The 144,179-nt window shown below is 45.0% G+C and overlaps 1 protein-coding gene across 6 annotated transcripts; it reads right to left on the bottom strand.

The window, feature by feature from the left end:
- Positions 1-25,850: 25,850 nt before the first annotated feature.
- Positions 25,851-65,623, bottom strand: Gpr26 (G protein-coupled receptor 26). 6 transcript variants are annotated; one of them, XM_087610120.1, is made up of 5 exons: positions 65,234-65,431; positions 63,642-63,727; positions 57,241-57,354; positions 47,001-47,191; positions 25,851-29,131 (listed from the first exon to the last, which is right to left on the bottom strand). In XM_087610120.1, exons 1-5 carry the CDS (start codon positions 65,375-65,377, stop codon positions 29,106-29,108), a joined length of 561 nt encoding a protein of 186 aa, XP_087466246.1. In that variant the 5' UTR covers positions 65,378-65,431; the 3' UTR covers positions 25,851-29,105.
- Between the last annotated feature and the right edge of the window lie 78,556 nt (positions 65,624-144,179).

The following is a 144,179-nucleotide window of genomic DNA, read 5'->3' as shown; positions in this document are numbered from 1 at the left end:
GAGTAAGCCTGGTCAAGTTTAGAGAAAGCACGTATAGTAGAATAAAACGTAGTTCATATTATTTATAGTATTAATTAGAGACGATGTGACTGTTTTTATTAAATCTAAATGATTAAGCTAGTCTCATTTGCTGAAGACTTACCTTAATTATATGCACTCCTAAAACACTTGCAAATTAGCTAACATGTTCAAAAGTTAATGCCCTTCTTTCCATGAAAATTTCATCTCTATAAGTATGTGCCTATATACCAATCAGAATCTAGCTTCTTAAATTTAAGAGAGTTTTAGAAAGTAATTTCTTAATAACCTGTGTTTCTTTAGGGAAACATTCAGTACAGAATGAGGGGCCCAGGGAGGGGCTCAGTGTTAGAGTGCTTGCCCAGCACCTACCAGGCCCCTGTGTTCAATCCTCAGCCACAAGACCAAATAAACAACAAATGGTAGCAGGCACCCAGAGGTATGGCTATGTCTCACGGAAGATAATAGGCCCAATGCTGTTCACCAATCACTACGGGGCCTCATAGCAGGTTGGTCATTCTTCCCAGGAGGTACAGAATCCTCATGCTTTTTCAGTTGACAGAGAGACAAACAGAAGTCTGTTTAAAAGTGAGTTTTCATTCCCACGGCAAGCTCTGCCTCTCCAGTTCCAAGAGCTACCCTGACATTAGGATTCACAGGCCCTTGGGCAGAAAACGCTGTTGCCTGGAACAGTGAAATCGAGGAAGATGACAGTGAATGGCCGCTGTTTCACAGCCATTGCTTCTAGGTTAGGCTTCACACATGGCTGTGTCTACAGAACTCCAGTACCACTGAGTCAATGTCACCTTCAGTGGGACTTGCTTGGCATCATTGCTCATTGGCTTCTTGCTTCCCTGATCCTAGGTCTGAAGGACTCACTTCCCAGTGTATCCCTACCATGCAAATCCTTAGCCTCACTGCTAAGGACATCTGCTTCCAAGGGGCCCCCACCAAGGCTCTACCTCACTTGTCCCTTGTCCACTAAAACAGGATTTAGGTGCATTAGGGGAGCAGGAAATGGTCTCTGACCTTGGATTCTGGCATGGTGTTCCTGATTCCTTAAAACTTTCTGGATAGTAAAAGCTATTTATTCTGACAAGGTCAGTGTTAATCACCACAAAGGTAAATATTTTAGGGTAGCTTAGGACTCTTACCTATAAAAAGGAAGAACAAAGGACTGCAGGCTGAGTTAATACACGTCCTAGTTCCACACCAGACGTTTGTAGTCAGAGAGCACCATACCCTATACATACAATGGGATTTTTATAAATACATACTTATAATGTAAATTAAATTAAGCCAGGGAAGAGTAGTAATAACTGATATGACAACAGAAAAAAAATTAGAATAAGACAAATATAATAAAACTTACTTTAAAATGTATAAATTATGTGTATGGAGAATTTTCACATAATGTTTATAGGCTCTAGTTGATCACAGTAACAGACCATCAGAAGCAAACTGCAGAGAAAGAAGACCATTGTATCTGGTCACACTGACATGGTGAAGTCCTTCCCTAATCCCTAAATGCAGGGTGAGCCAGCTTCTGAGCTGGTGAGCACACCCAGGTGTCAGGAGGGTAGCATGCCCCAACACTGGGGATCTTTGCAGAACCTTTAGACTTCCGTACCTAGATGTTAATCTGGGCCCTTAAATGGTCTTTTATAGGCACAATATACCAGGAATCGGAAGATCTCCTCCAGATCTGGGTGTCAGTCACTCTGTCGGGCACTGGACCTGTTGCTGTGACCGAATGCTTTAACAGAAGCAATTTAAGGAAAGAAAGACATGTCTTGACTCACAGGTCAAAGGTACAGTGCATCATGGCAGGGAAGTTCTAGGGGCAGGAGCCTGACATGGCTGCAACATTGCACCCTTCAGAGTCATGTCCAGTTTGTCACCTAGTTTGTCTCCTAGGTGAGTCTAAATATTTGCATACCTAATTTTAAAAAGTGTATGCTTCTTTCTGTGCATCTCTCTCTCCCTCCCCTCCCTCCTTCCCTCCCTCCCTCTCTCCCTCCTTCCCTCTCTCCCTCCCCATCCCCCCCCTCTCTCTCTGTGTGTGTGTATGTGTGTATGTGTGTAGGCTCATGCATGTTACAATACATGGGGAGGGGGAGTCAGAGGACAAGGGACCTCTCTACTTCTTGTTTTGAAACAGTGTCTCAGTTTTGCTTCTGTGCACACCAGTCTAGCTACTGTGTTACACTAGCGTCTGCAGAAGCACCTGTCTCTGCCTCCCGCTGCACTGCAGAAGTGCTGAGAGTACAGATGCCTGTCACCACTTCTGGCTTCCAGCCCTCTCCCTTGTAAAAGTTCTTCACTCAGTGAGCTATCTACTCAGCTGCCTCCCAGGTGACCGTCTAGCTCTCAAGCCGACAGTGGGGGTTATCATCACACACTAGCAAATTAACTGAACCCAGGAGGAGACTCATGGAACTGGGTTGGGGTGTGTGTGTGTGTGTGTGTGTGTGTGTGTGTGTGTGTGAGAGAGAGAGAGAGAGAAAGAGAGAGAGAGAGAGACAGACAGACAGACAGACAGACTGACTTGGGCGGGGCTGAGCCCTTACCCCCTGGGATCTGATATTGTCTTCAAGCAGATAGCACACAAGTGTTGAATTAAATTATAGAATGTTGTATTAGGTTTCTTTAAAGAAACAGACCTGATATTAAAAGGATATTATTAAACTCACTTATAGGATATATATCCTATATATTTATTTAATTTATTATAATATATGTATACATATGTATATATAAACATTTCATGTAGTTCAATGGAAAGGCCAAGTGTCCAGTAGTTGTTCAGCCTGAGACTGGATGTCTATGCAATCCCAATCTGGTACTGGAATATGGCAGGACTCTTACAGAGTCACTGGGTTTTAGTTTGTGTTAGAATCCCCCAGCAACAATGTAGACAAACTTGCCAGTGAGAGTGAAGGCACGCAGGCAAAAGGTAGTTTCCTTTTTCCATGTCTTTTTGTGTGGGCTGCCACTGAGAGGTATGGTCTAGATTTACTGCGGGTCTTCCCACCTTAAATAATTGGATTAAGAAAATCCCTCACAGGCATGTATGAAAGCTTGGATTTTAGCTGATTCAAGATATAGTTAAGTTCACAACCAAGATTAGCCATCACAGATGCCCAGCTAACATCATAGAATTACTTTGTGTCAGGGAAGGGCTAGTTCCCACCCATCTGGAGGCTGGAGAAAATGGTTCAGTGGTTAAAAGACCTTAACCTTCAGTGGTCTTCCAGAGGATGCAAGTTTGGATCTCAGGACCCAAGTCAGGCAGCTCACCACTGCCTGTAGATCCAGTTTCAGGGGATTTGACACCTTCTTCTGGCTTTCACAGGCACCTGCACAGATGTGGCATACATTCCCTCTGTTTCTCTCTCTCTCTCTCTCTCTCTCTCTCTCTCTCTCTCTCTGTGTCTCTCTCTCGCATGCACACACACACACACACACACATACACACACACGCGTGTGCGCGTGCGAATTAAAAAAAATCAAAAACCCTCTGTGGCTAGAGAGATGGCTCAGTGGTTAAGCTCACACTGCTGTTTGGGGCAGCACTGGAGTCTGACTTTAAGCACTCATCAGGCTTCCCCCAAGCCACTTGTATCCTCAGCTCCAGAGAGACCTATCACCTCTGGCCCATCACTGCACTCATTAAAAAAACCCTCACACACAATACAATTTTTAAAAACTCCCGTACATCTGGTTACAGAAATGTTCTGTTTTGAGTGTTGCGAGGCGGTAGGAAAAGCCTTTTGAGCTGGTTATTCATTTTCTCTGTACCAAATATGGACAGAAAAATGGCTGAATTTCCCAACTGTCCTTGTGAGCACTGGTGGTGTCATGTTTAATCTTTGGACAAGGATCTATGGGTGACAGTCCTGGGCAGGCTCTCGAAGGAGTGTCTCCTTTGTTTTCTCCTTTCTCCTGACAGTGGGGAACCAGGCACAGAGCTGGTGCCCCCGCAGCTGCCTTTGATGACTAATTTAGAGGAGGAACCAAGCCTTAAGGATGGCACAGCCTAGAGCCTGGAGACACAGGAATGCTGCCCCAGCAGTCCCCAGATGCCTGCCTGTGGACATTTCAACCCTCCTGGCTTCAGGTGCTAAGAGTTTAATGTTACATGCTGTGAAACATATAATGTCACGTGCTTCAGAGCATGTTTGTCCCCGTGACAAGGCCACAAAGGTCAGCATGCCCGATGCCAAACAGCACTAAACCAGGACCAGGCTGGTCCATTTTCTAATTTTACCCTCCCCAGGGAATTGAAGCCTGAAGTCAACACGCTGAGCTGTGGCTGACACTTCATTTCATGTTTACCAAATCATTCACAATTGAGGTTTTTATATTCTGTCTCGAGTGGAGGCCCTTTGCCCAAACTCATTGTCTATTATTCCTGGGCTGACAACACTCACAGGGTCGTGGCCGCTGCTGAATAGTCTGGAGAAAGCATTCAGTGTTCCAGCATGCCACCCTTACTTCAGCACTGAGCACCACTGTCCCATCCCTGACACAGGAACACAAAGGGGGGGCTCAGGCTGTGAAACCAGTATCTCCCTCACTGGCCTGCACAGTTCTGTAGTTATAGAGGATGAAAGCTCACAGCTTTTGAACTCTGTTTATTCTTCCTACTTGTTCAGCTCACAAAGAACTTTACAAAATATTCCCTTAAATTTGGAACCAATCAGAGACTAGTCAAATATTCTCCCAGGATGCTCTGCTTGGCTCTCTGCACCTTCCCATACCTGGGTACCTGCAGTCTACTGTGTAACCCAGCTGTCCGTCCTCATTTTTGCCTTTAAGAATCCTCCAGAACACATGAGATAGTGGGTGACCCCCTTGCTCAAATGAACCCTAGGTGTGGAACTTGCTCTGATGCGGCTGGAGATAGATTTGAACCTACCCCGTCTCTTCCCACTCGTGGCCAGCTGCAAACAAGCCTGCCATCAGGAGGGACCTTTCTGCTTTGGTAAACTCATCTCCATTTATTGTAGGCCTGCTGGGTAAATGCATTCTTTACATTTACACAGCACTTTGCCCACCATCATTTAATTCGTCCCTCTCCATGATCCCTCCTTTCCTGCCGTGAAGATAAGTAGATGGTTGAGATGGTAGTGGCTAATTCACTGCCCTACCGAGAAGGGCTTCACGGGAGGGGCTGTGCCAGCTTTAACCCTGCCCCAATCCCTTTTCATGTGGAGCAGACAAGCAAACCGCATAAGCTCAGCTCTGGCTCCCGACTATATTTGCTTAGGGTTCACAGCTCTAGATAACAGCATATGGTTTCTTCTATACAGAGTTGGTTTCCCTCCAGGTATCCCAGCTCTCTGTCTTCTTCCCCACTGTAGCAGTGGCTTGGATTTCAGAGCCACCGTCTGAAGAGAGAATATCTTGTGAATTATGTGGATGCGTCCTCTGTCAATTAAAGAGCCTATGGCCTATGGCTTAGGCAGAGAAAGAGGTGGGACATCTGGCAGGCAGAGAGGATTCTGGGGGAGAGCCAGGTGGGAAGATCTACTGGGAAAATGTGCCCAGACAGATGGACACAGGGTAGCTGAGCACAGGTAACCAGCCATGTGGCAGAATGTAGGCTAGAATAACTGGGATATTTTGAGTTATATCTAGTGAGAGAAGAACCTAGCTATACAGCCAAGGTATTCGTAAATATATTTTTGAGTCTGAGTCTTATTTCTGGGAGCATGGGGCTGGGAGGAAGAACCAGGGCCTAACTTCAACAGCTGTCTATTTCAGGCTGTGTCTGGTGGGAGCAAGCCCTGTGCTGCTGATGCACTTGGAACTTGCAGAAGCAAGTCAGGACGCTGTTATTCTTCACCGTTGCAAGGTCTGGGGTGGGGACATGCCTGAGGCCTATCCTGCCCCTGCCCCTGTACTTCTGTAGAGACTGAATGAGGCTCTACCAAACACGAATGGCATGGAATGTGAGTGCAGACCTTTCTAGAACAACTGAGCCAAAGAAACTTCTGGTCACAAGCCATACGTTTACCCATCCCGATGTTAGGAATTTCAGAAGTGCTCACCATCCTCTAAGGGTCTGAGACAGGCACGCCTCACCTTAGATTCCTGTGTCTTCACAGAAGACAGAAACTGGAGCCAATGGTCACAGGGGATCCTGGCCTCTCCTATACCTCAGCCACGGGAGGCACTGAGTGAGCCAGGCAGGAGGAATAGAGGAAGACTGACTGGAAAAACCTCCTATGGCTGGAACACTTTAGAACTGGGGGACTTTGCACAGAAACGGATCCCAACTATTCAATAAACACATAAGGTCCTGGAACCTTCTTCTAGAAAGGGATCTTGGGCTGGAGAGATGGCTCAGCCGTGAAAGGCTAGGCTCACAACCAAAAATAGGAAGGGAATCTTCTGACCCTAGCTAAGCATGTCATGCAACACTTAAAACTCTTGGTTTTTGTGAAATGATTTTTTGGGGGGGGCAAAAAAAACTTGCTAACTGTTTGTTGTGGTCAGACTGGTGGCTCTGGGACTCTTATAAGGGAAAGTCCTCTGGCCTTCTAATGGGAAAACAGTAAAAACAGGGAGTCTAAGAAACTAGTGTTTGGGGAAAGGACTGATTCTTGGTAAGCTTTCCAGCTGGGATTCAGAGGAGAACAATGTACACAGTGAACTATTTAGTTTAATGAGGTGCCTTGGTTTGAGGTTTCCCTGGGGTCTCAATAAGAACTGGTGTGCTGAGAGCTCATTTGAGGGGGCACTGAACTGGGACTGAGGACAAGGAACAGTGGGGGAGGAGAGAAGGTCACTGGCTGAGTACCAGTGACTCATGCCATGGGGATCTTCCAGAAGAATAGGAGTTTCCCTGCTATCATCCAGTGAAGGACAGAGGTAGGAATTGCCTCCTGGGCAAAGGCTGCCCTAGGGGTGTTAACTCTTTGCACTCTGATACACTGGGATGTGGCCAATGGACTCCTGGGGGAGGATGGTGTCCAAGAAGAGCTTGGTGTAAAAAGTCAGCAATACGGAGCATTTGAGGTGGGGCACACTCTGCCAGCAGGAAATGAGTGTGAAATTGGGATCACAGGATCATAGGAGACAGAGGTTCCATTCCCCATGAGCAAAAGGCAACCATGAATGGAGCACCTGGGGCATGGCCCATGCAGGTGACATTCTGAATCCATCATGGCAACACCTGGACTGAGAAAACTCACTCATGTCTCTTCTCAGTTCCCTGGCTGTAAGAAACCTGCACAAAACCTCCTGTATCCACAAAGCAGGAATCGAATGGGACATTGATTGGGCACAACCCTGGTCCACTAATTCATTCATTTAACAAGTTATTTAGTGAACCCCTACCGCTTACCAAGCATCATGGGGTCAGTAGACACAGCAGGGAAGGGAGCAGGAGATGAGCCAGACCTAGGGATATGGAATCTGGGGGAGGGGCTTAGCTTCAGCCCAGTAAGCATGCCATGGTTGTGTAAAAGAAATTATTTCCAAAATATCAGAGTTTGTGCTGCTTTCACCACAGAAACCAGTGAGCAGAGACAAGAATTGAGTGTTTAAATTATTCTTTATTCAGGGAGCCAGCAGTCTGCGAAAGCAGCAGGTTAACGCCCCAACTGCCTTATTCCTCATCTACAGCTCGTAGATTCTGTGGAGTGGAAGGAGGTGCGCTCAGCCCCACACTGCTGAACCTTGTGATGTCTGTGTCTCTCTTGAACTCTGCCCTCTTTCTGTGGATGTCTGGGCTCAGACGCTTCTTGCAACACCGAGTCTGGTTAGTTCATGCTGGTACCAGCTTTCATTTTCCAGGGGCATCTGGGCTGGGGGGTGGGGTGGACATCATAAGCTACTAACAATATGTATGTGTGCATTTTTTCCCCTAGAACATGGGGTGCTGATGTGTCTGTTTAGTAGCGAATATCCATTCTCTTCTGTCACCTGTCATCCCCCACTGTCAGTATTAACTCTAACATCTATAAGGTCTATATCATATGACAGATAGACTGCTTCCAGCATACCTGGGTGATTGACAGCATGGCGTTTTACTGGTAAGGAATTCTTCAGCACATGGTTGAGTAGAATATACCAGAGTACATCTTAGGAAACAGCAAGCAGTTAAGACGTGACATGAAGGGTTTCTGAAACCTGCCTGTTTCTACAACCAATACCATAGTCAGTACACAAATAGGAACAAGTATTAGAAAACATTTGGGTGTTGTCATGTGCAAGAACCATTTTTTTTGAAACTTCTTCATTTTAGTACAGGTGGAAAGGCTGGCACAAGTGTTGTTGGCTCTTGAGATAAGGTCCTGTGATGTAGCCTAGGGTACTCTCAAACTCATCATCTTCCTGCTTCAGTCTCCTAATGTGGTGGTGTGAAAGAAAATGGTCCCCACAGACCCATAGGGAGTGGCCTACAGAGTGTGGCCTTGTTGGAGGAAGTATGTCACTACGGGGTGGGTTTTGAGGTCTCAGAAGCTAAGCCAGTTCACTTCCTGCTGCCTGATCGAGAAGCAGAAAGTCCTGGTCCTTCTCCAGCACTATGTCTGCCTGCATGCTACAGTGCTTTCCATCGTGATGATAATGGACTAAACCTCTGGAACTATAAGCTAGCTCCAATCATACATTTTCCTTTGTAAGAGTGGCTGTGGTCATGGTATCTCTTTACACCAATAAAAGCCTAACTAAGACACCCAAGTGCTGGGGCTGGGGATTTAGCTCAGTGGTAGAGCGCTTACCTAGGAAGTGCAAGGCCCTGGGTTCGGTCCCCAGCTCCGGAAAAAAAAAAAAAAAAAAAAAAAAGACACCCAAGTGCTGAGATTAAGAACATGTGTCATCGTACCAAACACAAGTTTGTCTCAACTCTAACAGCTCCCCTGCCCCCAACCCCACTTGTCTAGGGAGAATTTTCTCTGAAGACATTGTTGATTCTGTCTTGGTTATTCCTGGTTGATCAGGTAAGATCTGTCCAGGTCAGCTTGATCTGATTCCGCTGCTGCGGGAGTGACTGACAAATGGTTAGAGTGAGTGCCAGTTAAATGCTTTCTGTTCAGTTTTAGGCAACTAAGAGCTATCCAAAATGTCAGCAGGTAACAGTGTTCTATAAGGAAGATATGAAACACTATCAACAGGACCATAGATTCTTTAAGGAAGGACCCAAACCATGGATAACAGAGACTTAGAATAACCATACTTAGGGCTTTGTAGACAGCCTAGCATTCGACCTTTACGTAAGTATATACTTCAATGGACCCTTGATATGATGAGCAGTTAAGAATCCTGACAACTTAGCAGAAAACTACATAATCATCTTAAACTTATATTTGAAACTTTTTTGTAAATGTTACCAAAAGTAAATCAATATTGTAAGATAGACTCTGTTTTAAACAGAGAAGTAGATTCTAGCTTCCTATCAGTACACTAAATTTTGACCTTAAGAGTTTTAATAATGTTCCAATATGATGTGTATGCTACTGATAGATTTTGTCTTCTACAAACTCTCTGTGACATATACATTCTGCAGTGTACTTGTGCTTCCTGGGTTTGCCCTCAGTTTTTCTTTCCCACTTTGGAAAAATCTAGTCCTTAACTATTACCACAAACCTTATGTTATTACACAGACATCTCTCCATATAAAAACAATTTCTCCTTCCTCATTAACTTCCCTTATAAAACATCTCCTTGTATTTATATCATTTTTATATCTCTCTCTCTCTCTCCACATGTTAGTTTCTTTTTACTTTACATCTTTCCCTAATATCATGAGGCAGAGCAACAGGCAAAAACTTCTATCTACTTAGAGAGAGAGAGAGAGAGAGAGAGAGAGAGAACTGAGCCCAGATTACAGTTACAACATAATATGGTGAATTAAGATCAGCTGTCAACACTGGCAAACCAGAAATGTTTTGTGAGAGGCCCAGGCAGACTTTATGGACACTTGGAATTTTTTTAAAAGGCAATTTTACATATTTCTTCCTGTGTCTCACAAAAGTCTTGAGGAGTTACAGAACATTATATTCTAGCAAAATCTAACCAAGATAACAAAGGTTCTAGTGACCTTGGATAGAAAACCTTTTAGTATAGGCAAAGGCACAAAAGAGAGAACAGACACAGGGCTGGCAGTCCTTGAATGCTAACTCTGAAATCAGTTTTTGGATACAAAAGGTACCCACTGCCCCAAGGAACTAGACAGGATAGAAAACCAGTACTTTTTCTTTCCATAGAGGTGCAACTTTGTCAGACCAAAGGAATTAGAATGACACCCATTCTAAAAGCTGGAACTCTGAGACAAATCAGACAGAACAGAACAAAGTAAGAAAGCATCTTTAATTCTGAAAGCACACTGCTCAGGAAGCAGAGCCAAGCAGAACTGAGGATAAACAAGTCTTAGTTTAGGAACTAAATCAGGAGTTATAGTCATTCAATGTATTAGGCATGAGTGTCAGTTGCTTGGGGATTTTCCAGCCCAAATTCCAGCATCCCCATGTCTAGGAAGCCTTTGAATTCTATAAACGAGTTCTGTGAGTCCCAAAGTTGCCCTAAACACAGGATTCTGGAGTCAATGCTGACCATCACCACAGGGCCAATGAGCAGACTCAGAAATGGGACCTGTGTTGTGATTTGTTCAGAGATCTAGCTGTCCGAGCACGCTGAGACTTGACACCCTAAAAGTTACTTTACACCCCACCTCCAGACAAGAGAGATTATTCATGGAGAAGGGGTGAGGATTAAACAAAAGTGGTCAGCCATTCCAAAGCTCAGTCTTGCCCCTCTGATCAGTCCATTAGCCACATCGTGAAGACTTAAGTTTTCCATGGTTCCCTCATTATTATATCCTGCATTCTTTCCATCACTGTGTGGATGTCTGGGTTCGGCTGTTCTGGAAACTCTGAGTCTAATTAGTATCTGCCCCATCAATCTTGTCTTCCTGCAGGGGCATCTAGGCTGGGGGTAGTGGTAAATGAGAACGAGAACGGCAAGTCACTAAGTGTGGAGGAAGCTTGAAAAAGTGGCTTTCACAAGGGAGATAAGAGGCAGTGGATGCACCTCAAGCGTTCACAATGGCCTGGAAGAGAATTGGATCAGGGAGGTGAGGGGTCATCTCAATGAAGGGGAATGAGATGTGGGGGGAGGGAGGCAAGTACACCCCTTTGCTTTTGGCTAAGCTGGGCAGGATCCACTATTCACAAGTCCGTAAGTGCCACTTAGCTGAATTAACTTCTGCAAACACACAGGTGTGGCTGATCACCCAGGGTGCTACTAAACCCAGGATTCGAAGGTATTTGTTTGTTCCACATTTGAAGAAAGAGACTTTAGTGTAGCAGGAGTAATAGAATAGGCCTGAGAAAGACCGAGGCAAGGAGGGACTACTGGAGGGACCAGTGCAGCTGAGATTTGATGATGCAGGCCTAGACAGGGCCATAGGCTCAATGAAGCATCCTATTGTAACTTGCTCGTGAGGACTCCATGCTATGGGTTTCTGTGGAGGTGCTGAGTCTTGGGTTAAACGTGTTTAACTCCCCCAGTCAGTACTTACATAATATGAAAGCTGGCTGCAGACTCAGTGCTTTCCACCAGATCTTCCTGCCTCTTATCAACAGGACTCAGGTCAAGGTCAGGATGCTTAAAAGCCCAGAAATGAATGAGCTGCCACGGGTCATCTCACTCTTACCTGAGGCTGCATCTCTTTGAGCTTTAACCAGACAAACCAAGGTGCTGCTTCCGCATGGCAGAATCTCATCTTCAGACAAGGTTTCCCTCCACTCTCACAAAAGTTATCAGCAACATCCATCCTGCCTCCTCCTCACGCTGAGCCTATGAACAGACGTCATCATCATCATTACCACCACGGAGACATATGCTTTCATTTCATTAACTGCTTAGACCTCTTGCAGATGAGCGTGCTATTTTCCTATATGTTGGAGGAGGATTTGAAGGTATTCTAACTTTTCTGAGCGATGCCTCCTAGTACCAGAAGCACAGCGGGTTTTGTCCTATGTTGCTGAACAACCCATAGAACATAATTAGCCGAGCTTTGCAGTCCTCTCCTGTTCAGCCTCATGCATAGTGTCATGTCTCCCACACAGACGAACTGCTATTTTTCCACAGCAGAAATGCACTTTCTGTTGGGGGAGAAATGTTGTTGACTGTATCTGTGTTCTGTGAGGAAAGTGTGTGGAGATATGTCAATCTCCTGAAAAATTAACAGGATCAGATTACACATTTAAGAACTGTCAATCATCCCTCGGCATATGTGCCAGAGGCTGATCTATATTCTTCCTCTCAACATGAATTCTGTATTTAACATTTACCAGGAGATACAGTTGTCAGGAGGAGACACTAAGGTCCCTGCAGAGGTGCCATTCCTTAGCAGCACCTACCTGCTTAGCAGCTCTCAAGCCCCAACTTGTGATGTTAATTTCCTCCATTGTGTGCTTGGATTAAAAAACATTCATTATGAAGAGTGCTTTTCCAGTAGAGGTTTAACCCAAGAGAAAAGACCTGCCTTGAATATGGCTGGGGTCCTGGACTGGAAAAGGGAGAAAGTCAACATACTCCTTCCCCATCACCGTCTGGTACCCAGCATTACATGGGTATCCCTTTAGGTCTAGGATTGCCTGTCACATTTCTGTACCCTCCACAGACTTACTGCTAAGCTGCCCCCACTGGTAAGCTTCCTGGCAATGATGGAAATTGGAACTACTTGGCAAATACCAGTCAAGGAAACTGATGTAGGCTGTGGAAGGGCTGTTATTAAATAATTTCTGATATTGGGGAAAGACACAAACCAGCCCTCTGCACCATGTCTGTATGGCTTTGAACTTGACCTGACTGAGATAACAAGGGGATAACGGAAGAACAGACACAGGCACAGAAAGGCTGAGACCCAGTGGACCGTGCTGGCTCTGATGGAGTACCACTGCCTGCAACAAGCCAGGACCTCTGCACGTCTGTTTATTATGTACAGCAGTTTCGCTAGCCTCAGTAGCAGGTTTCTGAGGGTAGCAGCATCAGGCTGTAAACATCCAGAAGGAACCTGTGGTCAATGCTCTCTGTGCACACTGTCAACATTCATACAGGGGCAAGAGGAAGGCTTTGCAACTTCCCTGAGCCTGAGCTGGAGAAGGCTTTGCCAGTTCCCTTGGGTCTGAAGTATTGGGGTCCTTAGAAATGGCTGTGCTCATGTCAAGAATACATACTCACACCTAGATCTCATTAGCTCCTTGTACTTTCACTCTGGATGTCTAGCAAAACAAACTCACAACACAGTGCCAGAGTCAGCTGAGTTCACCAGAAAAGCTATCCCCCAAGATTTGTAAGGCACTAATTTGAATTAAAATAATATCTGTCTGGATTGTGAACATGGCTCTGTGACTTCAGCTCTGCTAATGCTTCAACCCTTTACTTTTCTCCTCCCCACCATTAGAACACACATGTAGCCACATCAGAAACTCTGAGGTGTGGGGGTTGGGAGGAGGAGTCATTGTTTAAACATCTGGAATCTGATAGATTCTTTTCCAAAGCATTGTAACCCTGTGGCTGCCTGAGCCAGCACCCCCCACATATCAGCACAGAGAAATAGGAGCACTAGGGGATTAGAGCCAGGCCTACTCTTAATATAACATCTTAAATTAACCTTTGGAGGAATAAGTCACATTTGTCTCAAAGTAATTCAAATACAGTCTCATTATGCTCACCCTTGTTCATTACCCCTGCTGTTTACTGATCCTGAATAAGAAAAATGGTATTCTGCATATGAGGAGTTCTTTTTTCTTCATCTCAATAAAAGGGAGGGTAGAACACAACCTCTGATAAGAGACTCCTTTATTCTGATTCTTCTCTCCTAGCAGGGATGCCACTGGGTTGAGCATCCCTTGGGCTCAAGAAGAAAGAAGGAAGACTTTTCAAAAGCTGCTGTACCTGGCACCAAAAATGATTCTGAGGAAGAAGGGCACACAGATGGAGATAGCTACTCAGATGATGCACTGGCTAGTTTTATATCAACTTGGCACAAGCTAGGATCTAAGAGGAGGCAGCTTCAATTGAAAACAAAATGCCTCTATAAGATCTGGCTGTAGGCAGGACTGTAGGGCACTTTCTTAATTAGTGATTGAGGGGGAGCTCACTGAGGGGAATGCCATTCTTTGGATGGTGGTCCTGGGTTTTACAAAAAAGTAGGCTGATCAAGCCAGTAAGCAGCACTCCTCCATGGCCTCTGCATCAGCTCCTGCCTCCAGATTCCTGCCATGTTTGAGTTCCTGTCCTGACTTCATTCAATGAAGAAATGAAGGAATGTAAGCCAAAAAACTCTTTTCTCCCCAAATCTGTTTTTGGTCATGGTGTTTCATTATTGCAATAGAAACCTTAAGACAAGATGGTACCAGGAGTAGGGTTCTGCTGTGACAAATCTGACCGTGTTTTTGGGAGGATTATAGAAGAACTTTGGAACTTTGGGCTAGAAGAGCTATTGAGTGTTGAGAGCTCAAGAGAGCTTTTCTGTAGGAACTTGGAAGATAAGACTGTTAAGGGCAATGCAGACAATGGAGGCCAGGCTTGAGAAGTTTCAGAGGAAAGTTTAAAGATTATCAGGGACATTTGTTATTTTGAATTAAGATACTGGGATTCTGGTTGGTGGAGCTGAAGAATCAGCTGTGATTATCAAAAGACCAGAACCATTAAAGTGAAACCTTTGTTTTACTGGGACAATGGAAGGTGGTCAGCTGGAGTTGAGAAGTTAGTGATTAGAAAGATTTGAGGTAAAATCTTCTGGAAAGTGTTTCCTGAGAGTCAGCATACAGAAGCTGTGTTCTAGGGGTGGTCCATATTGCACATCAAGCTGACAGCTGAACTTCATCATGTGTAAGTCATCCAAGTGGGAATGGTTTTGAAAGAATAAAGGTGCCATGGAGAGCGGCTGAGGTTTGGCACTGTGAGAAGCCAGGAAAGTCCATTGGTATGGGTGTAGCCTCAGTAGCAATTGAAGGCCCAGGAATAAAGGGGTCATGGAGAGAAGTTGAGCCTTGGCACCAAGAAGAAAGCCTAGGAGAGGCTATTGGTGAAAGGGCAATCCAGTTGCAGCACAAGACATCAGCATTCTGGAGATGCCAGTACCATGGGATGACCACCAAGAACAGCATCAGCATATGTGGAGAGGGTCTGTCCTGAGCCAGGGAGACAAACTGTATATGCAGAGATAGTGGGGTCTGAGAAGTGACCCAGACCCTTTGGAAGAGCCAAGAAAATCATGAGTGGATCTCAGCTATTGGACAATGTGTTGTTTATTCAGTTGGAATTTGGTTTTGCATTGATTTGATTTTGTCTGTGCCCTGGTTCTTCCCCCTTGAAGTAAGAAAGTATTTATTTTTGTCTTGATAGGAACCCAGAGTTGAAAGATTGAATTTTAAAAGAGACTGTAGGTTTTAAAAGAGACTTTGCATTTTAAAAAGAGACTGAATTTAAAGGTGTTTGAATGTGTAAAGACTATGGGATTTCTAAGGTTATTTATGTTTTTAATGCGAGATCTTGGGAATGAATGGGGAAGGAAAGGCTTTAGTTGAAAAGTGCTATGTTTGTGTGTCAAGTTGACAAGGGGTCAGTTGTACTGGCTGCTTTTATATCAACTTGACATAAGTTAAAATCATCTGAGAGGAGGGAGCCTCAGTTGAGAAAACGCCTCCATAATACTGGGTTGTAGACAAGCCTGTGAGGCATTTTCTTAATTAGTCATTGATGGGAGAGGGCTGAGCCCATTGTGGGTAGAGCCTGGACTGGTGGTTCTGGGTTCTACAAGAAATCAGGTTGAAGAAACTATGAGAAACAAGCCAATACGTGACACACCCCTCCCTGGCTTCTGTATTAGCTCCCGATTCCCTGTGTCTTAGTGTCTGTTCTGGCTTCCTTCAAAAATGGACTGCAGTATGGAAGTGTAAGCCAAGCAAACCCTTTCCTTCCCAGCTTTCTTTTTGGCTATGGTGTTTAATCGCAGCAAGAGAAACCCCTAGACAGATGGGCTGACAGAGCAGAGAGACTTGGGATACTGAAAGCAGGAGTGAGATGCCTGTGAGGAAGGGAAAATGCTAATGGTTGTAAGTGGCACTGAGGAAGCATGAAAAACATGTTCTGTGGATGGGAGGGGTTTGATTTGTTCCTTGACTTGACTATGAAGGGCAGCTGTGAAGGAACTATAGAAAACTCACCTGAGGTTAACCTTCTCCCCACTGACAGGAAAGCAACTTAAACCAGCCTCTGCCACAGGCATTCAATGGCTGATGAAACTTCAAAGAATAAGCACACATCAGGTATGGCTGGACATAGTAGCAGATGATGTTAATCAGGAACATCTCTCCAAATCTTGACTCTTGTAGGTGGCTTCATAGCAGGAGTGTTCTCAGACATTATAGATAGGTCCTAGATGGGCCATACTGATCAGACATTCATCTCATGATCTTAACACTGTTATGGGGGTGGGAGGCAAGAATACCTCTACCTAATAGTCTCACAGAAAGCCTTTGGGTTGGATATTCATCTCTAACACAGTTCATTTATTGCAAACATTACAGTTCTCCACCTAGCCAGATCTGGGTCCTGGGTCAGGGACAAGTGAAGGAGATAGATTCCATCCGAAGAGCGTGGGAGCTTAGGAAGTGTCTCCACTGGGAAAGTGCTTGCTCTACAGTCATGAAGACCTGAGCCCCTCCCAGTATTGGAGAGGCAGAGTGAAGTGGATTCCCAGTGGCAAACCAGGAGAGTCGAACTGGTAAGCTCAGGTTTAGGGGAGACCCTGCCCCAAAACCTAATGTGGAGAGCATTGAAGAAGACATCTGACATGGACTTCTGACCTCTATACATGCAACACACACACACACACACACACACACACACACACACACACACACACACCCCAAATGAGAAAGAATAATAATCCCAGGGAGAGTTGAGTTTCTCCCAGGAGAATGCTGGGATACAGAGCAGCATTAGGCTCTGAGAAGACTGGATTCTTGCTGTTTAACTGACCGTTGTTTCGCTGGTAGCATATGGTTAAATGGGTGTGTGCTTCATCAGGAGCAGGAATACTGTGATCTGGACACAGATGCATCAAACTCTTGTAAGCTGACTAGATAAAACTACAGTACATTAGACACCTCTATGTCACTTCACACTGTCTCAGTCTGGTGAATTTGACCCTCAAGCCCTGGAGGAGATGAATCACCCAACCTGATGGGAGTACCCCATGTCTGTCCTTTGTCTGGGGCTGCTATTCTAGTTCAGAGAGTTTTCAGAGAGTACTCTGAAATAGAACATCCTGGGATCAGATAGATCCTGCTCATCTCTATTGACTCCTGTGATCCTCGGAAAGATCATTTAATATTTGATATTGCATGGCCTCAAAGGAAATGTTATGGTGAGTGGGGAAAGGGGAACAGGGCCTTGGGGACTCATGTGTGAACGAAACATATTCAGAGAACACAGATATTGCAAATGTGACTTCAGTCCGTGGGTATGTTTTATCAGCATTTATTTTGCAAATCACTTCAAGACCCTCTGTGTTGTTGGCTTAGTGCCTCTTTCAAGTCTGCAAAAATGAGAGGACACAAAGTGACCCTTGAATGTGTAGCAATGTGGGTCTGCCCTCAGAAGGCAGGCTGTGGATTTTCTTGCTTAATTAGGAATCTCTCGGTAAAACCATACTTTGCAATGTCAAGATGACTCTACCTCAGCCTGAGTGCATTGAGAAAACTGATTATTTATTTGGGTCTGAATGAGCTTGAGCATAGGATTCTAGTAAGAAAAGTAGCATGGTCCTAAAAGCAAAGCAGGTCAGTAGTACTCCCCTGTCTCTCCTGACTTTGATTCAGATCAAACATGGCTTCCCAGCTATGCACTGGAAACATACTCCTCATGGTTTCTTGAACATATTGGGAAATTTGGGGCAAGGAGATCTGCTGCTCCTTCTCCTTTAGATCCACTGTGTCCTGGCTGACAGTTTTGGTGATGAAAAGCAGTCTGAGCCACCACATTTGTTGAAGTCAAGGGAATCTTGTTAAGAGGAAGCCTGTAGTACAGGCTCACTGATTTACTCTGAAGCGCATGCCCTGAGCATTCCTAAGCAACAGGGTAGACCTGTTGCTGAGCACATATGTGAACTCCATGGCTTAGGATGGCCTTCAGGCAAGGGGCATCCACTACCACCAACCTCCTAAAAGAGATGCCCACAGTACAACCAGGGACTGGAACTCCCCAAAAGCTGTATGCCTGAATCTCTTCTCCACCAACACCCAGGCATCACAACCCTTTCCTGTATCCCTCCCCTCCATTCTCTTCCATCCTTCTCTGGTCTCCCCATACCCAGCGGTACCTTCTCTCAGTGCTAGCTAGAGCTGTGCATACAGGACCTTGGAGACCAATGGGTGTGTACCAGCCACATTTCCCCTACTTTCTAAACCTCCCTATGGTGCATGGGATGGTTTAATTTGAATCTGGACTCAACACTTAGTTAGCCTGCAGTCCCAAGCCCCAGGAACCTAAATGTTTTCATTTTTCAACAGGAGGGAATATTACTGCACTCCAGGGATGTTACAGTGTTAAATGTGACAGTGTTTGCAAAGGGCTTGACATGCAAAACGCTTATTAACTGCTGTGAATTATTTCCTGTGAAAAGCACATCTACAGGAAGTTTAACAGAGCTAGTGCAACAGTCATTTCAATCTCTGTGGTCCATGAAGGCAGGGGAGTGGAAATTAATGGCTCTCTCACACCCTTAATGACTATTGTACTTCCATGTATCTGTGGCATCTCAAGTTTCCAGACAATATTTGATTTTTCTTCTCTTCTTCCACCTTCTCCCATGAGATCCCCAATTGCTTCCCCTTCCCTTTCAGAATCCTTAGTGCTAAACTAACCTTTATCTTACCAGCCTCTTTTCCATTCTACCCTTTCTCTTCCTCCATTCCTACTCTTCTCCCCCTACTCATCTTCTCTTACCATCTTCCCCCTCCTCCAATCCTCTTCCTCTATTCCTTCTCCCCCTCCTTCTTCCCCATTTACTCCTCCTTTCCTCCCTTCTCTCTCTCTGTACAGCAGCTGTGTGAAAAGCCTCATGGGTAGAGTACACTTTAAGGTTTCTGATCAGCTTGCCTCTCCAGTGACTAACCTGCAGACATGGATGGTGACCTAACAGAAGTTCCTGAACCTTGTCCTGCCAAATGTGAGCTCTGTATCTAAAACTGAGAACACCCTTCTCACAGTCCCTTCAGAAGATTCAGAAATTCCTAGAGCAGAGATTTCATGGTCAGTGTACCCCAGATGATCTTGGGCTCTGAATAGAGAGGCCAGCAAATGGACAGAGGAGACACACTGACCTGACCTGGTTTCAAGACTGTATTGATCTCCTTCACTGGTTCTCAAGTTCATACCCCATTCAGCCTACCTTGACCTCAGCCCAGAGCAGAAAATTCGGACATTGAAAAGGGGTAATTTATACAGCTAGGATTCTGACGGCTCCTTTCTGAGGAGTTAGAGATAAGGAAATGCATGGGGAAATGGTGCTGATTTCCCCAAACACCAGTCCTGGCAATCTTGACTTGCTTCCACATGAGCAAATTCTATCCCACCAAGTCTTACCTGATGGTGTTTATAGGCTGGTGCTTTAGCATCCCCAACAGCTGACATGGCAAAGCTTAGGTGGCTGGGGAGGAAGAACTTTCTTTTGAAGGTTCTGCTAGGAACATTTCTCCAAACAGAACCTATCCTCATTTCCTTTTCAGAGGTGGGGTATTCTTCATAGACTTCAAATGACAAACTGTAGCTTGTCTTTGCTACTTTGTGGGTTCTTTTTTCCCCCACCCCCCATTTCTCCTCCTAACACTAGATAGGAGAGAAAGAAAAATAGAGGGAGGGAGGGAGGGAGGGAGAGAGAGGGGGGGGGATTCCCCATCTAATTTCTTCTCTTTTGTTTCTTCTTTGAGCAGGACTCAAACACAAACACACTCAAACAAACCACAGCCAACCTCCCTAAATGACCAGCAACCACCAAGCCTGCTTCTAGGGGGCCCTAGCATTTATGTACCTTCTGAAAAGTTCCCAGGATTTCAAAGGTCACACAATTGCAGAAGCTCTCTGCAGCTGGCAAAACCAGGCCTCCGCAGAGCAAGAGGCAAATCATAGTCAGCTGCTGCAGACAGTGTGAACCATGAACCAGCCCCATATCCCCACACCTGGGATTAAAATAAAAACATACTCTTATGATATCTTTATTCTCATTGTAACATACTTTTGAGCAGACCAGTGGAGTTCTTAGTGTTGAAGTTGTGTCTCCTTTTTCTATCCCTTCTGGGTTTCAGAAACACTTCAGAGCATTCTACTCTCAGCATTACTGGAGCTACATCAACAGATGGCTTCTATTTCTTTTTTTTTTTTTTTAAAGATTTGCCAGGAGCCATCTAGGAGAGGCTAAAGGTGAGCAGGTGATCTTCCAGAGATGTTTCACTGTGGAATTATAATGAATGTGCTCTTGGAGACAAGGCCTGAGGGACAAATCTGAGGATCTGATTCCTGTTATTGATATGCCTTTCCTGTCATTATTGAATCAAATAATCCCTGGGCATTACCCCACCCTATTGGGCAGATTTTCTGCAGTTCAACAAAGATGTACTGTGTTGTAGTGATGCAGACAAACAGACCATTTCTTAATTCCTAATGACGATTCCAAAAATTATACCAATAATTATAAAGCCCTTTATAATAGGACTGCAATTAAGGCCCTCTGTGATATAAATACTGAGCTTAGAACTCTGTCAATCTTCAAGTGTCATGAGTTAATTGCTTCTGAGATAGAAAGCAGGCATTTCCTTAGAGTTGTAAAACAATTAACCAAAGGTCATAAAAAAAAAAAAAACCCCACAACGATTTATTGTAGGTGCAAGAACAGAAGGTAAAATTATCTATATAAAACTTCAATGCTAATTTAGACACAAAAATTATAGTTTTAGATTCTCAATGAACCTGTGGAGTTAGTGGCAGATAATGCATGTCTAGCTAGATAACTAGTCCTAATGAGAACACATGCAAACATCTCTGTTGTATACTTATTCAATATATGTTTTGAATTTATGTTTAAACTTGTAGTGAGCTTTTTGATTGTTGGAATACCATGTGATCATGTGTTCTGAGAAAATGTATAAAGAACTGAGAACAACAAAAAGAACAGGGTAGTAGAATACCTTAGAAATTAAATTAAGAAAGCATATAGTCTGGTAGGCTTTCCCCCTTTTACTTTTCCTTAGAAATAAAGATTAGAATTCATTTTATAAGTGTCTCTTTTTTTTTTTCTGAAGAGACTTTCCCTAACTGACACAGTCTCTGGGCACAGGAAGAGAGGACTTATGAAGAAAAGAACAAAGGACTTCTTTACTTAATCGCCTGTGGTTAGGCAGTGATGTTAATTTGCCCCAAGGCCTGCAGCTTCTGGCCTCAGAGTAAGTTAAAATCAAGATAGATAACCAGTATTATGGAAAGCAATCTTAATGTCTTGCAAGACCATGTCTCCCCACTCCCCTCCACCCACAATGCTCTCTCCCCTTCAAGAGAAAATCAGAGCTCCAGAGCTGGTCTCTGTCATTTATTTACTATTATTTCCTGTGTATAATGTTATGTCCACATGTGTGTCTGGTGTCCTTGGAGGACTGAAGAGGGCAATGGGTCCCTTGCAACTGGAGTTACAGGCAACTGTGAGTCACCATGTATGTGCTGGAAACTGAATCTGGATTCTCTGCAGGAGCAAAGAGTGTTCTTGACCACTGAGCCAGCTCTCCAGCTCTCCTGTTCCTACTTTCTGACAGGAAGATTGGGTCTCAGAACACTGTAGGAAACATTAGAGTGAGGCTGTTTATAGGCGTGTGATTTGGAATTTGATATTGTTTTTAGCCATTGAATCTTGAAGTGTTGTGTTATAGTTCTATATTAGTGTTCTCCAGGAGAATAAAACTGATTTTATCAATCATCTATCTATCTATCTATCTATCTATCTAATTCTGTGTGTTCATGTATGTTAACAGGGGAATTTAATAGATTGGCCAACATGATAGGGGCTGGGTAGTTGGACAATGACTGCTTTACATTAGAGACGCTGAGGATTCAGTAGTTGCTTAGCTGTTCCAATCTGGTGCTGACAGTCTAGAGGATTCTGGGAGAGCTGCTGGTCTATCCACACCGAAATCTCAAAGAAGTTGATTGCAATATCAACAAAAGAACAACAACAACAACAACAACAACAACAACAACAACAAAAAGGTAGATGAACTTGTCAGCAAGAGTGAGGGTAAGCAGGCAAAAATCAAAGCTCTGATTAAGAGTGTTCAGTGCCTTGTGTTGATTCCAGATCAGGCCAAATCGACAACCACAATCAGCCATAATATGGAGGAGAATGATTCTCATGTATAGCTTATGGGAAGGCAGAGTGCTCAATAAATTTAGAAAACAGTGTGGCAGTTCTTCAATAGTAAAATGCAGGCTCACTAAATAGCCTAGCACATGGGTTACGCCAAAGCAGTAAACAGCACGTTTGCTCATGAGGTTACACTACAGGGGTTTTGCTCATGGAAGCTTTGTTTGTAGCACAACCCAACTGGAAAAGAACTGAATGCTCACCAACAAGTAGATGGATTTTAAAAACACTGCAGTAAACACGTCGTATGTATGTACATTTTTAATACTTTCAGGCATCAGTTAAAGTTAATTTTAAAAAGAGGGGTGCATCCATACCATGGAATACTATGTAGTGACAGAACAGAATGAACTGAGTTTATACACATGTGCTAGGGGACTCTCAGAGTCACGTGAGTGATATAGCCAAACAACATATGGTATTGTTTGTATAACGTTTCTGGCTGACAAGCAGAGGGCTTGCTAAGACTCCGTTTTAGAACTCACTGGTCACATTTGAGAAGTCCTATAGAAGGCAAAGATCTTGCCAGTTGCCCAGTCAGCATCCAGCATCAGATGCTGGTTCTGTTGGGCTGGGATGTAGCCCCAGCATTATCACAGGAAGCAGGGAGTGTCCTGGTTGGTCCCAGTTAAAGCATACAAGTCATGAGAAATCATGACAGGGCAGGGGTGATTACTCAGTGGTTAGGAGCACAGGCTGTGCTTCCAGAGGACCTGAGTTCAATTCCCAGCACCCATTTAGCAGCTCATGGATGTCTGTAACTCTAGTTCCAGGGGATCTGATAACCTCACATAGACATACATGCAGGCAAAGCACCAATGCAAGAGAGAGAGAGAGAGAGAGAGAGAGAGAGAGAGAGAGAGAGAGAGATCAAGACATTGTTCTTGTTTTAAGATACCATGTCCTGGAGAGGCTAATTACAGAGCAATTGGCCAGTGAGTAACTGACAGTCTAGAAACTACATCCTGAGTCAGATATGCCTACATATGCCTAGAGTCCCAGCTACTCAGGAGGCAGAGGCAGGATGTTCTCGTAAGCTCGTGAGGTGGACAGCAGTAGTGACACACCATATGATACACCATTTCTCAGAGTGAACAGGCAAAAAAAAAACAACAACAACAACAAAAAAACAAAAACAAAAACCAAACAAACAAACAAACAAACAAAACCCCTGCCATCCTACTTCCCAACTCTGGTGTAATACTCTGCCTGTTTATGCTGGTGCTCTGGGGTTGCTCTGCACAGGACTAACTTGGTCCATGTACCATCTGTAAGATAGAATGACTATGGAGAAAGAGGGCACCAAGGAGCACCTGGGCCACCCGTTTCCCACTGGGGCTCCATAGAATACTACCCACACTGAATGGAAAGGGGAATGGGATCTCATTAGCCAGGAAAGGGCAAAGGAGTGTGGACACAGTAGGTCAGAGCAGATGCTATGGGGCAACTGACACAGAGGACTGTCTGTCCATCAAAAGAACCGAGTGAGTTCGGGAAGCTCAGGTTGTTTACATCCCTACAAAAGTATTAGTAGGTTCTGCACATTATAGGGGTGATTGGAAGAAAACCCAGTTTCAAGGTAAGTATTCAACTAATGGTGGCCATTGCTATTTCATCATTATCATCATTATTATCAGAGCATAGCTTGCAGAATTCATACATAGTCCTCCCTCTGCAGACATTGTCCCATAGTTAGCCCCAGCACTAAGTAATAAGTACATTTGGCCATATGAAGGGAATATTCCTGGTGTAACTGGGCACAGTTTTTGGCAGAGAAGTGCTGTACATGTCTATTTGAAAAGTCCTTGTCTTATTAACTCATAGCCCTGGGGACTTGGTTCTTTTGTGACTGTTCATTGAGGAGACAAATAACTCAGCTGGGCTTCATGTCTGATTTCAAGGTTTCCATGGAGACCTGGATGAAGACAGATGCAGCTTTCAAAGCCTCCACACTTTCCCTTGCAGTTGGGTAGTGAGAGGCTCTTCTGTGAGATCTCTCTCTCTCTCTCTCTCTCTCTCTCTCTCTCTCTCTCTCTCTCTCTCTCTTTCTCACTCTCCCTCCCTCCCTCCCTCCCTCCCTCCCTCCATCACTGTGTGTGTGTGTGTATGTGTGTGTGTGTGTATACATGCACACACGTGCATGCATGTTAAAAGCTTGGCATTGTACATACACATCTGCAGGCTCATCCTCTCTGATGGGAGACAACTTACCCCTGGAAACCAAGAAAAGTCACCAAACATATCTGTATAAAAGCAAACCCCAGACAGTTTGGGTGCCACTAGATTGCCTGTCATGGGACTCCCATGAACAGGGTTTTGCTGCAAAGCTGACTGGGTCACTTGGTGGCTGTCAGGAACTGATAGACAATCTCAGAGGTCACACATGCAGCATTTTCAGTCATCTAATTGCAAATGAGTCAAGTGCAAGGACCAGGCCTGCCACAAAGGTCAAGGAAGCAGCTATGACTGTGGACACTTGGGGACAGGAGGTATTCTTGTGCTGGATTCCTCTTGTTGTTAGAAGAGGAGGAGGAGGAGAAGAAAGTGTGCAAGTATTTGTATATGTAGTAATTATTCTATTGTTTATGAAGGTTTTAGATGAGACCTGCCTGTCGTAGTTGTATATGCTGCTGCTTAAGATATTGTGCCTTTGGGGGTTGGGGATTTAGCTCAGGGGTAGAGCGCTTGCCTAGCAAGCTCAAGGCCCTGGGTTCGGTCCCCAGCTCTGAAAAAAAAAAAGAAAGAAAGAAGATACTGTGCCTTTTGCATTGTGACAGTCCATGGGGAAGGTGGACATTTAGTCCAGGAACTGGAGCACAGGACTCTGAGACTCAAGGACATCCATGTTGAGCTGGCCACTTAGCGCTCTCGCCAAGGCCACCTCCATCAAACTCCAATGCATCACTCTTCTCACTGTTCTGATAGCCAAAGGCAGGTCCATCCTTAAGAGAGTGTTCATGCCAGATGGATCTCAAGAAGAAAGGAAATGGCTCCATAAAAAATGGTAGATTTAAAAAAAAAACCCAAAATGATGAATTAACCAAATAGAAAACTCCCAGGTGAGTCTAGATACTTTAGATGTCTGGAGAGCCAGGCAGGCTTACAATATAGAAAAAGATGAGGTCATGCATCCAGATGCTAGGAGCAGGTGAGATGGGAGGAGCTTCCATCACAGCAGGGATTTCTCGAAGTGTTCATCCTGATTTACCAGGTCAGGGAAGCTTCCCTGTGACCAGTGACCACTGTGTACACCTTGGTGACTTGTGACACACTCTATCCTGCATCAGCTTGGTACTTCTACCGAGTCTAGTGAGCTCCCCATGGCAAAGATCACGTTGAGTTTGTCTTCTAATTTTCCCCAGGGTCTGTGAAAGGATCATGCGCCCAGAAAATCTGTGCTTAACATCTTACTCATTATTTATTCATTAGACCGAGAACTTCTGCAAGGTCAACTGGTTTTTTAAATTCCATCAGGTACATTCTGGAGCCTTGGATGAGCACTCACCTGAGCTTTCTGCATACCTTTATAATCATCTTCAGTGGGGGTATGTATCACTTGGATGATCCTTGCCCTCTGCTTTTCTTTTCTCTATTATACAGGTATATTTGATGGTCGCTTATTAACTTCAAACACTGCTCACATATTAGAGAGAAAAGACAAATACAGACAGGGTTTCTATTCCTTGGATACCCAGGACTGTGACTCTAACCATCTCAAAAGAAACACCCTGAGAAATGGGTCCTCTCCCCCACACCCAAGAACCAATGTTCACAGATCACACAGCCCTACAAGTTTAATGTACATGCAGCACAGCAGACAGGCTGCTCTGTTTCCCATTGTACTCGTTTTTCCTTAAAGCACTCACAATCTGTTCAATTGATTTTGTGACCCCCAAGGCTACCTGGATCATTCCCACAATTTGCAAAGCATTGATGCAGTGCAGAGGTTCAGAATCTCTTCTCTGTCATGGATTCCTCAGCATCACTTACTTCCCCACAGAAGAGGAGGGGAGTAAGATTGTGAAGGAAATCTATTACTTCAAAATGTCTTGATAACAGTGAAAACATGTTAAGAAACGAAATACATGATCCAGTCATGAATAGGCCTCATTATCAGTGCATTAAATGCAAACTCTAGCAGCTGACTCACAGCAACGTCTTTCGAGCCGGCAATGAACAGAGACGCTATATTTAGAATTCTGCAACTGCAACCTGATTCCCAAATACCTGATTACTAGTGGTGACTGTCACAGTGCTGCTGATACTGCTTTGAAGCATCACCTATGTTAACTATGGCAGGAATGTTAACTTTCAGAAGTCGATGGAGACAAAGGAGCATCCAAATTAATTCACTATCGTTGTAGTGTCCCCTAGGAGAACCCTGGTCTTTCCTCTCAAAAAGTACAAACCTCCCCCGCTTTTTTTTTCAGCAGGACCCATGGCTTTGATCTTGACAGTGGGATGAGAGTATACAAATGAAGGAGTAGACATAGCTAGACTTGTGTGATGCAGGTTTGTTATCCCAACACTCATAGGCGCCACAGCAGGAGGGTTGTAAGTTCAAGGCCAGCCCATATCCAGTGAGCCACTTCCCACTTAAAACAAAACAGGATGAAGCAGGTGAATTAGGTCCACCCATCAGCTGTCAGAATAAGGGGAAGGAGCCCTAGGCTGCCCATGGTTAGTCAATTTCCCATGTCGCATAGTCTAACCACTTTAGTTCAGTAGCTGGGACCATATCCCAGGTGGAGCCACAAGCCCACTCTCTTTAGACACGGGTCACCATGAATCTATAACTTTTAAAAGCTGGGTAACAATTCAGAGCTATGGGGAACTGGGCTAGGAAGCCCACTCCCAAGATACTTCTTCCCCTCTCCAGCCCCTCAGTCCTGATCTGCAGCGGACATTTCACAGCAGGCAGTCAGGCCTCTGTAGTCAGTTGGAAAGAAGAGCATCTTTCAGAGTTGACTCAGCAGCCTTTCCCTTGGACTGATTGTGCTGACTGAGGTGTGGCCCTGGAGAAACATCTGTTTCAGCTGCTAAGGTAGAGGGTACCCTAGCAGCCTGGACCAATTTAGTTCTGTTTAAATACACCCTAAGAACCGAGTGTGGGAGGGAGCACTTTATGAGCTCCTTGGCTGTTTGACATGGAAAAGGTGCCTGCTTGCTAACATGTTGTGGAGAAAGTCACTCTGAGACTACAACTGTTAGATAAATAATACGACACTTCTTCGGAAGCTATTTATAGGCCAAATGGGGTGAATTCCTAGGGAGCTGAAAGATCTGAGAACTGAGGCTACTGTACCTCCCCTGCTTCTTCCTGACTTACTGAGGAGCAAGGAGGTCTCCCAAGTTCAATTGTGTGTGTGTGTGTGTGTGTGTGTGTGTGCATGCGCATGCGTACGTGCGTGCACGCACACATGCACATTAATATCAGCTGTTCTGTAGGCACTGCCCACTCATTCACTAGCCTGCCACTGAGCCCCAAGAATCTGCTTGTGTCTGCCTCCCTAGCACTGGAATCAGGAACACATGTCCCCACACCCAGCATTTTTTTTTATTTGAGTTCAGGGTGTGTGTCTTAGGGTTTCATTGTTGTGAAGAGACACCACGACCAAAGCAATTCTTTATAAAGGGCTGGTGTACACTTTCAGAGATTCAGTCTATTATCATTATAGTAGGAGGCACGGCAGCGTGCAGGCAGGCATGGTACTGAGGAAGGAGCTGAGAGTTCTACATCTTGATCCAAAGGCAGTCAGGAGGGGATTTCCATTCACGCTGAGTGGGGCTTGAGAATAGGACATCACACCTGACTCTCAGCTCCAACAAGGTCACATCTACTCCAACAAGGCCACCCCTCCTAAAAGTGCTACTTCCCACAGACCAAGCATGTTCAAATCCCCACAGGGTAGGATTCATGTTTTATGGTTGCTTACTAACTGTATTTCATCAGACACAACAGCCTGCCCACTTGTCCAACTTGAGCAGAACAGCAGTCATTTGCATCGTTTACTGTGCATGATAGTTTGTGTGTCAACTTTGCTAGGCCAGTGTTACCAGCATTCACAGGTCAATCTCAGTGCTGCTCAAGGTATGTATGTGCTCTGTATGTATCCAGTGTCAGAGGTGTCAGAAATGGTGTCAAATCCCTTGAAACTGGAGCTATACATGATTTTGAGTCGTGCAATGTGGGTACTGAGGACCAAACACAAGTCCTTTGCAAATAGCACACGTGTTCTTAACTGCCAAGCATCTCTCTGGGCCCTCATGCCCAACCAATAGTGTGTAAATGATTTTCATGAATGCTCAAATGAGTGAAGTGGCCTCTCTCTGAAGCATAATCATTGTTCTGAGTATAGTATATACACTTCTGTGATGGACAGTGGACTTCCTGGAACCTAGATGACACCTGCAATAAGTAACCCGTGTTTCAAGTGAAAGAAAACAAGCCATAGGCAGGAACCATCAAGATGCACAATGAGTGTGTCAGGGTGCTTCCAATGTGTCCCCGGAGATAGGTAAGCCGCTAGGATGACCATTTGTACTTCTGTCACCTGGAAAGCACAGAAACTCTTCTCAGACTGGGGCCTGAGAAGTCCGAGGCTTTGTTGGCAGATATTGTATCTGTTGAAGGCTACTTTCTGGTTCATCAGTGGCCATCTCCTGTGTCCTCAGCTGTTGGAAGAGGAAAGGGAGCTCTCTGTAATATATCTTTTACAAAGATGCTAACACCACCCACAAGAAATCCACCCTTGTGGTCTACTCATCCCTAATGGCTCTGTCTCCTTATGCCAAGCACTTTATAAGGGAGGGTCTCCAGATAATCTCGTGGGCACATACTCATAGAACCCCATATCCATGTAGATATTTGCTCGTCCATGGTCGTGTGCTGCTGTATTTAAAATAGTGCAGGAATGGAATCAATCAAGATATCTATCAATAGATGACTGATAATGAAAATGTGCTCCATATATAAAATGGAATATTATTCAGCCATAAAGAAATATTGAACCAGAAATTTGAATGACAACAGATAGATGGACTTGGAAAGTATAACATTAAGCAAGACAACCCAAACTCGGGAAAAAAAGTTGTACGTTCTCCTTCATCTTTGGATCTTAGCCTACAGTGTATTCATGTACACATGGAGAAAGGCATTAGTGTCTCGAAAGGACCAAGACAGGGTAATTAATATCAGTTGATTAAGAAGGACTGAATGCAAACAGGAGGAGTCATGAGTCATGCAAGGGGATATAAAGCTATCCTTTTTCTAGTTCATATTTATTTCCTTTTGTGGTAGCTAATTGCATAAAAATACAATTGGTAGGGAGAGTATAGAACTCTAAACAAAGACCCACGGCTTTGGAATGTTTCTTCCCACTTCAGAGAAGTCTGCTAAGATGGCCAGAGTTCAGAAATGAACAAGTGTGTGAGGGCTCTCATTAAACTAGCCGTGAGGTGTTTGATTGGTAAGATAATTAGAATAAAGTGATATTTTAAAGGAGGAGGTTAAGGATGAGGAGGAAGGGGAGAGGGAGGAAGGGAGGAAGGGAAGGAGGAGGAAGCGGGGACTCAGCAATTGGACTAGGCTGGCTGACCAGTTTACCCCAGAATCTGCCTGTCTCCATCCCCAGCACTGAGATCATAAACATACACCACCATGCCTAGCTTTTTACAGGCAAGTAGAACTCAGTCCTTATTCTTTCACAGCAAGCACTTTACCCATCTCTCCAGCCCCCATGCCCACACTTTTTATTTTGTTTAAAAAAAAACTGTCCATAAACTCTAGAAAATAATTCTTATTAGGCAATCAGACCCCTACCTGGCCCTTTAAAATGCTTCATGGCCTTTGATTGCCCAGCTGTACCACTGTGTGTTCCAGAAGTCCCCTAGAATTCCCAAACATTTACCATGATGAACAAGACAGGCATGGGCTCCTTGTGTGGCCCACACCATTTTGCTTGGGTTCTGATTATGATTTGGTGCAGTGCAGCCTGGGCAGAAACCTTGCAAGTTTTGAGCCCCATTGATAATTTGCACCCAATGAGGTGGTGCCAGCTTACAGTGTGTGTTCAGCCCAGTGAATCTGTGTCTTCTTCTCTCACCCCGACTAGGACACAGAACAGTGTATGTCACTCTCCTGGGATATCTTAGCACTGGAGTACACTAGTAATTTCTGTGTGACCTGGTGACTCCAGGGCCACTCTCTTACCCTAGTTATTTTATCTCTCATAAGAACCCCAGTTCTGAACCTTCCATTTTACCTCAGCCATGCTGAGGTTGTATTCCTTAGGTGCCTCAGAGGGTGTGGTCCACTCACTGCCCTTAGCAACTTATACAAACTGCTTATGTCCTTGGCTTCTTGCCCTCCTCTATGGCAAAGCCAGCAGTCAGCACCATCAGGTCCCTTCTGACTAACTCATGTTGTCATCTCTCTTCTGGACTATCCTCCTCTGTCTGTCCTTCTTTTTAAAATACCTTTATTTCATTGTTTTTGTGACACACACATACACGTCCATAAATGGAGGTCAGAGGGTGTCTTGTGGGAGTTGATTCTCTCCTTTCTATCATGTAGGGTCCTGGCTTGCAGCTCTACCAGCTGAGCCATACTACCCACCCACCCAATTCCGCCTTCAAGAATTCTTGTGATAATTACACCATACAGGACACACACCTATCTTTAGTTGATTAACTTAATTATACCTGCAAAGTCCTCTGCCCTGGCATATGTGATAGGGCTGCAAGACATGTTTAGGAAGTCCCTATTATGCACCCCACCTCCAGTCTTCATTAAACATCCTTCTCATTCCAAAGAACAATGTCACATTAAGAGCCCCATGTGTCTAGGACAGGTTTGCAGATGGCTTGATCAATCTATGAAGCTTGTGGGAAGACGGGGCTGGGGGCTGGGGCGAAGCTGTCTACTGGTTGGTGTCCACTGACCTACATCCCAGGTAGCAGTTGCAAACATTTCTTTCCCACAAAGAGGAGGGGAACGCAGGTGAGTGCTGTCAGGGACTGGGGGAGAAATGAAGCCAATTATTAGATAAAGTGGCCAAACGAATAACCAGCTAGAGGATTGTCCACAGACGTCACCCTGTCTTCGTTTGCTCACCATTTGTCTGAGCCAAGCTTCATTTAGTTCTTCCCTTCACCCCAGATCCCATATGCTGCTCTGCGTGCCCAGGCCCACTGCTAGAGACACGGGCGTGCAATTATCCAGCTCCTACGCATTTTCTTGTTCTCTTGCTCTTTGAGCTTAATTTCCCTGAGAGGCTTTGCCTTGAGTTTGCTTTCAAACCCATAATTACGAGGAGGCACCTAATGAGTCCAGGAACAAACTTCAGCACCGCACAGCTATTTGGTTTTAATGGGATAAACGGGGGTAATGTCAAACAGGGAGATCTCTGGCTTGTTTCTGTCGCTGTGTGCCTGAAGGGTACCTAGCCTTCCTAACCATTTGATGCAGCCCACCCTGGGGGATTATCTCTCTGGAGTCCTGCAGCGTCTTCCACCCATCTTGATGTCATGCAGGCTGGTGAGCCCAGCTGTTCTAACAGTCCTGGAAAGCTTCTTGTTTGGGATCAGCAGAGACCACCAAGGTCACCGAGGGTACATCAGGGCCCTGACCTCAGTCACCACACCATGGCACTCCCGGGAGAGGACTGACTTCCTCCCGACACACATTACTACAGGGTAGTGACTCAGACTGAGCAAATTGCAAACAGCGTGGATCATAATGAATATTTTGACTCGGAAAACAGCATTCTCCGTGATGCCTAACGTCTACAGGAACTTGAGAACTGACAGGAAAATCTATGATCAAAGTGCCGTTCCCATGGTGTTGTTATTAAGAGGAATTTGCTGAGAGTACCTGCTGAGTACTGTGCCGGGTACTTAGGACCTGGGGAGGATTATGGGGGTGGGAGAGAACACAGAAGAAGGTGCATGTAAGAATGTAAGTCAGTGGTAGTGGTTCTCAACCTTCCTCATGCTGCAATCCTGTAATACAGTTTCCCTTGTTCCACTGACCCCCCCAACCATAAAATTGTTTTGTTGCTATTTCATAACTATAATTTTATCAGTGTTATGAATCTTCATGAAAATATCTGATATGCAGGACATCTGATATGCTGCCTCCAAAAGGAGTCATGACCCACACAGGTTGAGAACCGTGGATACAGGTAAATACAGGAGCCTCTGCATAGGACGGTGCAGAAGGAAAACAACAGGATACAATAATGGGGAAACAGATAAGGACCAGACTGTGTTCCAAGGTATATCAGACAACGATGGATGCCAACTGTCAGTCAGCCATGAGTCATGCCCCCCCCACTCTCCAAGACTCTCAGAATGACTCTTCCTGGAGTGAAGTAGCCCCTCACAGGGCAAGCCTCTTCCCCCAATAACTATATCCTCTTTTTTTCTGGAAGGTCAATACCAAGGTGAGGAGTAGGAGGGGTTGAAAGGTACAGGCATAACGATCTCTGCGAATGTTGAGAGCAGAGTCCAGCATGACTGAGTCAGAGAGCAGAGTGATTCGGGAGAACACCACACCCAGCTTATGTGTTGGTTGAGGCCTGAGGTCATTAATCTGGGAGCCCAGCACTGAGCTTTGGCCACCTGGGCATCAATGGTGCAGACACTCAGAGGGAAATAGGAAGTTCTCTCATAACCCCAAACTCTCACACCCCTACCTCCCACCCCTGCCCCTGGCTTGTGGCAATTTGTAGGTTACCTTTGACTTGACCCCAGCTCAGTTAAGACTCTTCTCCCCTCCCCAGCTCCCATTTCCCATCCCCCTTTCCAGATGGAACCAACAAAAAGAGTGGAAGGTAGATTTATAATCTCTGCAAAGCAAATATTCTGCCTGATTTCTGATTGTCCCTTTCCCATTCAATCACAAATTAGAGTCCAGGGATGTGCCTGAGGTCCCTATCCAACCTCTTCCTGAGACATATATGAGAACTGGTCTCTTAAGTTGTTTATCCGCCATGCAGATGCTGGGCCCCAACACTGATCTTAAAGGCATAGAGAAGTGTGAAGAGACCCTGTTTGAATGCGCTGTCTAGGTGGCTCTCACTGTCTGATCCCACATCCTTCATCAGCCCAGATGGCACTCCCAGACCTCCCCCACAGGCAGCGGCTCACACCTCACTCCTCACCAGTGCCATTCACAAACATATATAGACCTACCCAACACTGGCAGCCATTGCACTCAGAACATAAACACTGAGTAAGGTCAGTACGGGAACTGCTCTCCACAGAGCTGGTATACGGTCCCACCATCTACCAGCTTGAGTTAATGTCCAGAGCCCATTATTTTGTCTGGGCCACATTTTTCTGCCTATTAAAGTAAGTTTGAGTCTGGGGATATGGTTTAAATGGTACAGTACTTGCTTAGCAAGTAATAAGTCTTGGGTTTGACCCCTAGTACTGCATAAGCTCTCTCTCTCTCTACGTGTGTGTGTGTGTGTGTGTGTGTGTGTGTGTGTGTGTGTGTGTGTGTGTGTGTGTGTGTGTGTATGACATGTAATCCAAGAGGTAGAAACAGGAGGATTTTAAGTTTATGGTCATACTTGGCTACACATCCAGTTTAAGGCTAGCCTGGGCTACATGAGAAGAGAAAAGAGCAAATGGGACGGAAAAAAGAAGGGTATCTGATGTCCTAGCTTGGGGGTGGATGGGAAGCTCTGCTGCTACTGTTAAAACCTCAGGTTTCATGGACGGCCACCACTGAGCTGGTCTGATGGAAGAAGAGCCACTCTTCTGGGCGACAGCCCCTTCTCCCTTCTATAACTTCTCCTCAGCACAACTCTATCCTATAGCCACCCTCTGTGTCTCCTTCCCTAGTGGATTTTGGCAGGCCAAAGAGCAAAGCACTCAGACAAGCAACCAGGGACTCTGGCAGTAAGGCTTCTCTCGAACCAGTGTCAACCTCTCTCCCTCTCCCTCTCCCTCTCCCTCTCCCTCTCCCTCTCCCTCTCCCTCTCCCTCTCCCTCTCCCTCTCCCTCTCCTTCTCTCTCTCCCTCTCCCTCTCCCTCTCCCTCTCCTTCTCTCTCTCCCTCTCCTCATCTCCACCCCCCCACCTGAACTTTCTAAAATATGAATAAGTGTGCATCCCATACTAGAGGTTTCCTGTTGTTCCATATGCTTCTATTAGCTGTTTCAATGGTGTACAGTGGCAACTCACTGTTGTTTTGACCATTTGCCTGATGGGGCCACTCATGGGGACTTTAGAGGCTGGCTTCCTACACTGCCATCCCCATGCAACATGCTCACATGCTCAGGGTTGTGATACTGGAAATGGGAGAGTCTACCTTGTTGTGCCCAGCCTGAGCCTGGGGCTGCCCAGTCAGGACAAGTTCATGCCCAGACCAACTCTGCCAACACACCTACTCCTGTCTCTCTCAACCGTAGACCTAGCCCTCCAGTCTTAGGAACCCAGAAAACACCATTCTGTGAACCCCATCTATAGAGATGTCTAGAAGGGAAAGAAACTCCATTGGTCCTGAAGACTTTTCCAAGTGGATCCTCCTGTCCTCGTGCACATGTATTGGAGGGTTCATTTTTCCAGAAGGACTGGCTCTTGGCACCCTCTTGTCCGCTATGGCGACCTCCAGCTCCAAGCTTTACCTTTATTCACCACCTTCAAGTGGGTGAGGGGCCAGTATCAGGGTGAAGTTGGAGAAGCCTGCCTTAGTACTTCACATGAGGTGTGCAGGGCAAGTGACACAGTTAATGAATGTGTTTCTAACAGGATTCCAGAGACTTAGCTCAGTCTGTGAGGTCAGATGGAAGGTCACATCTTCATTTCACTCACCTTTGACAGAGATTTGGCATTACCCTCAGTTATACTATCAGGATATTAGCTCAGCTCGACCTTAATATCAGTGGAAACCACAGCTGTTCTGTGTCATCTTGCTACTCCTGCAGATATTTGAAATGTAGCTTAAGGTCATGACAGTGTTTATATTGTCCCTGGATCTTGTCATTTACTGCAACTATCACTCTACTGCAGCCTTCAAGAATGTTTTAGCAAGTATATTTTAACATGATTTGGTTCTCTTTGAATTTTGAAGTATTTTACTTTCAAAAAAATTATCTGGAGGAATCCATTGGTATTATAGGCTGCTAACAGCCCCATGGCCTATACAAGGCTACAGATGCCCTCTCCACTCCAACCCCACTTCCTCACCCCATCCCCATCCCTACCCCAAAGGAAGAATTGTTAGCATGAAGGATTCCATATTCGGGGGAAATTTTTAGTATTTTTTTTTTATGAGAGAAGCTAATTCTGAGAATTTGTCAAGATTTCTGGAGCTGAAAGAAATTTTTGAGACAGGCAGCTTCCCTCATGGGATGATCTGTTCAGTAGAAATGCGTCTATGAGTGATAAAAGCCATCCTAACTGTGATTGGATGGACAGAGCCATCCTAACTGTGATTGGATGGACAGAGCCATCCTAACTGTGATTGGATGGACAGAGCCATCCTAACTGTGATTGGATGGACAGAGCCATCCTAACTGTGATTGGATGGACAGAGCCATCCTAATTGTGATTGGATGGGCTTGGGCAGATGTCCCACACCACACAAGCAACAATGCTGTTAACAGTACTGAGTCTCCAAATATTGCATGTGCCTCTAAGATGTCTATCACCCCAAATACACACGACCACTATTTTCATGTAAATAGAGGGGGGGGAAGGAGGGAGGGAGGGAGGGAGGGAGGGAGGGAGGGAGGGAGGGAGGGAGGGAGGGAGAGAGAGACTCCATCACAAGTGTTTACTTAGCTGTTGAATGTTTGGGCTATTTCTAGCTTTTGGTTTTAACAATCACATACGAATTCCCCACCACATGTGCATTCCCAGCCACACGTGTACCCTGGCTACATGTGCACTCCTAACCACACAGGTAACCCCAGACACATGTGCACCCCAGCCACATGTGAACCCCACATGTGTACCTGAACTACATGTGCACCACAGCCATGCGTGCACCCACAACCACATGTGCACCCACAGCCACATGTGTACCCCACAGCCACATGTGTACCCCAACTACATGTGTACCACAGCCATGTATGTACCTCTAGCCACATGTACACCCCACAGTCACATGTGTACCCCAACTACATGTGTATTGCAGCCTTCTGTGCACCCACAGCCCTGTGTGTACCTCTAGCCACACATGCACCACAACCACACGTGCACCCCCAGCCACATGCATGCAAATACCATATCAGTTCATATCCCCAAGCACAATGTGTGACTTATAATCATCCCACACTCTTGACTGAGTTGTCCCAGAGGTGTGTGTTTGGGTGGTAGCTCACTGCAGCTTTAATTTCCATTCGTCCGATGGCTCTTGATACCGACCTTCCTGTATGCCACTGGCCATTTGCATACCTGTCTTTGGTGATGCTTGTTTCTTCTGTCTGTTGCTGTGAGGATATCTCTCCTATATATTATGGATGCGATTCCTTTGCCAGTCATGGGAATTGCAAATGCCCCATTTTGCCCTTGCCCTTTTGATTTCCTTAATGATGTTTCAGGAGCGGGCTTTTCCCACTTTGATGAAATCCAGTCCATCACCTAAGGATCATTTATTTTTTTGCAAAGGCATGTTTTGCATGCCCCAAAGTTGTAGAGGTCTCCTCCAGTGTTTTCTTCTGCAAAGTTTAGATCTTTAGCTTTCCATTTGTGTCTGTGAGAGTTTCAAGAGAAGTTAGTATTCGGGAGAGGCTGGGTCAAGGCTTGCTGATTTGGTTGCATGGATATGCAGCTGCCTTAGCACCATTTGAAGAAGACTGACCATGCCTCACTGGATTGGCTTAGCACCTTTGTGGAACCACGGACCATCTAAGTGTTGGTCTATTTCTGAATGCTATTCTTTTTTTTAAAATTGATTTCCATGTCTAAAATTTCACTGCAGCTTTATTTTTAAAGATGGAAAACTAGAGCTGAGAGACAGAAGAGTCTTGTACAAAGGCAGATAAAATAAGTCAGAAGCCAGGCTAGAACATGGCCCTTCTAAGTATGCATCTCGGAGGAGGGGAGTTGGGGGTGGATATGATCTAAATGCTTTCTATGCATGTATGAAATTGCCAAGGAGTTTAAAATTGCAAAAAAAAAAAAGGCTTACCAGAGGTTAGAAAAATTAAAAAGACAGGGGTCTATCCTTATCGGGGAGTCTGTTCCAAGGCTAACCCCCCAGTGGGTGGTACCCAAGCCACAGAGAATACAGAGAGGTTAAGGGGTTTTTTAATCTATACCAGACCTACCATTTATGAAGTTTTATACTCAGGAGCACAATTAGTAGGCATTTTCTTTTTCCTTCTTCAGTGTTTCACCAAGAAGAGATTCCTTCCTAGATCTTAGCAATGTCAGCAAATGCCTTTTTTCTTCCCTTATGTTGAGAATTTATTTTCTTAAGTAAGGCACTTTATGGACATTTTTAGTCATATTCATATGGCCAGCATCACTATTCTTGTGCTTTGGAGTCGGTGCTAAGTAACAGGGATCACCTGAGCATAAGCACTTGGAGGGACTGTGACAGTCCTCAAGGCTTCTAAGCAGCCGTTGAGCAGATAGCATGTGGGCAATGAGGGGCAGGGTGTATGCGAAGGTCTGAGTCACAACGCGATGGGACAGAGCAGGCTGGCATGATGACATTTCATTATTCTTAGAGCCACATGCACTTAAAAACGTGTGAATTATTTAGCTCTGGAATTTTCCCTTTAATACTTTTGGACTGTGGCTGGCCAGAGGTAACTAAAAACCTGGAAAAGAAAACCAAGGTTAAGGGGAGACCCCAAACATAAAGAATAGTGGGAATGTGGGTGCTAAGGAACCCACCAGCCTGCCTGGAGGGTGGCCAGCCAAAGTCTTCATGCAGTACTTCTGTCACCTTGCCCATGTTGTTCCATACCTGCAGGCTCTCCACAGAAAGATAGGGGTGGGGAATATTGACATCTTTGAGCAACGAGTGCAGGGTTACACAGGCAATGCTGGTGGCATGTGTCACACATCATCAGGGACACACAAGGTACTCAGGTGACTGTGGTGGTTCACACCCTCACTCAGCCCCTTGCTCCTGAAGTGGCTCCAGGGCTGACCCTTGGTGGTGAGGACAACCACTGTTGACGAGAGCACGGACTCCTTCCTGATTTATCCTTCTGGTCCCAAGCCACTTCATCTCTCTGAGTGCAGTCTCTGCAGCGTGACAGGGGACAATCGTACAGCGGAAGCTCTTAGGAAGAGGACCTGGCTGAGACCCCAGAACAATACCAAAGACATGGCAGCAAGAGGGTGGCTTCTTCCCCTCCCAGAACTCTGTCCTGGAATCCAGCTCACAGATCACCTGGCAAAGCCCAGCGATCCTGTCCGAAGGATAAAAGTTGCAAGGTGCTGCACTTTGAATCTGTCCCACAAAAGCAAGTGATCCAAGCTTTGTCTCCTATGGAGGAGACAAAGGAGGTGGGATCTAGTAAAAGGCACTTGAGCAATGAGGCTCCACCTTCAGGCCTAGATTAAAATCAACCACGAGGGAATGTGGAAGCCCCAAGTTCAACTTAGGTTTCTTACATTCTCTGTCTTGCCATTCGATGCCTTCCACCATGCCACACCCCAGCCCCTCCGTCTTGTACTTCCCTGTGTTCAGAGCTGTTCTTTATACGCTACCCAGTTTCAAGAGGTCGGTTACAGCAGCACAGAGCGATTTAAAATACATGGTACTTGGAATCTCTCCCATGGCAGGTGTCTTTTGGTGTGTTTGTGTGGCTACTGTGAGTTTGCACAAATTAAGAGAGAGCCCCATAGGATGAACACCTCAAAGTCAGAGCAGCGTGTGAGGCCAGAGGCAGTGAACAGGGTACTGAAATGAGAATATAGTCTCAGAAGGTGAGAGAGAAAAGAAAGACAAACTTTGGTGCCACTGTGGAATTACAAAAGGCCGCATCTCTGACAATTTGCTAATACACAAAACTGTGTCCATGCTAGGTCAGCCAGGTATGGGTGAACTTTTATAACAGGAATCTTTATTGGACGGAATCACAATATATTTCCCTTGTGTTAACCATCAATTCTATCATAAAAATATATTACAACATTTGAGATATATTCACAAAACATAAGCCATTGTAAACAGAGCAGGCAGCACTGGCCTTGGATTCAAGTCTCTTGAGTCCTGTTTCATCAGCGTACAGCTGCTGGCGAGTGTGTCCCAGGGAAGGCGATGTTGCCTTGTTGGGAGATCTACTAGTGATATTTTATTTAAGAATAAATGGAGCCGTAGTTCTGTTGGTTAAATTAAAAAGCGAAGTAAAATCTACAATGACATGAGACAGTAGCCTCTGCTTCCTTTGGTGCCTGGTGTTCAGCTGTTTGTGCTGAATGTTTGCCTTACGTAGTGTGCATTCTTGAGCATGCACATGGATGGGAAACTCCCTGACTCCACATGTATTTCTGTTCATTTTCCTAAGAATCTGCTATCGGGAACTGTGGCACTGTCAAAACCAACCAAGTGTCGTCAGAAATACCTTTCATTTTTCCGAAATCTTGGTTTTTCTTGAAATGTTACGATATAATAAAGTCCATTTCCTCATAGAATCCCAGCCCTGCTGGACACACTTGATGTGCCTTGCTGTGGAGGACCTCTATGTCTTCTACTGACCATTTCTGGATGCCTCCAGCAATGGATGGCATGACTCTGCTCACCTTCCTTTGCAGACAGCAAAAACAAAGGCAATATACAAAGATGTAGGAATCTAAAGTGTTGGTTGTTGGGGCCCTAGGAACCTGGAGCCTCCAGGATGACATGCTAGGTGACCTTCAACCAACTTCCCTTTCACCTACAGGAAGTGATGCTTCTTCTACTGGGTACCGGGCAAGGTAAATTCACTGCGCTTCCTCAGTGAGGGATGGAGCATGAACCTGGTTGATAAGTGTCTGCTGTCACCCACCACACTGGACAAAACAGCAGAGGAAGGTTCTTATCTACCCAAGAGCATCCTCACCACATGAGGAGACCACTTTCCTATGGCGAGGTTCTAATTCCTTCTCCTTAGAAGTGCCTTAGCAAAGAACGTGAACCATCCAACAGCAAGTTAACTGCCCTGGGTGGCAGAGAGGGCAAGACAAGGTACCTTTTGATTACTGTTTGCAACTCAGTGCAACTGGGTTTCCTGCAGGAGACCCTGATGAGCCTGGCGGGGCCCAGGATCACATGAATGCCTCTGTGCTGCATGAGGAATTGATTGTGTCTACACATTGCTTGTGAAACAGGACTGCAAAGAAACTTGACATTCGAAGCTCTCTTGAACAGGGCGGGTTGGTTACTGTTAATAATTCAAGCAAAGGTTTGGCAACAGAGGGGCTGAAGGAAGACCAAGGAGATCAGGGCGTTTGCAGACGGGGTGTTGGGGGTTTTAGCCAGCCCTGAGCAATTACTATGACCTGGTTCCATTCACCCAGACACACGGCAGGAATGCCATTGTGATGGCCCCCGATGTGCTTTCTGCCCTATTATGGGGTATTCTCTTTGGGTATTATGGAGTGTGGCCTAAGCCTGAGACTGCCTGTCTCCAAAGAGAGAGTCTAGGCCCTTTGAAGCCATCAAATCATGAGCTCTACTTCTACGCTGGGGAGCAAGTATAATGGTAGCTATGGAGACCTATTGGGACTGTGTGAGGGGATATGGGAAATACCATGTGTCAGTGTTCCTAAGAACAGATACATCCAAGGTGCACACACAGGTCTTTGACTCTAAAACATCAATTGTTTTAAAAACCCTTAAATGTGGGTGAACATGATAAAGCAGGGCTCTGCCGTTAACGATTTGATTCACACCTGGCCTTTAAATGTGAACTGCGCATTTATGTGACACGCTGCAAGAGTGAACTGCGCACCATCCCCCCAGCCCACCAAGGGAGGATGTGGAATGCCTAAGAAGTGTGAGGACAGCCTTTGTACCATGGCTGCCCCTGCTGTGCTAATTCTTCCATTTGTTCCTGGGGATGGGTAGCGGTGCCTCTCAGGCACCTGTGGATGCTAACCTTGTAACGCTCGCATATACAAAACAGAGACATGACATCTGTTCCCACTCAGGGTCTCATTAGAAAGAGGTACCCTGGGGAAATGTGGCTGGGCTTGGTTTCATGGAACTGAATTGTAGCTATGTGTGGTGGCTCATGCCTGCCTGCAGTACTAGCACCCAGAATGCTGAGGCAGGGGGATTGCTTATCACTACGAGGTCTGCTGCAAGGTTGAGGCCAACGTGGGCTATATGGGAAATTAAAGGTCAGCTGGGACAACCTGTGAGTAAGTCAGTAAGCAAATAAATAAATAAATAAATAATAAATAAATAAATAAATAAACACTGCCATTGATAATAAGTGTTGGCTTCGTCGTACACCTAAACTTGACGAGATGATCCTATTGCTGAAGATACCATACACATCAGCCACAGGATGTGGTAAGATCACAACTGACCAGGCGGTCCTCTCTCTTGCTGGCTAACTCTCACAGTACTGAAATGTGCTCTGCAGGGTGCCAGGGAAATGCCATTAACAGTCTTAGCCAACTTTGACTCTTGATAGCAAAATTTGTCCATGGGTACAATAGTTCACCAATGTTATGGGGTCGTTGATTATTTTCTGATTGGATGTAAGGCCTACTACACAGGAGGAAACACATGCTTGGTGCTATATGTAAATCTGCCCATGGTAGTGATGGCTGCTGGAGAAGGAGTATCAGTTTTCCTCTGAGGTCTGGCCCTGGGTGTATCTCCCATGCTCCGATAGATAGCCCTGTACCCTCACACCTACCAGCAACACCAACTGAACTCAGTTTGTTTTTAAAAGTACATAAAGTTGGGAGGGAGAGCTTGTGTCAGGAGATGGAGGGAAAGAACTGGAAGGAACGGCTAGCTGCTGAGTAAACAAAATATTCAATTTTTTAAAAATAATGAGTACTTGTTAATCCCCTCAAAGTGAATGTGATTCTCTTTGCTTCCCCCTCTCTCCTTACTTTTCTTTTCTTTCCTCCTACTTTTCTTTCTTCTCTTTTTGGACAGATAAATACATGTGGATTTTTCTCCCTGTCTTTTCCTAATTTTGTTCTGGCTTTACAAACATCAACCCCATTAGCCACGGATGGCATTCACATCTTGGGGGATACTGCCTGCTTCTGAGCACCCATTGGTCAGTGTTCCTGGATGCACACTAAGCTCCACTCGACTGGACCCTTCCCAGGCTGGTCCACATCTATGTCTCACTGCAGGCTGTACCAGCAGTTCTGGCCCAAAGCACACCGCCTCTGTAAAGTCTTTCAGGGGCTCCTGAAACAGCCTTGAACAGCCCTGAACAACACTCCTTAACCTAGTCCCACTGAGACACTCATCTCCCCTGGGGCCTGACATAGGAGGCTCTGGCTTACAGAACTATGGGGTGACAGATGAGAATGCCATAGCTCTTGGTCAAATCCACTTTTTGCCATCTGCCACTCGGCATGTGATTGCAGAAGCCCATTCTTTGGACCATTCTAGGACACCACAGCCCTTGACTTGTGCTATGTGGGTCAGGTTGATAGACACAGTTTAAAGCTCCAACTGTGTCCCCTCTCTGTGCTGGATCACTAAAGTTTCACAATTCCATTCCTTAGGTCCCATGGCTCCTCCCTCCTGGCAGTTGACTGCCTAAAGTACTCATCTTTTATTCTTTATTCTGTGCTTGGGATAGGTGCTGAAGAGGCCTGTAAGACCACAGAAACTTCTGAAGAGAGGCAGAAAAGGCCTGTGTTTCCTGCTACCTCCCTTAGATCAGTTGAGGAGCAAAGACAGAAAGCAAGGGAGCTCCCTAGGCGACAACAGATTGCTTGACCTTGGGAAGAGCTGTAGGGGAGGTGGGGAATTTATAAAGCAGGTTCCTCCCACATAGCATTCTCTGCTGAACCTGCAAGAGCAGACTGGATGGAGATGGTGTGCCCTTCCACCCTCCCCCAACAAGGTTGCTCATCTCTGTCTACCTTCTCTCAAGGAGAAAGACACACAATAAAAAAAAAAGCCTCACAAACACAAAGTGAGAGGTCTATTGCTCAGAGTGATGGGGCCTGAGCTGAGTCTGGAAAGAGAAGACGGGAGACAGTTAAGGAGGCCACTGAACCATGCTCGGTGAACACAGACAAACGTCTATGGGAGGTGAGCTAGCCATGCAACACCCAGACTGCACTGCTTTGCCATTCAACAAGCATCCTATGTTCCTAGGGGCCCTAGGTTTCTGAGATCCTGGTCCCCTAGAAAGGATCCAAGGAAAATATAGATTTGGGGCAAAGAGATCATAAAAGGCAAATGGTGTGTATAAGACCAGGACTGAACCCTCTGAGTGGATTTGAGATCTGGAAGTCCTGTCCTCTATAGGCACTACTCTCAAGCATCCCAAAATGTTCTCACCAGCCCAGTGCCTCTCAAGTGCACTGAATGTGACTCTGTAATCTAGAGGGAGTCAAGCCAGTCAATGGGGTCCTTTGCCTTGGGGAATGGAGTCTTTGCTGTTGTTGTTATTGTTGTTGTTGTTGTTCTTATGCCTCATACCTGAGAAAAACCACACATTGTTGGATTAACTAGATTGCCAGAATGAGGTAGATTGTTCAAGTGGGAACAGTGACCACAGGGGGCATGCTTCAGAGGTGTGCAGACCTGACTATAAACATTTATGGGAAGGCAATTGTCGCAGTATTGGCTAGTGCCCATTGTCGACGGTGCCACTTTCTCCTCGCTTCCCTTGGGTTTCCAAGCCTGTGTCTAAGTGATAATGAAAACTCTCCATCAACGGGCGTATCTGGGTTCTTGTCGGTGGCACAATGCCAGTGTAATGGATTTTAATAGATGGTAAGCAGTTTTAGAAGCATAGTGAAAATTACAGTGTACATCCTTCCGGATATGTGGTGCTGTGGGTGGCAGATCCTGCTTCTGGGCTAAGGAAGGGACAAGGAGATCTCAATTCAACTCAGGGTACAATATGTTGCCTATACAGAGCAAGCAGAGAAGGGTTTGCAGGGCTACTCTCCTTCCAAAGCAACACGAGGGAAGTGGATGTCATGCTTGTCTACTGATCCCACTCCCTGGGTCCCCATTCATCCTTTGCCCAACTTTAGCAGTATTTGTGTGAGAAGGGGAATTATTTTGTGCATGCCGTCTTTAGCCTCCTGCTTGATTTGAACTTCCCTGCACTTTGAGTGTTGGGACAACAGAACATAGGCAACTGCTTATTACTAGGAAAACTATAGAAGTGAGCATTGTGATTTAGGAAAGAAGGGACCAAATGGACTCTGAACCAGAAGAGTTTTGTTCCAGAAACAAATGCGTGGCAGTGTTGTGCTGGTAGATTGGATGATGACAAGCTCTCTGGGGAGAAGGCCTGATTTATAACACTTAGCTATTCTGAGTGTGTAAAAACTTTCACCATGGTTAACTTTAAGCCACTGGTGTAACATCCCTTGTCACAGGAGAGAGTGGTGTACCTCATCAGATCCCCCAGAAGACTAGCTGGGGAAAGCTGGGGACAAAGTCTAAACAAGTGTCCTGGCCAGTCCCCTCTGGTGCCCAGGTTCTTTTCCTCAAACATACCTCTCCCTGCAATGGGAGGATATTAAAACCTCCTTAGATGTTACAACTATCGCCATTCTGGTCTCTATGGAAGCTCTGAAGCCTGACAACACTAGGCCTGATGGAATTGTTTTCTAAATGAATTGCCAAGAGTTAATGATAGGCTATCTTTTCAAAGAGACAGGCAGACATTTGTCTGCCTTTAACTACTGGGGCTGCCTGGCATGGAAAATCAACATTCTTTGGGTTGGTCTCTGGAGGATACACTTCTGAAACTAGGATGTGAGGAGCTATAAGGAGAGAGTGACACTTGTGATTTTATGGCTCTCCACCCTTCCTAACCATAGGAGTCACTTACAGGGCTCAGACACAACTGCTCTAAGCATTCTCAAGTGAGTCTGAAATGATAATGAGGCAGTGAGGCAGCATGGACCATGTGTACTTGTGTGTGCGTGTGTGTGTGTGTGTTTGTGTGTGTGTTTGTGTGTGTGTGTGTGTGTGTGTGTGTGTGTGCACTCACTCACGCAGGTATGCAGAGGACAGAGGTCAGCCTCAGGTGTTGTCTCTAAGCTACACTGTTCTTTTCTTTTCTGAGATCAGGCACTAGCTTGTAACCCATTCAGCTAAGCCTTGGCTGACCGGTGAGTTCTGTGGAGTCACCTCTCTCAATTCTCCAGTGATAGGATTACAGGTGCACGCCACCATGCCCAGTTTGCTTTCAATATGGGTTCTTGGGATTAGAATCAGGTCTTTATGTTTGAACCATAAGCATTTTACTGGCTAAGCTATTTCTCCCATCCTTATCTTAGTTTTTAATGTGGCTAAGACTATGGCTCCCAATGGATTGGCATGTATATTACAGGAACAACATCCTATAGTAACTGCACTCATTTGTGGCACACAGCACTTTCGTGGTGACCTTGGATAGCCCCTGCTTTCTCAGGGCAAAATTGCAGAATGAGGGTAATGAACCACCAGGATAATGGAACCCAGTATCTGAGAACTAAGACTGCATCCCTGCTCAAGTCAGCTCCTAGGATTCGATGGGCAAGATGTCTAAGACAAGAGGAAGTACTTACTCCCTATCAATTCAGATCCCAGATGGGGAGGTAGGACAGACCAGCCACCGTCTTCCTGCCTCCCTTACCTACAGCATGCAAATCAGAAGGAGGTGACTTCCTGCTCAGATTTCATGGACTCTAACATTATCTATGACCTGTCTATTGAGACCACTTTCATGCTAAGATTGTCAATACACGCAAACAGTTTGATGAAAGAGGGACAAAAGTTGATTCCAATTTATCATTCTGAAGATGACTGGTAGGCAGCAAACCATCTGTTAAACATGTTCCCATTTAGTGCAGGGCCCAAGGGTATCAGCTGACCATAATGTAGTTGGCACCAGCTGGATAATATTTGGGTTACAGCAGCAAACACTACCAAGGGGAAAAGAGATGCCATATTAGATCTCGGGCCAGAAGGCCACAGACAGCCTCACTTTCAGCATCACAAAAATGTCCCTTGGAGCATAGAACCCCATGACCAGTAGTTAGCAAGCAGGTGGGTATCATGCCCCACACCTGCCACCAGCACTCTGTGTCCTTGACACAAACTGGCCTACCATCCTCTGGGAGGCCTTTGGTGAGTCTAAGCACTCAAAACACACCCTCAGAAAGAAAGGCCAGGGTGTGGCCTATGGCCATCCTTTGGTGACAAATAGGGACAGTCCGAGATCTTACCCTGGAAGACCCAAGAAGCAGGCCCCAGATCTTGTTCAGACATCAGCATTATGTCAATCGCTGGACAATGGTGGCAGTTCCTGTCCACCCAGGAGTCCCAGACCACCTCCCTCTGCTCTGGCCACCTCATTCTGAACTCCCCAACAGGAGAGCTGTCCTTCATTCCGACACTGGCAGAATGTTCTGGCTGTGAGAGTCACCTGTGAGGCCCACAGAGTGAATGGAGCGTCTGTTGAAGATCCTGTTCAGAAGCTCCTTGCAGCTCCTGCGGTACTGGTGTCGCAGCAAGGAGTACACGAAGGGGTCAGAAGCAGCCTTGCTGTAGGCCAAGCACTTGGACAGCACACCCCAGTGTGAGTCAATGGGTGCTGTGGAGAAGAGTTCCACCAGCCTGTGGAGAGATGGGGATGTGTAGTTACTTGAGGGTACTGTGGGCATGTGTTGGGGCTGTGGTTAGTTACATGCTCCTATGATTAATATTGCATGAAAGCAATGAACGTAGCAAGGATGGCGTTATTCCAAGTGCCATGGCACCTGCGTTACTGTAGAGACGCTGAAAGACACGACTACCTCATACGCCCAAGCTCCTCATAAGGACAGTCAACTCTAAAGGCAGCTCTTAGAACCAGACCTATTCTGCATCCCAAGCTTAATGATGAAGTGAGTGGATAGCTAATAGCCTCCCGAGTTCAGCTCCAACTCAGCTTCTGACCTTGGACAAGTCTTCACACTCCTTGGGCCTGGATGTCTTACCTGTAGAATAAGGAAGTTGGATGGGCTTGTTTCTATGATCTTTTAATCCATAAGAGTCAGGTTTGGCTCTGCCTCAAACCCAGTTCTGCCTCTCTGAGGAGTCTATGTGGGAGGGAGGGCTGAGCAAAAGCTCGGCAAACATTCTGCAAAGCTCCAGACATACCCTGCTCCTGTAGAACAGCTGCAAGTGAAGAGGGGCTCTTCCTAGGACTAGGGTTCTGGTTGCCTTTGACAATAGCAGCAGTTAGGAAACCTGAAAGTGATCTTCATCTACTGAGGGAGGACAAGGAAAGATACATCCCGTGTGCTCAAGAGTTTGGTTCTTAGAGTTCTCCTGGTGGCCATGCAACTCACGGAGTGGTGCAAACTCCAGGTTTCAAGGGCAGTAGGAGTTCATGGGTTAGAGGTATTCCTACCTCTAAGCATGGTTACTCTCTCCCAAGTGTTCCTAGATCTATTAGCCGGACTTGGAGAAGTAGCCAGCATTAGCACAAGGTCAAAAAGACCCACAAAGCTTGGAGAGCTCAGAGATTCCAAAACACTTTATTCCCGCTTTGGTTAGTTTTCCTAGAGCCTTCTTTGGGTTGAGGTTGGGTTGTGGATCCTAGAGTTGGTGGAAGGAAAGGACATTTGCTGTAAACTATTCCCCACCAAAACTCCCCTGTGTTGAATGGATCTCTAGTGAGTCCATCCTGAGGCTGCCATCTTTGTTTCATCACCTCAGCATCACTCTCTACCCCTGTCCTTTAACCCCGTGAGAACCAGGGCTACCTTTCTCCTCATTTCATTGTCAGATTCAGTGAGGAGCTGAGGAACAGGAGCTAACTGAACTGCATTAGGGAAAGACTCACTTTTTGGCAGATCTATGTTTTAGAAGTGGTGAACTAAAAGAGACAGAGCTCCAAATTTAGAATTCACACTTAATAACAATGAAATATCCAAATGCTAGCACACTGTCGCCATGTGTCTTAGTTAGGGTTTCTATTACAGCAATGAAACACCATGATCAAAAAGAAAAGTGGGAAGGAAGGGGTTTATTTGGCTTACTCTTCCATATCACTGTTCAACACCAAAGGAGGTCAGGACAGGAACTCAAACAAGGCAGGAACTTGGGGGCAGGAGCTGATGCAGAGGCCATGGAAGGGTGCTGCTTACTGGATTTATTCCCATCTCTTGTTAAGCTTGCTTTCTTATAGAACCCAGGACAACCTGCCCAAGGATGGCATCACCCACAATGGTCTGGGCTCTCCCTAATCAATCACTAATTAAGAAAATGTCTTACAAGCCTACCCACAGTTGGATGTTATGGAGGCATTTTCTTAACTGAAGTTATCTCCTTTCAGATAATTTTAGCTTGTATCAATTTGACAAAAAAGTGGCCAGCACAGCATATGATGATGCCACATCATGCTGCCCAATGTCCTGTATTGTTGGTTGGTCCTAGCTTCTCCCAAAAGATAAGATGTGTGTGTGTGTGTGTGTGTGTGTGTGTGTGTGTGTGTGTGTGTGAATATATCTGTGATCAGAGAATAACCTTGGTGTGTCCCTTCCTCAGACACTTTCCATATTTTATTTAAAACAGAAGTGTATCTCTTTGGGCTAGAACCTCAACAAGTTGGCTAGGCTAACTGACTAGCAACTTTGCAGGGATCTGTCTGACTCTGCCATCCATTTTGTCCTTGCTGGGGTTACAGGCATATGCTGCTCTACCCAGCTTTTGACATGGGTCTGGGGTTCTGAACTCATTCTGTATGCTTTCGTGTCAAGCACAATGCTGTTTGAGCTATCCCTCCAACCTCCCCATAGGGATTAAAAAACAAAAAAACAAAAAAACAGACTTAATTACCAAACCATCCAGTAAGATCAAAAGTAGTATTTGGAGGCTCTGTAGGACAAAATTATGGCATTTTCTTCCCAAAGATTCTATTTGATGTTTGAACCCCCTCCAATATTTTCCCATTTGTGTTTCCTTTGGACCAGGGCCTCACTCTGTACACTCTTTCATCTCACAATGATCCCTCAGAATGTGTCTCATTCCCACCTTACACATGAGATCATTGAAGCCCAGAGTGGTAGAGCAGCAGGCCAGGGTCTCCTGCCAGAGAAGTACAAGTCTCTCCCCTCTAAGTCTGGGTAAAGGTCATGCTAGGACCTGAATCTTGGCATTGTAGGGTGACAAGATGAGCTTTCAGACCCCTTTCTGCCCCAAGAGGCCCTTTCTGTGAGGTCATGATTTGCTATGCTAAACCTTTGTCTCTTGTCTGCACCCCCCCCCCAAAAAAAACCTGTGACAAGTTCTGCTTTCAAAATCAGGTCTGGCCTTGGCAGGGCCCATACAAAGATGAACTTCAAATGAACATAGTCCAGATTTGGCTCCACAAAATCCTGGCTAAGGAGATGCTAGGATACCTTCTTGCTGTTTACACTGCTCAGTGTGGTACATAGCCTTAGTACTCCAATATACTCCAAAAGAACTCCACAGGGATATGCAGGGGCTGTTCAGCTGCTCTGGTGCTCTGGGGTCCCTGGCTGTAACAACACTGCAATGGAACCAGATCCCCACCCTGTCCCCAGACCCAATATAAGCCAAGGTAACTCTGGAACTTCCACAGCTTTGGCACCTCTGGAGTCGCATGGCCCTCCCTACTCCCCAACAAACAAGCTCGTCCCACAAAGCACATCTCCTGCCCTGTGTCCTCACCTTTCACTAAGCACAAGAGGTTTTCTATGCACTTCTTGGGATGTGAGCTAGAAAAACCTCTACTTGCCCTAAGGCTCCAGTCATAGTGACACTTATGCTTGTATGCTCAAAACACATGGAGACCAGTCCTGCTCACCCTCCTATTTCCAATCTTATCCCCTCAGGAGAGCCCACACCAGTCATCAAGCCAGGGTATAGCAGCATGCATGAGGGGATGAGACACTACAGGCCATCCTGAGGAAGGCAGTGGAACCATTTATAGAAGTCTGAGTAGTCACCTGACCTGCATCTGTGTTTGTATCTGTGTACATGTGTTGTGTGTATGTGTGCATGTGATTTATGCACTCAGGTTGTGTGCATGAGTGTGCATGTATATGTTGTGCACATGTGTGTGTTGTGTGTACCCATGTATCATATGAATGTATATGCTTGAGTGCTGTGCATGCATGTGTGCCATGTGTTGTGTATATGTATGTATATGTGTATATTTATCTATATATGCATGCATTTGTTATGTGCATGTGTGTACATTGTGTCATGTGGATGTATGGATATGTGCACATGGGGTATGTGTATGCTATGCATGTATGTCCATGTGTGCCAAATGAATTTATAGTATGTAAATGTGTATATATGTATTTTGTATATGGGCATATGTGGGTCATATGTATATATATGCATGTGTGCTTTGTGTTGTGTGCATATATACATTGTATATACATTTCTACATGTGTATGCATGTTTGCCATGTGAGTGTATCTGTTATGTATGTGTATGCCCACGAGTGTTATATGTAGGTCATGTACAACTGCATGCATATGTACCATGTGTGTGTTGTGTAAATATATCTATCTTGTCTATGTGCATATATGTTTGTTGAGAAGTATAAAGTGCTTCAAGATTCAGACCTTGTTGAATTCAGGAAGGTAGACACAGAGAACCAGGGTCACAGACTGCACCCCTGAATTCTGTGTGCTTGCCCATGTCTCTATGTATAGTAGACTTCTCTGAACTGTGGCCCTCTTTTGATACAGACTGCCACTGATGCTGCTTGCTGGAAGCCATGTGAAGTGGCTGCCACAGAAAAGGGCTGACAAGACAGGAAGCAGCCCACCTTTGCCCTTACCTATAGGGGATTTTCATGCTAACCAGCAGCCTGAGCCACCATGGTCCTTTGAGAAGGAGGAGAAGGAACGAAAGGAGGTGGATGAGGAAGGGGAGGGGGAGAGGAGAGGAGGAGAAACACTTGTTTGAATTCTGAGGAATTTTGTGAATCCTGGAGGAACTAATATCCTGACCTGCCCCCAGTGAGAGTCCCCAAGGAGAGAGGCTCGTGGTAAGAGTTGCAGAGCTGCTCAACACTAGCTCAGTACCCTGGGGCTCAGCCTCTCACTGCTTCACCAACAGCACCTCAGCTCCCCATCCTTGTATCATCCTCCCTAACACATGGGGAAGAAACCAAGGCAATTCTCTGTTAGTCACATGGTCCAAATGTAGAAGAGGCATAAGTTAAACTCTAGGCTTTGAGTACCAGAGACCTCGTGCTTTCTGATGTTAGGCTGCCTCGCAGTCTCCTGCACTGTTTCCAGTTCCACTCTGCACCTGATACCTTTGCCTTCAAATACCGAATTTACAGTAGCCCATTAGAGCCTTCTCTTCATACTTCCTCTGCCCATACTGCTCCTCTCGTCTTTGCCCTTTCTTTGTGTGTCTCTCCTTGTAACACACCACACAGAGAGACAGACAGACAGACACACACACACACACAGAGGTACAGACACACACACACACACAGAGGTACAGACACACACACACACAGAGGTACAGACAGACACACACACACAAAGACACACCCACAGAGAGGCACAGAGGCACAGACACATACACACACACACACACACACACAGAGGTACAGACACACCCACACACACAGACACACACACACACAGAGGCATAGACACATACACACACACATAGACATACAGACACAGACACAAACCCACAGTGTGCATAAAATACTATCTGAGTCACAGAAGATTGCTTGGGGAAACAGCCTGATTATCCCCAAGGCTTCTGGAGACTCGATCTGCATATGCGAAGACCTGTGAGCTCTAAGCGGATGCTTTAAGCTTTCATGAGACATTAGCCACAGAAGAGTCATTTATTAATAGAGGGTTAACAGTCAGGAGCCACCTGCACATTAACCCCATTCCCCTCTCCATCATTCCATTACTCTGGAAAGCGACAATAATGGGGCCATCAGATCCGCAAATGCCTCCAAACCTGATCCTGATGATTTATGACGGCTGTAATTATTTGTAAGTCTAGATTGCTGCACAGACGATAGGCTTACAATCGCTTGAAGACATACGAACATTAATTCAGAAAGTATTTCCCAAGAGCCTGTGGGTAGAAATCTGCAGTGGCCCTGAAGGCCCTGCCTGGTCACTTCAGGAACAGACTACCTAACCCAGAGCTCAGAGGAGGAACTTGACTGTGAAACAGAGATATGTCAGGGCTCTGTAAGAGATCCCACAGGAAAACAAAGGTGACAGAGCCTGAGCAACACCTAAGGCCTGGCCTCCACATGTGTACACACACACACACACACATGCACACACACACACACATACACATACACACATGCACGCACACACGCACACACACATATACACACATGCACGCACGCACACACACATATACACACATGCACACACACATATACACATACACACACATATGCACATACACACACACAGGCACACACACATACCCACACATGCACACACACACATATACACATACAAACACATATGCACATACACACACAGGCACACATACATACCCACACATGCACACACACACATATACACATACACACACATTGCACATACACACACACAGGCACACACACATACCCACACATGCACACAGCAGATGAATTTGTCTATTTAACTTATTGTCCCACTAGGGAATTGTTAGAAGTATTGATTGTATTATTTTTTGATCATGCTAAATATTGGAAGTCATAAACCTGAAGTAGGTGCATCTCAATTTGGAAAGGTCACATTTCAAGTGCTCAACAACAGCCACCCATGTCTGGTGGCTCTCATACTAGAGCACACCACTCTAGACCCCCTTCATGCTTTCATTCTCTCTCTCTCTCTCTTTCTCTCTCTCTCTCTCCCTCCCTCCCTCCCTCTCTCTCTCTCTCTCTCTCTCTCTCTCTCTCTCTCTCTCTCTCTCTCTCTCTCTCTCTCTCTTCTGCTTCAATTATCACTTTTCTTCAGCCCTACCTGGCCATACCCAATTCACAGTCTTTGCCCATGAGACCTAGCCAGGACGCCCCACCCTACCTCAGAGTCCTGGGTTCTGGGCCTACCCGATGCAATGGCTTTGTCTTGACTTCAAGCTCTCTTTGTAGGGCCAGAATTCCTACCAGGAGACTCCTGGGGCTCTCTTCAATTCATCCTTAATCTTCAGGGGAACCGTTATAGTCTGCACAGGGAAGATGCTGGAGACGTTTGTGACAATGTGATTCCCATCACACTGATGTGATGTGAGCCTCTTGAGACCTTAGCTTGGGGTAGCATATACACGAAGAAGGTGCTGGGAAGAGGTGATGGGGGTGTTTTCCCCACATCTAGGTTCTGTATTGAGGAGGTGATGCAGTGGGCTGGTATCTCCTGATGATCCACATTTATACCAGAGTGGGCAAGGCCTTTCTCCCCTTGAAAATGCTGCTTATTCTCATGCACGATGCACAGTTTTATGAATATTTTTTAAACTCAATCACATTAACTCCATCCATTTGGATGTAATGTATTGAGCTATGAATCTGCTAGCAGTTTGACTGAAACATTATTTTGCCTGGGCACTATTAAAAGGAAATAGGCTATAATGGGGGTGGGGGTAAGGAATGACAGAGAGAAAGAGAGAGAGAGAGAGAGAGAGAGAGAGAGAGAGAGAGAGAGACAGAGACAGAGACAGAGACAGAGACAGAGAGACAGAGACAGAGAGAGAGAGAATATAAAGTGGGGGGGGTCATGTTACTTATTCCCTGAGGGTTCTAGTTAACTTACTCAACAACCTCCCCTTTCTCTGAGGTCTAGGAATGGTCTCTGTATACTTTCTTTCCCACCCATTTTCTGTGACTGTCTAGATCTCCTTCAGTCTCTGGTATCATGGGTAGGGGGGATGCTGGCCAAGAATCCACACAGGCATGCCTGTGTCGCATACTTCTTTGTTCCACATCTTTTAACCCCAGGATACCACACTGTCTTCTGGAGGCCCAGAGAGGTGAGTGCTCTGTCCCAGAGTTGCATAGCAGAAAGGTACAGCTAAGTTTGGCCTTAGGGAGGCCCCTCTCTCTGTGGCTGTAATATCTCATGCAGAGTCCTGATCTAAGGTACACTTGGCTTCCTGGTTGCAATATGAGTCTAGGCCACAATTTCTCAATCAAAGTGACTCTGGTCCCAAGGGAACACTTGGAAATATCTGGAGACATGGTTATCAAACTGGGGACGTTGGGGAAGAATAGAGGTGTTCCTGGTACCTAGTTGGTTAGACCAAGGAGCCCATGATACATCATACAATGCATAGGGTAGCCTCTCTCCCAAGAGTCATCCATATATAACACAGCAGCAATAGTGCTGAGGTCCAGTGAACAGATGCAGAAGAAAAACAAATGATGAATCTGTCCTGTCCTGTGTTTGGACCATCCAGGGACACACACACACACACACACACACACACACACACACACACACACACACACATAGCTCCAAGTCCTGTGTCCAAAGAGAGGAATAGGCTGAGTCTGGCTTCCCACAAGGAAACACCAAGGAATACCATGGAAGGCATTGGGATGGCACTGTACTTGGGCTGTCCAAGGAAGGGGAGAGGGGAGAGAGGTGAGCAAGGCTCCCGTATGCATTGTCTGTATTCCTGTGGGTCCTGTGGGCAAAGGGCTATCTCTTGGCCAGAAGAAAGAATTGGCAGCCAGGACTGAAATTAGCAACCAGGCTGGGCTCTGTGTAAGGACAAGTGGGGAGAAGAGAGAGGGTAGTCACAGTTAGCTCACCCTCATAGGGAAGAGGAGACTGGGTGACAGTGAAGGGAACGGCCATATGCACTTCCGCACTGGTACTAGCTATGTTCTCTTCGTCTCTCTCCCTTTCTTTCTCCCTTAGCCCTGACACATTCATACACAGAGGAAACCATTTCCCAGACTCAATCAAAGCTCCCACTCCACCTCCTAATAGGAACCTTGTCCTTTGTGAGCTCCAACTTTGCAGATCATACTTGGGATACAAAGCTGGAGAATTTCCCCCAACCAATCCACAAAGCATCTTGGGAGAGAGAGGTGGGAGGGGAGGTAGTCCTTTTCTTTCTTCCTTCTCTGACTGAAATTGGCATGGGGAACAGTCACAGCTGGAGCAGGCTGGTCTAGGCTGGTCTGAGGAATACTGGTCCCCGGTTCCAGTAACTGGCAGCCCTGCCTAGCTCTTGGTCCTCCAGGAAGACGGAAAACCTCACAGTCATTGGCCCAACAGTTCAGCCACAGGAGAGGTGGCCTGCATGGCAGGGCACAGAGAGCAATATCTGCTTTTGTTCAGGTGGAAAGTATCCTCAAATAAACTGTTGCGGGGGGAGCTGGCTACCCAGCACACAGTGGGCAGTGGCACCCTGTACTGTGCTACACTCCCCTCTGCCTTCTCTCCGTTTCTTCCTGTCAGCATCTCCTGGAGTATACATGTGGGTGACAAGTTGGGATGAAATTATCTGGAGATTGAGTGAAGAACCTTTCTGCTGTGGGGTACTGAGTTTAACACATAAGAATCCAAGGCCTATGGAGAGTAATATGGAGGTTCTCCCCCAAACCCAATAAACCCACCATTTGAAATAGCCGGTCCACCTCTGGGTATATATATGATACCTGTATGACTGTATTTACTTCAGCACTGTTCATAGCGAAACCAACCTTGGGGCCACAATGGACACAAAGAAAATGTGGAATAGATACACAACGGACTATCATTTGGACAAAGAGGATAGAACAAGAAGGCATAACAGAATAACTCAGACATGTGCCACCTGCTCTCCCACAGCACACACCCTAAAAAGCCCAGCAGGATGTACAGAGTGACTCCCAGAAGCTGGGACAAAAGAAAGGGAGTAACAGAAGGCAGGTGTGTAATGGGCTTTAAAACAGGCTGGAGAAATTCTACTCTGGCAGGGGCTGCATTCCACAGCGACTAGTTACTTATGTTAGAAAGAGTGAACAGAGAGGAGCTTGGAGGCTCCAAAGACAGGATCATAGCAAGGAGACTGAAACAATTGAGTAATTTTACCAGCACCTGTTTTGTGTGTGTGTGTGTGTGTGTGTGTGTGTGTGTGTGTGTGTGTGTGTATGTGTATGTGTGTGTGTGTGTGTGTGTGTGTGTGTGTGTGTAGTGTAGTGTAGTATAATTTCACACAGGGCTTCACAGGCGTGTGCAGTCATTATGAGCTGATCAAAATTGTTAGTGTTGTTAAAGGAGCTGGGCATGTTGACTTCCCCGACTTGGTTAGTACCTGTTGTATACATGAATTGTCCAGGGCACTCGTGACTGCCTGTAATCAAAATGCTAATTAAGGAGCTAAAGAGATTGCTCAGTGGCTACAAGGTGCTCAGACTGCTATTGAAGAGGATCTGAGTTTAGTTCCCAGCACCCATGTTAGCCGCTCACAACTGCTTGCAATTCCAGCTCCAGGAGACCCAGAATCCTTTGCTGGCCTCTACAGACACCTGCACTCGGTATGTATAATACCCATACACATACACATAATTAAAATGCTAATTAGTAATAAGGGAGAGTCAGAGGCTGGAGAGAAGCCTACAAAGTGTCTAGGCTCCTTCTTCCATGCTTTCAGGAAAGACATGTGGCCCAGAAGGGTTCCACCCTGGTGCTCCAAGCCCTGCCCCCACCCTCAGGTCAGCTTACCTGGTAATCACATAGGGTGCAAAGCACACGAGGAAGGTCCCTATGAAGGTGCTGATCTTCTTGGTGGCACGCTGCCGCCTCCGCTTCTGTTCCTCCAGACATCGTTCCCTCACACTGTGCAGGGCAGAGAGGAGAAGGTAACTCATGCTGTGGCCTGGCCAAGGCACAGGGAGGTGCTACTCGTCAACATGAGCCATGGCTTTGAGGCATGTGGCTATGAAGCCAGAGACCTGAGGCCCCAAGCTTGTGCCCCTGGGCAATCTGTGTGTCATTGTCAAGATCGTTATCATAGTGTAGTATCATATACCACAGTTTCATGTTGTGCTTTCTTATAGACAACTCAACATAATGCTAAAGAATTAAATGCATAATGTATAGTGTTCCAGTCTCCTTTCCGTTTCTGTGCTAAGACATCCTGACCAAAAGCAGCACAGGAGAGGGAAAGGGCTTTTCCGGTTCACACTCCATGCTGCAGCCTATGGTTTGGCGGAAGGCAGGAATTCAAGCAGCCAGTCACATAACATCTACAATCTAGAGAAGAGAGAAGCAAACAAAACCACGCTGCCCGCTTGCTTATGCTACTAGCTTTCCATGCCTCCTGTTCAGAACCCTGTGCTAGGGAATGGTACCACCCTTATGTCAATGAAGAATCGAGACACTCCCCTGCAGACATGCCACGGGTCTACCTGGTCTAAATCATCCCTCAGATGAAAGGCTCCTCCCAGGTAATTCCAGGCTGTGGCAAGTTAACATTTAAAACCAGCCATCTCTCTCTCTCTCTCTCTCTCTCTCTCTCTCTCTCACACACACACACACACACACACACACACACACACACACTTTCTGTAAAATGTATCCAGTGTAGGGATGAATAACACAGTGAGTATTATAAATTTAGATAGTATAATACAATTAGTATTGGTATTACACAGTGAGTACAAACAGACAGGAACTCATTACCGCTGATATCAATCACTGATTCCCCTGCATGATCCTGAAGGTGCAATCTGCATGTTGTCTTTTATTCTGACCTTTGCCATCCTCAGACCTTCAGCGGCTATTTCCTGTGGGGCTAGCCTACTTTGCTAGTCTGTGCTAATTGTCAACTTGACAAAAATCTAGAATCACCTGGGAGATGGGCCTCTGCTTACCTACTGGAGAGTATCCGGTTACATTCATCGATACAGAAAGACCCATCTTAGTTGTGGGCACGTGCAGTTCCTGAGCTGGGATCCTGGGCTGTATGGAATGGGAGAAGGGAGCTGAACACTGGCATTTAGTACTGTCTGCTTCCTGGTTGTACGTGTGATGAGAGCAGCTGCCTCAAGCCCCTGCTGCCTCGACTGCCCTGCCGTGATGGGCCGTCCCTTGACCTGTGAAGGGGAAGAAGTTTCCTCCCTCAACGTGCTCTTATCAGAGTATTTTACCATAGCAATGGGAAAAGGAACTAAGATATCTTCTCTGTTTTAGATGGGTGATGAGGTACTCTGTGAAGAGGGGGACAAGTGAATAAAGACAGCTCTGAATTACATCCATTTGACTTGAAGATGAAACTCACTGGATAGAGGGGCACTGAGAGATGGGGAACTTCCTTATGCTTCCCAAGAAGTCAGGGTTCTGTTGAGAGATTGTGGTCCTTCCTTGCCAAAGCCTGGACAACTCTGGGGGACTTCTGAGAGAGAGACCCTTGAATGACGGAAGGAAGGAAAGGATGAGACTGTAACTCCCTCAGACTGCGCAGATCTTCAGAAATCTGCTGTGTTATTTCCTTGAGGACAGTTTAAGGGGAAGGTACTTTGCAACAATCTCTTCTTTGGACTTTGCTTCTTGGCTAATAGCCTGGTGGTTACGTGTGAAGAGTCAGAGTTAGACTTCCAGATTCAAATCTGAGCACCTCCAAGCCACTGGAGTTTCCTAGGTCTTTAAAAGTCCTTCTTGTCCCATGCTGTGTCTACTGGTGAGAGGCAGCTGTGCTTAGAGACTGTGCCAGGGGTGCTGTGGACTAGCACCATGCAACCACTTGAGGCTCACAGGGGCACCAGATTCTAATGTGATGAGTATCTGCCGAGGGCACTCTGCCCCGCGGTCATGTCCCTGCTGGAACAGACTGTAGACTCTGCAGCAATATGCCTATCCAAGCATAGGGATGGGGAAACTGAGGCTTAAAAGAATGAAGGACCTGCCTGGCATGAAAGTCAGATACCAATAGAATTTCAAACACAGGGGCACTGGCCGCAAACCTAGTGGTTCCGGTTAGGAGCATGGCACTCCTTCCCTGAATGAAGCCAGCTCTGCCATCCCTGCCCGGACTCTGCTGTTTCCTGGGTGCAATGGCCGCAGAAGGTGAGTAAGGTCAGGAGACTCCATGCTCAGGGAAGCAGCATAAGCATCAGCTTAGCATCCTTATCCCTTAGTCGGGTGCGAGACTGAGCTCTCAGAATGATAGGATCACAGAACCACTTGCTGTCGTTTCCCTCACCATAGCTTTGCCATTGATGCCAACTTCCTGGAAACCTTGCTGCCCCACGAGCTACTATCATGCTTATTCTCAGACAAGGATACTGGGGACAGTTTAGGACATGCCCAAGAACATACAGAACCAAGTCTCATCTCAAGTCGCCTGCCCACAGACTCTGAAGTCTTCCCCCTTAACCCTACTGACACCCCTGGTCTGGTGGTGGCAACTTGGAGTCCTTGGACTCAGAGCCTATGGTGCAGAGAGGTGGCTCTGAGTCGTCAGTGATCTGAGATGACTATTGTCCTTCCTCAACCCATACTTGGAACCCTCACCTGCTGGTCCATGTTGGTTTTCTTGCTTTTAAGACATGAGGCGAGACGGCAGGTGATGAGAAAGAGCCCTGAGTTTGCAGTTAGGATGCACACACTAGCAATTCCCCTCTTAGAGCTAACAAGAGCAGTCCCTGCTCAGGACCCTGTACATTAGAGCTGGAGTTACACCATTCATTCTAGACTAGAGCAAAGAAGCCTTGTCCAAGTGCCTTGATTCTGCTTCCAAAATTCATGCAGACCCCTGGTGCCATGCCCAAAGGTAAGCTGTAGGGTAGATGTGCCCATCTGAAGGTCCCGGGAGCATCACATGTCTGTGGAACATGACTGTGTGACTTGCACTGTGCACATGGCCCAAGGAAGGCACTTGCGGTGCTGTGTGGATTCAGGGATGGAAAAGTAAAGCAGACCACTTGGTCAGATCAGACTAGCCTCCAAGGAGCCTAAAACCCCAAATTTGAGCCCCACTTTTAGGAGGTAGATCTACCAAGACAGGGGGATTAGCATGCATTTCACATAACAGTCCGTAAGCTAAATTTAGAACTTCTAAGCACATACACAGACAGTTTGTGAGACTCTATCTGCCTGGTTTCTCCATCTATAAATCTCACGGACAGACTTGGGTGTGAGCTACATTTTAGGGCTCATCAAGGGTGTCTGTTTCTGGAGCAACTTCTGTCTCTGTAAAGCCAAGGGCGCAGTGGGATTCTGCCCCCTTAGCCAACCTCTGACATCCGGCAGAGGCAGAGCCAGCCCTCAGCCAATCCCTGTGGCCGTGTTTCACAGGAAGTGGAGATGGTAGAGAGAGAACCCCATAACACTGGGAGGAAGTTCCCATTCAGCTTGGAAGAGAGACTGTCAGCAACAGCTTATCTCGGGGAAGCCATCTGCCTGAGATAGTGATTCTGGGCTGGGCTGGAAAGAGAAGGCACTACAGCTTGGCCACTGAGCCTGATCTGCTTGGCTGTCCCTGGAAGCTTCAGAAGAGGTCTAACTGGAGCAGTGGTTCTCAACTTTTCAAATGCTGTGACCCTTTAATACAGTTCCTCGTATTGTGGTGACCACCACCAACCAATTATTTTTGTTACCACTTCATAATGGTAATTTTGCTACTGTCATGAATCAAAATGTAAATATCTGTGTTTTCTGATGGTCTTAGATGACTTCTGTGAAAGAATTGTTAGACACCCCCCCTCCCAAAGAGGTTGCAACCCACAGGTTGCAACTAGACCTTACCCAGAGCTTTGGCTTCACTGGGTGGGTTGAGAGTTGGGTGTGGACCAGGCAAAGTGCCACCTGCCTCCTAAAGGAAGTGACTTGGGAAACCTTAAAACAACAGAAATGAAAGATGCCACTCTGGATCTCAGATTTAGAACGCCCCTGCTGTTTAGGGGTCGATTGTAATGAAGGGGTAAAGTTTGCTGCTACTCAGCCTGTAGGGAACTCAGCAACCTCTGGCACCCTAACAAATGGTACCCAGAGTGCAGGCAACACAAACCACATCTCTTTCAGCTAAGTCCTGAGGTAAGTGTGGTAGTTGGGATGACTTCCAGTGAGCTAAGACTCTACTCGCTGCTCTGACTGTCCAGAGACTACTGTCCTGGGACTAACACTCACAGATGACATAGCCTAACAGTTTCTTGGCACCAAAGGATATCCAGAACTGAGGCGGGGTAGGACTCCACTGCAGCCCTCAGAGATAGGATCATGTCTTCTCACCAGTACCACCAAAGTGGCAGCCAGAAGATCAGGTGTCATGGAATCCCCTGTGGACTGGCTATCCTGTTCTGTGGAGTCCATGCCCCCTCCCTCCACTCCTGCTTAAGACCTCTGAGAAGGACAGTTTGTGCTCACCAAGGAGTCCATGGCTCTGTGACCTAATGGAGCTTCCTGAGGTGGGGGCGGAGAGCCTAGAAGCAGGGACTCCTCCTAACAGCCTGCCACCTAGAGTCAAGGTTCTCTGCAGAGCTGACAAAGACCTGGATTCCTGCTCAGTATCTGTCCCTGCTTATGAGACCCCTAAATAACTCACTATAGTTCTGACCTGAAGTCAGAGAGACTGGCAGGAGCAGAGGAAGTCCTTGTTCCTAGATAGAATGCAAAGTGGACTCTATCCTCCTCTCTGGCAGACACAGATGGAGAGCTGGGGTCCGACTTCACATTGCTCTAAATACAATGGGCTCCTCTCCTGGCTCAGTTTCTCTTTCCCTCCACTGGGAGGCGAGGCCTGAGTGGGCTTTCTAGGGCTCGTTCGAGTCTGCAAGAGTTAACATTTCCATGCATCTTCACAAACAGCCCCAACCCCAGCCCCAGCCCAAGCTCTAGCTCCAGCTTCAACCACAGCCCCAGCCCCAGAGACAGCCCTTTCTAAAGTAAAGGGTGACGGACAAGAATGTTTCTGCAAGTGTGGCTTCAGACTCCTGAAATGAGTAAACTGCAAAGGCCGTGGCTGAGAGAGCTGATATAAGCACATTTGGTTTAAGCCTCTGTGGGGAAGATGTCATTTGGGGAAGACTGGACCAGCCCGTCATCTGGAATGAGCACTCAGAGGCAGCAGTAGACACTCAGCCATGCCCTTCTGATATACAGGTAGAGTGACATTCAGCATAGCGACATTGCTCAAGGCAGGGAAACCTCACAAAGGCCTTTGCTCAGTCTGTCCACTGTGCCTTGGAGAATGAACATACATTGGAGTCTACACTCTGTCCCCCAAGGCTCCCTGCATCCTGGGGCTCTGCTCACACACAGAAGCCTAATCTTCCATCACTAGTACTCCTCTTGTGCTGTGTCTTCTGTGTCAAGTGGACTCCTAAGCCCTTGTCTAGAGTTCCAGGCAACAGAGAGTGAGCCTGCTTTTAATGTATATAGATTGGCAGAGGCCACAGAGGCAACCTCCCACTTGATGTCCTGGTCTCAAGAGGAAGGATGAGGTGAGCTCAGGACAGCCTGATTGACAGTTTCCTCCTCCTCTCCCTAAGGAACATTAAGGACCACGGAGGTTCCTAGCCGATCCTTCCAATTGCCTCCCCCCTTCTTCTCCCAAGAACTAGCAAGTCAAGAGACTAGAAGTGAGTAGGCAGGCTTGGTTTCAGGAGCCCGAGATACAAATTCTTGAAAGGACCTTAAAGCACCAAGTCTAGAAAACAATAGACGGAGCCTTCTAGGTTGGCAGGAAGAACCCGGGACCTCAGAGTCCATCACTGGGAGAAGGTGCTGTGTTTGATGAGGACTCAAGCACACATACAGGGAGAGGAGATTCAGGTGGTACCACACCCAGGATGGCAAAGACCCAGAGGAATAACACCCACCATCTGAAGAGTTCTTAAGGGTTTTCCAAGCCTCCAGATCCCCTCTCAGATCCAAACCTTTTTCAAGTTTTGCAGTGAACAGAGTTCACTGCTCAGGATGAGTATAAGGATACGAAGTTCTGGCTAGGGTTTCAGTCTCATGTTTCAGAAAGTGAAGCTCTACGCACTCATTTAGACAACAGCCGCCTTTCCACCCATGCTTAATGCAGTTGATGCAGAACGGAGACCTCCTCAAACTCTACCCTGGATGCTGGGACCTTCCCAACCCAATACTAAGTGCCCAGAGCCCTGGGTGAGGCCGCTCACCTGGGATGGATGTCCACTAACAGCACGAGCGTCTGCATGGTGATCACGTCGATGCGCTTGCAGTGGAAACGGGCCACCTTGAGCACCTTGAGGTACGTGAAGCAGAGCACGATGAAGGAGAGCAGGAAGCTAAGCGCATGGAAGGCGCTGGTGAAGACAGCAAAGCGCAGGCGCTCGTCGGGCCGCCGGCTGCACAGCGTGCACGAGGCATACAGCTGGTGGAAGCCGAGCCAGGACAGGGCGAGCGCGGTGGCCGGGAAGGTGAGCGCGTGCAGCCACGTGTAGGCCACCATGAAGGCGGCATCTCGGAGGCGCATCTTGGCACGGTAGCTCAGCGGGAAGACCACAGCCACCCAGCGGTCGATGCTGAGCGCGGCCATACTGAGCATGGAGTTGGCGGCCAGAAAGGTGTCGAGGAAGGCGGCCAGGCGGCACAGGCGGTCCCCGGCCGGCTGCCGTTGTGCCACGACGCCGGCCAGTGTTAGTGGCATGTTGACCACGGTACACAGCAGGTTGCCACACGTGAGGTTGAGAGTGAAGAGCGCCGGCGCCTGGCGGCGGATGTCAGCGCTGTGCAGGAGGCAGAGCAGCACCAGCCCGTTGGACAGCAGCGACACGCCGATTGTGCCCACCAGCAGCCCCGCCAGGCCCGCGTCCCACGAGTTCATGGTGCGCGCCCGCTGCTGGCGCTCAGGGCCCGCAACCCCGCGCCGCCATGGCGCAGCCCGCTGCCGACTCAGCCCCTCGGCGACGCGGCAGCCCAGCGACCCCTGGACCCTGTCGCCATGGCTACGGAGAGGGTATCCAGCAACCCAGAACCCTGCGCCAGCCCCTGGGCCAGCGCCTAGGCACGCAGCCACCCGGAACCCCGCGCCACCTCCCAGGCGAGCACCCGGGCACGAAACACTCGGAGTCTGGGGTCACCTCACCGGCGAGCACCTGGGCGAGTGCTCACCCCTAGCCCCGCGCCACCTCTTGGCCAGTATCCCGGTTCTCCTCTGAACTCCTGTAGTGCCCTGGAATCCAGGGTCGCAGGCGCCTGCGGTCCCTGGTTTTGCCTCTGCCTGCACCCGCCCTCACTGGGTCCCTCTAAGCTCTGGCTCTGCTCTGCACACCCTCCTGCTCTGTGGCTTTCTCTCTGTCTCCCTCTCTCTGCCTCTGTGCTCAATCTCCAGTGTGCTCTCACTTTCTGCCCCCTCCCCCTTCTGTCTCTCCCACCTCCAATTTTCTCCTCCCTTTCTTTCTCCTTTCTCTCTTCTTTCTCTTAGGAAACTGACTGCTTCTGAGGAGGAAATCCCACCGATTCTCTCTCTCTCTCTCTCTCTCTCTCTCTCTCTCTCTCTCTCTCTCTCACACACACACACACACACACACACACACACACACCCTTGGAGGGAAGGAGCCCTCCCGGCTCCCTTGCAGAATGGCTGGCTCCCAGTTGCTCCCCTCCTCCTTCTCTTCCTTTCTGTCCTCCCCTACATGAGCTGGAGACAGGCTGAGTCAAGAAATCTAAAGAAAGAGAATGCCTGGGCACCCTCGTGTCCCAGTGCTCCTTGTCCCTGCCTAGCTGACCAGACCTTGACCAAGCCTACCTGCACCACAGCTGCCCAGCATCTAGGGTTGCTGCTGCTGTCTAAGATGAACCGGGGAGCTTGGCTAGGCTTCTGCTGAGCCGGGATGGAATTCACAGTTCTATCTTGCATTAGGACCAGATATCTCCTGAGATCTCCTCCCATCTGTCTGCAGAGAGTTGCTGTACTGCTGGACACCGAGTCCTCGGAGCTTCATTTTTTTCACTCTCTTGTCACTCAGCTACATTCTCAGACCTGATAGGAGGTCACTTGAGGCTCACTGGGACATCCCTCGGGCATGCTATCAGTCAAGAGCACACTATATCTGCCCTTACTCATCAGAAGTAGCCCTGGTGTGGCTGGTGCTGGACACTCATGATGTCCTGTGCCAGCTGCTGTCCTGCCCATTCTGGGTGAGACTGGGACTGTAAGCTTATTAGGCATGTGGACGAGCTGTTCAGAGAACGGGAGGATGTTGGTGGATCTATTTGATCCAGATCATGAGAGCTTGGGACATAAATGGTCTCAGACTTTCCTCAGGCAAGCATGTGGGGACTGTGTCTCTTCTGTCCCTAGTCCAGACTCTGTAGTTTCAAAGGTGCTTGGTGGACAGACAGGTGACAGCTTTCAGGGCTTCCTCAGTCTCTTGCCTTTCTGTGGGATGCTACCTCCTCCAGTGACTACCTATGCCATATCTCGGAACCTGGTGAGATGGTCAGTGATGATTGCTCAAACCTAGACCTCAGTTTGAAAGAAGCCAATTATATACAGTTTCCCTAAGGGAACTATTTTGTCTCACCCATCACCCTATCTTCCCTCACATAGATTCAAGTATGAAGGGGGCTAATATAAAGTACCAGAAAGTCAGGGAGAACAATGGACTCTCTTCTGTGCACCTTGACAGATGCTCATTAACCATCACTGCAATGGATGACAACTATACACAGCAGAGTGCCTGGGGCTGGGGCCACTTCTTACCAGCTTACAAGGGTGCCTGGGAGCTCTTCTGCAACCTCCCTTAAGAGGCAGCATGTTGATAATTGAAACCTGACACTCTAGGGGCATTTATACCACAGAAACAAGCAAATGCCACAGCTCAGCCCCACCCACCCCACCCCGAATCTGAGACCATAGTCTCATAGCATTTACCAGCACACCACTCACTGACCTCACAAAGCACCCATCTTCCCTGAGTCTCGGCTTCCTTATATCTGTTTTTCAGAGCTGTGTTGATACTGTGTGGAAGTGGTTTTGCCTCTCAGGGAATAAAAATGCAAGCAGAATACTGCAACCTTCTCAGCCCTTGGCTTCCTCATGTGGCCTACAGAATTCAGGTTGGCTGTGCACCTTCATCTCCTGCTTGGTTGAGACAACAACGTGGGCTGTTCACCTGTGTGTCTCCCTGCTTCCACAGACCTACTTTGACAAGCCTCTCCCAGGGATGAGACAGGTGTTTAGGGACTGCTTTTGGAGTAAACCAGTATGTTCTGGGACACACCAGTAGATCCTTGATTCTCTTACACTTTAGTGTTCTACAGAATCACTTTATGTGCTGGCTAAGTTCAGATCCCTGGGGTCACCTGATCCCACAGTTTCAAAGTCAGAGAGTCTGAGATTTGCCTCCTTTACTAGCTCTACAAATGATAATCAGAAGTGGTCAGGCTAGATAGATAGTGCCTAATCATGCCCCGGTCATATCCTCCAACAGTGGCCTGGTGCTCTGGCCTCTCAAAAGGACCACCAGTGTTTGTAGGAAGGACAGACTACAAAATATTAACCAATATATTTGTAGCATACAAGTTGTCAAAACCTGTCCAAACATCACATCTGATTTAATTCTTGCAAGAATGACAAGAGAAAGAGTTAACTACAGCTGGTATTTCAGAGATAAAGACAGCAGAGTACAGACAGAGACATTAAGCGACAGAATTGCTGAGAGATGAAGCCAGCATGCCCAGCTCTGAAGGCTGACTTTTATTGTGAGCTCCAGAGCTCCTCTGTCACCTTTTTAGTGAGATGCCTTTGTTCTATAACTAGAAAGAGCTGCGACTTCTCAGTATCAAATGATGTTGATAACCAGGTAACTAGGCCAACAGTAAGAAATCAATATTTCAGTTCTCTCTCTCTCTCTCTCTCTCTCTCTCTCTCTCTTTCTCTCTCTCTCTCGCTCTCTCTCTCTCTCCTTATGTCCCTCTCTCTCAGTCTTTCTGTCTCTGTCTCTCAGTCTCTCTGTCTCTGTGTGTGTGTGTGTGTGTGTGTGTGTGTCTCCCTCCCTCCCTCCCTGCTCCTAGCCACCTCACCTCACACACACAGCATATTGAAGATCATTTGTTCTCTGAATTCCTAAGGGCAACATTGAAAGGTTAAAATGCCAGAATAGAAATTCAGAATATTATAACTCAGTTTGCAGAGGAACCAAAGCTCATTTTCTTCTGCTTATTTAAACAAAATTTCCTGCTCCCCGTGGGATTGTTCGAAGGCTGATCTCCATAGCAACCAGGTCCCCAGCCTTGTTGGCTTTAGCCAGGTCAGGCTCCAGAGTTTAAGTTTAGCATAGCCTTACACACTCATAATGCGGTTATAGTCATAGCTCTGTCTGGGACTTGATACTAGCCTATGCTAATTCTCCAGAAGAGAATCTGAGAATCCAGCCCACTCAGCCAGGGGCTGCAAGGGCCTGAGTATGTCTGCCAGAGAATCACATGGTGACTCTTCAGAGCATACTCTTTCAAGCCAGAGGGAAGTCAGCAGTGATGGAATGTTGATGGCAGTGTTAACATGACTCATAGAATGCTGTAACTGTGCCCCCTAGGGAAACGCAACAACAGGACTCCACAGGGCAGAGGAATGCTTTGTCAATCCTTGCAGGAAGTCTCCAGTGTATGAATTCTGACACATGAAAAAATACTTTCAGAGCAGGTAAACGATTTGCTCAAGGTCACTTTCAGTCACATTAGTTGACAAAATCAAGTTGAATTGGTTAGAGATCCACATCTAGTAGGTATAAATCCCCACATTTTTTCCTGCTGCACTGCTCTCTATACCATGAACATGATATAACACACACACACACACACACACACACACACACACACACACACACACTAACAGGTCACTGACAGTTGTGGTCTCCTCCACTTAGAGAGTGATGAAATTTTATAAATTAAACAAGAACCAGAATGGCACCAGTGTTGCATATGGAGCTTTGGTGGTTATTTGGGTGAGGATCAGAGGTTCTGGCTTTGTATAAATTAAAGAGAGAGGGCTAAGATTCTGAACACTCCATAGGAAAAGAAGTATCTTGGGAAATGTCTATGGATCTGAACCTAGAAAGCCTCAAGAATTGGGACTCCATAGCAGAAAGTAGACCTTCAGGAAGATGGGAGACACAGAGGTACCAGCCCCATGGCAGTCACAAAAATATAAGGCCTATTGAAATGATGGCTTCCATAGCTTGGAGTATCCAGTCAGCCTATCAACCTCAGACCTGGGCCTAACAACTATTTTCCATTTTAAAAGATTTACTCAACTGGCATTTAAAGTGGTCACAGTAGTGCTGGGGTATCCTAGAGGATAACCAGATATGGTCTCATCACCAAAATTAGGGCATTGAGACCTTATAGAGGTCGTTAACTCTTTGCAGAAAGATCTATGGGTCAGAGTGGCAGACTAGCTCCTGAAATACTGACCAAGGTCTAGCTCAATGTCTAGTACTCTTCCTATTACAACTAACATGTAAGACTGGTGGGCTCTCTCCAAGAAGGCTGTTTGTACACACTCTGGTCATCCTTCATGCTGAGTAAACAAAACCAACTGCACGTTCTGTTTTTCCAACTGGCCAAAGAGTCTCTGTTTCAGTTCAACCACAACAACAACAACAACAACAACAACATGTGGCCTTTTGGGACAATATCTCAATTAGCCCAGGCTGGCCTCAAACTTGCTGTACAGCTAAGGGTGACCTTGAACTTCTGACCCTTCTGCTTCTACCTCCTTAATGTTGGAATCATAAGCATGCATCAGCATACCAGACTCATTTGCTCATTATCAAAAAGGAGCACTGGATCACTCATGGGTCATGAACCTTTGCTATTTGTAAGTCTTTGTGATGGCCCCAGAGCACACAAACCAGCTATGTGAAATGATAAACTCAGGAAGAGGGGAGAGAAATCCCACTGTCCAATAGCTTTGTCTGGTAATATACAAAAAGAAGCAAGACTGTGCTGTCTGATGGGATTCAGAATGCAAGGCAGTATTTATCTGAGTCTTTTCAGGATCCAGACACTACACTTGATTTATCTTATTTAATCTTTGCAGTATATATGAGGTGCTTCTGCTACAGACAGATGAGGTAACAGAGGTTCAGAGAAGCTGGGAACTATACACAAAGACCAGAGCTAGTTGGGGAAGGGAGTGAAGGAGACACAGGTCCAAGTATATGATGGCTCTGGCTCTTTTATGTCATATTTGGTCCCCAGTCTGTCCTAGTCTTACTAACAGCAATTCCCACTCTGCTCTCTTCTACTCTCTTCCCAACTATGTTTCTGGGCTGGATATCAGCTAGGGAGTATGATAATTAGTGTCTGCTGAACACGCTGCTTCATTTCCCAACTTATGGTTCGTGGGACAGGATTTACCATCCTGATTATGTACTGGGTGTTGGAGGGAGTTATATCATGAAGTAGTCTGCCCAAGGACTCTCAAAAAATCTGGGTAGATCAGAGGTGAGGTAACGTATCCTCTTCCAGGACAGGACTCTGTTTCTTATATCTCAATAAACTTATAGAGGAAAGGGATTGCTATCCAACTAGAGCCTGTCTGGCCAAGATGAGGGGCTGATTTTCTCTGCTTGACTTACATGCTGACCTAGCCAGCAACTATGGAGAGGTTGCACCTTGCCTTAGAAATCCATTTCATCTGCTTGTAGCAGAGAAGTCTGTTTTTTTCTTTATGTTTTCTTTGTTTAAAACATAGCTTCTAAAGTAAAAACATATGTGATTGGTCTTTCTGAGTTTTAGGTCATGAGGTGCTGAACCCGTCCACAGATGATGGCTTTTCCATGTTTGCCCTGACTCCTAAAAATATCTGAGTTTGTTCATTCCTGTCTCTGAACTGGAGATGGGCAGTGAAACTTACCTTATATTTCCAGAAATGGAACCTACAGGTCCTTATCCGGGTCCGATATCCAGTTACATAGAACCACTGCCTGGAAATTGCTAGGCAGTCTGAAAGTTTGGAAACCTGTGAGTTGCACTGGGAGATCAGCACCACGGAGGTGGACAGCTCCCGGGTATTGCAATCATCCTCTTGCTCTCAATTCTGATGGCTTGAAGAAACTCTAGTTGGAGGAGCCACAGGAGGACTGAGCTGCACATCTGCTACATTGTACAGGGGTCCTAGGTCCAGCCCATGTATACTGTTTGGTTGCTGGTTCAGGCTCTGAAAGTCCTCCAGGATTCAGGTTAGTAACCTACCCTATACAGGGCCCTCAATTCTTCCCCCAACTCTTCCATACAGTGTATGGAGTCCCAAGCCCCATGCAATGAATGTTTGGCTGTGGGTCTCTGCATCTGTTTTAGTCAGAGGGACTGTGTGAGGGGAGGACCAGGAAGGGCAGCAATTGGAATGTAAAGTGAATGAATGAATAAATAAATAAATAGGAAGAGGAAGAGGAAGAAAGAAAGAAGGAAAAAAAAGACAACTGGTTGTAGAAGCAGAGCTAGATCAGCAATGCTACTCTGGCTGAGTTCTCCAACTGAGCCTTTAAAATAATCCAACCTCAATTATGATGTACTGAGCCCACTCAGGGCTGTTTCAGAATTGCGGCTCACAGACATATAGACCATGAGGGGCAATATCTAGGAATGTTGGGCCCTGGAGATTATGTTTTAGCTACTGACCTGGAGTGCCCTGTCATTTTTTAAAAAATGGGATGTTTCCAACCATGCTATCTTTCATGCAGCTCCTGTTACCTGCATTTGTTTGGGCCCCAACCAGTGCAATGTATGACCAGACTTGAAATGCCTCTTCTGTCTTCTTGGGGCTGCTTATGGAATCTGCAGCATTTTGTGTATGTTTCCAGTGAATAAATGAAGGAACGGTCCTCCTCGCCTTTATTGGTGGCCATCCAAAATTTTTCTTGACTTGTTCCCACCCTAGGTCAGGGAAAGCAGAGCAGAGTCATTAATGTCATTGTCTAGCACTTGTCAATAAAGAGTGAACTTGGTCTGGAAGCATCATGTTGCTGGCAAAATTTTGTTCTGGAAGCCAAGGGTATCAGGATTGTAGTCTTGTCCCTGAACCTATTTGACCATATACCTTTGGACAACTCCTCACTCTCTCACTGTCTTGGAAATGAGGTAAGTGGACAAGGTGGTCTCACCCGTGAATTTAAGTTGTTTAAAAATGCCACACAAGGAGCATGGATGAGGAGAGAGGAGGAAAGAAGGCCAGAAACAGGCCCCCAAAGACCTTCTTTCCCCATATGGTAGAAATTAAGTCCCTTCTGCTCAGTGGCAACTGAAACCCATGTACCACTTTAGCTTTTGAGGGCCGTGTGGGTGGACATGTGGGGGAGAATTCACTTTTCTGCAAGTGTGAGCTAGTGGGAACAATCTCTGAGCTCAGCTCTTGGCCCTCAGCAAGCTCAGGGAAGGGTCTATGCATTTTAGACCCTGTTCAATGTGCACATGCAAGGACTAAGCCTGCCAGCAGGTCCACTGGAGGCAGAGCTAACGTGTGTGCTTGCGTGTTCCAGGAGGTACGTGTGGGAGAAGTCAAACCAGCCAATGACATGGATTCTTGTGGAACTGGTTTGGGATCAGGGAAACCAAGGCAGCCATGAGTCTTTTTCTAAATGACTCAACTCTTTGAGAGGCTTAGCAAGATTTAGAAAGTAAGAAAAATTGTTCTTAATTTGCATGAATACCGAGAGCAACTTCAAAGGGAAAACAAATTATTTGCCCATGCTGAGTGAGAGGGATGTTGCTTGATGCAGGGGGGTGTGCCTGTGGTCTCAGCTGTTCTGGAAATCTGGGGAAGAATGATGGTGACTTTGACACCCTGTAACCTCTATTTGGGAAGGGAAAAAAGGCAAGAAAAGAAAAAGGAAAACCAGAAACAAACCCAGTACGCTGTGCCCACTGGGGCTCTCCTGATCCCGGTCCCTTACTCACACACTGTTAACATCAGTGACCCACTCACTCAGCCAGATGAAAGATTTGGTACTTGGCGGAGCCACAAAATGTGTGTCCTCATGGGTTGGCGTTGACATGCCTTCCCTCTATACCCCATAATTCTTGTCCCCACTCTTCACCTGTCAGTGCAGTGGCCATCAAATCCCCCTATTCTGTATGCTGTGGCTCTTAGATCAGAAGCATTTCCCCTTATGCAGATTATGGAGTTTTCTTCATCAAGTTTCCATTTACGTAATGAAACGGTAAGTCCTGGGTACAACATCTGATGAATTTGATAAGCCCAGCATTCACGTCAGCTACACATTTACTGAGTCAGTATTCTTATCCCCCCAGAGAGGCCCTTTATGCCCCTTTACAGCCAACACATGACAATCCACTCCAGCTGCCCACCGCCCAATTCTTTACTCATCATATGTTAATTTTCTACTTGAACAGAACTATACGCCATGAGTTCTGCTAATTATGTTTCTTTTACACAGCGTAATATATTTTAGGTGTCTCTCTCCTGCTGCATCCTTTGCAAGTTCACTTCCTTCTGTTGCTTATTGTCTGAACACACCTATGGGGTTTTAGCCAATATCATCTCGAAAGATATCTGTGTCACATCCTGTTTTCGGCTTACTATTACATGTGATGAAACACCATGACCAAAATCAAATCGAGGAGGAAAGGGTTTACTTGGCTTACACTTCTATAGAATTATTCGTCATCGAAGGAAATCAGGACAGGAACTCAAACAGAGCTGAACCTGGGAGCAGGAGCTGATGCTGAGGGCGTGGAGGGATGCTGCTTACTGGCTTGCTCAGCCTGCTTTCCTATAGAATCCAGGAGCACAAGCCCGGAGCCCTCCCCCATCAACTACTAATTAAGAAAATGCCATACGACTGGATCTTATGGAGGCATTTTCTCCACTGAGGTTCCCTCCTTTCAGATAACTCTAACTTGTGTCAGGTTGACATAATATCCTGCACAGATCCAATTTGTAAATATCCCGACTAAAAGCTACTATGGACATTCTTGTGGTAGATTTAAAGCAGTCGAGCTGGTGCCTACCTACAGCCTTCAGCCCCTACTGACTAGTGTTCACCATATTATAAGATACTCTGCTTGCTCTGAAGGAGAAAGATAAATACCAAGTCGGCTACAAACCCCATACCTGCAATGGTAACCTGCCTGCAAGCAGCATTAGAGCATAGGATAGGGCACATAGCTTGTGAGAGTAACCAACCAATAAATGATTGAATTTATGTCCATTCCATGAGATGGAACCTGACACTGTTCAGGTGACCGAGGACGTGAGGCTAGATAGGCTGCAGACCCGGTGGAAAACCAAATACTCTCTTGTACTAAAAGAACACAGCAATAAAACGACTCTTACTAACATTCTGCTGCATTTATAGATGTGTCTCATTCAGCCATCGCTAGAGAAGCTTCCTTCTGCAGTAAGATGGGGACTAACCCAGAGACCCACAGCCAGACAGTGTGCAGAGCGGCCGACCTTGTAGTACTCTCCAACAATTCCCTCCCCCAGGGCTCAGGGAAACCTGTGGAAGAGGAGGCAGAAGGAGTGTAAGATCCAGAGGGGATGGAGGACACCAAGGAAACAAGGCCTTCTAAACACAGCAGGTCCAGGGCACATATGAACTCATAGAGACTGTGGCAGCTGCACAGGCCTGCACAAGGCATGGGCCGGATAGAGTCACAGTACTGAGAGGAGAAATGGACACACGTGCCCATCCCTAACACGGAAGCTATCTCCAGTTGATAACTGCTCACAGATGAAAAACTAGTTTTCTCCAATGGAGTCTCACTAGGTATACAAACCACTCTTAAGACCAGGCCTGTACCCAGCACAGAGGGTCAACAGAAGGGCATTTTGGGGGTTCGTTGTCTCATATTGCTTTGTCATCCTTCCTTTTCCTACACACCTTACAGACCCTTTGCTTATATAGTATGGTTGCTGGTTTTGTGTTTTTATGTGAGAATGTGTACATCTCTGGGTCTGCATGTGCTTCTTGAGGTTTTCGTTGTTGTTATTTTTCTTCTGTTTGTTTTTATCCAATTATTATTATTATTATTATTATTATTATTATTATTATCATTATTATTACTTTAGATGCCTGTTTTATCCCAATGAGAGAAAGAAAAGATGTGGATTTGGGTGAGTGGGGAAGCAGAAAACACAATCAGGATATAATGTATTAAAGAACATTTTCAATTTTAAAAAAATGCCAATTTTAAAAGTGTCAACGCAATTTTACCATGCAACCTATAGTAAACCAGACTGTCTTTTTTCCTACTGAATTTTAAGAGTTTTAAGATATATTTATATTCCAAACATTTATTAGATAAATGAGCTCTAAATACTTTTTAACTTGTAGATTGTCTACTTTTAAAAGTTATTTTAAATAATTATGATTGTGTGTGTACATGTGTGTGTACAAATGTGCATGCACATGATTGGTGGGGCATACATGCCAAGGCATATATAGAGAGGCTAGATTCAATTCTCTCTTTCTTTACATGGATTCCAGTGTTGAACTCAGACTGCTGTGTATATGCAGCAATTGCCTTTATCCACTGAGCCATCTTGCCAGTCTTCTATTCCTTTAAAACAAAGGTTTTAAACTTATTTTATTCCATTGTGTGAGTGTTTTGCCTGTATGTATGTAAGTATGTATGTATGTGTGTATGTATGTATGTATGTATGTATGTATGTATGTATGTATGTATGTATATGTATGCTTGGTGCCCACAGAGGTCAGAAGAGGATTTCAGATCACCTAGAACTGGAATTATGAATGGTTGTGAGCCACCATGTGAGTAGTGCTGAGAACTGGACCTGGGTCCTCTGCAAGAGCAGCCAGTGCTCTTACCTACTTATTCCCTTTGTCTCTTTTCATAATGGTATGTTTTGATGAGGAGGTGTTTAATATTCATAAATTCAAAAGTTTTAATATTCATGAGCTCAACTTATTAATATTCATGAAGTCGAGAGTATCAGATTTTTATGATTACTGCTCTATGAGTTCTCCGAAACATTTTCCCAAACCATTACAAGCTGGAAACAGTTTGTTTTCTTCTAGAAACTTGGTGTCTTTAACTTTTATACCTGGGCAAAGGACTCACTCAAATTAGTCCTTCTGTGTGGTATGAGGTGTGAGGGTGGTTTATTGCTTTAATTTGATATTGTTATCAAGCAGCTTGGGTTGAGCCTACTTTGCTCCCTACATTAAGGTGCTTTAGGAGCTTTGATAAACCCCCGAGTACTTACCACTTGCTCTATCTTTTGTTTTATTCCATTCCTTGGTGCATCTTGACATCAGTCTATGGACTCGGTTATTTTCCTTCACAGTACATCATAAAAGTCAATTCAATAATCTTTCTTAAGACTTCTAAAAACCAATGTCATGATATGAAGTTTCCATTTCATCATTCTTTCAATTTTCCTATATATTTTACAAATTTCTTGGACATGTATACATATATCCTAGAATTTTAACTGGATAACATTTATCCATAGATTAATTTGAGATGTTTTTAAGACATCGAGTCCTCCAGTCTCTGAACAGGGAATTTTGTCTGTTAGTGTTCCTCGACCTCCTTTTCAGCAACACTCATTTTCTGTCTTGTGTTTCCTTTTTAATCTCTGCACATTTATGCTTTAATGCTAGCATTTGTGCCATTGTCTTGTAAATTAGTTCTTGATTTGTTCACTGCCAGAGAACACAAATACAGCTGGTATGCATTGGGGAAGGAGGTGGGGCCTTCACGGAAGCCACATGTGACTGAGTGTAGGATGTTTTCATGAATTTTTCAGTTTTTGTGTATACATAATCCTGCTGTCTATGAATTCAACCAAAACAATAGTTTTGCTTCCTTGGTCATGCCGCTGGCCATGGCTTCTTGTGCCAAATCACATGCACATCACATGACAGTGGAGAGATTTCCATTTTGCTCCCATTTTCAGAGAAACGGTTGGATTTCGTTCTTTATACACCGTAGTATTCATTGTAACCTGTTTTTCATCACACTAGGAAAGAGTGATTTGCCAGGTTTGGGGATGTGTACTTGTGATCCAGCACTTGGGAGGTGGAGGTAGGGGGATCAAGAGACCAAGGTCTTCCTTGTCTATTTAGCAAGTTTTAGGCCAGCCTGGGCTACATGGAAAAAGAAAGAAGGGAGATAGATGGATGGATGGATAGATAGATAGATAGATAGATAGATAGATAGATAGATAGATAAATAGATAGATAGAAGTGGATGGATAGATGGATAGATAGATCAATAGATAGAGACAGAAAGACAGAGAGAGACAGAAAAAGACAGGGAGAGTCACCAGTTATATTGATATGGGAGTTCTATTGACTTGGGAGTTCTATTGATATGGGAGTGCTGATGTTTGGCAGCATTTGGTCCCTCAGCATGGATTACAATGTCTGGCTGTAGGTAATTTGTAGCTGTCCTAACAACACTCATCAAGCTAAGGTTGATCTTATTTTAAGGTTAATTTCTATTATTCAAGGGGGTGGGGCATGATGAATGGGTGTTGACTTCCTCAAGTCCAGTTGCTGTGTCCATAGAAACAATTGTGTGAAATTTTCCTTCAGTTTTACTATTTTACATTAAGTTCTGAGGGTTGAGCCAGTCTTGCCCTCCTTGAAAGAAATCACACCTTGTCTACATGTATCATCCTTTTTGTAAACTGTTAGACGCTATTGGCCCATGTGACATCCAGGACTATGGCATCTGTATTCATGAAGAATGTCTGTTTATATTGCTCCTTTAATAATGTGTTTGCCTAGTTTTAGTAGCAGGAGTGTGCTAGCCTGGGAAAAATAGTTGGGAAGTAATCTTTTCTCTTTCCAATTTCTGTATGTTTGTACTCAGCTTCCTCTCCCTCCTTAATGTTCAGTTCAGGACCCATACCATAAAATGGCACTGCCCACATTTATGTGGCACACACACCACATTCCCACCACAGTTAATCCATTAGGAAAGTCCCTTGTGGACATGCCCACAGGTCAACCTAATTTAGAGAGTCCCTCCTGAAGACCCTCTTTCCAGGTGATTACAAATCCTGCTAAATTGACAGTTGAAATTAGCCATAACAGAAGCGTTGAGAGATAGATGGCTTGGAGGCAGAAAACAGTGAAAAGAAGGAAAAAGCAAAGTTGGAGTCTCAGAACACGCAGAAGAGACATGTTTGTGCAGTGCAATGCAAAAACCTGCCCTGACTGGCTGCGCTGTCTATAAAAGCAAAAGATAACAACTGCCTGTGCTCTCTGCCACTGACCCTGGCCAAGAAGCTGTTTTGGTCAGAGAAGAACACGAAGTGCTCACAAAGAAGCGTTTTAGTTCTAAACACTGAAGCTCGGTTGGGAAAACTTGGCCAGTGCCGAGCAGCACCAAGGACCCCAGGGGAACCACCCAGGATGGCAGCCACCTTCAGCATGAGGGTCTCTCAGGCAGGGACTATTGTGCACACTTGGACCATAGTAAGTTTTACTTTGGATACAAAGAACTGTGTTAAGAAGGTTTAAGATGCTGTCAAGACCACAATAAGCTTTGTTTTCACTGTCCAAGAAAGATCACAGTTCACTACTGTGATGTTCTGCAAAAAGAAGCCTACAGAGAGGCTCTATGCCACAGGTACAAGAGAAGACACTGGATTTGTTTTGTTTTGTTTTGTTTTTTAACTACCATCCATTCATCCGAGCTTCATCTACTGATACTTTCTCTGTGACACCATGAACAGTCATGGGATCTAGGAAAGTGCAGGTTCACTGGTATGATGGTGTTGGAGGTCAACTTGAGTGGATCAAGAGATATTAGGATTGCATAAATCCACTTGTGAGTCTTGGGGTGCAGTGGGGTTGACAAAGTGGAAGACCAATCTGAACTTAGGCAGCACCTTCCAATGGGCAGGGTCCCTCACTAGGACCTGGGCCTGGCTGATTAGGCTAAGCTGGCTGGCCACCAAGTCTCATAAGTCCACAGTATGTGGTACCATGTTCAACATTTCACATAGTTTCCAGAAATCAAACTCAAGTCCCGAAGCCTCTGCAAAAAAAACTTCACCGAGTAAGCCATATCCCCAGCCCCAGCCCTGCTTCAGGGTTTGGTACAAGCAAGAGACATCCATAAGAAGGTTTTTAAAGGCCCCAGGAAGGTGATAGGTGCTTCTGTCTGCAAATGAATGTCACCAACAGAAGCTGGGAATGGAGGCCATGTGTCAGGTCAATGTGCAACTGTGTGCACAACACTTCAGTCATTACATAGCAGTGCCACACAGGCACACACCCCTCTCCAAGCTGAAGGGGCCTCCCACATATCTCCCCAATTTAATCTTCTTCCTTATGGAAGATGGTTAGAAAAATTTTACCAGCCAGAGGTCTGCATACAGAGAAGACCTGCCACTTGGCAAAGCCCAAGAAACAAGCCTGCTGTGCTTGCTCACTGCTGTCTGTGAGAACAGCTCAGTCATTCCTGAATATTCATCCGGGCTGTGTGGGACACTGTCTGTGACCCACAGACACCCATGCCTTTGTTTTCTTCCCTCTAGGAAACAGCACATGCTAAGACTTCAGTTTGTCTGTCTCTGTCTGTCTTGGCTTGTCTGTCTCTGTCTCTCTGTCTCTGTCTCTCTGTTTCTATCTCAGACTTCTGCCACAGTTAGAATTAGTTATTCAACTTTCTACCCCCTTCCCTCCCCCCCCGGCCTCTGCAGCCCCATCAGATCTACTCCAAGAGTCAGGGGCTATACCTAGAGACTACATTGGCACAGAGCCAGGTAACTTAACAAGAATATTTGTCTTTATAACCCATTTAAAAAAAAAACTAGGTCATGCAAAAGAGGGGGAGAATGCTTTGAGGAGATGGGAGAGGTTACAGATCACTTTGAGTCAGGGAGCACCTGTCCCCATAAGTGGTGTCTGTCTGTGCCGATATCTGGGAACAGGACTGGAATTCGTCCCCTCCTTACACCATCACCTTGCTTCTTGCAGCATTCCACTTCTTTCTCTCTCTGTGCTGGTTCCATTAGTCTAGTAGACAACATGGTGACCAATACTGTGACCCCCCCCCTCATTTCTTGTTGGTTTACTTGCAAAGGAGTCTTACCAGACATGAACAAATCCCAAGGAGGTCAGGTGTTCATGGTAGGCCAATGAAGGCCACCACTTTATGCTGTACCATCTGTCAGAGAAAAACTCAGAAATCGTTTCTAATTTGTCACCCGTATGCTTCATGCATGTGTGGTGGACAAATGCAATGGATGTGAGCCCATCAGAGGGCTGAGGGGGGGGGGAATCAAGATTTTAGATTATTTTTGTCCAAAACTATGTTAGAAGCAGCTAGATAGCCAAGGGTGACTTTTTGAATGTTCAAATTTTCTGAAGGCTCAGTAGGGAATAAACAGCATTTTGAGAAGCAAAGAGGGGCCCAAGGAGAGAGAGCTCAGTGGATAAGGTGTTGGCTGTGATAGGGTGGGAACCTGAGCTGGAGTCCCCAGAACCCCCTGAGAACTGGGTACAGAGGCATGCTCCTGCGGTGAGATGGGAAGCAAAGACAAGAGCATCCCCAGAAGCTCTGCAGCCAGCTAGCCTGGTGCCCATGGTGGCAAGCAACAAGGAGTCCTTAGTTCAAACAAGGTGGAAGGCTAGGACTGAAGCCCAAGGTTGCCCTCTGACCTCCATGCATACATCATGACTCACGCAGATATGCATTATACATGCATGTGTATAACACATATTTCAGACACTCACACATAATGATTTTTTAAAGAAGCAGAATGTTCTCGGATGCTGTGACACATCTCCCGTAGAGGGGAAAGTATTCAGATGCAGGCTTGAGGACCAAGGGGGTTCCTGGGGGTCAGCTCTTCCTTTGTCCACTCTTATCCAACAATAAAGGAAGAGAAACTGGACAGCTGGGTGACAGGCAGTAAAACTGGACTGGTGCCGTCTATGGCTGGACTATTTGGTCTGCATCTTTGAGGTGAGGAAAGTTCCATATGGTAGTTCAGGCTGCAGCTGGAGAGAAGTCATTGGCACCACTTGGATGGAACTTTCTATATGTGGAGATCTGTCCCAAGTGGGTGGCATAGAATAACCCATTTTCTAAAGCAACCATGTGATCTAGGTGCATCTATTGTCCCAACTGCGCTGGGTGGAAAAGCTCCCATTCCTCCAATTCATGTCTATCTGGAACCTCAGAATGTGACCATATTTGAGAACAAGGTCTGTGCAGATGGAATTAATTAGTTAATATGGAGTTTTATCCGGTTATGAGGCTATTCTAGAGCCTGGTACCCTGATAGGGAGAGGGAAATTTTGACAGAAAGACTCACAGAAAGAAGGGGATCATGTCAAGAGAGAGCATGCTTATGTGGTGAGAAGTGATGCTGCCACAAGCCAAGGAGTACCAAGGATTGCCAGCAACCACATTAAACTAGAAAACAGCAAGGGAAGGATCTGCCTCTGAGCCTTTGGAGGAAGCACAGCCCTGCCAAAGCTCCAAATGTTAGCATGTAGCTTCCACAGCTAAGAGATGCCAACACTCTGATAGTTCAAGGTCCATGGCTGTAATTTGTCATAAAAACCCTGGAAATGAGCATGGTGTCTATCCTCTGTTATGTACAGACAACATAACTCCGTTGAAAGCCCTTGTCCAAAGCCACACAAGCAGCAAGTGGCAGAACTGGAGGATACTGGAGAGATAGGACTAGGGAGGGACTTGGGGACAGCACTGCCCAGTGTGACTCAGCCTTGTCATTCAGGCTGCCCTCTGAGCTGTCTTGCTTCTGTGGAAGCCCAGGCTGCCGAGAGATGTGAGAGGCCCCTTAGCACCCATCTTCCTGGATGGCTTTGCTTCTGACAGGATCTGGCTGCAGGCAGACAGCTAGAAGTTATCTCCACCTCCCTGAGGCCACTTCCCCAGCGATGCTGTGACAACATATCTGAGAAAAGTAACCCAAGGATGGAAAAGCTTGTTTGGGCTCACAGAGTGAATCTCAGTCCATGAAGTGGGGGAGGTGCATCGGCAAGAGTAGCTCTGTGGTGTCAGGAGCATGGGACAGCTGGTCACATTGTGGCCAGAGCCAGAAAGCAAAGTGTAGGATGCAGGTTCTCAGTTCCTTTTCTCATTTCCACTTTCATTCAATCCAAGACCCGACCCCATGGAATGTTGCTACCCGTATTCAGGATAGTATTTCTCTCCTCGGTTAAACCTTTCTGGAGATGCCCTCACCGACACCCCCAGTCATTCCAAATCCTGACAAGTTGGCAATGATTGGCTGTGATACCAGACCTCTGCTATGGTCACCCCTTCCAGTCTGGGTCCTGCTACTGAACAGACATCGCTTCCCTTTGCTTCTGGTTTGTTTGTTTGTTTTTCCCCCTGGGGGAAATAAGCCTCCTGACCAGTTCCTGAGTGTATGTGGAATCGACCAGCAGATGGTGACTGCCATTTGCCCCTGGTTATGTTCATCCTGGACTGCTGCAGTTGTACCATTTTCCCTGACTAGACTTCCATCAACATCTGGATATATGGAAACATCGAAGGCCATGTCTACTTGACATCCCAGCACCTCAGCAGAATGCTGTAGAGGTCCCTGGGTTTCTTCAAAGCTCTTCCTGCCCATTTGTTCCCTGCTGGTTGGGCTCATGCTGTTGACATTTCTTGGTGTTCAAACAAGATCAGACCATATTCATCTCAACGTCTGCCAGATGTCAGTCTGGGCTGTCAAGTGAGTGTCTCCCAGATGCTAGAAGTAATGAAGAGTTACGGCCTTTCAGAATTATAAACAATTCAATACACCTTGTATTTTCCACCAGATAGGGAAATTCTCTTTCCAGTGCTGAAGATCAAACCCAGGGTCTTGTGTATGTCATGCCAATGTCTCCCTGCTGAGCCATGCACCCAGCCCTAGCCGTTTTTTTCCCTTTATTCTAGATTATTTGCTGTTGTTGTTTTTCTTTCTTTCTTTTCAGAAAGAAACCCAGAAATAGAATTAAGTTCTGTAGACAACTTGTGAAGTCTAATAATCTCTACAATGGAGGGAGTGGCCACATCCAACGGTAAGTCTCCACACCTTAGCTCACACTTAGCTTTGCCTCTGTTCAGTGCACATTGCTCGGGGAAAATTTGCCTTGTTCTACTTCGCATTTCGTTGATTACTAATGAAGCTGAGCGGTTTTAAGCATGCATGCATTTCCATTCCCTTGTCTGTGGATCATCCTCCCCAGTCTCCTCTCTTGCCTGGCTGCTTTCTGACTAGCCTGTGGGAATGCTTGGCTTGGGTTGGTAACCTTGTTCTGCCACGTTCACTTACTGACATTGCCCAAACGAATGGGCTTTTTAAATTTTTAAACAGTCTTGCATTGTTCCTGGAGCTCTGCGTGTAAATCAGGAGAAAATGGAAGACACAGGCAGGCAATGATAAAAAGGAAGGTTCTCTCAACCTTGCCTTCCAGAGACTTCTGCTTTTAACACCTTGGTATGTCTCATTCCATTTTCATTTCACCCAAATGAGATCACTCTGTACATAATGTTTTATAATCTGTTTTTTCTTCCAGCCAACAGTCTCCAGTATTCTGTCATACTGGAATACTGTAGTCACCTAACTCCCAGACCATTCCCCACTTGCAGTTGGCCTTATAATGTCTTCCACAGCTAGTTTGTCCAAACTAACATATACCACCACCCAGAGTATGTCACTCTCAGGTGCCTTTGGGGACAGCAAAGTCTTAGTTAAGTGTCACAAATTTGTTAAGAGACCAGGGCAGTCCCTCTGCAGACTCATCAGCTAGAGCCATCCACCTTAGGCACTGATGTCTCCTATCCACCTGATTTTCAGTAATGACAATGTTTAGGTGTGGCCAACATCTTAACTAAACTCCCCTAGGATTTCGTTCTTTGATTTTGGGTTTTGGAGTCCCCCCCTCCCCAGGGGTTATGCTGCCCTGGCTTTGTGTCCATGGTTACTTCTTATGTGGGCAGGATGCTGCAGTGTGGTCCCTGCTGGAATTTGGAGGAATCTTCTCATGACTTAAAATTTAAGACCCTCGTTGGGGATGAAGCATTCACATTCCGAGTTCCCAAGAAAGACCTAGTTAGGGCTGGTGGCTGGGGCTGCAGAGGTGAGCCAGTCTCTCACTTCCTGCAGAGAGAGTCTGAAGCGGGTGTTTTACACATTCCTCTATTTTAGGGATTACTCTGCCTCAGCCACCTGCCTCCAAAGCAAAAATATCCCAGCCCCGGAGTGTTCAATCTGCTTTATTTGCACAGACCCTTCTATGAGGTCAATGGTGGTCTCTTTCTGAGATCTGTGTGAGCAAGTTCTCATGTGCTCAGCTCTGAAGGAGACCAACCCTACCCCCACCTCCAGAACACTGCAGAGGAGGACAGGACGAGCCAAAAGAGGAGCCTGCACTTCTCTTGTGATTCTAGCAGAGAGGACCTAAGCCTGGAAGAAAAGCAGGCAGGCTTGAGCTGTGGGTCTGTGGGCGCATTGCTCTTCCCTCCAACTCCAATTTCCATTGTTCAGTTGTACAATGGGGATAATAATAACTCAGGGGCAGGAATATATTACTGAGGAATCCTATCTAAACTCAAACGCGGAGGCCGCTGAGACACTGAGTGCTCAAGCATCAAGTCCCCTGATCCTCTGATGGCTCTATCTGGGTTGGTGTTGTCAGACCTGCCCAAGAGCAGCCAGGATGAGCCTGTGATGTGGGGGCAAGGAATTGATGCTCTCAGGACAAAATTACAGGGAGATGCTCTTTCTGTGACTATCACACTGTCTATTTCCTTGGTGAGGACAATGACAGTGCAGGAGTCTAGGTAGGCAGTTGGGGTGGGCAAAGCAGGGCGAGCAGCGGTGTTAGTGGGAAGAGGGAGAGCGTGCTTTCGCTACCTACAAGCAATTGAGGAGTCCCTGGAGCAACATGGCAGGGTGAGGACAGGCCATAAAGCTTCCTAGGCATAGCTAAGGGGCTCTAGACCAGTGGTTCTCAGCCTTCCTAATGCTACAATCCTTTGATTTGGTTCCTCGTGTTGTGTTGCTACTTTTGTATTGTACTTTTGCTGCTGTTATAAATCAAAATGTAAATATCTGTGTTATCTTCGGTAACTCCTGTGAAAGGATCATTTGCCCTCCAAAGGAGTCACAACCCGCAGGCTGAGAATCACGGTTGCACACAGAAGACAATGGGAACATAAGCAGGTTGCAACAGAGGCAGAGCAAGTCCTGAGAGCTCACCCCAGGGTGCACATGGGATACAGGATGCTTCGGATAGAAGGCCAGGTGCTCGGAATTCCATGTGACCATGAGAACTGCCCCTGTGTAAAAATCTTAGAATTTTCTCCTTTGTACTCCAAAGAATCGAGCTTTAGTAGAAGATTCTGGACATTCATTCTTGTCCCTCTGAAAATGATTGTATATACAATGTACTTTGCCTCATTTTCTTCAGCAGTTAATGGAGTATTGTGCAGAAACCTTCACACGGGACCACAAAAATGCATGTCTAGAAAATGGGCATTGCAACGTTGCTCCAGACACACAGTCTCAGAACAGCATCTACTTCATTGCTGGGAAATTAGCAAAATAGAACTTAATCTTTACTCTTAGGGCTTTAAAAATAAATTCTTTAAGACACAACATTGAGACAAGATTTCAAAATGGCATGCATGTGTGCAAGGTAGTGCCCATATTAAAACATGCATGCATGTGAGTATGTATGAAGGCTGTACCAGTACCTCTGAGGCAGATGGGGTGGGAGGACAAGTGAGCACATGAAGAGCTGAAGCCAGCTGTCCTTCATGTTCAATGACGTCTCCTCACCTGCCCTTTGCTTCTTTTATAACAAGCACACTGATGTCACCTCTGTAAGGGACATGTAATATATCAGGTATATAATTCTGGGAGGTATCAGATGGGGAGGAGAGGGTGACTTTTAATACTGTATCTGCAAGGCTAATGGGTAGTGGAGCTTGGTGCAGGGCAGAAGAGGGCATGCCATTGGCAGGTCTTTGGTCTGTGCTGAGCCCCAGTTCTGTCTGTTGCCTGTGTCAAGATGCCTGGCAGCCGCTGGTTTGCTTCCTTATCAGTTGCACAGGTATGACAAAGCACTTGCCTCGAACATAGAGAAGCACTGGATGGGAACACACACACACACACACACACACACACACACACACACACACACACACAAATGCCATGCCATATTCCAAAGAGGACTTGAACCTGCATAGAGTAAGATAAGGGAGGAGAGGAGAGGGAGTGGCCGTTTGCCTCCACTCAGAACCTCATCACTGCCATCATCCTATTAGCAAGCATTGTTATCTCTACGTTAGGGGAGAATAAGCAGGCTGAGTGAATTGCCTGAGGTCATGTAGCTCCTCATATAGTGGTAAGGGTGAGGTTATGTAGTGGTAAGGGTGGCCCAGAGTCAGTGTGCAGGGATCCTCTCCTTCTTGTGCATATATGCAGTGCCCATATGATGGAGTGCAGGTCGATGAGTGACAGCGTCCCAATACTAGAATCCTGGGGACTTGTCACTGCTGGAGACTTCCGAAATGGGAATTTAACACCAGGGTATCCCTAGAGCACAGACTCACCAGGGCACTGTGGCGCACCTCCCATGAGCTGAATGCTGACCCAGAGCCTGGAGCACAGAACACCACTTACTAGCATGGAAAATTCTAACCCCCCTGACTCCCTCACCTTAGTGAAACCTCACCCCTGACCCACCTTCTCATTCCTCAGTTCCTTCAATTAGTGCCACCTTTGAATGCACTGTGTATATGCAAATAGACACAAAATGCCATGGGGGTTTGCTCAGGCTCCTTAAGGAGACATCTTTACTGTGTAAACAAGTTAAGTCCATAGTTGGCCAAGAGTTCCCAATGCAGATTGGAATGTGACTATACTAGGATGAGGGTATCAGTACCCTCCTCAGCTTCCAACTTAAAGAATGTTGGAGACGATGTGATTGTGTGAGTTCTCATTCCTACAGAGCGTTTGTCAGGGTCCCAGGCTTCAGTTAATCAAGTCAGTTTCTTTTCTTTCCACGAGGAACAAAATATAAGAAAGACCTATGGCAGAAAAGAAGGTCCAGAACAGGATAGAAACCCACAAGAAGACCAGCAGTGACTAATTTAGACTCCGGGAGCTCTCAGAGACTGAGCCACCAACCAAAGAGCATACACAGGCTGACCCAAGGCAAGTCCCCCTGTACATATCTAGCACAGGGCTGACTTGTCCTGCTTAGTGGGAGAGGATTTGCCTAATCCTACAGAGACTTGATGTGTTAGGGTAGGGGGAATACCCAGGAGGGGTCCATCCTCTCAGAGGTGAACAGGAGGGGGAATGGTGGGAGGGACTCTGTGGTGGGGTTGGTGGGGGGACAGTGTTTGAGATGTAATTAAATTAATTAATTTAAAAAATATGAGTAAGACAGTAGCTCAACCCTGGATTGAGAGCTGCTCACAGTCTGAAACTGAGTTCATTCAGTCCCAGCTCTGGGCAGCATGATGTACAGCAGTGGTTCTCAAACCTTCCTAATTCCTTTAACAGAGTTCCTCATGTTGCGGTGACCCCCAACCATAAAATTATTCCATTGCTACTTCATAACTGTAATTTTGCTACTCTCATGAATCATAATGTAAATATGTTTGGAGATAGAGGTGTGTCAGAGGGGTCGCAACCCACAGGCTGAGAATCACTTATTTAAAGGCTTTTTACGGCCCTGGTTCTCACTTTCTGGAGATGCCTGGAAATCTGTGGGCAGAGAGCAGAAGGGCCCAGAGCTGCCTCCAGGGCCTGTCAAGGGACAGTCATTTGGAGCTGAAGGCACTGAGGAAGACAGTTTACCATTTGAAACATTTATTCCTCTGTGAGTACTTTTGCCTGGCCTTATTCTACCTGTGATGCCTTGCCCTGATCCACCAAGGTCCAAGTATTTATTGTCATGTGCCAACTCTCAGCCCCATCCTAACAGAAATTCACTCTCTTATGAAGCTTGCCAGCCTTCTGGCTCTGTAGTTCTTGATTCATGTTTCCTAACTCAAGCCTGGCATTTCTCGATAATAATTATACATGTGTACGTGTAGAAACACACACACACAAACACACACACACGTGCACTTTTAGGATGACATTTGTACAGTTTATTTCTCCCCTAGAATACCAACATTAACACACGCACACACAAAAGCCGTCAATGTGTCCTATGCAGAAGGTTTGTGCATAGAAAAAAAGCAGGGCATCCCAGATGCGCTGAGGAGGATCTAAAGTCTATATCTGTTCCAACCCTGGAGGGAGAGGACTCTGGCAATGTACCATGCACATTCTGTAAACCCATCTCTGCACACTGGCTATTAACTACAGTAATAAGCAAACGTTCCCTTCCCTATTCCTGCCACTGGTAGCCACTGCACAGGCTCCTGTTTGATTGACATGTACATGATTATCCAACACTAACCACCAACAATGCCACAAGGTGGCTTTTAGAACTGTGAAGAAGCAAGACACCTGTCTAACACTGCTACTTGCAGAGCATTCTTGGAAAACATTGGTGACAATGGTTCTGAGTGTCCAGGACTAGCAAACAGTTGCCTTGGCATAACTGATGCTTCAGGATACATGGCTGTGTTTTCTCGAGCTTTCTGGGCATGAATTTTACTTTTTCTTTTAAAAATAGCTTTATTGAGAAAAGATTAACATCATAGTTTACATATTTGAAGAACACACTTCAGTGTCTCATAATGTATTTGAAGTCATACAGTCCTAACCATGCCTAATTATTAAAACGTTTGGCTTCTCCCACCAAATGTTAGTAACATTTATTGTTATTTGGTTATCATCTGCCCCCTCATCACTACCCTCTCAAGTTTCCCTGAGCCCAGGTTGTCACTAATCTTCTATCTCTATGACTTGCCTATTCTGGTAATTTTGTAGAAATGGACTCAGACCATATTGTCTTTTGTGAGTAAATTTTTCCCTCAGCATAATGTCTTCAATGTTTTTCTTCTTTGTGGCAGACATCAGCAGATTTAGAGGAATTCTTTCCTTTTGATTTTCAAATGCTATGCCACTGTCAGAATAGAGCGTGTGCTGTCCAATCATTGAGCAACAGATGGACTTTTCTATTTGGGCTACTATGAATGGTGCTGCAGTGAACACCCATAGCTATGGGCATGTCCTCAGTTCTCTTGTTCTATATCTAAGAGTTGGAACTGCTGTGGCCATAAGGGGGCATATAGAATCTCTGTCTGGTGAGAGGTGCAAGCCTTTGTCTTGCTGTCTCAGACAGTGATAGGTACTAGTAATACATCCAGGTTATTTGCAAGTTTGCTGAGATGGACCATGAAACCCTGCCAGTCTCCCACCATTTCTTTTTCTTGTTCCTTTTAGGAATTTCCAACAAGATCTGAGGGGCATGTTTTGTTTTCCTCCAATGTTACCAATTCAGTGATTTGAATCTGCCATGTGTCCAGCTGTGTGATCAAGACAGAAATACATGGAGAAAGGCATCACCACTTGGTTCCTGCTTCCAGCAACACGTTGAAGTCCGTGCAGTGAATCCCTGGACCTATTGTTTCCTTTACCTCAGGAACATTCGGACAGTTTATGTGGAGCTACCTCATTCAAGGTGGCCCATTCTAGGCCCCCATTTTCCTCCTTGCAAGGAAGGTGGGAACAGCTTCATGTCAGGAAGAAAATTAAAAAAAAAAACTCCAATGTTGACTGTGGTTCCATCACTAAGCAATCAGAATGGGTGAGTTAGAACGACCATGCGGCGAGTCCAATGACATTGGTAGAAATTGACTGTTGAAACAACCAGAACTTGTCTCATTAGTGGAAAAGAATCCAAGAATTTGATCCCTTGTTTCTGCGTGGGCTCATTTTCTTTCAAGAGGCTGGGAGCTCCAAAACCACCTCTGCCTGTCAGGAGCAGTGAGGAGGACTGCCTTGGGTCCTGAAGACATCACCCTCTCCCTCTCTACTGTAAGCAAAGCCCTGAGAAAGATGCAAACGGTGGTGATGAAGCTTCATGTGACAATACTGGCCTCTGGCTAGTGACACACTTCAAACGAGGATGATCTTGGGGGACAAAGAAGTCTTCAAGCTGAGCTGGTGACCTTCAGAAGGTCAACGGTGTTCCTGATGTTCCCAAGCACCTTCGGCCAGGGAAGACATCACTGTGGAACTCCCTTAGGCTTTCCGGAAGCTCCCTGCTCCAGATCCAAGAGGAAACAAAGCAGATTGGAGGATAAGCCCTCAGATTTGCAGGCTGAGATGGCCATGGGGCTAGTTCGGACACTCTTCACTTGCCATAGTTTTCTGTGGCCAACAGAACTGCTTAGCCGCACGCTCTTTTCTTCTGATTTGTGATCATTATCCATTTTTAATGCCTGGAGAAATGTCAACTCTAGGCACCATTGGCCTCTTCAAGTGTTTTGTGGGTACTAATAATGCTACTGTACTTACAGAAGAAAGCATTTGATTAGACCAGTAAAAATTAGCTAATTAGCTTTTCAAATATTTGCACAAATTCTTGAGCTGCAGATGATTGACAGGCTGTTTCTGTTTTCATTAGGGCATTTGTTTTTGTCTTTAGAGGCAAAAGGCCAGAACATTGGGGTTGAACAGGGTACAGAGCCAGTGCGCGCCTGAAGGTATTTACAGAGGCTTTTCTGCTCTCTGTCTCCCTCGAGTGTTTATGGCCTTTAAATGGATTTTCATAGTGTGGGGGCAGAAGTGGGGGGAGAATGAATTTTTTATAAATCTAAAGGATGTTGCATTAGTTACTTTTCTCATTCCCATGACCAAATATCTGACAACTTAGAGGAATAAAGTTCTCCTTGGGCTCATGGCCTTAGAGGTGCTGGCTCATTGTAGCAGGGAGAGCATAATAGAGCAAGCCAGTTCTCATTATACTGGACAGGAAGTAGAAAGGGGGATACAAGGAAGGGCAGGAAAAGACATAGGCCCCAAAGATGGACTCCAGTGATCTAATTCTTCCAACTAGGCCCCATATCCTAGCTTTTACTAACCCCCAATAATGCCATCATATTATGAACCCAATATGGGGTTTTCTGTTGATTAGATTGAAGACAGGTTGCTCTGATTATATCTAGAGGAGTAGCTTTCCTAACCTGCATGTACTTCTTGATGCAATTAGGTTGATAACACCCATCCTGATAGGATTTTTAAATAAAATCCAAACTCTATGTCTGAGAGCTAATGGGACAGCGTGTTCATGCCAGTAGTTGAAACCCCTCTCAGTTTTGGAGGGAGCTGCCCACAGCCAATACATAGTCTTAATAGACTGACTATTCTAATCTGCAGTAGGAATCTGGGCCATGCCTATACAGTAGGGAGTTAAGACCTGATAATATGTTTGATAGAGGGCTCATTACACTTTAGATATCCTTACTGGAGCTGGAATTGGAAATAACAGTTTAAATGAGATGCTATCTGTGATCTGGAAGAGCTAATGACATTGTCATAGGACATTTGTCAGCTACCATAATACAGAAAGAGAGGTCTCACCACCTCATAGATACGACATTTTCTGAAAGCCTCAAGGACAGCTTCCTTCATGGCAGTTGAGGATTCAGAAATGATGTCATGAAAAGATGTTATAATGGTTAGTGCTAGTGGTCAACTTGACAGAATCTAGACTCACCTGAGCGATGCTTCTCTAGGCACGCCTATGACAGCCTGGACAGCATTAAGTGGGGAGATCTGCCTCCCCATAAGGCCAGCTGTTTTGTGGAATGAGATCCTGGACTGTGTAAGTGGAGAGAGCAGGGCTGAGCAACAGCACACAGTTGCTGCTCTCTGTTCTCTGCCTGTTGACTTTGGAGATGATGAGGCCGGCTGCTTCAAGCTCCTGTTGCCTTGACTTCCCTGTAATGATGGACTACATCCTTGAACTGGAAGCTGTAATAGACCTTTTCTCTCATAAGTGTGTTTCTTGGGTTCTTTTATAACATCAACTGGAAAAAGCCCAGGGACAGAGCGTTCCAATAAACTTTGAAGGAGATGCAAGAGCTCGAGGGTATGGAATGGGGGCGAGACTGAGGGCTTGGTTTAAGAAAGGATCAAGGTGTGAAGTTTAGGTTGAATAAGAAAGAAAGGTACCCACCTCCAGGTCAAGGAATTATTGAACTGGGAAATCACTTAGTAACTGGCCATTTGAACTCTGACAGAAGCCAAGTATCAGAGATTAAGGGCATGAATGGAGAAAAAATATCCCAAGGTTGGTAGAAACTAGAGCCCTAGGAAAAGAACAATGAGGGGAGGCAAGGTTAGAGAGCTTGGTAGAGGCCTAGAATCTTTTTCTGCTCTTCTCTGTCACATGCACTGGCTGCTAACACCAGCTGAGGCCAAGACAGAGACAGAGGCCAAGCTGCCCACTGCTTCCAGAAATCAAGAGCAGGTTGTGTATCTGTTGACTCCCAGTGGGGACTAAAATACCACAGCAGATATTTGAGAATCATTTGAAAAAATGATGATTTTTTTTGTCTTCAGTTACATTGTAGGCACCCCAAATTATAGACCCTTGAGTCAGTTAGACCGTAGCACTTGAGGGATAATGACATTGGTTTTTACTTGAAGGTCTTCATGTTTTTCCTTTGTGTTCAGGTAGGGTTGTCTCCCAGTATATCCAAAGGAAGAGCCATGACCCACATAGAGCTGAGGATACTCTAAACTTTTCAGACCCTGCTGGGACTACCTTCCTCATTTTAGAAAAGGATGACTTAAGGCGGATGCTGACAGAGGCAGGACTGTGTCAAAAGTGGCACCAAGGGAGCTAGCACTGTCCCCTCTCCTTCTGGGGCGTGACTTCAGATCTCATCCTTGAGTGGCTGCAGCTCAAAAAGATGTTCTGTGAGACAATATGAGTCACCATAACCCTGGCTCCTTTTGACAGCTCCTGCTATGCAGTGAACCATGCACACCACATCAGAGCAGAGTGCAACTCTGCCTTGAACTACAGCTTCCTGCCTTGAGCTTGCAGGAGCCCGCTGAGGACAGAGTGGTTTTTACCATCTGTCTAGATGTCTGAATCACAGACTGTTAGATTTGGGGGGCTTCCTCAGCATTGATCTAGTTTTGTTTGTTACTAACTCTGGAATGCTCAAGTATTTCTCAAACGTCCACCATCATTTTCACCAGAGAACTTCCAGTGATGAGTATCTTACTAAATGAATCACCCAGCGTGGGCACAACCCACCACCAAGTCCACCCACAGCTCAAATCTATGCATTTCCAAAGCTACTTAGCCATGGAAGTTGAGGACTGTAATTTTGTTCATTTCAGTTAATGCTGCTTGGGGTCAAGATGACCAATCCGATTCCGTAGCTGAAGAGGTCAGTGGAACAGAAAGCTGAGGAATCAGTCCTTCAGTGTGGCTCTCATGGCCACAGCTGGCCAGAGCACTGTTTTCTTTCCAGCCTCATGTTGCAGGCCTGATCCTGGGCTCCGTCTTCTCAAGCCTGGTTGTGTGCAGTGGTCTCCTGATTCCCTCTCTCACTCTGAGTGCCCTATTCCTGGCCATCACCCACACTCCTGCTGAGTGAGTCCTCCTTCTCCATTTCTATAAATCTTTAGTCTGCCTCCCCATCGTCTGTGTAATAGAACTCGAGCTCCTTGGCGGTATTTAAGGCTCCGATCCAGCAGCCCATAGATGTAGCTCGCCACATTGACAGATGTGTTCTACCCTCATGAATTCACATATTCCAGTGTTCAAACCTCTCTACCATTCTCCAAGCTTTGTCCTTCCTATCCTGGATGTCTTTCAAGACCCCAAACTACTTTCTCTTTAAAGATCCTCTCAGGTCTCAGCCCTGAGCTGCCCTTCCGGGATCCCTGCTCCAGTCTATGACACACTAAGCTCTATGTTCTGGGGGTGCTCACCCTTGCAGAGATGTATCTGAGGATGTACTATAGCCTCCATGTTCCTCAGGGGCTGTGACGGTTGGTTCTGTCAACATTTAACGGTGTAGAATCACCTGGAAAGAGAGTCTTCATGAGAGGTCACATAAATCAAGTCGGCTCATGTGCACACCCTTGGAAGATTGTCTTTATTGCCTTAATTGAAATGAGAAAGTCTGCCTATTTTGGCCAGCACCATTTCCTGGGTTTGGGTCCTTGTCTGCATAAATGTAGAGGGTTTTGAGCACACCATGAATGTATCCTTTTCCCTCTCTGATCTTGACATCGATGTGATTAGTGGCTTCAAGTCCTTGCATTGACTTTCTTGCAGTGACAAACTATAACCCAGAACCGTAACTTGAAAAATCTTTTTTGTTGGGGCATTTTTTTGACACAGTAACAAGTATGAAACTAGACAAAGGCCTTGTTCATATTTATGTCCTTTAGTGTCTAGCAGGAAGCAGGTGATCAGTATGCAGTCTGTGGATTGAACAAAGATGCTCTATGCCTTTGTATCTGCATGGAGCTACCACTCAGAAGTCAACCAGGACCTTTCATGATTGACAGCTGTGTCAGATTCTGTGCAGCCCTGACAGACCAAGAGTTCACCTGGCTGCTCTGTGGTCTCCTTCTGTGGAGCCGTGCTTTCGGAAAGGCCCCCACTCTGGTCTGGCAGGTCTGTCAATTTTTTTCTCCTCTTTTAAGTCTTGCAAGTGATCCCACAGTTCCTCCTCACAGAGACCAGGGAAGGCAGTATTAAAATCAGTGATTTTAAAGGCACAAAGAACCACAGCAGACAGCCTTCCACAGGAACCAAACAGGAGAGCAGCCTTGACGGTGATGTCAGCATGAGCCTAACTTTGTTTGTTTCCTGAGCACCCACTGAGTCTCTTGAGAAGGGCCTGGGACTTCCCTGTCTTGGTAACCATCACTGGATTTACACAGCATCCACTTTGCCTGCTATGGGCACTGCCAGTGTGATGGAGAGGACAATAGACTTCCACATGGACTGTGAAAAGTACCTCAGTATTTACAGACTGTGTGGCTTGATCAAACCAACCTACGTCCCTGGACATGCATTCACCTGTAGAATGGAGACAATTGTTTTGTCTTAGGGAGGAGGGGATACAGGAACATAGGCCAGGGTTCACGAGCAGTGAGTGTCCATTTCCTAGCACCTTCAGTTTCTAAAGAAAGACTGTGACAGGTCTCGGGACAGAGAGTGTTAGACTTAAGCTAGTGGGTAATGAGGACACACTTGCCAAGCCCCTCTTCAACCCTTTCTATTTCCATCCTTATAGTCAACTCTGGGATCCTTGCTGCTATGAGAAGCGAAAGACATCCTACTAGTAGTGTCCAGATGCCAGGAGAACCATAGGTGCCTGACCTCAGGTTGGCAGTCTAGGAAGCACCAGGGGGCTAGCTCTCCCAGCCCCACATGTAAAGGAAATACATCTGAACTAAAAATGTCCTTCCTCCATATCTCTCTTCTTTAAGTTAAAAATTAACAAGATTCCTTTCTCACTGTGCATGACATGTCCCCCTGACCCCTCCCTCAAAAGCATTAAAAATAGACTTCTTTACCCTTCCTAGCAGTCCAAAAGCTTTTCCTTTCTCACAGTAACCTGCCACACTCACAGTTAAATCCCCAGTTAAATAATCTTTTGGTCTCAAAGAGCAATCTTCTTCATAGTGTGTCCTCTATCAAATTCAAGACCTTTCCATCTCCCATTGGGTGTGTTCCCTCCCTTTCTACCCAGCCCACTCTCCACCCTACCTCAGATCTCTGCTAATAATGCCCTGGCCTGAGGGAAGATGGGCAGAGCAGTGATGAACTGCAAGCTTAAGACCCACAAAGAAGAAACCGGAAGTCCCAGGCTCAGGAAATTTTCCTCTCAATCTGCAGAGAACCAGGACTGCGTGACTTGTCTGGCTTGATCTTCTTCACCTGGAAAGACATTATTCTGTCTCCTTTTGGTATTGTGCTTTTGGCTTGAAGTGACTGGTGGAGTGAGAATTTTGGCTTCTTTAAAAACATAGAAATGTTATGGGATTTTGTTTTAATCCCAAGTGTGGGATATGGGGCTGCTTCAGATTGTTTGTGATTTGCCTCTTGCTCTAGCAGGGGTGTGATTTTGCCAGCTGCAGATAGCTTCTGCAAGTATATGACATTTGGGATTCTGGGGAGTCTTGGGAGGGTATATGAATGCTAGGGCCCCAAGAAGGGTGTGGAGGCAGCTGCTGCTCCTCCTGCTGCTGCTCCTCCTGCTGCTGCTCCTCCTGCTGCTGTTGCTGGCTGCTGGTAGCTGTTTGCTGTTGTTGGTTGGAGATGTCCTGATGACATATATAAAAGTCATCCCAAGGATCGGCCTTGTGTGTGAGGTTGGAAGGGATACATACGGGTGGAAAAGGGAGGCAGAAATAGGAACCCACAAAGTAGCCGAAAGTCTTTTTACAGACTGGTGGTGTTATTTTTCAAAGACAATGTGCTTTTCTTCCCCAGTTACATTTTATATCTACTTTGCTTTCATTGGTCAGGCGCTCTATTAGCAAGTGCTTAGGCGTTCCTTTCATTTATTTATCCTGGTTGGGGTTTAAGGGTTTCTTAGACATTTAGAATAATGTGTCTCATCACCTACAGACTAGTTCTAGCCATTATTCCTTAGATAACTGCCTCTAGATAATTCCCTCTTCACCTCTGAGATTGTAACTATATTTATGCCAATGGACCTAGCCTAGTATGCCTCCCAGGCATGGCAGCACCTGTCACTGCGCTATTATTAGGTTTACCATTAGTCTATTAGTCATATTCTAAATCAAAAACATGCCAAAAGGCAACTAATGACCACATGTCTAAGCAGCATGTGGATTACAAAGTAAATGATGACACTTGGGGCAAACGCAGCTCGTCGTAAACATATCAGCATCTTTCTGCTGAGAGACAGCCACGTTTCTCCAGGATTATGTCAAGGAGAAGGGTTATCATGTCTATATGCTGAAGAAATTTGACCTATGGGACAATAGACTTGCTCTAGCAAGTCTTGGCCATCCTGCTGGGTTCTCCCCAGGGGACAAATACTCAAGACAACAAATAACCATTAAGAAATGCTTCAAGGAGCTTGAAGGAGCTCGAGACCCCTTATGAACAACTATGCCAAGCAACCAGAGCTTCCAGGAACTAAGCCACTACCTAAAGACTACCATGGACTGACCCTGGGCTCCAACCTCATAGGTAGCAATGAATATTCTAGTAAGATCACCAGTGGAAGGGGAAGCCCTTGGTCCTGCTAAGACTGAACCCCCAGTGAACGTGATTGTTGGGGGGAAGGCGGCAATGGGGGGAGGATGGGGAGGGGAACACCTATAACGAAGGGGAGGGGGAGGGATTAGGGGGATGTTTGCCCGGAAACCGGGAAAGGGAATAACACTCAAAATGTAAATAAGAAATACTCAAGTTAATAAAAAAAAAAAAAAAGCCCTTGAAAATTAAAAAAAAAAAAAAAGAAATGCTTCAAGGTGCTCATGACCCAGCAACCATGTCCTGTCCTCTGAGGATTCGTTAATCTCTTGTGTTGCCCACCCCCAGGCCAATTATCAGCAACCAAATGCTTCAATCCATGAGCTTTGAAGTCTACATACCCATTCTGTTTGAAATCCTATCTCACTACTTGATTGAGTCTATAGTGATTGGGATCTCCCGCAAAAGCAACAATTTTTTTTCTCATGTTTTGACTTACTGCCAGGTTATTAAAGATACACTGACTTGAAAAAGAAGTAAGTGATAAGGGGAATTAGAGAACAATTAGAGTATTTGTGATTAAAAACATCACATAAATAAGACTTGACTAAAACAGCATTCATTGGACAATGTATACTTTACATGCAAGTAATAAAAAAGTTTGGGAGGATGGAGAGATGGTTAAAAGTACTTGTTCCGCAATCATGAAGACCAGAATTCAAATCCCAGCACCTTTTACATGGTATCTGAAGACAACAATTCCTGGAGTCATGGAGAGTCTTTCTTTACTGCCCATGGGGTTGGCCCAAGCTGAGTAGTGGGAAGAAGCCTTGAGCACCAGTTTGTTTGTGTTTTTAAAGGCAAAATCACAATTGTGACTATACAGAGAGGCATCTGTGGGCATCTGAGGCTTCTGCAGCAAGCAAGCATTGTTTACAGAAGTGGAGATACAACAGTTAAATGGTCAGGCAGTTCTAATAAACTTTAGGTCAAGGAATTGTGTAGGAATGTATGGCTAGTCCAGAAACCACATTACACAAGACAGTTTCAGCACTTAGAGTATTGTTGAGAATACTACCATGACATGGTATAACTATAGTTCAGTAGCCTACTCTCTTCCCATATGAGGCAGCTTACAAGTACCTGTAACTCCATCTCCAGTGGATCCAACACCCATTTCTGGACTCTATGGGTACCTACATATACATGTACACATATACTCACACAGATTCATGTTCACACAGGTAAATATAATCAATTTTTAAGAGATAAGTTTTTCAAATTTAGACAATCTAAGCTTCTGTCTTAAGAAGCTAGGGGAAGAGCAAAGCTGATGTAGACTCAACAGGAAGAAGGGCACAAGCAAGGCATAGAAAGCCAGAACACAGAAGCACAAGAGGAAGTCGGTGGGACTCAAGGCAGTCTTTCATGGTCATTCTTAACTCAAAAATTAATAAACCTTTAAGATAAACCAATCGGGGGAAAAAGAAGGAGACTGGTGATGTTTTGTGGACTGGGTATTTGTCTGAGATGTCTGAAGCCTTGGTTTCCATTGTCAGCACCAACAGAAATGGAGGAAGAGGAAAAAGGTGAAGATGGAGAAGGAGAGGGGGATAAAGTAGAAGGAGGGGGAAGAGGGGAAGAAGCAAATGGGTAGGAGATAGAGGAGGGGGAGGAGAGAAGGGAGAAGCGGGTAAAAGAGAAGGGGGAGGAAGGGGAGGAGAAGAAAAGTGAAGGATCAAGCCTACTATGAAGCTATGATAATCAAATAATGAGCAAATAAAGACTGGATCTTAAATAGCTAATAAAGGCATTTTAACAAACCTTTATACCAATGTATTGATGGCGTGGATGTGATTGATGAAGTGAGAAACTGTCCTTGACAAATTAAAAACTAACAGAACAGACTCAAGAATAGGAGAAATCTGAATGGGTCAGTAATTATTGACTGCATTTAATTCATGGCTTAAAATCTTCCCACCATTCCAATGAATCTGCAGCCAAACATTTTTATAGGAATCAACAAAGTTGAATTAATTTCAAAGATCTCTCTACAAAGAGAACTATAGCCCTAAATTCCCTTGCTAATGAAGTTTTTAAACATTTAAGCATTTCAATTTGTCTGTCAAAGTCAAGGACCTGGAACAATGAAGACAATTTTGGAAAATAGGACAAAGTTTGAGATCTTTGTCTGGTTTCAAAACCTACTATGAAGTTATGATACTCAGTAATCAAAACACAAAAAACTAACAAATTCACATACAGGGTAAAGATCCCAGAAGAGCCTGCAGAGGTATAACTTGGAACAGGCCCCAGACCTTAGCCCAACCGACACCATGATGGAAGAAATACCATTCAGGCCATAGGACTCAGCATGTAGACAGCACCAGCTTCCAAAATGAAAGCAAAGTCCTATCCATAAAAGCCCATACTTCTAGGAAAGTCTCTAAATGTACTAACCTTGCTTTTAGGCTTCTGTAGTTCCGCTTCCAGCTAAGCACTCTTCTTAACTGAAATATGTTAACCCAGGATATGACTTTTGTACTTAAAAACTCATTCTGAGAAAGGCTTGGGGATACAATGGTATGCAGAACACCCAGTGTAGTTGCCAGCCAGCTAATAAAGACTTTCTATTGGCTTAAACCCATATCCAAGTAGCCTCTGGTCGGTACCCCCACAACATGATCAAGTGAAATTTGTCAAAGTTTTCAATGTTAACCAATGAGTAAAGAATAATTCTTTTAAAATATGTTATGTAATGCCAGCAGTTGGAAGGCAGAGACAGGGGGATCTGTAGGTTTGAGGCCAGCCTGGTCTACAGTGTGAGTTCCAGGATGGGCAGGGCTACACAGAGAGATTTTAAGAAAATCAAATACACATAAACAAGTGAACTTTATTACTTTATGTCATATACAAAGACAAAACTTGAAATAAATCACTGACCTAAAATGAAAGGCAGATACTGTACACCTTTAGAGTAGAGAAAGTTCATTGGAAGCCAGCAAAGTACACACCCCACTGCAATAGATGAAATGATGACACTAAAATCTTTCCAAAGACATTTTCAAGAAAATGAAGACAGCAGAGAAAACATTTGTAACTGTATCTCTGGAAAATTTCTTATAGCCAGAACACCTGCGACAGGAGAATAAACAACTCCAGATTTTAAACACAAGTGAAGCCAGATGTGGTAGCTAAGCTTATAATCCCAGTCCTCAGGAGACAGGTGCAGATGCACTGTGGATAGCAAGCCAGTCTAGGCTACACAGCAAGACCTTGTCTCAATAAAGAAAGAAAAAAATGCGTGAAATTTGAAGAAATAATTCATGTGAGATATGAACAGCAAATCCACCATATATAATAATGGTAAATTGCATTTATCATGAGAGGAACAGAAACCACCACCAGCATGACGAACCTGCCAGAATGTCAAAAAATAAGACATAAGTAAAAATAAACTGCCACCATCGAGTGTTGACAAAGGACAAGTGGCTGGAATTGAATGACTGATGGAAATGGAAAATAAATTGGAGCAAAATTCTATAGTTTCTTTACAAATTAAAAACACACAAATTGTGTACTCAGTCCTTGTGTTAGCTCTGAGTGTCAACATCCACAAAAGAATATTTACACAGTGTTCTTGGAATGTTTATCCACCATGTTCCCAAATCAGAATCATGTGACTATCCTATGGATAGAAGGATAAACAAACAGGGTTGGTCACAGAGTGGAGTATGACCAGGGAATAAAAAAGTGACTCTAGGACCTTATATATTATTATTTCCAGAGAGACATAATGAAACATCTGCCCATAAAAGCAAGTGAAAGCAAGTCAAGGGTGGGAGGGGAGAGTAACAGACCAAGAAAGTGGGGGAGGGGGTTTATAAAGTTCAGCTGGGTAGGCCAATGAATTTATTAAAGTAACTTGTAGGATCATGGTAACTTGCTAGCCATCATATCATAAAAATGTCCCAATCTCAGCATAGCTGACTCACAGGCAGCTACACCACTGGAGAGACCCACCTAACTAACTGCTTTCCCCTTGCATAATATGAAGGGAGGAGGCACTCATAAAGACCCACCAAACCTCCTGAGCTGTCCCCTTCCTCCTGATCCCATGCAGGACCATGTGGGTGCTACAGTTACCTTGAATCCAGACAGCAGTGCTCATCTCTGGCTATGCGGAAATCTGTACACAACAGACAAAAGACAGGAGCAAATTTCAGAACATCGGAGAATTAAAGACAAAGGTTACCCATTGGAAGTTCTAGAAAACAGCCTCCAAATGTAACCCGTAGTGACCCAAAGCTGAGCAGTGGTTCACCAGGACTGGAGTTTGGAACAGGTTTGTGGGGACACTTGTTGAGGTGTTACTATGATGGGTCGATACATTGATGGAAAACTACCAAACTGTTTGTGAACTGGGTCTGTTCTCTATGTGTAACTTGCACCTCAGTGACAGTTGGAGGTAAGAACAGCAGGAAAAAGCGTTTCAGAGAGAAGACAGGAAAGTGGGCCCTAGGGCTTTCCTGTATTTGTTCATGCTCATGCATACAGATAATGCATTCACGTACTACCGATTTATCTTTTGAAAGCAAACGACAGATGACGCAGGTTGGAGCACCATCACAAAGCCCTCACTTCCTACCCCAGGAAGCTCTGACCTCTGCATTCCAGGTATGCACTGGGTTCCAGCTCCTGCTGCAGTTGTAGATCCAGATGTGTGTCTTCCTACCCAAAACAACTTTCCTGGGGAGTCAGCACTAGCCCAGGTATATTTGGGGTATTCCCTATGTGTTTCTTGACCCAAGACTTCAGAATGATTTGAATCACGTGAATGGGGGAAGAAAGGAGATTGAGACTGTTTTTGTTTCTTTGTTTGGCATCCTTTGGAAGCCTGACCTTTCTTCTACTCCACAGCTGCTGCTTTGGGCACAGTCACCACAGAGGCCTTTGCTTTGTGTCTTTCCACTATGTACTATGCTAGAGAGAGGCAATACAAAATCTTGGCGGAGGTACTGGGTAGGTTTGGAGAGAGAACTGGGGCTGCTCTTTGCTTCGAAGAGTTGCCTCTTACCCAGTTTGCAGCATCCTCAGGATCTTAAAGGGCCAGTGCCAGGACTGCATGAAGCATGTATGTGTGTATACATGTGTGTTTCCCATGTGGAAATGTATCTACAGACTCCTGACAACCAGTTCTGGATGAGAGATGATCGATCCACGGCATGGGTAGAAAATGCCTGTGGCATCTGGAAGGTGGGCACATGGAAGGCACAGGTCCTGCACAGGATGGGAACACAAACACCAGGAGGAGAACTAAGTGAGAAGCTTGAAGGACGAACCTCAAAGGCTTCTGGGAAACAGAGCTTATGCACAAGGCCCTTCCTTTAGCAAGGAAAATCTTCTCTCCACAGCTCATGCCACTCTGGGATAATCGATTTGGACATTCCAAACTATTTATTATAAATCAAAGAGATTAGACCCTCCCTTTTGTGTAGGGGAAAAGTTTTTTCCACATATTCAGGTTAACTTCACACCATACTCGGGGCTGAGGGGATTCCTGAGACCAGAAGGGAAGGAGACTTCCTCAAGGCCACTGATGGATGGTCAGGCAGGCTGCTACATCCAGGGGAGACTCTGGCCCTTTGTGTCCCTTGCCGCATGGAGACTCCACATTCTTTTGTCAGACTTCTCCAGATTGTTCAGTACAGATCATGTTTTTCTAGAACAGTTAAAATCTGAGGAACTAGAGTAGAATTCTCTAACTCACTCTTTCCCCAAGTGCGTCATACTCCCAAGGTGACCAGGCACTTGCCACCTTTTCACTGGGCAGCAAAGGACTGGAAACATCTCTTGTTATGCAGGAAGTCTTCCTGCTGCTGTGCTAAGAGCTGGGATTTCTTTGTAAGGATGGGGTTACCAGAAGGAGTACTGTGTGCAGCAGGGAAGCTTAGGGACATTAGTCACTCAAAAGTTACATTCAACACATTACACTACACTGTCCAGCCAGCCTAGCAAAGTCTGCAAGCCCCGGGTCCCAGTGAGAGACCCTATCTCAAAAACAACAATGCGGACCACTCCTGAGGAACAACACTGGAGGTATAGTTGCATGCACATGTACCTGCATATAGATGAACATATGCATGCATACACCCATACATATGAATATATACATACACACACACCACACATGCACACACAGACATGAATAGACACATACATGCACCCATACCCACAGAGACACAAATACACACAAAGACATACACACACACAGACAAACACACACACGTGCATATGTGCACATGCACACACACATAGACACACACACACACACACACACACACACACACTACATCTATGATGGGTTCTGTTTCAATTCTTACTTCCTTTGCTCTCTACCTTTTTCTTCTGTAGTTTTTGGGAATGAATATGCAGTTCAAACACCTACCTTCATTTTAGCTGCATGAATAAGTCATGAAGAGCAGCCTCCAGCTTGTTGCCAAGCATAGAGGGTAAGATTGAGGGTCACCCTGCTGACACATCAAGCAGTCTCCTCAGAAGTCTTCATGAGTTATCTCATCCTATGTCCCCATCGGAGGTCACACCCACCAACAGTGAGGCAGTGTTTTTCCCAGCTATTCTTCATCCAGACTTGTCTATGGTTTCTACAGAGACAAGCCACTAGGCTGCTGGTTCATTTCTTCTTGTAGACAACAGGGCTACTGTCCCAGCAGAGGGATGAGTTTGACTGTGAAGTCTTCCTAGTCTAGGTGAGTAGCTATTTGCTTCTTGTTCTGTAAGTAGACTACAAGTAGTAGGCATGTATTCCACTGTCCCTAGACTGGCTGTTCCTGGAGGAAGATTTTAGAGGTCTCTGATATTAGCAGAAATGCTAAGATAGTGTGATTATTGTGAAAGGGCCCTATAATAAGAAGGTGTGTGAGGGTCCAAGTGCTTGCCAGTGAGTAAGGGTAAGCTCTCCTATGGCCACCATGCTGGCTGTGTTTACCATGGCTAATGTTCCTGTTCACTGAGTCTTATGACAAGAGAAGAAAGAAGTTGGGAGACATGTTAAGTCCATCAGCACATACAAAGTCTTAGAGTTCTGTATGGAAAAAGTTGGCTTGTGTAAAGAACAGAAACAAGCTGGGTAGTGGTAGTACACATTTCTAATCCAAGTACTTGGGAGGCAGAGGTAGGTGGATCTCTGTTGAGTTCTAGGCCAGCCTGCCCTACAGAATGGGCCATACAGAACAGCCAGGGATACACAGAGAAACCCTGTCTTGAGAAAAAAAATTAATTGAAATGTCAGAGAAACAGATCAAGGCAGATGAAGCTTATTCATTTGTTCATTCACTTATTCATCCCATAAATATGTGTTGGTTAAACTTCAGGCTAGGTACTGAGAAAAAAAAGTCAAGACAAAGAGTAGTGTTCTTGTTAGCCTCTCTGTTGCTGTGATAAACTATTACTATTACTTGTTCTACAAGTAGACTACAAGTAGACGTGTATTTCACTGTTCCTATACTGGAAAGAATAGTCTGACCCAAACAACCCAGAGATGAAAGAACTTGTTTTATTTTACAGCTTACAGTGTGCCATTGAAGGGAGCAAAGGCAGGAACCCTGAGGCAGGAATTAAAGAAGAGACCATGAAGGCATGCTGCTTACTGGCTTGTTTTCCATGGCTTGCTTAGGCCACCTCTTATACAACCCAGGACCACGCACCCAGGTATAACACTGGTCCCCAGTGTCCTGCCCTCCCATCATTCATTAATCAAGAGTATGCACCATAAATATGCCCACAAACCAATCTGGCAGCTCTTTCCCCCTTCCCAAGCTATTCTATGTCAAGTGAACAGAAACTAACAGGACAAATAGAAAGGTTATTAAGGTGGACATGATTGTGTGATAAGAAAAGGAATTTGGAATTTTGTGCCAGGGCAAGGGCAATATTGGAGGAGTTTAAGTAAGAGCGTGACTTGGTTTTAAAAAGATGACACCTGGAGCTAGAAAAGAAGGGAGGGAGGGAAGGAGGGAGGGAGGGAGGATGATACAATATGATTGTGTGGTGGGTAACTCCAAGGTAGAAACTTATCTGGCATTCATGGAACCTTGGATTCAATTCCCAAGCCCTACAAAGAGAAAGAAAAGAAGAAAGGAAGGGATGGAAGGAAGGACAGAAGGAAGGATAGGATAAAGGAAGGAAGAATGGAAGGAAGGGACAGAAGGGAAGGGAGAAGAGAAGAAAATGGAAGGAAGGGTGGAATAAAGGAAGGAAGGAGGGAAAGAAGGAAGGAAAGAAGGAAGGAAGGAAGGAAGCTGCAGTTATCACTCTGTTGTTAGAATGTGTGCCTAAAATGCACAAAACCTTAGGTTTGCCCTCCGGCACCACCATTGAGAGGTGGAGATAGGAGGGTTGAGAGTTCAAAGTCATTGTTATCTACATAGGGAGTTTGAAGCCAGCCTGGCCTACCTGAAATTCTGCCTCAGGGGAAAAAATGCCCTTGTAGGACCATATATTTGAATACTTGCTCCCCAGTGGGGATTTTTGGGAAGGATTAGGAGTGTGGCCTCTTTGGAGGAGTATCATTGGGAGTTTTAAGATTCAAAAGCCCAACCATTCCCAGTTAGCTTTCTCTGCCTCATCCCTAAGGGAATCAAGATGTAACTTCTTAACTACTGCTCCAGAGCCATGCTGGCCTGCCTACATGCCTCTTCACCATGATGATCATGGACATACCCTCTGAACTGTAGGCTCCCAATAAACTCTACTCTGTAAGTAGCCTTGGTCATAGTGCTTTGTCACAGCAACTGAGAAGTAATTAAGACAGAGCAAAGAAGGGCAGAGGGGAGGGGAGAGAGCATAGAAGAGAGAAAGAAAAAAAAGAAGAAGAGAGTGAGCAAGGGGATGTCCATGCATGTGCATGTTGAGACAAGTCTTGACAGATGAATGGATGGGTACCATTGTCCAGGCATCAACTGAGGAGGACACTGTGCCAAGAGGACCTCCAGCTGTGACCTTCCGTGGTGATCCTTGCCATATGTACCTTGTTAGTCAGCAGAGATGACCTTTTCTGCCATGCCAGCGTCCTGGGCCAAGACACATGTTGGGAACCCTGGTGGTGTCCCTCCAAATCTTAGCTTTATCACCAGAACAATACCCAAGGCTGAAGTGGCCTCCCATGACATTTGACCATAACTCTGTGGAGATTTGGCAATCTGACATTTACATTTCCTTCTGCTGCTTCATCTTAAATTGATCAGCCAGATGAAGCTCGAGAGCCAGCCTTGTTTCAATATTTCATCATTCTGCCCAGGATGGAATGTCATTAAGCTAAAATAGAAACCTGATTTCTAAAGAGCACTTTGAGTAAGACCTGTTTGCTAAGGCCGTTTGTTCTAGCAGCATAAAATAGACTCTCCCACCCCCATCTCTCTGTCTCTCTGTCTTGGTCTCTCTCTCTCTCTCTCTCTCTCTCTCTCTCTCTCTCTCTCTCTCTCTCTCTCTCTCTGTCTCTCTCTGTCTCTCTCTGTCTGTCTGTCTCTCTGTCTCTCTCTTTCTCTCTCTGTCTGTCTGTCTCTGCCTCTCTGTCTCTCTCGCTTTCCGTATAGTAACAGGTTAGCGAGATTCCCTCCCCAGTATGATGTGCTTATACAATCTGACTGTCCAATTCATTAAGAAGACCTTGGGAAGTAGCCATGGTTTTCTGATACCTGCTTTTGTGTATTGAGGCTGGGAGAGGCCAGAGTAATTGAACTTTTAACGATGGCACCAGTTATTACCACCTCGAAGATAGTAGAAGACACTAGAATGGGGATGCTTTATGAATCATTTATTTAGTTCGTATCACATATATTTTGATAAGGAAAAAAGACCTGGATCAGTTGGTATGTCCAGGTTGCCATGGCCCACAATTGGATAATCCCTATCCCAATCCCTATCTTGGATGGCCAAGATAGGCAGTCATAGGTCACAGAGGGACTTATGACTGCCTTGTATGTCAGCCCTGGCATTGGTGGCAAGGATGCAATCAGGGCTGTAGAAGGTTGAGACAAGGGGGGACCCTCAGTTGTGGGTGCAGACAGTCTAGGCTATAGAAAAACATAGAGGGAAGAAGTAGATGAGGTTTCTGAACACCTGCGCTTTAAAGAATTCATAACTGTCATTGGTTCCTGCTCAGCCTTGTGTTATCTGGTGTCTCCCTTCTCTTTTAAGTGCCGGTGTCCTTAGTTCTAAATCAAAGATGATATTACTGCTCCCATTAATCACAGGCTGAGATCTTCTGGTGAACTCAAGCCACCTAGCACAAGAAAGAGTGAGCTGTAGAGCTGTAGGAATCAACCTCCAAATAGTCCTCCGTCCTTTGAAGATGTGGAAGCATTTGACATGGGGGTGTCTGAACAGGAACTGGGTATTGGACTGAGTGAGGTTCCCTACAGAACAAATGGACAGGTGAAGAAAGTACAAGGCCTCTGGCTCAAAGAGTGATGGTGTGGATAAGCCAATGCCTTGGGATGAGAAGCAGCGAAGACTGTCAGTTGCCAATGTGGCTTCTACCAGGCTAATTCTGCAGGGTCCTCTTTAGCACTGTGCCAGGAGGCTAGTTTCAGCACTCCCGATAACTGCAAGATTCCCAGCATCCATTCAATGAGCTCCAAGCAGCTTCTTACCCCCATCTGTTGCCAACACCTAACCCCCCTGCCTGATTGGACAGACCACCACATTATAATGTCAGGGCAGGAAGAGGAGAGACTCCATGTCTCTGGTCTCTAAGACCTATAAACTTTACTCACAGTGATTTCAGAGCAGAGCCCTTTTCTGGTCATAAGCTACGGTAATTCCAACTTATTCTGGTCACTTGTTCAACACATAATAACCACATTCCAGACTCTGGAAACAAAGCGCTGAGAAGCTCTGATCCTCTCACGAGGATCCTTGCTATGAACAAGAAATAAACAAATGAGCAAGGTGGTGCAGACGGTAGTAAGTGTCAAAAGGAGAGAGGGAAACTAATGTTATGAAAATGTTGGGTTAGGGCTGAGAAAATAGTGAAGTGCTGGCTGTCCAAGCATAAGAGATAGATCTGGAGCCCCAGAACCACCACCACTAACAGCAGCAGCAGTAGCAACACCACCAGTACCACCACCACCACCACCACCACCACCACCACCACAACCAGCAGCAGCAGTAGCACCGACACCAACACCAATCAGTCCAGAATGATGTCCTATAACCCCAATGCTGCGGATGTAGAAACAGTCAGATGGGGCTCACTGGTCTGCCCGCTTAGCCTGATCAATGAGCCCTATGTCCGATGAGAGTCTGTCTGAAGATGAAGGTGAGCAGCACCTGAGACAGAACAGCTGGGCTGACTTCTGGCCTCTGCACCCGGATGTACACGTGTACTCCCATCCATATGCAAACACCCCCCCACACACACTCTCAGGCGCTTAGGGAAGAGATGGTCACCCATTGCTGACGTGCACAGCTGAGTGTATCTGCTGAGCTGTATCCTCTACAGACACCATGTTATCCTTGGAGTGCAAACTTTTGGGCCCCCAGTTGTAAACAAGCATCATGAAGCTACCAGTGCTGCTGAGATGTGTGTGCCCAAAACCTGTCATAGCCTCACTTCCAGTACCAGAAACAAGCAGGCCACGAATGGACTGGCTTTTCCAGAAGCCCCAGCCCAGAGCACCTCTCCAGATTGCCTTGCCCAAGGTTTTGCCCCAGTAATTCAACCAGTTAATGTAGTGGAAAACTCCAAAAAGCCCATCATTGCAGTCATTTCGGTCTGCCTGGAAATGCTGAGCCTTGGAAGCCAATTTCATCTGACTTTAATCTGCACTCAAAGCACCTGTCACCGGCAGCTCAGTCAGCAAGAGAAATCACGGGGCAGATTCATCCAGTCCCCTGGAACTACAGCTAAACATTGAGTGGGAAATTAGCCTGTGACCTTAAGATTTCAAATTGGATTAATTTTCTCTGTAGTAATAATAATAAATAATGTCATGACCTAAATATATGTCTCTAAAGCCCTCTTCCTGCTGCATTGGTGTGAGTAAATGTGGTGTGTGTGTGTGTGTGTGTGTGTGTGTGTGTGTGTGTGTTGAACGTACTGTGATTCAGACAACCTAGTTTCTGTTCTCTGTCTCTCACAAAATGACTATAATGCTGGTAATAAGTGCACATGGACTTCCTTTTATCTTTCCTTCATTTATTTGTATGCATGCATGGTTATGCATTGTCTTACTTAGGTTGTATTGCTGTGAACAGACCCCAGAGCCATGGCAACTCTTACAAAGGAAAACATGTAATTAGGTCTGGCTTATGATTTCAAAGGTTTAGTCCATTATTGTCATGGTAGAAAGTATGGTGGCATGCAGGCAGGCGTGGTGCTGGAGATGGAGCTGAGAGTTCTATAGCTTGATCTGTAGGCAGCAAAATGAGGCTGTATGCCACACTAAGCCTAGCTTGAACACTGGAGACCTCAAAGCCCACACCTCCAGTGACACACTTCCTTCAACAAGGCTATGCCTGCTCCAACAAGGCCACACCTCCAAATAGTGCCCCTCCCTATTGGCCAAGCACTCAAACATATCAGTCGATGGGGGGCATTCCTATTCAAACCACCACATGTACGTAGGTGCACATGTGTGGTCAGGTGCACATGTATGTGTAGGCCCAAGGATGACATCAAAAGTCTTCTTTAATCATCTCCAACTTATTCATTGGCTGGGTCTCTCAATTGAACCCAGATCTTACTAAGACTAATACTGCTAGTTTGGCCAACCAGCCATGGCCTTTACATTCCAAGGCTAGAATTACAGGCAGCTTCTTATACCTGGCATTTATGTGGATTCAGAGGATCTGATTAACTCTGGTCCTCACACTTGGAAGGCAAGTGCTTTAACTGCTGATACATTCCCCTAGCCTGGTTTTCCTTTCTTGTTTAAATGGAGATACAAATGCTAAGCACCCTTCTTCCCCTGAGACCCCAGTGGACATGTGTACCTGTATCCACACCTACCCCATCTCTGAGGTCCAAATGGAAGCAGGTACCATCTCGTGGATTGATTAGATCTCACACGAGATTTCATAGTTGAACCCAGAGTGCTGACTCCCCTGCTAACATTGCAAGGGACTGGAATGGAATATGGAAAGTTTTGAAGTTAGATTGACTGCAAATATGGTAGTCATAATTACTCCTTAGTGCTGACTTGACTGGATTTAGACTAGCCAAAAGAGCACTGCTCTCTGGGCTTGTCTGTGAGAGCATTTTCAGAAAAGTTTAACTGAAAATGGAAGATCCACCCTTACTGGGGCAAACACCTTGCCATATGCTGGAATCTCAGGCTGAAGAAAGGAGACTGCAAGCTTGAGTACCAGCATTCATCTTCCTCTGATTCCTGACTACAGATATAATATGACCCTTGCTCCTACATTATGCTGTCCCCACTGAGTTGGGCGGTGCCCTCAAACTGTGAGACAAAACAAACGCTTCCTTACGCATATTGCTTTCATCAGGTGCTTTGTCAGAAGAATGAGAAAAGTAACTAATTCAGCAGTCATCAACCACCTTGCCTCCAATTGTGCTTGACTCATGCTAGCAAAGATATATTGTGTTCCTCCTCCTCACCTTCAATCTCAGTTCTTAGTATGACTTGCTTCAACTCCACAGGTGTAAAGGAATGACCCTGTGCCACACTGGACCTGGATTTTAAGAGACTTGTTAAGTTCTTTTGAAACCAGCTTCTGTGAGCTTGTGTGCACTCCTGAACACATGGACACACACACACACAAATTCACAGTGGTTAAATCACTGAATTTTATGTATACACAGAGGGAATATGCATGCATGAATAAGAGGAAAGAAATTTTTACTTTCCCGACAAGAGATGGCATGTGACATGTAAGTGCCCATGGATCTTGCTGCCACATTCTAAGACAGAAGAGAGACTTCCTCACTGGGTCTTGCCTAAACAGAGCACACAGTAGCTGTTGTTTTATGCTCTTTGGATCATGGGCAGCTTTCTTCTGGGCAATAACCAATTAGAGTGTCCTTTCACTTTTTCTTTAATTTTTTAAAAGTTATCATATACTGTCTTAGGATTTTATTGCTGTGAAGATACATCGTGATCAAAGCAACTCTAATAAAGGAAACCATTTAATTAGGGCTGACTTATAGTTTCAGAGGTTCAGTCCATTTTCTTTTTTTTTTATTTTTTAATTGCATTTTTAATTTATATTTTAAATGTTATTCCCATTCCCGGTTTCCCCCCCAGAAACCCACTATCTAGACCCCCATGCTTCTGTGAGGGTGCTCCCTCACCCACCCATCCATTCCCTACTATCTTCCTGCCTTGACATTCCCCTACACTGGGGCATCGAGTCTTGACAGGACCAAGGGTCTCTCATCCCATTGATGCCTGACAAGACCATCTTCTGCTACATATGCAGATGGAAACATAGATCTTTCTCTGTGTTTTCTGGTTTAGTCTCTAGGATCTCTGAGGGGTTTGGTTAGTTGATATTGTTGTTCTTCTTATGGGGTTGCAAACCCCTTCAGCAACTTCAATTCTTTCTGTAACTCCTCCACTGGGGACACTGTCCTCAGTTTAATGGTTGGCTGTGAGCATTCACCTCTGTATTTGTCATGCTCTGACTGAGCCTCTCCAGGCTTCTGTTAGCATGCATTCTTGGTATCCACAATATTGTCTGGGTTTGGTGGTTGTATGTGGGATGCATCCCAATGAGGGGCAGTCTCCGGATGGCCATTCAGTCTCTACTCCACAGTTTGTTTCCATACTTCCTCCTGTGAGTATTTTTGTTCCCCCTTCTAAGAGGGTCTGAAACATCTACACTTTGGTCTTCCCTTTTCTTGAGCTTCATGTGGTTTGTGAATTGTATTTTGGGTATTCTGAGCTATTGAGCTTATATCCACTTATCAGTGAGTGCATACCATGACTGTTCTTTTGTGATTGGGTTATGTCACTCAGGATAATATTTTTCAAGTTCTACCCATTGACCTAAGAATCATGAAATCATTGTTTTTAATAACTGAATAATATTCCATTATGTAAATGTACCACATTTTCTGTATCCATTCCTGTGTTGAAGGGCATTTGAGTTCTTTCCAGCTTCTGGCTATTATAAATAAGGTGGCTATGAACATAGTGGAACATGTGTCCTTGTTATATGTTGGAGCATCTTTTGGGTGTATGCCCAGGAGTAGTATATCTGGGTCCTCAGTAGTACTGTGTCCAATTTTCTGAGGAAACACCATACTGATTTCCAGAGTGGTTGTACCAGCTTGCAATCCCAACAATAAAGGAATTTTCCTCTTTCTCCACATCCTTACCAGCATCTGCTGTTACTTGAGAAGTGTGAGGTGGAATTTCAGAGCTATTTTGATTTTTGTCTCCCTGATGGCTAAGGATGTTGAACATTTCTTTAGGTGCTTCTTGGCCATTCGATATTCCTCAGTTGAGAATTCTTTCTTTAACCCATTTTTAAAAGGTTATTTGGTTCTCTGGGGCCTAACTACTTGAGTTCTTTGTATATTTTGGATAATAGCCCTCTATTGGTGATGACACCTGCATCGTCACGACACTGAGAACCAGGTGGAGGCCTTCGAGATTTAAGAAGAAACACATACTCGGGTCGTTCGTGTTAAAAGAATGCCGTCCGGGCTTTACTGAGATCTCCTCATATACCAGAGGCAAAAGCCGTGGAGAAACAACAAAGCAGATGAAAATCCCCAACCAGGAAAACAGGAAAAATATGTGTTGTGGAAAGTCCCAGCCCTAAAACAGGGGCATAAACAATTTCTTAACAACAACAAGCTGAAAGGCTTGGTGAGGGAAAAGGGTGCCATGGAAAGTCCCTGCCCCAAATTAGGGGCTGAGAGCAGCTGCCAAGGGTGTAAACAACTTCTTGCCATAGCAGGCTGAAAGGCTCAGCGAGGGGGAAGGGAAATACCCCAAGATGGGTCCCAACAATTCCCCCTCTTTTTATCTTTTATTAAGTAGCACCTGTCTTAGCATCAATCTGGGGTTCCAAAACTCTTTCTCGTCTCTGAATACCCTGCCAGTCCTCAGAGTTTCTGTCTTAGGTGAGTATGGTCCCAGAAGGTTGCCCGTCTTTGGCTAACTACTTGTCGTACAAACTGAGCCTAATTTGGGCCAATGGATTTTTCCTGGCCAATGAAAACCAAACCTGTTTGGTTTCAGCCTGAGACTGGATCTGTTGGTACTTAAAATGGCACAGCAAAACAGCCCAAGGACAGCTGTTAAGAGCAAGCAATCAAGATAAGAATTTAAATCCCTAACAGCCTTGCTGCTATTAAGGACCTTAACAGGGTTACACACAGAGAATGATAAAAGGTAGAACAAGATGTGACATGGGTTTCCCAGAGAAAGTCCAATTGTTCCTGTAGGAGAGCAGTTTGTTGGTTGAGATTAAGAATGTCCAACTGAATCTGAGTATTAACGCTATTCTGCACAGCCAATACCATGGCAACCTTTCCAGACAATGTATCCACAGTTCCAACGACAGCTGCCGATTGAGATATGACCACATTGGCCACTGCAGTAGCAGTGGCTGAAATGGAGATGGCAGCAATGACTGCCACAGTAATGCCAAAGTCTCTTTTATGCCTGTAGAATACCACTGGGAATCAGCCTTCATCCAGAGGTATGGGGATCACACCAGGAACTCGAACAATCAATGCAAAGTCTTCCTGTTCCCAGCAACTGGTCATAGACAGGACCTGGAAGAACAATTGAGAATCTCCTCCCTTGACACTGCTTCAATCCCATTCCAAAGCAAAAAGGAAAAAAGGTGTCAACACGCATGGTGCAGATTTCAGAAAATTTTTACTTTTCTTAATTGGGCAAAAATATAGGGAGGTTTCAAAAGTGTCAGATACACTTCAAGAGGCAGTACTTAAAGGTCCAGGCCAGCACCTATGTGCTGTTGTAGAAGGCAGATAACTATCATTTCTAACAAGATTACTGGGATACAAAATATCTCTCAATCCTATAACACTAGTATTGGTAGAACCATCAGTGAAAACTAATCTAGCCTTACTTAAAAGACTGATTTTTTTTTATTATAGAGGGAACGATCACAGGATGTAACTTAAAAAACTGACAAATTTTATTTTCAGGATAATAGTTATCAAATTGACTAGTAGTGGAACATGAAAAAATGGACCAATCATCAAAAGTTCTAATCAAATTACTTACCAGTTCTTGATCATAAGGTAAAATAATCACTCCTTTAGCAGGTTGCATAGTCAAGACAGCGCCCACATTATGAAGAACATCCCTTCCCCATAGATTAACAGGAATATTATTGATGATAAAGGGTTGAAAATATCCCATATGTCCTTCCTCATCTTTCCATTTAAGTATTTTACTACTTTGAGGAGCTGTAGCTGTCCCCACTCTTTGTAAAGTAAGTAACGACTAATTACATTTCTAGTTGCTTCTCCTGTTAAAACAGTGCAACTGAAAGTCTGAAAAAGTGTCAATAGTCACAAGTAAATCTAGAAATACCAGATTATTGTCTCTAGCTACTACTATTTTGATGATATAAAGAATGAGATTGTCTAATTGTTCCTATGCAAGGCCCAAATCTGCCTGGTATATAAATCTATTGTGACATTGTTCTTGCTAAGGGGTCTAGGCAATCCACTCTGAGTTCTTAAATGGCTAAGGAACAGTACACTTCTCTTAAATCAGTAGTATTAGCATAAATAATTGTAAAATTCGAGGGTTAACAATATCTAAAAGAGGAAAAAATTTAATCGATTGCAAACCATAAGCTACACATTGGCTATCAGTATACAAATTGAAAGCTTGATTTTTTAACATTTTAAAAACATTGGCTACACATGTAATTTAATAATCTGTGCTGAAGCAGGGGGAAACTCAAGAGAATGTGATCCAATTACATGTGTTGCCTTCTCATTAGATAACCATTTTAATTGCTGTTTGGAATAAGGTATGTTTCATCAGGTTCTTTTTCTAAAATACTTCCATGACTCAATCTTACAATTCTGTACATCTAGCTCTCTTTACTTTCTGTAAAGCTATTCAGTCACTCCTCAGTTAATGGTCTAGGGTAATAGAATTTACATTTCTCTTGGAGATATCAAACAAAGGCTTAAGTCCTCCTGTGGTAAACTTAAGGTGAGGTCTTAGCCAATTAACGTATCTTAGAAGCTTTTAAAAATAATTCAAAGTAAATGATCTTGAATTTTCTGTGCCACAGTTTGTTTAGGATATAACCGATGTCTCAAATATTGAAAAGGAATATTGAATCTTTTCTGGAGCAGCAGCTACTCCCCAAAAATTTAAAGCACGTTGTCAGAGTAAAGGCTTGTAGTAAAATTAAAATGTCTATATAATGAATAATATACACTGAAAGATTCAAAGTCTTAACTTCTTGTATTGAAGCAGCCACAAAATATTTTTTTTTACATAATGTAGGGCCAAAAGTGATTCTTCGAGGTAAAACTTTCCAATGGTATCACTTCATGGGCCCTCCAAAATTATAAGCAAGCTCACTAAATGAAAATCTTTCACAATTGTCAGAATGTAAAGAAACAGCATAAAAACAATGTTTTGAATCTATAACAATTCTATATATATTTCTTGAAATAGCAGTTTGAGTAAGCAAACAGGCTGTAATGCTCTTATAAGTTCCATAGCCTCATCAACCCTCCATAAATCCTGTAACAATCTCCACCTGTTTGATTTTTTTCCCTTACTTACAAATATGTGTGAGTTAGAATTCTGAGCCTATTTGTGATTGAATTGTAAACTGTAGCCAATGTAACACTGGCAATCTTTAACCACAATCTTTAAGTTTCCCTTGTAACACCAGAGCACAACCATAACTTTAGAAAGCAAAATTCAACCTCCAACAAACGATCTATTCTCCAAAATCCAGTCTCTCCAAAACACCAAGTCCATTCCTCATGCTTTAAAGTTTGAATGCCAATTCTTGAGATGGTGCAGGCTCTAATACCTCAACAAAGAGATATTGCCCTAAATTCTTTCATAAGTCTGGTTTCTATGATAAGAATTAAAATACTATCCCAATTTAGACCTGTTTTCCTGGGTTGGCTCATGCCACATGTTGTCTAAAATGACTCTATCCCAATTATCAGTTTTAAGCCAACTTTGTTACCAATGTTACAAATTTTTAACCATACCCAATAACTTAAAAGCCAGTAACCTATAACCAAGACATGTAGAGCATATTATACATTTAAAACCAATCAGAAACAAAAAATGAAGTGGCTACACATATCTTTAATATTTAGATCAATCACCATTTTTACTTTTTCTAGCTATAATTTTAAGAGAAGCACCTTGTCACCTATTGAATCCAATAATCACAGTCAAAGATTTTTTTTTAAGAGGAACAGCCATAAGCTCCATACCATAGAAGCTGAGAAGATGCTGGCACCTTTAAGACTGGCTCATGCAGACAATCAGCCCCTGGGGAGTTTCTTCAGCTGACCTAGGCTCCTAGCTACAAGTGCAGGGCTCCAAAAGCCAATTGAAACTGCTTTTTATTTATTTTTTCTTTTAAACATGAAACAGAAAACATTCAAGCAATGAGAAGCAAAACCTAGACATAAACTGATATACATGGACAGCTTGGTGCACCAAGGATAGACAATAGACATAGAAGGAAAGAACTAGATGGCGTCCCACCAAAGGGACCCAGATATCCTACCTAAGGGACCCAGAACCAGAAATAAGCAATTCTCCAATAGGAGCCAGCAAGGATCCAGGAGTCTCCTGCCTTCCTTCTGTCCTTAGGAGAACACTTAAAAAGCTTAAGCTTGTTTTCCTTCTTTTGCCAAAACACCTGTGGAGAGTCCAGAAGGACTGTTTTTCTGAAACTCACTCTCTCTCAAGTCTAGGGTGTAAACTGTCTCTAGTCAGGGTCCAAAGACTAATAGCATCTATGAGAATTGACTTCGCCTTTCTAGATTTTAGCATAACTCTAAAAGAACACATACACAAAAACATTTTACCATTATTACCTTGTCCCTTTTTACAAGGTTTACTCACCGCTAGCCCAAATCTTTATTTTTCTTTGCACGTGCTTTCAATTCCCGCAGTCCTTCTGTATCCTGTCTACTGTGAGGGCTTTCCTGGCCCATTTTCCCCAATATGTCAAGCCTTCTTCGCTGGCCAGCTTCCTGGAACGATCTCATCAGATTGTCCTCTTTTTCCCTGTCTCGACGAGACCTCTGTTTGACAATGCCTGTATCGTCACAACACTGAGAACTGGGCGTAGGCCTGCAAGATTTAAGAAGAAACACATACTCGGGTCATTCATGTTAAAAGAATGCCTTCTGGGGTTTACTGAGATCTCCTTATATACAAGAGGCAAAAGCCGTGGAGAAACAACAAAGCAGGTGAAAATCCCCAACCAGGAAAACAGGAAAAATCTGCGTCATGGAAAGTCCCGACCCCAAAACAAACAAGGGCGTAAACAACTTCTTAACAACAACAAGCTGAAAGGCTCAGCAAGGGGGAAGGGTGCCATGGAAAGTCCTGGCCTCAAATCAGGGGCCGAGAGCAGCTGCCAAGGGCGCAAACAACTTCTTGCCATTGCAGCCTGAAAGGCTCAGCAAGGGGGAAGGGAAACACCCAAAGGTAGAATCCAACATATCAGATATAGGATTGGTAAAGATCTTTTCGCAATCTGTTCATTGCCATTTTGTCCTATTGACAGTGTCCTTTGCCTTACAGAAGCTTTGCAATTTTATGAGGTCCCACTTGTCAATTCTTGATCTTAGAGAATAAGCCATTGGTCTTCTGTTCAGGAAAATTTCCCCTGTGCCCAAGTGTTTGAGGTTATTGCACACTTTCTCTTCCATTAGTTTCAGTGTATCTTGTTTTATGTGGAGGTCCAAGATCCAACTGAACTTGATCTTTGTTCAAGGAGATAGGAATGGATCACTTTTCATTCTTCTACATGCTGGCCTCCAGTTGAACCAGCATCATTTGTTGAAAATGCTGTCCTTTTTTCCACTGGATGGTTTTAGCTACTTTGTCAAAGATCAAGTGACCATAGGTTGTGGGTTCATTTCTGGGTCTTCAATTCTATTCCATTGATCTACCTGCCTATCTCTGTACCAATACCATGCAGTTTTAATCACTATTGCTCTGTAATACAGCTTGAGGTTAGGGATGGTGATTTCCCCAGAAGTTCTTTTATTGTTGAGGATAGTTTTGGCTATCCTGGGTTTTTTGTTATTCCAAAGAATTTGCAAATCATTCTTTCTAACCCTGTGAAGAATTGACTTGGGATTTTGAAGAGAATTGCATTGAATCTGTAGATTGCTTTCAGCAAAGTAGCCATTTTTACTATCTTAATTCTGCCAATCCATGAGCATGGGAGATCTTTCCATCTTCTGAGATCATCTTCAATTTCTTTCTTCAGAGACTTGAAGTTCTTGCCATACAGATCTTTTACTTGTTTGGTTAGATTCACCCCAAGGTAGTTTATATTATTTGTGACTATTGTGAAGAGTGTAGTTTCCTTAATTTTTTTCTCAGCCTGTTTATCCTTTGAATAGAGGAAGGCTATTGATTTGTTTGAGTTAATTTTATATACAGCCACTTTGCTAAACTTGTTTATTAACTGTAGGAGTTCTCTGGTAGAATTTTTGGGATCATTAGCTATACTATCATATAATCTGCAATAACTTCCTCTTTTCCTATTTGTATCCCTTTGACCTCTTTTTGTTGTATAATTGCTCTGTCTAGGACTTCAAGTACTATTTGAATAGGTAGGGAGAGAGTGGACAGCCTTGTGTAGTCCCTGATTTTAGTTGGATTTCTTCAAGTTTCTCTCCATTTAGCTTGATGTTGGCTACTGGTTTGCTGTATATTGCCTTTACTATGTTTAGGTATGGGTCTGGAATTCCTGATCTTTTCAAGACTTTTATAATGAAGGGATGTTGAATTTTGTCAAATGCTTTCTCAGCATCTAATGAGATTATCATGTGGTTTTTTTCTTTGAGTTTGCTTATATACTGAATTACATTGATGGATTTCCATATATCGAACCATCCCTACATCCCAGGGATGAAGCTTACTTGATTATGATGAATGATCATTTTGATGTGTTTTTGTATTTGGTTTGAGAGAATCTTATTGAGTATTTTGGCATCGATATTCATAAGAAAAATGGACTGAATTGCTCTTTCTTTGTTGGGTCTTTGTGTGGTTTAGGTATAAGCATAATTATGGCTTCATAGCATGCATTGGGTGATGTTCCTTCTGTTTCTATTTTGTGGAGTAGTTTGTAGGGTATTAGTATTAGGTCTTCCTTGAAGGTCTGATAGAATTCTGTACTAAACCCATCTGTCCTAGGCTATTTTGGGTTGGGAGACTTTTATTGACTGTTTCTATTTCTTTAGGAGTTATGGCACTGTTTAGATGGTTTATCTGATCCTGATTTAACTTTTGTACCTGATACCTGTCTAGAAAATTGTTCATTTTGCCCAGATTTTTCAGCTTTGTTGAATATAGGGTTTGTAGTAGGATCTGATGAATTTTTGGATTTCCTCAGTTTCTGTTGTTATGTCCTCATTTTCATTTCTGATTTTTATTAATTTGGATACTGTCTCTATGCCCTCTGGTTAATCTGGCAAAGGGTTTATCTATCTTGTTGATTTTCTCAAAGAACCAGTTCCTGGTTTTGTTGATTCTTTGTATAGTTCTTTTTGTTTCTTCTTGGTTGATTTCAGTCCTGAGTTTGATTATTTCCTGCTGTCTACTCCTCTTGGGTAAATTTTCTTCTTTTTCTTCTAGAGCTTTCAGGTGTACTGTCAAGCTGCTAGTGTATACTCTCTCCAGTTTCATTTTGGAGGCTCTCAGAGCTATGAGTTTTCCTCTTAGCACTGCTTTCATTGTGTCCCATAAGTTTGAGTATGTTGTGCCTTCATTATCATTAAATTCTAAAAAGTCTTCAATTTATTTTTCCTTGACCAAGTTATCATTGAGTAGAGCATTGTTTTCAGCTTCCATGTATATGTGGGCTTTCTGTCATTTTTGTTGTTATTGAAGACCAGTCTTAGTCCATGGTGATCTGATAAGATGCATGGGATTATTTCTATCATCTTGTTTCTGTTGAGGCCTGATTTGTGACTGATTGTATGGTCAATTTTGGAGTAGGTAACATGAGGTACTGACAAGAAGATACATTCTTTTGTTTTAGGATGAAATGTTCTATAGATGTCTATTAAATCCATTTGGTTCATAACTTCTGTTAGTTTCACTGTATCTCTGTTTAGGATCTGTTTCCATGATCTGTCCATTGATGAGAGTAGGGTGTTGAAGTCTCCCACTAATATTGTGTGAGATGCAATGCATGCTGTGAGTTTTAGTAAAGTTTCTTTTATGAATGTGGGTGCCCTTGCATTTGGAGCATAGATATTCAGAATTGAGAGTTCATCTTAGTGGACTTTTCCTTTTTAGTATGATGTGTCCTTCCTTATCTTTTTAAATGACTTTTGGTTAAAAATCGATTTTATTTGATATTAGACTTGCTATTCCAGTTGTTTCTTGGAACCATTTGCTTGGAAACATTTTTCTCAGCCTTTTACTCTGAGGAAGTGCTGTCTTTGTCACTGAGGTGCAATTCCTGTATGTAGCAAAATGCTGGGTTCTGATTATGTATCCAGCCTGTTAGTCTGTGTCTTTTTATTCAGGAGTTGAGTCCATTGATGCTGAGAGATATTAGGAACCAATGACTGTTGTTTCCTATTATTTTTGTTGTTAGAGGTGGAATTATATTTGTGTGGGTATCTTCTTTTGGATTAGTTGAAAGAAGATTACTTTCTTGCTTTTTCTAGGGTATAGCTTCCCTCCTTGTGTTGGAGTTTTCCATCTATTATCTTTTGCAGGGCTGGATTTGTGGAAAGATATTGTGTAAATTTGGTTTTGTCATGGAATAGCTTTGTTTCTCCATCAATGGTAATGGAGAGTTTTGCTGGATATAGTAGCCTGGGCTGCCATTTGTGTTCTCTTAGAGTCTATATGACATCTTCCCAGGATCTTCTAGCTTTCACAATCTCTGGTGAAAAGCCTGGTGTAATTCTGATAGGTCTGCACTTACATGTTACCTGACCTTTTTCTCTTACTGTTTTTAATATTTTTGTTGTTGTTGTTTTGTGCATTTGGTGTTTTGACTATTATGTGATGGGAGGAATTTCTTTTCTGCTCCAATCTATTTGGAGTTCTGTAGGCTTCTTGTATGTTTATGAACATCTCTTTCTTTAGGTTAGGAAAGTTTTCTTCTCTAATTTTGTTGGAGATACTTATTGGCCCTTTAAGTTGGGAATTTTTGTTCTCTTCTATACCTATTATTCCTTAGGTTTGATCTTCTCATTGTGTCCTGGATTTACTGCAAGTTTTGGGTTAGGATATTTTTGCATTTTGCATTTTCTTTGACTGTCATATTAATATTTTCTATGGTATCTTCTGCCCCTGAGATTCTCCCTACTATCTCTTGTATTCTGTTGGTGATGCTTGCATCTATGACTCCTGATCTCTTTCCTAGGTTTTCTATTTCTAGGGTTGTCTCCCTTTGTGATTTCTTTATTGTTTATATTTCCATTTTTAGATCCTGAATGGTTTTGTTCAATTCTTTCACCTGTTTGGCTGTGTTGTCCTGTATTTCTTTAAGGAAGTTATTTATGTCCTTCTTAACATTGTCTAATATCATCATAAGATGTAACTTTAAATCAGAATCTTGTTTTTCTAGTATGTTGGGGTATCATGAACTTGCTCTTGTGGGAGAACTGGGTTCTGAAAATGCCAAGTTGCCTTGGTTTCTTTTGCTTATGTTCCTGTACTTGCCTCTTGCCATCTGGTTATCTCTGGTGTTAGCTGCTCTTGCTGTCTTTGACAGTGCCTTGACCCTCCTGTAAGCCTTTGTGCCAGCACTCCTGGGAGACCTGCTTTCTCCCAGCTGGATCCAGGCACAGAGAACTGTGGCACAGGGTCAGCTCCTGGTACACACAGAGAATGGAAGAATCCTGCCCCCTAGACTGCTCCTCAGCTCCTGCATCCTGAGGTCTCCAGGCAGGTTCCTGGGAGCAGAAGTGGTAGTCCTATTTGTGCTTTCAGGTGTGTCAGCACTCCTGGGAAACCAGCTCTCTCCCAGCGGGATTCAGGGGCCTCAGTCCATTTTCATAATGTCAGTAACCATGGCAGCCTTCAGGTAGACATGGTGCTGGAGGAGCTGAGAGTCCTACATCTTGATCTGAAGGCAGCCAGGAGACTAGATTTTCATACTGGGAATAGCTTGAGCTTATATATGAGGCCTCAGAGTCTGCCTCTGCAGTGATACACTTCTTCCAACAAGGCCACACCTATTCAAAGCCACACCTCCTAATAGTGCCACTCCCTGTGGACCAAACATTCAAACACATGAAAGTATTGGGATGGGGGTGCATATATATTCTAACTATATATGTATTCATTTATTTCATGTGGAAGTGAGGTATGCACATGCCATAATATATGTGCAGAGGTCAGAGGACAAATTGACTCAGTTCTCTTTTCCTTACATGTGGGTCCCAGAGATTAAACTCAGGTGGTCAGGCTTCATGGCAGGTGCTTTGCTTGCTGATCCATCTTTCTGGATCCTTTTATGTAATTTTCTAAGATGATTGTTCATATTTATAAGTAGAACATAAAATTAAGCATCACAGGTATATTGCTAGCTCAGTCAGTAGAATATGACAGTCTTAAATAAAATTTAGGATATGCTTGGCTTCTATATCAAAATGACATGATCTAGGTGACTTAGAAATGTGAGGTAACCCAATCACAAAAGAACTCACATGGTATGCATTCACTGATAAGCGGATATTAGCCCCAAAGGTCAGACTACCCAAGATGCAATACATAAACCATGTGAAGCTCAAGAAGAAGGAAGACCAAAATGTGGTTGCTTCAGACCTTCTTAGAAGGGAGAACAAAAGTACTCACAGGAGAAAATATGGAGACAACATGTGGAGCAGAGACTGAAGGACAGGCCATCCAGAGATTACCCTACCTGGGGGGATCCATTCCATATACAGACACCAAAACCAGACAATATTGCTGATACCAAGAAGTGCATGCTCACAGGAGCCTGATACAGCTGTCTCCTAAGAGGTTCTGCCATAGCCTTACAAATACAGAGGCGGATGCTCACAGCCAACCACTGAACTGAGAACAGGGTCCCCAATGGAGGAGTTAGAGAAAAAAATGAAGGAGCTGAAGGGGTTTGCAATCCCATAAGAAGAACACAATATCAACCAACCAGACACCCCAGAATTCCTAGGGACTAAACAGCCATTTCAAGAGAGCACAGGATGGACCTATGGCTCCATCTGCATATGTAGCAGAGGATAGCCTTGTCGGGCATCAATGGGAATAGAGGTCTTTGCACCTGTCAAGGCTCAATGCCCCAGTGTAGAGGAATGTCAGGGCAGGGAGGTAGGAGGGAATGGGTGGGTGGATGAAGGAGCACCCTCGGAGAAGCAGGGGGAGATGGGATAGTGGGTTTCTGGAGGGGAAACTGGGAAAGGGGATAACATCTGAAATGTAAATTTAAAAATCCAATAAAAGAAATTTTTTTAAAAAAGAGAGAAAGAAAGAAAAGAAATGTGAGCAACTAACTCTTCCTCACAGCTCTGAAGTGGCAAAGAACAAGATCAAGCCACCAGACAAGGATTCTCTTCCCAGTCCACAGAGAGCACTTTCTCATTGTGTCTGCATTTATGCATACCACAGAAAAGCAGGGCAGCTATCTGGGGGTCTCTTTTATGAAGACACTAAACCTCTCCATGGGAGTGGAACCATCACTCTAAAATTAGCTCCCAAAGTCCCCAACTCCTGACACAATCATACTGGTGACCAAGTTTTAATAAGTGAATCTGGGGAAGATGCATGCATTCCAATGATGGCATCACCATAAGTGTGCAACTCTATGGCACTGAGTGCATTTGCAAGGCTGTGGGGCAGAGGCACTCTTACTACCCTCCAGACACACAAAGAAAAGAATGTGAGCCAGATGCACAGAAAGGTCAACTTCCCTCCCTGGTTCTTTGCTCTTAGCAAAGCTGCAGAGGCAGCTTCCTAGACAGAGATGGCCTAGGCAACACATTGCACTGATATCTCTCCTCCATGTAATCCTGGATGTGTGCAGAGTTCTGCTTTCCACTGGGCAAACACTGTTCATGATTTTGCTGTTTGAATTCCACAACCCTTGTAGCAGAAGATGTGGGTTTCTGCTCACAGATCACCCACTTTTATTTTCAATGCTGCTGTGACTATGTCTCAGTTAGGGATTCTATTGCCGTGATAAAACACCAGGACCAAAAGCAACTTAGGGAGGAAAAGGTTTGTTTCTGTTTACAGTTCCATAACACAGTCTATTATGAAGGAAAGTCAGGGCAGGGACTCAGGGCAGGAACCTGGAACTGAAGCAGAGGCGATGGATGGACACTGTTTACTGGCTTCGCCCCCATCGTGTATTCACCCTGCTTTTCTTTGTTTGTTTGTTTGTTTGTTTGTTTGTTTTCACAGCACCCAGGACCATAAGCCAAAGGTGACACTGCCCGCAGTCAACTGGGTTAACCCAAACCAATCAATCATTAATCAAGAAAATGCTCCTTCAGGCCAGTCTGGTGGGGGAATTTCTTCAAGTGAGGTTCTTTCTTTGCAAAATGACTCCAGCTGTGTCAAGTTGACATAAAACTAATCAGCTTGTCTTCTTCTAGACCTTGTGAGTGGTTAGGCCTAACTTTGCAAATACTACTTTAGGAGCTGTGACGAAGCACAGGGTTTCAGTCTAGGACTTTTAAAGGTTCATCCACCGTTTCTACCAGCTTTTTGACCGTGGATGGTGCTATGTGTATCAAGATCTCAGCTAGGTGACTCTCTCAGATGAATCCCTGCCTGGGGAAAGAGTTGTGGGCTCTGGAGGGAGATGGTGTTGAGAAAGTGTGCGGAGTCTCAATCCAAAAACTGGAGCTGGTTTCCAGACAAATCCCGTTACTTGGAACCACTTAAGGTCGTTAGTAGGTCTGGACTGAGCTGAAATCCAAACAGATCAGTACCTCCTGTTTCCCAAATAGGAAACGTCAAGGACACTGTCCGTGGTGCTGACAGAAACTCCGCCCCATTACAACCCACACAGTCTTCTTTGAGTCACTGTGCTTTTAGTTACTTATGAGATTATAATTTCCTTACAAGATTTCTTCCTTTCCTTTTCCTCCGTAAAACCAAACCATATATCACCCACACTCTCCTTGAAATTTATGACTCTTTTTTATTAATTGTAATTTCACATAGATGTATACAAATATGTTCCTAAATATAGCCTGCTCCATCCATATAATGTTACTTGTGAGTATATTCTCATGGATGACCAATTGTCACTGGACAACCAGTTGCTTTATCTTTTCCTGGGGAGGACTACCTCTCCTTCCTCAGCTACTACTCAGTTGCTGGTAGTTCTTTGTGTAGAGTTGAGGGTTTGTGGGCTTTTCCACAGCCAGTTTGGCATGCTAATTTGTGTCACCCTTGTCTAGCTCAAATTTGGGTAGTTGTGTTGGTGAGACTTTATGTATGTACCTTCTGATATTACCAGGAGACATAATCTCACAGCAAACTTCCTGATTATCTGGCTCTTACAATCTCTCTCTCTCTCTCTCTCTCTCTCTCTCTCTCTCTCTCTCACACACACACACACACACACACACACACACACACACACACACACACACACTTTCATAATGCTCTGTACCCATTCCCGACTAAATTTCATAATTTAACATTTTGATTGTGGTTTTCTATAGTGGTCTTCGTCTGAAGATTCCACAAATTTCAGAAATAAGGCCCAGAGGCCCTTGAGCTGGAACTGACCTGAATGCCCCCTCCCAGAGTACTGGCTTCCATCACTACAGAAGATTCCTAAAGAGGAGGCAACCAAAAGTCCTACAAAGCTATGGAGCCCAGGAACTGCCTCAACCTAGGGACCACATGATGTGATGTCACACATATGATGGCAGTCACTAATGTCTCTCTAATTGGTCTTAAGATCCACTCAACAAGAGGAATGCCATGTCTGGTACTGGAAACCTAGTTAGCTACTGAGTGCTGGTGAAAGCATGGTTAATGGAGGAGAATCTACAAGTGCTCTTTTACTAAACCAGCATAATCCATGACATCAACTGATAAATATTTATCTTAATAGTTACAGATAAGTGCAGTTTTCACTCCTCATCAAAGAACAATCGATACGCTCTTGATGGATATCAACCCTGGCCACGCTGATTGTGTGCTTGACTTAGCAAGCTTTGGCTACATATCTGTTTCAGTCTGCCTGCCCTGGTATGCACTGTGAGTCAGCTGTTCAGGTGTACCATGCTGCTCTTACCATGAATGCTCCCCCTATGTTAGGGGTTAGAGCAAAGTATTCCCCACAGACTTAAAGGTTATCGAATGCTAGTGTGCCAAGTTTTAATCTGTGTTAAATGGCTGAAGCTCTAAAGTTCTAATGCTCTACATTTTATGTGAAGAAAGGGGACATAGCCCCATAGTTTGGAGGCTGGAATGAGAAACTAAATGTAAAATACTGACATAGATAATGTTTAAAATAGTAAAGGGTCCATCAGGATGAATTTTCTTCTTTTTTCTTGATTGTGAAGACTCATCTTCATTGTCAATGTAGCAAGGCTTAGAAGAATCTGGAATACCCATCTCTAGGTGTGACTGGGGGTTGACTGAGAATGGAAAAGCCACCCTGAATGTGGACAGTGCCATCCTACAGACCAGGCTTCATGACTGCAGGTGCCGTGGGACCAGCTACCCCACACTTCTGCCACCACAGGTGGGCTCTCCCCTGATGACAAACATTCCTCACCACAGTTTGAGAGTTTGCTATATATTTCTGTGATTAAACACCATGGACAAAAGCAGCCTGGGGAGGAAAAGGTTTGTTTCATTTATAATCGTGATCACAGTCCATCATTGAGAGAAGTCAGGGCAGAATCTCAAGAGCAGAAACTGAAGTAGAGGCCATGGAGAAGTAATGCTCACTGGCTTGTTCTCCATGGCTTGCTCACTTTGCTTTCCTTTATCATTCAGTACCAGCAGCCCAAGGGTGGGTGCTCACAATTGGCTGGTACCTCCAACATCACTAATTGATCAAGACAGTATCCCACGCATTCATCTGCAGGTCAGTCTCGTGGGGGCATTTTCTCAGTTAAGATACCCTCTTCTGGGCTGGAGAGATGGCTCAGCAGGTTAAGAGCACTGACTGCTCTTCCAGAGGTCCTGAGTTCAAATCCCAGCAACCACATGGTGGCTCACAACCATCTGTACTGGGATCTGATGCCCTCTTCTGGTGTGTCTGAAGAGAGCGACAGTGTATTCACATACATAAAATAAATAAATTTTTTTAAAAAGATACCCTCTTCCCAGCTATGTCTAGGTCTGCACCAACCAGCACAATCATTCTCAGGAAAACAAGAGGAAACCCCAGGAGGAGCTTTTGTTTGTGAGGCTCAGCAAACAGATACACTTATAAATAGGGTGAAGGCTTTAGGACCAGTCAGAGCATCCTTGCTGTGCTGAAGCCAGTAGACACTTTGTATTTTCTCACCTTTGCTGTCAGTGACAATTCGCTCCAATTTAACGAACTGTCACTGAGTATCTGCTAAGAGCAGAGCACGCTAATGGACATTGCTCTGGCATGTAAGAAGAGCTAATCAACTGCAGGCTGTGCTTCAAAGTGATCGCAGGGCAACAGTGACGGCTTCGATTTCAGGGCATCGGTGATGTTTAGCTTCAGTTGGGCATTGACTGTGGAGCCACCCACATTCTAAATCTCCATGGGATTTATATTTCATTAAACCTCTGCCTTGATACTCCCTAGGAAGGCAGTTGTTCTCTTTGTGCAAGGAGAGACATAGATACCATGCTTGAAACAAAACAAAATTATGTCCAAATCCACAGTTGCCAGGGGGTGGAGCTCAGATTTCCACCCAGGTCTGTAAAACTGCAAAGGTACTACAGTTTTATAACGATATGCTAATTTATAATGATATGCTAATTTATAACAATATGCTAATTTATGCCTCTGGGGAAATGTAGAACCTGCACAGCAACGGAAGGCAACGGATTTGCCAGACCATTTTTAAAAAAGAAAATAAGGAGTTCCCAGTTAAACTTGATGTTCTAAAAGCTGGGATGGGAGGAGGGGGAATGACTGAATGGGAGTGGCTGATTGGCTGACTATAGGACTTCAAGGAAGAGGAAGGCAGCTTCTCTCTAGGGAACTCACAATAGAAGATGAAGCAGAGAGAGCACATGAGCCTCACAACATCCATAGTCTGTACAAGCTAAGCTTTCCGGGGTGGGGTAAGACTCTACCTTGTGGGAATCCCTCCAACAGGAGGACAATCCTACCCCAGGTTCTCCAGGCAGAGGCTTTGGGACTTGCATGGGGAAACAGTTCCCACAGGAATATCCTGAAGCCCTTGGGTTTCAAGACACTGGAGGGCTAGTTCAGACTGAGTTCAGGAGTTTCCATGGAGCATCTGCCTCCCACTTTCTCCAATTTCTGGAGGCTGCTATAACTCCTTCTTGGACTCTTCCTCTGCCTTCAACACTCACACACACAGTTTAAATATTCCTCATCATCTCTCTAGGCCTCTCTCTTCTGCCTCCCTCTTCCATTTACAAGGGCTGTCCTGACTACACTGGACTCATTCAACTCCTCCATTGGTATCTTTCCATCTCAAATCTGGGGAACTATATAGCTTAATTCCATCTACAACCCTAATTCCTCTATCTGGGCTAGTTTCACTTCAGCTTGACATAAGCTAAAGTCATCTGGGGGAGCATCCGTTGAAGAATGGAATGGGCTGTAGGCAGACAAGCCTGTATGACATCTACTTAATTTGCGGTTGATGGAGGAGGGCTCAGCCTATTGTGAGTGAAAATATTCCTTGGCTAGTTATCCTGAGTTCTGTAAGAAATTAGATGCAGCAAGCCATGAGGAGCAAGCCAGCAAGCAGCACCCCTCCAAGGTCTCTGCATCAGTTCCTGCCTCCGGGTTCCTGCCCCAGTTTCTGCTTTGGCTTTTCTCAATGGACTGTGATTCAGGAAACATAAGCCAAATAAACCCTTTCCTCTCCAAGCTGCTTTTGATCATGCTGTTCCCTTGTAGCAATAAGCTACCTCTCTGCCATGCAACCTAACATTTGTACAGCTTGGTGATGACATTGGCTTTTCGGAGAGAGGATGGGATTCAGTGGGAGTATTCTATGAGAAGCTGTCTGCCAGGCTCTGGTCCATCGTGGGTGTCCCAGCTCTGAGTGCTCCTTTTTCCTACCTCCTTCTCCAGAGGTCCCCATAGACCTCCCTTCCCATTCCTCTCCTTGCAGCCACATGTGATAGCTTCCATCTTTGGCATGGTAATGAGTGACCTCACTCAGCATTTTAAAGACTCCTACAGCCTATCACACCCACATCCCTCCAGCATTTGGCAGGTACCTGGCACAAAGAAGCCCTCAAAACAAGCTGTCAGGGCCCCGGGACTCAGTAAGTAACTTGAGCAAAAGGACATATAAAATCTTAAAATAATCTCTCTCTCTCTCTCTCTCTCTCTCTCTCTCTCTCTCTCTCTCTCTCTCTCTCTCTCCTCCATACCCTCTCTCATCACCACCCTCTCCTTCCATACCCTCTCTCATCACCACCCTGTCTTCTTTCTGGCCAGACCACTGTCAATTTAACATAAGACATATAAAGAATAAATACCTCATTGGAAAAAGATGAATTTGATCCCACTCATGCACAATACACTTCAAAAAAGAGCTGTTCAGAAACTTCTCCCCAGTGATTAAGACACAGCAGTCTTTGGAGGCTAGACAGAGGGCTGTAGCAAGCTTTCTTATGAGACTTTTCACTTGAGACCACAAAATGATACCAATTTTACTTCTGAAATATATTTGACTGGTGAAGCTGGTAGACAGGGAATGATGGATGATGAAGATGTGGGGAAAGAAGCCTTTTGTGCCTCAGGGGCCACTTGACAGAGTTCAAGGGCACACTGAAGAATGCTCTTTGTCTTTATCAAACTTCCAGTGACATGTTGTTCTTGTGGGTTCTAGCCGGGAAAACCTCTCACAGTAGGAGACTGCCTGGTAGCCACACTGGACAGCACTGAGAAGTGGGTCTGTTACTGTTCAGAACTCCCCTGAATCTCCAGTATATAATCTTATATTTTGAACTTAATGAAGAGTGAAAATCAGCTTGGCAAGACCACCATCAGATCTTCAATAACCACTCCTGGTGCTTATCTTGATGACTTGAGAAAGGGGACACAGCATGGTGACAGGAGTGTACAGCTGAGACTCTCTACCTCACATCTTGACAGACCAGGAAGTAGAAAGCAGACGGGAAGGGAAGTAGGGTTGAGTAATAAAGCCTCAAGGCTTGGCCCCATAACCCACTTTTCCCAACAAAGTCTTGATCTTGTAAAGGTTCCACAGCCTGGGGCCAGGAGATGGCTCTGTCAGTAAAGTGCTTGGAGTGCAAGCATGGGGACTTGACCTGGATATTTGCAACAAACATTAAAATCTAGTATAGTGGCGCATGGCCTGCAATCCCAGTACTGGGGAGGCAGAGGTAGGAGAATCACTGAGATTTGCTGAGCAGACTCTCTACCTAATCAGTGAGTTTGGTGAGAGATGCTGTCTCAAAATAATTACAGTAAAGTGATTGAGAAGTTAGCCCAACATTGATCTCTGGCCTCCATACATACACTTTACATGAAACCACACATAAACACACGCCAACATGGAAAAGGTTCCACAACATTCCAAAGGTGCCACCAGCTGGAGAGAGCAGATGATTAAGCACATGAGTGTGTATTGTGGGGGGCACAGCCACCTTAAAAGAAAGTGCAAAACAAATAAAAAGATAACAAGTACGTATCGTTAGAATGATGAGGTAACACTGCCAGGTCCCATGCACACATACCTCCTTATCTTTATGCAGACAGATAAGACCTCCTTATCTTAAACTTAATCTGCACTTGTGCACTCTGGGACCCTTAGTTCCTTTTCCCACCATATCAGCTGGAGCCCATATGTTTTATATAAAGATATATCTGTAAAACTCCTTGTATATATCCCCTACTCTTTCTCAGCATTACCAATATCAAGCTGATATTCCCCCAAGTTCAGGTCCCACAGAACATCATGCTAGAAGGTTTAAGGTCACAGAGGACAATGGGGTCCAATATCTCCTTGGCAGCATATGGAGTAATGCATAGAAATATGGAATTGCCTCTGACACTCAGGACATTTTTCTAAAAAAAAATGACTCCATCAAAAAATTAGACTGTAAAGAGCAAAGTTATGTCATTTGCAGGAAACTGAGCTCAGGTCTAGTGCACAGAGCTCTGGACTAAGTAGAGTACAGCTTGCTTTAGGGGACCAGATCTGTTTCACAGTGGGGCTTCAAGATTGGGATCTGAAAGGACACCGTGAGCCTAAGACTATGCAAGAAGGAGAAGTCTACTGGAGACACAGTGAGTAGAACACAGTCCTGTCTTTTCTAGGTTCCACTTCATTCTGGCCCCGTTGCTTGCACTGAATCTGACATGAAGTCTTCACAGGAATCTCTATCACTCCCCTCCCTCGCCATCACTCAGACCACAAACCCCAGACACAATCGTCTGAGCCTGGCCACTCTGCCTCCTGAAAACCTCTCAATCTGTCTTCCATTCTGCACTGCTGTTTTCTTTACTCTCAACATCTAGAATACAGATTTTCCTTGCGTGTGTATGCGTGTGTGTGTGTGTGTGTGTGTGTGTGTGTGTGTGTGTGTGTGTGTGAGAAAGAGAGAGAGAGAGAGAGAGAGAGAGAGAGAGAGAGAGAGAGAGAGAGAGATGTGCACATGCAAGTGGAGGCCAGAACTTAACCTCTTAATGTCCTCTCTACTATCATGTGCCTTACGTTTCTGAGACATGGTTTCTCATTGAACCTGGAGCTTCTGGGCTCAGCTGGACAGGCCTCCCAGCAGGTCCTAGGGAACTTCCTGACTCCATCTCACCAACACTAGGAGCACAGACTCTTGCTGCCAAACCCTGCTTTTATCCTGATGCTGAAAACCCAAACTCAGATCCCCATGCTTGCAGAGCGAGCATATTGCCCACTGAGTCTCCCCAGCCCCGGAGTCTCCTTACTGCTTGTTTTGATCTGAGCCCACCTCAACCCTACAGCCCCAATGCACACATGCCATGCTCTGAGAAGCCAGATGCACCATTCCTAACCCAAGTGGCTCCCTACATCTGTGGGAAAATCTAAGCCCTTGACGAATGAGATATGACCCTTTCTGATTTCGTATAATTCTCCTTAAACACAACATTATGGTACCATAAGCATTTTATCCTAATTTAAGGCCTGTGTCATTCACTGGCTTAACGGAAGCCTTCCTTCGGGAATAAAGCCTTTGTTATGAATTCCCAGTCACTTTTTTCTTATATAATCCCTGCTCGGAACATTGCCTATAATTTCCAATTTCGGTCTTTAAAATAAGGGAGAACTCAAGCCGGGGCAGGTATTTTTAAACGTATCTGACTCTCTCCAGGCTTAAAATCATCCCGCCCACACCCATTTCAGAGAGTATTTTTAGCGACTTCCATTTACAGAACAAGCTTTTCCCAAGAACTAAACTTAGTTTTCATGGAAACAACTCTTGCTTTTGGCACGCCTGTTTCATCAGCTTCTGTAAACTGTTTAATTACAACAGCAAGCACAGCTGATCTGGGAGTCAGGATGCCTGGCCGGCAGCAGAGGGACAGCACTGGCAGACGGCCCTGCTCCATCATCCCTGGATAAGGTAGCCAGAGTGTAGGAATCCTTGCTGGCACAGCTGCCTTTCTACCTAGCCTCAGAATGCCCGGTGTCCAGATGACCCAAGTCTCCCCTCTCATTCTCCAAAGCTTCTGTCTAATTCCACTATAGCCTCAGTCCCTCTCTAGAACAGCTTTTACTCTTCTTACTTTTAAAAATCATTCTTTGTACATATGTATTAATTTTTCTTTACTCTGAAGAGTTACACATGCATGTACATGCGCGTGCATGCGCGCACGCGCGCGCGCGCACACACACACACACACACACACACACAGTGCACTGTATTATATTCTTTCCCCATTACTCTCCTGTATTTCAGTGTGATGGTTTGTATATGTTCAGCCCAGGGAGTGGCACTATTAGAAGGTGTAGCCTGTTGGAGTAGGTGTGTCACTGTGGGCATGGGCTTTAAGACTCTCATCCTAGCTGAAACCTGGAAGTCAGTATTCCTCCAGCGGCCTTCAGATGAAGATGTAGAACTCTCAGTTTCTCCTGTACCATGCCTGCCTGAATGCTGCCATGCTCTCACCTTGATTACGGACTGAACCTCTGAACCTGCAAGCCAGCCCTAATTAAATGTTGTCCTTGTAAGACTTGCCTTGGTCATGGTGTCTGTTCACAACAGTGAAACTCTAGCTAAGGCACTCAGTATCTCTCTTCCTTTCCTTCTAAACTGTTCCTTCTTCCATCTAGTGCACACCTCAACCCACCCCCAAACACCATGGTTACACCACTGGAGAAAATAGCACCCCCTCCTCCAACATCCATTAACAGCCATCAGCCAACAGCCTCAAGGAACAGTTGGCACCTCATGGTCACCTCTTCCATCCATGGTAGCATGTGGAAGGGCATGCTATTGCACAAGTGTTCATAGTTACTGTGTGTTCATGGTTGCAATGGCAATGTCCTGCCTGGATGGCAGCATATTGTGACACTCCTCTCATCCTCTGGCTCAAACATTCCTTCTACCATCTGCAATAGTTCCTGGACCTTGGAATTGGGAGGGGATGCAGATGATCCACGAAAGCCTGAGCTCCTGTCAGTAATATAGCCTTAGTACTGTGACCAGATAGGAGTCCCTTCATTAGCTTTCCCCTTCTGCCCTGGAATGAAAGTGGGACTAGTTTATGGGCATAAGGTGAATATTTAGCAGTTTGACATGTCTGTTTGAGGAAACAACAGTAGAACGTTTTCCCTCAGACCTATGCTCTTCCAGTCATTGGCCTTTGACCAGGTTTATAATGTGTTAGTTACATCTTCCCTTGCATGAAATGGGTCTCAAGTTCAGTCACAAAGTAATTGGTTATCTTACAAGTGTCGTGCCATTATTGGGGTAATGATCGCATGCTGCCTGTGGGGGGCAGTGCTGCAGTACAGCTGGCTACGACTAGCTGTTCTGCCTTCTCATTTCCTCCTACAGAGGCTTACATAGCACCTTCTGGCATCATCAATGCTAGTGATCAGGAAGGGAATTCCCAATCCAGTTCTATTTTGATTTCTTGGTGTCCTATAACCAATGTGTGAGGTATTTTCAGCAATAGTGCCTTACCATCTAGTTCTGGAGGATAATCGATGGTAATGGCAGCACTGTGTCTTCTTCTGGAGGCCTCTGAGACCTCCCCAGCTAACAACTACAGAGATTATCTAATACCTAATACAATATCTAATACTTATTTAAAAGCCTCTAGCTTCTGGATGCAAAAGGAGACTACTTCCATTCATTTTTTAACTTGTTATCTATCTATCTATCTATCTATCTATCTATCTATCTATCTATCTATCCATTTAATGTATATGAGCATGCTGTCACTGGCACATCAGAAGAGAGCATTGGATCCCATTACAGATGGTTGTGAGCCACCATGTGGTTGCTGGGAATTGAACTCATGACCTCTGGAAGAACAGCCAGCTCTCTTAACCTCTGAGCCATCTCTCCATTCTTACTTTTTTATTTTTCAGTATATAAAGTAGTAGAATTTTGTGTGCTTTGATCACCAGAATTTTGTGTGCTTTGATCACCCCACCAACTTCTATTCCAGGGGACCTAATGGAATTGACTTTCAAGTTTGCTTCATCATTCGGATTCTCCTCCATGCTATCAAAATATCAATCTTAAGGCTTACCTGTCACAGGGCTGAGGAGAGAGTTCAGGTGTAGACTGTTTGCCATGTAAGCATGAGGAGCTGAGCTCTACCCTAGGACCTACCTAAAACAACACAACAACAACAACCACAGCAACAACAACAAACAACAACGACAACAACCTGGGTGTGGTAGCATGTCAATGTCATCCCAGCAATGGGGAGGCAGAGACTGACAGATTCTTGGGGCTCGTGAACCAGTCAGCCTAGCCTACTCATCCAGTTTCAGGCCAGTTAGAGACTCTTTCAGAAAGCAAGGCAAATAGCATCTGAGGAATTATACCTGAGATTGGCCTCTGGTCTGTGTATGCATGCACACACATATGAACCTGAGCACATATATGCGTGCGTGCGCGCGCACACACACACAAAGAGAGAGAGAGAGAGAGAGAGAGAGAGAGAGAGAGAGAGAGAGAGAGAGAGTTAATTGTCACACGTTTTAAAAGTCTCAGATGAGGATTAACTGACACAGTGCCACTTAGTTGAATAGCTTTCTGGAACAATGGCAGATTCTCTACTGTCATCTAAAGCCCTCAGATCACTGGCCCTGTCCATGGTCACCCTTGAGTCCCTGTATCTCTCAGCATCCAGACACTCTCCAAGGCTGCCCTGAGGGCCACTGCTTCTGTGCTAACTGGTTTTCCAGAAGCTGCTACAGAACTACCCACCCCAAGCAGGAACTGAGTTGTCTCCTTCCGACCCTCTCCTCCCACACTCCAAACTCACTTCACAGACTGGTTGGCTCACTTCTCTTTTATTTCCAAAATTAAAATGTTCCCTAGATGTGCCAGTGGCGGGAGGAAGGAGTGGAGGGAGAGAAGAGGAACATTCGGAAGGCGAGAGGAGAAGAAAAATACACAGACTAAGTAGCTTTCCACGCTGGGCACTTTTGCGCTTCCTCTTATTTTTTGGTAGACTTTTCTAAGTGTCGGTCTTGTGTTAGCTAATTCCCAGTGGCAGGTGCTTTTAGCAGCAGTGTGATATAAAATTGACATCGGGCAACAGCAATTCCTGGAAGCACTCTGAGCACTTTGGTTCCAAGGCCCAGGAGTTAGAGCTTCATAAAAGCAGAAGCCAGAATGGTTTCTGGGGAGCCAAGGGCACAAATGGCAGGGACCAGGGCCACTCAGCTCCTCAGGTCCTGCCCTTCAGGAAGCTGGGAAGTGCTTCTGTTGGTTCTCTTAGTTCTGATGTTGACATTGCTAATTGACTGGCTATGCTGGCGTCAAAACACCTAGTCACAGTGCTTTTTAGATGGTCTAGTCTTAGGAAGGAGGCAAGCTCCCCAAAGAAATAGCAGAGGTAGCTTCTCTTTCAAAGCTACTAAAGCAGAAGTGAAGCCTTGGATTTTCTACAGGTGCCACACATTAGTCCCCAAAAGTCTTCCTTGAAGGCACATTCTATGACCTTCTCCTCATCCAGACACAAAGTGTAGCTCCTCCGGTTTCTGACTACCTTGTGTGGAGTAGGCACCTGAAATTCCCATCACCTCTAACTTTTGACTCTACACAGAGAAGGATTCTAGAAGCAGTGTGTATGAGAGGACAGCTTTGTTTCCTCAAGGGTCCAAATGGGATTCTAACTCTGTTGGCAGTATGTTGTGTGAAGGTGTCCCTGTATTGTCAATTGTGGATGGCTGTAACAGCAAAGAGCCAAGTACTGGCCAGATTTTTGTTCTATTATTCTTAAGGCCAATCACCTGGCTTTCTATTTTGTAAACATTCCCCTTCCTCACTTGCTAGTAGGCTTAATAAAGACCCAACAGCCAAAAGCTGGGCAGGAAGAGGAGGGTGGAACTTCTGGGCAGAGAAAAGGTTTGTGGGAGAAGAAATATGAAGTGAGACATTTTCCTGTGGAACAGGGAAGTGTTTCTGATGTGAACAGGAAGAGAGGTTTGGAAAAACAAAAACAAACAAACAAACAAACAAGCAAAACTAGCCATGTGGTGGGGTCCTAGGCTAGTCAGGTTAAATTTAGATTGAGTTAGCTGAGCGTCTACCCAGCTGAAAGCCTTCCCTATAATAAATATTAATAAGTCTGTCATTATTTAACTTCTGGCAGGTCCAGAACTCCAATAGGTGGACTGCCTTTCCACTCTGCAAGAGAGGATCAGACATCCCAGTGACTTCCATTGTGGGGGAGTTTAGACCATTGGAGAAAAGATTGAGTGATAATCAGGATCTCACGGATTGATCAATGTTAGACAGACCATTTAAAGATAGGCAGTTGATCTAGACAGTTCTGGTTTGTCCCCATAGACCTATAGGTTTCAGGGCAACTTCATGTAAATGAGTCTTTGCTGCTCTAAGCTTCACATTGCTTATGGCAAAATGAACACATTACTTGTGGAATTCTAAGCCCCTCTTTCTTGCTGGTGGCCCTGGCAGTAAGAGATTAGGTTTTCCTTAGCCCTTCCATATTGTGTGGGAGCTCAGCCATGTGACAAGGAGTAGGGTGGGAGAGGAACCCTGTCGCTGGGGGTTAAGGGAAAGTCTGTGATGGAAGAGAAATTCTCCATGTGGCATTTCTCTGATCAGGAAGCACAGACTTTCCAACATGACTGTATCGGTTCCCAGCCTTTCCTATGCTTTTCCAACTGAGTTTGGGCAGAAAGATCTTGCAGCTCAGAAGGCTCCGAGCCAGCAGGAATTCTCAGCCTGGACTCAACTTTTAGAGCTCCACATTTCAGTCTCTTTCCTTCCCACAGACTGGGTATCAGTCAACACTGATAGATACAGGCTGGAGATGGGTACTGGAGAATACCAGCACTGGAGGTTGTCCCCAAGGAGGCAGGATACCTCTCTCCCTCACGTAGTCCAATCTTTGAGCTAGCTCATGCTGTGATGCTGACCAAAATACTCCTCTGAGACCTTCAGATTTTCCCCTTCTGGAAAGGATGGGTGGTGGGAGTCCCCCAAGGGGCCATCTAAGTGTGGTGTATAGGTTATTAAGGGATTGAATTAACATCTTGTCTCTACTCTGTTAAGGAAAACTGAGTCCCAAGTTCAGAATGGGTATGTCATCCCACCAGTTAAGCGAGTACCAGGCCAGTACCAAGGGCTTTTCACAAATGAGGACACTCTGGTCTGTTATCATGTCAAACTTCATTAATGAGTCAATTAGTCTGGGAGGGGCCAGAGGCTCTGCTTTGTTCACAGCTCATAGTCATTGCTGCTGCCAGTGGTTCCTGAACTACATTTGTGTGGCCAGGATTTAAGCAGTTGCATGTTCCAAAGGATAAAACCCTACGTTTTCTATATCTATTCTGTTAATTAAAAACCTTTGCTCTCACCTCAAAGAAAATAAAAGATGGCCTTTGCTACAACCACACAAAAGTGATCACGGCCCAGGGACACAGATTCAGGTCGCTTCAAATTCCATGGTCCACATGGTGAGCGTTCCATGAAGTTTCTATAGTAAGAGAACAAAGAAAGTTATAAATCAAGGCACTTTTCAAATAGATTGATAGGTAGTGGGACATAGGCCAGTTGCTTGATTAACATACACTGAAGCCTGGCTTTCATCCTTAGAATATGATAAACCAGGCATAGTGTCAGCATTCTGGAGGTAAAGATAGGAGGATCAGAAGTTCAAGGTCATCTTTTAATACATACAGAGTTTAAGACCAGCTTAGGATACATGAAATGCTGTTTAAAATAAAATAGTAAAGTAAAATAAAATAAAATTGATGGAAACTGTAAAGTATATGTGTGTATCTCTGCGATAGTCTGCAGATGCCGTCTGATGACCTTGTTAGCCTTTAGATTGACAGGAACTGGGAGTATATTATACATTGCAAAGGGACTTAGTTCATAATCACCAGGCTTTTAGGTCACACATAGAAATGAACAGTGAATGGCTCTTTGGAATGCTTTTAGATATAGCCCAAGATAGCTTGAGTCTAGACCTACCGTGTCCCAATTCTCTGAGATCAGGGAAGTTCTAATCAGTCCATTGGCCCTGTAGAAACTTTAACATCAGTGTGGCTTTTTTTTTTTAGCACTTCAGTTCCCATTCTTGAGTTATCTTCCCAGCATTGTCCTCAAGCACAGTGTCAGCTACAGAAGGCAGTGGTGCTTGTGTCTCTGTCCCTGGGGTTGGGCTGACATTTGTCTTCCCATCTCCACAGCCTGCTCAGAGATGAGTACAGAGAAGTTGCTCAGAGACTCTTGTCTCTCTGAAGGGAAGACTAGAGCATCAGGGGACACACAGAGTTAAAATAGAAGAAAAAGGAGACCACTCTAAATCAGATCATCCCAAATGATCAGACTCTTCCCCTGATGGCCTCTTAGGACCAGAGCCAGACACAGGGCCAATGTCCTTAGCTCAGGAATGTATCACACAGCCTTAAGCTTTCCTGGGTGTTTTGCTGATGAAAAACAAACAAAAAGCCAAGAGAGGAGAGGTTCTGCAGGAAGGGCTAGGAAAGAGAAGGAAGCAAGCCAGACCCCTTCTGTGGGCTGTCCTCTCACTGGTGGAGCTGCATATTGTCTTGCTGCCCTCTGATGAAGCCATTTCCCACGGGTGTGTCTGACCATTATGAAGCCACTCTGGGGCTGAACAATCAATTCATCTTTGGTGTGGATAAAGGAGGGGAGGGTGGGATGATTCAGGAGTGATGAGTGGAATCTGGGGAGGGGAGCATGAGTCTGTGTTCAGCTTAATGTAGAAACAGAAAGAGAGGAAAAGAAATGTTATCCATGGTGTAGACACTTGTATTCCCTTTTCTGTCGGCTGAAGGCCTAGAAGCAGCACAGTCACAAAGTCTGGGTCTGGATTTTGTTTTCTAATGCTGTGCTCAATAAAAAGAACAAGAGCTTCCCAAGGAAATGACTGCCTACAGGGCCGTCAGGGAATAGAACAGCTTATCCTAGGGCACCCAGTGTTAGATAAGTAAGAAAGTGCTGGTGCACACACACACACAGACACACACACACACACACACACACACACACACAGGCACATAATACAAACATGTATATATATACATAATAAACATACATATGTATATATACATACATATTATACATACATACCACACACATATATACACAAGCATATGCATATACCTACACACAGAAATAAGCATTTATACACACACGAACACATAATGGATACATAGACATACATGCAAACACAAACATACATATATCACCACATATAAATATATACACACATGTACACACACATAGACAAACACACATGTACACAAACACACATGTACACAAACACACATGCATAGAAATACACACATTCACAAAAACAGATTTGAAAACATACACATATACAGACATATATACACACATAAACCACACAAATATGTATACACATACATATGATATACACATGTGCACATATATGCACATACATATAAACATGCCTATGTATATGGGTGCACATGCATACATGCATTCGTATACATGGGCATGCATACATTTACACACACACATGCTATAAAAGAGGCTTTTTAGAAGGACATAGAAAAAGACAAAGAGTTCCTAATCTGAAATGTAAAGTCACTCAGGAGCACTGACCAGTCTCAAGTACAAAATGTGTCTCCACAGCCTACACGGGCAGAGCTAAGTGATTAATGAAGAGAGTTTGCCTTCAAGAAAGTGAACCACAGTTCCCTGTCCTTCAGTGTGGGCTGCTTGTGCAGTGAGTTCTTTCTGGGAGCCCAACACAGGGAAAACACAACAACAACAACAACAACAACAACAACAAGAACAACAAGAACAACAAAGCAGGCGGATACCCACAGGGCCAGTTTACAAAACCTGACCAGCACCCTTCAGAATGTTCAAGGTCGTGAGAAGAAAGGAGTGGGAGATACTGTCCCAAGGAGGCTCAGAACACAAGACAAGAGTACAATACCCTAGACGGGGTCCAGAGACAGAGTGAGGACTGGGGCTCAAGAGGACGCCCACAGAGAACGCCGACTTCCCCCAAAGAGTGCTGGTTCGCCACATGGTAGTTATACCACTCTAATGGAGGAGGGTGCCACTGAAAAGCTGTGAACACGACACTAAGTCTTGGCTTTTGTGTCTACCTAAATCTCTCCTGATACAGAGTGGAAATTAAGACAGCAGCAGCAATGATGGGGTGAGGGGGCAGCTCAGACATGTTCCCAGTGTGACTGCACTATGTGCTGGGGGAGTGATGCTTCTCTCTCTCTCTCTCTCTCTCTCTCTCTCTCTCTCTCTCTCTCTCTCTCTCTTTCTCTCTGTCTCAGGGCTTTGGGAATTAATCATGCATAATGAATCAACTTAAAATTAGACCAAGCATTTTGGTAACAGCTGGTCCCCCAACTCCCCAGAATCTATAATATGTAATTTATTTTGACAGGTTTCTCACGGAAGTGCTAGTGAGGGGGTAACACAAGAGAAATGCTCAGCCTTTAAAAAGGGTCTGCTGGGTCCCCAACTAGGGGATCAGTTTGGAAGAGCTAGGTCCACCCCCAAGTCTTTGCATCCTCATCCTAGCTAGCTCTTGCTTCCGATCTGTAGAGGAATATGTGACTGCCTTTGCCAAGCAACAGACAGGTGCTGATGTTAGCTACCCTCTGCCACAGGGTGTGGCAGCCTCCTCCTCATCCAGCAAGTCCTGAGTACTGTTCCCACAGTGAGTCGGGTGCTCACACAGGACTAATGGAAGCCAACAACAGCACTGGACTGGAGCAGCTTCTGAGGATCAGGGACATTAGGAAGACATTGTAATGTCACTGATGTCAAGGGTTTCAGGAAACCTAGAGATGGACTCCAGAAAACTCTACAAGAGGTGCAGAGGACATGCTCTTTGGGCACATGGATGTAGAAGAAGCTTTGAGCTCTACATGAGAACATAGCTGGCCAGTGGTTTGACCTCAGCCTCCTGGGGCCTTGAGCATAGGAACTAGCCATAACAAGCCTAGACACTTTACCCATGGTACAGGAGCATCTTGGTGGCCCCTGAGTGAATTTCTTGGGAGCATTTTTATACCCTTTACAAACATAAGAGGGAAGAAAATTAAGCATTTACCCTTGAATAGAATCATTCCCCAACACCATAATTAGCTGTAGGAGAGTGAAATTCCAGGAAGTTTCATTTCATAGCTAAAAAGTCACTCCAAGAAATAGCTGCCCACACTCCTGCCTGTGTTCTCAAGTCTCCTGAGACACATGGTAGACCTTGTGTGTTGACTGAGGTATCACCAGTCCCATGTTGAGTTCTCATGTCATTGTCCTACCCTGTGAGATGCAGTCCCATTGCATCTTGGTCCCTAGAGCTTATTACTACATCCAGCACCGCTTAACCCCCTGCATGATAACCTGGTTGTAGGTTGTATAAGAAAGCAAGCTGGGCAATTCTTAGGCATCAAGTCAGTAAGCTTCAGTTCCTGCCTCCAGATTCTTTCACTGAGTTCCTGCCTTGCTTTCCTGAATGATGGACTACAAGCCATCAGCTAAGATAAACCCATTCCTTTCCAAGTTATTTTTGGTCAGTGTTTTGTCACAGTAACAGAAAATAAACCAGAACACTGTCCCAGAAAATAGTGGCTTGAGTGTAGAATAGGAAACAAGAATAAGTACAGGGAGTTGGGGTGCACTCACTGTTCTAGGAAACACTCTATTTCTCTGGGTTTCTACTTTCTTGTCATCTCTGTCTTGATTCCTCAGGTTTTAGTTTAGCATTAGTTTAGAGTGTAGTTCTACTGGCACAAGTGGGAGGGCTGGGAGTTTACCTTGGTTGCTCTTCCCCAGTAGCAATTCACTTGTTTTCTTGAGACAAGGTCTCTCGCTAGGTCTTGGCATCCACCAATTTGGGCAGGCAGATCATCCAATGAGTCCCAATCAGTAGAACCTACCTATATCCGCTTCCTTAGCACTGGCATTTCATACACACTCCACTATCCCTAACTTTTCAAGTGGATGCTAGGACCTGAGCTCAGGCAAGCACTTTATTAATTAAGCTAGTTCTCTAGTTCTTTTACATACATATGTATGTGTGTATGTATGTATGTATGTATGTATGTATGTATGTATGTATGCGCATGTATGTATGCAGGTATGTGTGTATAGGTCCTTCTAATAAGTATAGTCACTGTGAACAGTGTATCATCTTCCACCAGTGGAGGCACATAGAGTGCCTGAATGTGTTGATTACATCACTGAGGCACATAGAGTGACCCACTTAGAACATCTCAGTTGTTTAAGTACAATCTATGATGTATGTGCAATCATGAAACTAGTTAGCCCCACTGTTCGAAGCATATCCATCCTATGGAATGCTGGTCCTGCTCTGCTCCATGCAGTTTCCCTAGGGCCTATCACATTCCTAGAACCTGCTATAATCTTTTTATGAATATCCACCTTAAAACAAACAAATCCCCGAGTGAAAGGCACACATAGCAAAGTGTGTGAGTTAGGCCAAATGCACAAGGCTCATAGCCTTACTTCACTCACTCAACTCACCAGACCCTGGGGACCCAAAAAATGTGGGTGAGAAGCTGGGAGTGGAGAGAAGCACTGCCATGCTGTGGTCCTTATTGGAACCTGAGTGGGTGGAAACTGGGAGCCATAGGTACCAGAGACTAGACCTGGGTAGGAATGAGGTATTGTGGGAACTGGGCTCTTCCTCTAAATGAGATCCTACCCTTCTCAGGGCTAGACCCTAGATGGAACCAAAGCTCTAGAAACAGCCTAGAACAGAGCTGATACCTGCCAGGAACATGCTCAGGAGCACACAGCCACCTTGTGTTAGGCCCAACCCAGCTTATTGGGGTGGGGGGAGAGAGAGTGCTTTGTTATCTAATATCCATCACTATTTACCCAAATGGGAGGCCCTCAGCCCAGCCTAAAGTATAATGGGTAGCTGTAGGAGCCCAGGGTCCATCATGACAAAGCTATCTAGCTTAGCTGAGACACAGGAAAGAAGTTGGCTTGCCAGAGGCAATGCAGGGTTATGTGTGGGAGGTGAAGGAAGAGGGGCATGATCTCCCCAAGGGCACAGCTCCAGTAACAAACCTGGGGGGGGGGTGCAGATCCAGCCATAGGCCATTCTCCTGAACAGAGACTCCTTGCAAAAGACAGTCAACTCCTTTGTGTATCAAAAAAGAAGACTTCTACCAGATTGTTAAAAATGAGCAGCAGATAAAAATATAGTTCTGGTCCCTGGAGCCACGCATCCTGGCCAGGCTGCAAACAGCCTGCTTTTTTTTTTTTTTTTTTTTTTTTTTTTTAGGCTGAGACACTTCAAACTTGACTTTCTCCACAAGGCATAGTCTGCCCCCTAGTGTTGGATCTCTTGTAAAGACAACCCACTGCCAACATCTTCAGAACGCCTGAGGAATTTTTAACAGAGGCCCTGAAGGGCTTTTGAAATTGAATGTTGCTTGCTTTTTTTTCATTTCACAGACTTCTTGGTGTAATGTCTAAAGACGAAATAAAACTTCTCTCCCTCGGATGCAGCTGTGTTTGTCTAACATTTCTT

Source organism: Rattus norvegicus, chromosome 1 (genome assembly GCF_021556685.1).
Source record: "Rattus norvegicus strain SHRSP/BbbUtx chromosome 1, alternate assembly SHRSP_T2T, whole genome shotgun sequence".
In the NCBI taxonomy this organism is placed as follows: Eukaryota; Metazoa; Chordata; class Mammalia; order Rodentia; family Muridae; genus Rattus; species Rattus norvegicus.
This window is presented reverse-complemented; position numbering and strand designations above follow the sequence as displayed.

What these genes read in the sequence shown, in the direction of transcription:
- Gpr26 (XM_087610062.1), bottom strand. Translation starts at nt 64,309, where the DNA reads ATGAACTCGTGGGACGCGGGCCTGGCGGGGCTGCTGGTGGGCACAATC. An exon ending in GCACCCTATGTGATTACCAG is followed by an intron (nt 47,192 to 57,240) that starts GTAAGCTGACCT and finishes ATCTCTCCACAG; the next exon opens with GCTGGTGGAACTCTTCTCCA. An exon ending in TCACTCTGTGGGCCTCACAG is followed by an intron (nt 29,349 to 47,000) that starts GTGACTCTCACA and finishes TTTTAAATACAG; the next exon opens with CAGCACACGACCATGGACGA.